This window comes from Gavia stellata, chromosome 17, assembly GCF_030936135.1.
Source record: "Gavia stellata isolate bGavSte3 chromosome 17, bGavSte3.hap2, whole genome shotgun sequence".
NCBI classification, from domain to species: domain Eukaryota; kingdom Metazoa; phylum Chordata; class Aves; order Gaviiformes; family Gaviidae; genus Gavia; species Gavia stellata.
The window spans coordinates 735,328-875,022 of record NC_082610.1 but is presented as its reverse complement, the minus strand read 5'-3'; the positions used below and the strand labels follow the sequence as shown (position 1 = coordinate 875,022).

General features: G+C 51.8%; 5 protein-coding genes across 5 annotated transcripts; 1 reads left to right on the top strand and 4 right to left on the bottom strand.

Annotated features, from left to right (window-relative positions):
• Positions 1 to 16,420: 16,420 nt before the first annotated feature.
• On the bottom strand, positions 16,421 to 31,559 carry LOC104254944 (SITS-binding protein-like). The gene is made up of 10 exons (XM_059826147.1): positions 31,101 to 31,559; positions 28,212 to 28,383; positions 27,184 to 27,391; positions 26,911 to 27,061; positions 26,465 to 26,662; positions 25,739 to 26,007; positions 23,901 to 24,037; positions 22,240 to 22,361; positions 21,294 to 21,473; positions 16,421 to 16,594 (listed from the first exon to the last, which is right to left on the bottom strand). Exons 1-10 carry the CDS (start codon positions 31,557 to 31,559, stop codon positions 16,421 to 16,423), a joined length of 2,070 nt encoding a protein of 689 aa, XP_059682130.1.
• A 10,106-nt stretch (positions 31,560 to 41,665) lies between these two features.
• Positions 41,666 to 52,711, bottom strand: LOC104256299 (ras-related and estrogen-regulated growth inhibitor). The gene is made up of 4 exons (XM_059825977.1): positions 52,615 to 52,711; positions 44,555 to 44,611; positions 42,956 to 43,029; positions 41,666 to 42,287 (listed from the first exon to the last, which is right to left on the bottom strand). The coding sequence occupies exons 1-4, from the start codon at positions 52,709 to 52,711 to the stop codon at positions 41,802 to 41,804; spliced, it is 714 nt and encodes a 237-aa protein (XP_059681960.1). The 3' UTR covers positions 41,666 to 41,801.
• Positions 52,712 to 63,690: 10,979 nt separating this feature from the next.
• MRPL21 (mitochondrial ribosomal protein L21) lies at positions 63,691 to 81,909 on the bottom strand. The gene is made up of 7 exons (XM_059825984.1): positions 81,869 to 81,909; positions 79,977 to 80,037; positions 75,973 to 76,058; positions 71,343 to 71,506; positions 69,744 to 69,796; positions 64,601 to 64,704; positions 63,691 to 63,917 (listed from the first exon to the last, which is right to left on the bottom strand). The coding sequence occupies exons 1-7, from the start codon at positions 81,900 to 81,902 to the stop codon at positions 63,853 to 63,855; spliced, it is 567 nt and encodes a 188-aa protein (XP_059681967.1). The 5' UTR covers positions 81,903 to 81,909; the 3' UTR covers positions 63,691 to 63,852.
• A 55-nt stretch (positions 81,910 to 81,964) lies between these two features.
• On the top strand, positions 81,965 to 128,618 carry IGHMBP2 (immunoglobulin mu DNA binding protein 2). The gene is made up of 15 exons (XM_059825926.1): positions 81,965 to 82,038; positions 83,597 to 83,766; positions 85,667 to 85,859; positions 86,587 to 86,684; positions 94,550 to 94,713; positions 95,116 to 95,316; positions 99,785 to 99,932; positions 102,275 to 102,449; positions 113,439 to 113,621; positions 119,060 to 119,178; positions 121,363 to 121,457; positions 121,837 to 121,960; positions 124,062 to 124,895; positions 125,585 to 125,769; positions 128,222 to 128,618. Exons 1-15 carry the CDS (start codon positions 81,965 to 81,967, stop codon positions 128,417 to 128,419), a joined length of 2,961 nt encoding a protein of 986 aa, XP_059681909.1. The 3' UTR covers positions 128,420 to 128,618.
• Positions 128,619 to 131,887: 3,269 nt separating this feature from the next.
• SYT12 (synaptotagmin 12) lies at positions 131,888 to 138,292 on the bottom strand. Its single transcript, XM_059826049.1, has 7 exons — positions 138,256 to 138,292; positions 136,606 to 136,799; positions 135,887 to 136,279; positions 133,419 to 133,634; positions 133,189 to 133,309; positions 132,822 to 132,955; positions 131,888 to 132,061 (listed from the first exon to the last, which is right to left on the bottom strand). Exons 1-7 carry the CDS (start codon positions 138,290 to 138,292, stop codon positions 131,888 to 131,890), a joined length of 1,269 nt encoding a protein of 422 aa, XP_059682032.1.
• Positions 138,293 to 139,695: the final 1,403 nt, after the last annotated feature.

The window sequence follows — 139,695 nt, the reverse complement described above, 5'->3', positions numbered from 1 at the left end:
CGGGATGTCCCGGCCTCCTCGCGCAGGAGCGAGCGCCGCCAGCGGGCAGGCCGGGATTCCTCCAGGGACCGGCACACGAGAAGGGGCCCATCCCAGCGCAGGTCCCGCAGCACCAGGGGCCGAGCTCGGTGGGAGCACTCACGGGGCCGCCGCAGCAGACAGCGCTGGTGGAGCCGAGACAGGGAGCGTCCCCCTGCCTGGGAGAGGCAACGGAGCAGGCCCCCCAGGCGAGGCCAGGAAGCCCACACGCGGCACCCGGGCACAGCGGCCTACAACTCCTCTGCAAGGCGGAGGCGGTGGGGGAGCCGGGATCCTGACGAGGGCCGAGCTCCAAGGCCCGAACGAGACGTCCCGGCCTTCTCAGGGAGGAGCCGATCCCGGCGCAGGTCCCGCAGCACCGGGGGCCGAGCACGGCGGGAACGGCCAAGGAGGAGCGATTGGGTCGAGAGGAGAGCTCCAAGGCCCGAACGAGAAGTCCGAGCTTATGCCAGGAGAAGAGAGCGCCGTCAGCGGGGAGGCCGCAACTCCCCCAGAGAACGGCGTGCAGCTAGGAGCCGATCCCGGCGGAGGGCCCACAGCCGTGCCGGGCGCAGGGCCTGGTAACACGCCCTACCAACAAGGGAAATGCAGCGCTCGCCCCCTGACCAAGGCCTGCTGGGGCAGCGCAGCGAGCCCAGGGACGCAGAAGGGCCGCGAGGTGGTGGCTGTGCGGCACGTGGACAGTGGCAGTGGGACAGCCGCAACCTGGGCTGTCTCTCTGGCAGTGGCAGCAAACAGGATCGAGCCAGTCCCGCTGCTCCTGCTGAGGAAGGAAATCCACGGCAGAAAGCCCTCCTGTCGTCTCCCGTCGTGGCAAGTCGCGGGCTCGAGGAGGCGGGAAGGGACCTCTCGAGATCATCTGGTCCAAGGCCGCTGCTCGAGCAGGGGCAGCCGGAGCAGGCTGCCCAGGGCTGCATCCAGGCAGGCTTTGATCGTCTCCAAGGACGGGGCCTCCAGAACCCCTCTGGGCAACTTGTTCCGGGGCTTCACCTCCCTCCAATAAACAAGTTTGGCATGACGCTTAGCGAGAGGTTCCTTTGTTTCAGCTTGTGCCCGTTGTCTCTTGTCCTGTCACTGGATACCTACCGCCAAGAAGGGACTGAGGCCCCTCTGCCCGCACAAGCCTGGGCTGAGCGCATGCGTGGAGGGGCCTGGGCCTGGGGAGCGCAGGGTGCAGACGCAGAGGACGGGGAAGGGTGAGAGGGCGACCTAAGGTTCTCTGTTGCTCCTATTCATGCTTGGGGCCTTGAGGCCTCCTGGCGCTGTGTCTGTGGAGGGGAGCGCGAGGGAGACTCCTCCACAAAGCCCTTCCTCCCCAGAGCCCCGGGTGGGGCAGAGCCCTTAGAGAAGCCTTTCTTCAAGCCAGGAAAGGTGAGGAAAGCCAGACACGCTTCTGGGGAAACGCCAAAGCATCGAAATAAGAATGACCCCAGGTTTGAGAACCACAAAAAGGAAAAGCAGCCTTGCGTGCAACGTGCTGAGAGTAACCCAGGATTTCCAAGGGGCAGGGGATAACCTGTGCGCCGTAGCCCCGCTGGTGTGGGCCAAAGCTGTGGGGCTTTGTGGGAAGCACAAAACACAGGCGCTGACCTTCAGGTGGTTTCCCTCAAGTCTCTTAATCGCCAGGCAGATCCTGACCGTGGACTCCTTGCAAAGTCTCATCCATTGGACCTACGATGTGAGCCGTCTGCCCTGAGACAAGATCAAGATGGTTGGACTTGATGATCTTACAGGTCTTTTCCAACCTCAGTGATTCTGTGATTCTGTAATTGCAGTCAGGACAGGCATGGACATATTGGGGAGAGTCCAAGAAAGGACCACAAAGGAAGACGATGAAGGGACTGGAGCATCCCTGCTGTGAGGCAGGGCTCAGACAGCAGGTGATCAAGGGAGCGTACATGCCTCTGTGGCACACAGGCACGGACAGGCATGCATGGGGGCAGCAGCCTGTCTCACCCACAGGGACCCCCAGAGCAGCCAGCACCACCCTGCCCCAGGGACACCCCTTCCCCGGCTCTCCCCTCCAGCCTGCAGGCGCATCCCACTGTGAGTTCACAGAAAGCCAGTGACTCCCACAGTGGGGCTAGGAACACCATTTATTTGGACTCTCGGAGCAATCTGCCTGGCCCCTCTCCCTCCCTTCCGTCTTCCCGCGCTTGTCCCTCCCGGGGCTGCTTCAAGGCCTCCTCATTGCGGCTGATGTGGTGGGCACCCTCGGCCGCTCCGCTCTCTTGCCACAAGGCTGGGGCTCCTGTCTTCTGGGTGTCGTCCCTGAAAGCCCTGAGACCTCACCAGAGAGTCACTGTGACGTCACCGGAGAGTCACTGTGACCCCCGTGACATCACTCCTTTTAAGGCAGGGGGCAGCCCTGAAGGGCCACAGTGCTGTCCTCGTGCGTGGGGGACAGCCGTCTGCAGGTGGGGGACCAAGGACCCCCATCCCGCGGGCTGCCTGCCGAGAGCGCAGAGAGGATCTGCCAGACGGGGACGCCGGCAGGGCCCGGGGTGCCCGTCCCCGCCTGCCGCACCCCCGCCCTTGTGCTGCGCTTGCCGAGAGGCCTGGAACCGCTTTCCTGCCTTCCCAATTCCTGCCTGCACGTGTCCGAGAGGTCAGTCGCCGCCCTGCCCGGAGAGCAGGGGCACACAGAGATGCCCCTGGTGTCGCCCGTCTGCTCCGGGACGGTCCCTGGTGTTTGTGGCCGCACAAGCACAGCCCCGAGGCAGCGCAGGCACCTCTTCAGCATCTTTGCAGCTTCCCGTGGGTTGCGTCTCCAGGGCAGGTCATGAGCTTTCTACCTCTTTGGTTTGCAGCACGAGATGGCGTCGGAGGAAGACTTGGCAGAACAGGGCACCTCTTCCCCTGCAGCCAGCACCAGCCAGGTGCCCCAGGCTGCACCGCTGGATGCCTCTGCCGACCCCATGTGCCCAATCTGCCTGGAAACCGTCACCAACGAAGCCTGTGTGAGCTGGTGCAGGCACTGTTTCTGTTTTCCCTGCATATGGGAGTGGGCCCGCAGAAAAGCCGTGTGCCCAATCTGCCGGGGGCCTGTTCACCACATCTTCCGCAAGGTGGGGGACCAGCACTCTGAGGTGCACTTCATCACACGCTACAATAGAGGAGGGAGATCTCGACGCCGCTTTGCACAAAGGAGGCGGCGGCGGCGTTCCTCAGGCCGCCAGCACCACAGCTATTCCAGCAGAGAGCGTGGCGGCGGCCCCGCCGGGGCCCTAGAGACGGACCGAAGCAGGTCCCCGAGGCGGCACCACGATGGCCACGGATGGGCTCAGCACGCCCGGGGCTACAACTCCTCGAGAAGCAGGAGGCGGCAGCAGAGCAGGGCTCGGGATGCTGCTCGGAACGAGGGCCGAGCTCCAAGGCCCCAACGGGATGTCCCGGCCTCCTCGCGCAGGAGCGAGCGCCGCCAGCGGGCAGGCCGGGATTCCTCCAGGGACCGGCACGCGAGAAGGGGCCCATCCCAGCGCAGGTCCCGCGGCACCAGGGGCCGAGCTCGGTGGGAGCACTCACGGGGCCACCGCAGCAGACAGCGCTGGTGGAGCCGAGACAGGGAGCGTCCCCCTGCCTGGGAGAGGCAACGGAGCAGGCCCCCCAGGCGAGGCCAGGAAGCCCACACGCGGCACCCGGGCACAGCGGCCTACAACTCCTCTGCAAGGCGGAGGCGGTGGGGGAGCCGGGATCCTGACGAGGGCCGAGCTCCAAGGCCCGAACGAGACGTCCCGGCCTTCTCAGGGAGGAGCCGATCCCGGCGCAGGTCCCGCAGCACCGGGGGCCGAGCACGGCGGGAACGGCCAAGGAGGAGGGATTGGGTCGAGAGGAGAGCTCCAAGGCCCGAACGAGAAGTCCGAGCTTATGCCAGGAGAAGAGAGCGCCGTCAGCGGGGAGGCCGCAACTCCCCCAGAGAACGGCGTGCAGCTAGGAGCCGATCCCGGCGGAGGGCCCACAGCCGTGCCGGGCGCAGGGCCTGGTAACACGCCCTACCAACAAGGGAAATGCAGCGCTCGCCCCCTGACCAAGGCCTGCTGGGGCAGCGCAGCGAGCCCAGGGACGCAGAAGGGCCGCGAGGTGGTGGCTGTGCGGCACGTGGACAGTGGCAGTGGGACAGCCGCAACCTGGGCTGTCTCTCTGGCAGTGGCAGCAAACAGGATCGAGCCAGTCCCGCTGCTCCTGCTGAGGAAGGAAATCCACGGCAGAAAGCCCTCCTGTCGTCTCCCGTCGTGGCAAGTCGCGGGCTCGAGGAGGCGGGAAGGGACCTCTCGAGATCATCTGGTCCAAGGCCGCTGCTCGAGCAGGGGCAGCCGGAGCAGGCTGCCCAGGGCTGCATCCAGGCAGGCTTTGATCGTCTCCAAGGACGGGGCCTCCAGAACCCCTCTGGGCAACTTGTTCCGGGGCTTCACCTCCCTCCAATAAACAAGTTTGGCATGACGCTTAGCGAGAGGTTCCTTTGTTTCAGCTTGTGCCCGTTGTCTCTTGTCCTGTCACTGGATACCTACCGCCAAGAAGGGACTGAGGCCCCTCTGCCCGCACAAGCCTGGGCTGAGCGCATGCGTGGAGGGGCCTGGGCCTGGGGAGCGCAGGGTGCAGACGCAGAGGACGGGGAAGGGTGAGAGGGCGACCTAAGGTTCTCTGTTGCTCCTATTCATGCTTGGGGCCTTGAGGCCTCCTGGCGCTGTGTCTGTGGAGGGGAGCGCGAGGGAGACTCCTCCACAAAGCCCTTCCTCCCCAGAGCCCTGGGTGGGGCAGAGCCCTTAGAGAAGCCTTTCTTCAAGCCAGGAAAGGTGAGGAAAGCCAGACACGCTTCTGGGGAAACGCCAAAGCATCGAAATAAGAATGACCCCAGGTTTGAGAACCACAAAAAGGAAAAGCAGCCTTGCGTGCAACGTGCTGAGAGTAACCCAGGATTTCCAAGGGGCAGGGGATAACCTGTGCGCCGTAGCCCCGCTGGTGTGGGCCAAAGCTGTGGGGCTTTGTGGGAAGCACAAAACACAGGCGCTGACCTTCAGGTGGTTTCCCTCAAGTCTCTTAATCGCCAGGCAGATCCTGACCGTGGACTCCTTGCAAAGTCTCATCCATTGGACCTACGATGTGAGCCGTCTGCCCTGAGACAAGATCAAGATGGTTGGACTTGATGATCTTACAGGTCTTTTCCAACCTCAGTGATTCTGTGATTCTGTAATTGCAGTCAGGACAGGCATGGACATATTGGGGAGAGTCCAAGAAAGGACCACAAAGGAAGACGATGAAGGGACTGGAGCATCCCTGCTGTGAGGCAGGGCTCAGACAGCAGGTGATCAAGGGAGCGTACATGCCTCTGTGGCACACAGGCACGGACAGGCATGCATGGGGGCAGCAGCCTGTCTCACCCACAGGGACCCCCAGAGCAGCCAGCACCACCCTGCCCCAGGGACACCCCTTCCCCGGCTCTCCCCTCCAGCCTGCAGGCGCATCCCACTGTGAGTTCACAGAAAGCCAGTGACTCCCACAGTGGGGCTAGGAACACCATTTATTTGGACTCTCGGAGCAATCTGCCTGGCCCCTCTCCCTCCCTTCCGTCTTCCCGCGCTTGTCCCTCCCGGGGCTGCTTCAAGGCCTCCTCATTGCGGCTGATGTGGTGGGCACCCTCGGCCGCTCCGCTCTCTTGCCACAAGGCTGGGGCTCCTGTCTTCTGGGTGTCGTCCCTGAAAGCCCTGAGACCTCACCAGAGAGTCACTGTGACGTCACCGGAGAGTCACTGTGACCCCCGTGACATCACTCCTTTTAAGGCAGGGGGCAGCCCTGAAGGGCCACAGTGCTGTCCTCGTGCGTGGGGGACAGCCGTCTGCAGGTGGGGGACCAAGGACCCCCATCCCGCGGGCTGCCTGCCGAGAGCGCAGAGAGGATCTGCCAGACGGGGACGCCGGCAGGGCCCGGGGTGCCCGTCCCCGCCTGCCGCACCCCCGCCCTTGTGCTGCGCTTGCCGAGAGGCCTGGAACCGCTTTCCTGCCTTCCCAATTCCTGCCTGCACGTGTCCGAGAGGTCAGTCGCCGCCCTGCCCGGAGAGCAGGGGCACACAGAGATGCCCCTGGTGTCGCCCGTCTGCTCCGGGACGGTCCCTGGTGTTTGTGGCCGCACAAGCACAGCCCCGAGGCAGCGCAGGCACCTCTTCAGCATCTTTGCAGCTTCCCGCGGGTTGCGTCTCCAGGGCAGGTCATGAGCTTTCTACCTCTTTGGTTTGCAGCACGAGATGGCGTCGGAGGAAGACTTGGCAGAACAGGGCACCTCTTCCCCTGCAGCCAGCACCAGCCAGGTGCCCCAGGCTGCACCGCTGGATGCCTCTGCCGACCCCATGTGCCCAATCTGCCTGGAAACCGTCACCAACGAAGCCTGTGTGAGCTGGTGCAGGCACTGTTTCTGTTTTCCCTGCATATGGGAGTGGGCCCGCAGAAAAGCCGTGTGCCCAATCTGCCGGGGGCCTGTTCACCACATCTTCCGCAAGGTGGGGGACCAGCACTCTGAGGTGCACTTCATCACACGCTACAATAGAGGAAGGAGATCTCGACGCCGCTCTGCACAAAGGAGGCGGCGGCGGCGGCGTTCCTCAGGCCGCCAGCACCACAGCTATTCCAGCAGAGAGCGTGGCGGCGGCCCCGCCGGGGCCCTAGAGACGGACCGAAGCAGGTCCCCGAGGCGGCACCACGATGGCCATGGATGGGCTCAGCACGCCCGGGGCTACAACTCCTCGAGAAGCAGGAGGCGGCAGCAGAGCAGGGCTCGGGATGCTGCTCGGAACGAGGGCCGAGCTCCAAGGCCCCAACGGGATGTCCCGGCCTCCTCGCGCAGGAGCGAGCGCCGCCAGCGGGCAGGCCGGGATTCCTCCAGGGACCGGCACGCGAGAAGGGGCCCATCCCAGCGCAGGTCCCGCAGGGGCCCATCCCAGCGCAGGGGCCGAGCTCGGTGGGAGCACTCACGGGGCCACCGCAGCAGACAGCGCTGGTGGAGCCGAGACAGGGAGCGTCCCCCTGCCTGGGAGAGGCAACGGAGCAGGCCCCCCAGGCGAGGCCAGGAAGCCCACACGCGGCACCCGGGCACAGCGGCCTACAACTCCTCTGCAAGGCGGAGGCGGTGGGGGAGCCGGGATCCTGACGAGGGCCGAGCTCCAAGGCCCGAACGAGACGTCCCGGCCTTCTCAGGGAGGAGCCGATCCCGGCGCAGGTCCCGCAGCACCGGGGGCCGAGCACGGCGGGAACGGCCAAGGAGGAGGGATTGGGTCGAGAGGAGAGCTCCAAGGCCCGAACGAGAAGTCCAAGCTTATGCCAGGAGAAGAGAGCGCCGTCAGCGGGGAGGCCGCAACTCCCCCAGAGAACGGCGTGCAGCTAGGAGCCGATCCCGGCGGAGGGCCCACAGCCGTGCTGGGCGCAGGGCCTGGTAACACGCCCTACCAACAAGGGAAATGCAGCGCTCGCCCCCTGACCAAGGCCTGCTGGGGCAGCGCAGCGAGCCCAGGGACGCAGAAGGGCCGCGAGGTGGTGGCTGTGCGGCACGTGGACAGTGGCAGTGGGACAGCCGCAACCTGGGCTGTCTCTCTGGCAGTGGCAGCAAACAGGATCGAGCCAGTCCCGCTGCTCCTGCTGAGGAAGGAAATCCACGGCAGAAAGCCCTCCTGTCGTCTCCCGTCGTGGCAAGTCGCGGGCTCGAGGAGGCGGGAAGGGACCTCTCGAGATCATCTGGTCCAAGGCCGCTGCTCGAGCAGGGGCAGCCGGAGCAGGCTGCCCAGGGCTGCATCCAGGCAGGCGTTGATCGTCTCCAAGGACGGGGCCTCCAGAACCCCTCTGGGCAACTTGTTCCGGGGCTTCACCTCCCTCCAATAAACAAGTTTGGCATGACGCTTAGCGAGAGGTTCCTTTGTTTCAGCTTGTGCCCGTTGTCTCTTGTCCTGTCACTGGATACCTACCGCCAAGAAGGGACTGAGGCCCCTCTGCCCGCACAAGCCTGGGCTGAGCGCATGCGTGGAGGGGCCTGGGCCTGGGGAGCGCAGGGTGCAGACGCAGAGGACGGGGAAGGGTGAGAGGGCGACCTAAGGTTCTCTGTTGCTCCTATTCATGCTTGGGGCCTTGAGGCCTCCTGGCGCTGTGTCTGTGGAGGGGAGCGCGAGGGAGACTCCTCCACAAAGCCCTTCCTCCCCAGAGCCCCGGGTGGGGCAGAGCCCTTAGAGAAGCCTTTCTTCAAGCCAGGAAAGGTGAGGAAAGCCAGACACGCTTCTGGGGAAACGCCAAAGCATCGAAATAAGAATGACCCCAGGTTTGAGAACCACAAAAAGGAAAAGCAGCCTTGCGTGCAACGTGCTGAGAGTAACCCAGGATTTCCGAGGGGCAGGGGATAACCTGTGCGCCGTAGCCCCGCTGGTGTGGGCCAAAGCTGTGGGGCTTTGTGGGAAGCACAAAACACAGGCACTGACCTTCAGGTGGTTTCCCTCAAGTCTCTTAATCGCCAGGCAGATCCTGACCGTGGACTCCTTGCAAAGTCTCATCCATTGGACCTACGATGTGAGCCGTCTGCCCTGAGACAAGATCAAGATGGTTGGACTTGATGATCTTACAGGTCTTTTCCAACCTCAGTGATTCTGTGATTCTGTAATTGCAGTCAGGACAGGCATGGACATATTGGGGAGAGTCCAAGAAAGGACCACAAAGGAAGACGATGAAGGGACTGGAGCATCCCTGCTGTGAGGCAGGGCTCAGACAGCAGGTGATCAAGGGAGCGTACATGCCTCTGTGGCACACAGGCACGGACAGGCATGCATGGGGGCAGCAGCCTGTCTCACCCACAGGGACCCCCAGAGCAGCCAGCACCACCCTGCCCCAGGGACACCCCTTCCCCGGCTCTCCCCTCCAGCCTGCAGGCGCATCCCACTGTGAGTTCACAGAAAGCCAGTGACTCCCACAGTGGGGCTAGGAACACCATTTATTTGGACTCTCGGAGCAATCTGCCTGGCCCCTCTCCCTCCCTTCCGTCTTCCCGCGCTTGTCCCTCCCGGGGCTGCTTCAAGGCCTCCTCATTGCGGCTGATGTGGTGGGCACCCTCGGCCGCTCCGCTCTCTTGCCACAAGGCTGGGGCTCCTGTCTTCTGGGTGTCGTCCCTGAAAGCCCTGAGACCTCACCAGAGAGTCACTGTGACGTCACCGGAGAGTCACTGTGACCCCCGTGACATCACTCCTTTTAAGGCAGGGGGCAGCCCTGAAGGGCCACAGTGCTGTCCTCGTGCGTGGGGGACAGCCGTCTGCAGGTGGGGGACCAAGGACCCCCATCCCGCGGGCTGCCTGCCGAGAGCGCAGAGAGGATCTGCCAGACGGGGACGCCGGCAGGGCCCGGGGTGCCCGTCCCCGCCTGCCGCACCCCCGCCCTTGTGCTGCGCTTGCTGAGAGGCCTGGAACCGCTTTCCTGCCTTCCCAATTCCTGCCTGCACGTGTCCGAGAGGTCAGTCGCCGCCCTGCCCGGAGAGCAGGGGCACACAGAGATGCCCCTGGTGTCGCCCGTCTGCTCCGGGACGGTCCCTGGCGTTTGTGGCCGCACAAGCACAGCCCCCGAGGCAGCGCAGGCACCTCTTTAGCATCTTTGCAGCTTCCCGCGGGTTGCGTCTCCAGGGCAGGTCATGAGCTTTCTACCTCTTTGGTTTGCAGCACGAGATGGCGTCGGAGGAAGACTTGGCAGAACAGGGCACCTCTTCCCCTGCAGCCAGCACCAGCCAGGTGCCCCAGGCTGCACCGCTGGATGCCTCTGCCGACCCCATGTGCCCAATCTGCCTGGAAACCGTCACCAACGAAGCCTGTGTGAGCTGGTGCAGGCACTGTTTCTGTTTTCCCTGCATATGGGAGTGGGCCCGCAGAAAAGCCGTGTGCCCAATCTGCCGGGGGCCTGTTCACCACATCTTCCGCAAGGTGGGGGACCAGCACTCTGAGGTGCACTTCATCACACGCTACAATAGAGGAAGGAGATCTCGACGCCGCTCTGCACAAAGGAGGCGGCGGCGGCGGCGTTCCTCAGGCCGCCAGCACCACAGCTATTCCAGCAGAGAGCGTGGCGGCGGCCCCGCCGGGGCCCTAGAGACGGACCGAAGCAGGTCCCCGAGGCGGCACCACGATGGCCACGGATGGGCTCAGCACGCCCGGGGCTACAACTCCTCGAGAAGCAGGAGGCGGCAGCAGAGCAGGGCTCGGGATGCTGCTCGGAACGAGGGCCGAGCTCCAAGGCCCCAACGGGATGTCCCGGCCTCCTCACGCAGGAGCGAGCGCCGCCAGCGGGCAGGCCGGGATTCCTCCAGGGACCGGCACGCGAGAAGGGGCCCATCCCAGCGCAGGTCCCGCGGCACCAGGGGCCGAGCTCGGTGGGAGCACTCACGGGGCCACCGCAGCAGACAGCGCTGGTGGAGCCGAGACAGGGAGCGTCCCCCTGCCTGGGAGAGGCAACGGAGCAGGCCCCCCAGGCGAGGCCAGGAAGCCCACACGCGGCACCCGGGCACAGCGGCCTACAACTCCTCTGCAAGGCGGAGGCGGTGGGGGAGCCGGGATCCTGACGAGGGCCGAGCTCCAAGGCCCGAACGAGACGTCCCGGCCTTCTCAGGGAGGAGCCGATCCCGGCGCAGGTCCCGCAGCACCGGGGGCCGAGCACGGCGGGAACGGCCAAGGAGGAGGGATTGGGTCGAGAGGAGAGCTCCAAGGCCCGAACGAGAAGTCCGAGCTTATGCCAGGAGAAGAGAGCGCCGTCAGCGGGGAGGCCGCAACTCCCCCAGAGAACGGCGTGCAGCTAGGAGCCGATCCCGGCGGAGGGCCCACAGCCGTGCCGGGCGCAGGGCCTGGTAACACGCCCTACCAACAAGGGAAATGCAGCGCTCGCCCCCTGACCAAGGCCTGCTGGGGCAGCGCAGCGAGCCCAGGGATGCAGAAGGGCCGCGAGGTGGTGGCTGTGCGGCACGTGGACAGTGGCAGTGGGACAGCCGCAACCTGGGCTGTCTCTCTGGCAGTGGCAGCAAACAGGATCGAGCCAGTCCCGCTGCTCCTGCTGAGGAAGGAAATCCACGGCAGAAAGCCCTCCTGTCGTCTCCCGTCGTGGCAAGTCGCGGGCTCGAGGAGGCGGGAAGGGACCTCTCGAGATCATCTGGTCCAAGGCCGCTGCTCGAGCAGGGGCAGCCGGAGCAGGCTGCCCAGGGCTGCATCCAGGCAGGCTTTGATCATCTCCAAGGACGGGGCCTCCAGAACCCCTCTGGGCAACTTGTTCCGGGGCTTCACCTCCCTCCAATAAACAAGTTTGGCATGACGCTTAGCGAGAGGTTCCTTTGTTTCAGCTTGTGCCCGTTGTCTCTTGTCCTGTCACTGGATACCTACCGCCAAGAAGGGACTGAGGCCCCTCTGCCCGCACAAGCCTGGGCTGAGCGCATGCGTGGAGGGGCCTGGGCCTGGGGAGCGCAGGGTGCAGACGCAGAGGACGGGGAAGGGTGAGAGGGCGACCTAAGGTTCTCTGTTGCTCCTATTCATGCTTGGGGCCTTGAGGCCTCCTGGCGCTGTGTCTGTGGAGGGGAGCGCGAGGGAGACTCCTCCACAAAGCCCTTCCTCCCCAGAGCCCCGGGTGGGGCAGAGCCCTTAGAGAAGCCTTTCTTCAAGCCAGGAAAGGTGAGGAAAGCCAGACACGCTTCTGGGGAAACGCCAAAGCATCGAAATAAGAATGACCCCAGGTTTGAGAACCACAAAAAGGAAAAGCAGCCTTGCGTGCAACGTGCTGAGAGTAACCCAGGATTTCCAAGGGGCAGGGGATAACCTGTGCGCCGTAGCCCCGCTGGTGTGGGCCAAAGCTGTGGGGCTTTGTGGGAAGCACAAAACACAGGCGCTGACCTTCAGGTGGTTTCCCTCAAGTCTCTTAATCGCCAGGCAGATCCTGACCGTGGACTCCTTGCAAAGTCTCATCCATTGGACCTACGATGTGAGCCGTCTGCCCTGAGACAAGATCAAGATGGTTGGACTTGATGATCTTACAGGTCTTTTCCAACCTCAGTGATTCTGTGATTCTGTAATTGCAGTCAGGACAGGCATGGACATATTGGGGAGAGTCCAAGAAAGGACCACAAAGGAAGACGATGAAGGGACTGGAGCATCCCTGCTGTGAGGCAGGGCTCAGACAGCAGGTGATCAAGGGAGCGTACATGCCTCTGTGGCACACAGGCACGGACAGGCATGCATGGGGGCAGCAGCCTGTCTCACCCACAGGGACCCCCAGAGCAGCCAGCACCACCCTGCCCCAGGGACACCCCTTCCCCGGCTCTCCCCTCCAGCCTGCAGGCGCATCCCACTGTGAGTTCACAGAAAGCCAGTGACTCCCACAGTGGGGCTAGGAACACCATTTATTTGGACTCTCGGAGCAATCTGCCTGGCCCCTCTCCCTCCCTTCCGTCTTCCCGCGCTTGTCCCTCCCGGGGCTGCTTCAAGGCCTCCTCATTGCGGCTGATGTGGTGGGCACCCTCGGCCGCTCCGCTCTCTTGCCACAAGGCTGGGGCTCCTGTCTTCTGGGTGTCGTCCCTGAAAGCCCTGAGACCTCACCAGAGAGTCACTGTGACGTCACCGGAGAGTCACTGTGACCCCCGTGACATCACTCCTTTTAAGGCAGGGGGCAGCCCTGAAGGGCCACAGTGCTGTCCTCGTGCGTGGGGGACAGCCGTCTGCAGGTGGGGGACCAAGGACCCCCATCCCGCGGGCTGCCTGCCGAGAGCGCAGAGAGGATCTGCCAGACGGGGACGCCGGCAGGGCCCGGGGTGCCCGTCCCCGCCTGCCGCACCCCCGCCCTTGTGCTGCGCTTGCCGAGAGGCCTGGAACCGCTTTCCTGCCTTCCCAATTCCTGCCTGCACGTGTCCGAGAGGTCAGTCGCCGCCCTGCCCGGAGAGCAGGGGCACACAGAGATGCCCCTGGTGTCGCCCGTCTGCTCCGGGACGGTCCCTGGTGTTTGTGGCCGCACAAGCACAGCCCCGAGGCAGCGCAGGCACCTCTTCAGCATCTTTGCAGCTTCCCGCGGGTTGCGTCTCCAGGGCAGGTCATGAGCTTTCTACCTCTTTGGTTTGCAGCACGAGATGGCGTCGGAGGAAGACTTGGCAGAACAGGGCACCTCTTCCCCTGCAGCCAGCACCAGCCAGGTGCCCCAGGCTGCACCGCTGGATGCCTCTGCCGACCCCATGTGCCCAATCTGCCTGGAAACCGTCACCAACGAAGCCTGTGTGAGCTGGTGCAGGCACTGTTTCTGTTTTCCCTGCATATGGGAGTGGGCCCGCAGAAAAGCCGTGTGCCCAATCTGCCGGGGGCCTGTTCACCACATCTTCCGCAAGGTGGGGGACCAGCACTCTGAGGTGCACTTCATCACACGCTACAATAGAGGAAGGAGATCTCGACGCCGCTTTGCACAAAGGAGGCGGCGGCGGCGTTCCTCAGGCCGCCAGCACCACAGCTATTCCAGCAGAGAGCGTGGCGGCGGCCCCGCCGGGGCCCTAGAGACGGACCGAAGCAGGTCCCCGAGGCGGCACCACGATGGCCACGGATGGGCTCAGCACGCCCGGGGCTACAACTCCTCGAGAAGCAGGAGGCGGCAGCAGAGCAGGGCTCGGGATGCTGCTCGGAACGAGGGCCGAGCTCCAAGGCCCCAACGGGATGTCCCGGCCTCCTCGCGCAGGAGCGAGCGCCGCCAGCGGGCAGGCCGGGATTCCTCCAGGGACCGGCACGCGAGAAGGGGCCCATCCCAGCGCAGGTCCCGCAGGGGCCCATCCCAGCGCAGGGGCCGAGCTCGGTGGGAGCACTCACGGGGCCACCGCAGCAGACAGCGCTGGTGGAGCCGAGACAGGGAGCGTCCCCCTGCCTGGGAGAGGCAACGGAGCAGGCCCCCCAGGCGAGGCCAGGAAGCCCACACGCGGCACCCGGGCACAGCGGCCTACAACTCCTCTGCAAGGCGGAGGCGGTGGGGGAGCCGGGATCCTGACGAGGGCCGAGCTCCAAGGCCCGAACGAGACGTCCCGGCCTTCTCAGGGAGGAGCCGATCCCGGCGCAGGTCCCGCAGCACCGGGGGCCGAGCACGGCGGGAACGGCCAAGGAGGAGGGATTGGGTCGAGAGGAGAGCTCCAAGGCCCGAACGAGAAGTCCGAGCTTATGCCAGGAGAAGAGAGCGCCGTCAGCGGGGAGGCCGCAACTCCCCCAGAGAACGGCGTGCAGCTAGGAGCCGATCCCGGCGGAGGGCCCACAGCCGTGCCGGGCGCAGGGCCTGGTAACACGCCCTACCAACAAGGGAAATGCAGCGCTCGCCCCCTGACCAAGGCCTGCTGGGGCAGCGCAGCGAGCCCAGGGACGCAGAAGGGCCGCGAGGTGGTGGCTGTGCGGCACGTGGACAGTGGCAGTGGGACAGCCGCAACCTGGGCTGTCTCTCTGGCAGTGGCAGCAAACAGGATCGAGCCAGTCCCGCTGCTCCTGCTGAGGAAGGAAATCCACGGCAGAAAGCCCTCCTGTCGTCTCCCGTCGTGGCAAGTCGCGGGCTCGAGGAGGCGGGAAGGGACCTCTCGAGATCATCTGGTCCAAGGCCGCTGCTCGAGCAGGGGCAGCCGGAGCAGGCTGCCCAGGGCTGCATCCAGGCAGGCGTTGATCGTCTCCAAGGACGGGGCCTCCAGAACCCCTCTGGGCAACTTGTTCCGGGGCTTCACCTCCCTCCAATAAACAAGTTTGGCATGACGCTTAGCGAGAGGTTCCTTTGTTTCAGCTTGTGCCCGTTGTCTCTTGTCCTGTCACTGGATACCTACCGCCAAGAAGGGACTGAGGCCCCTCTGCCCGCACAAGCCTGGGCTGAGCGCATGCGTGGAGGGGCCTGGGCCTGGGGAGCGCAGGGTGCAGACGCAGAGGACGGGGAAGGGTGAGAGGGCGACCTAAGGTTCTCTGTTGCTCCTATTCATGCTTGGGGCCTTGAGGCCTCCTGGCGCTGTGTCTGTGGAGGGGAGCGCGAGGGAGACTCCTCCACAAAGCCCTTCCTCCCCAGAGCCCCGGGTGGGGCAGAGCCCTTAGAGAAGCCTTTCTTCAAGCCAGGAAAGGTGAGGAAAGCCAGACACGCTTCTGGGGAAACGCCAAAGCATCGAAATAAGAATGACCCCAGGTTTGAGAACCACAAAAAGGAAAAGCAGCCTTGCGTGCAACGTGCTGAGAGTAACCCAGGATTTCCAAGGGGCAGGGGATAACCTGTGCGCCGTAGCCCCGCTGGTGTGGGCCAAAGCTGTGGGGCTTTGTGGGAAGCACAAAACACAGGCGCTGACCTTCAGGTAGTTTCCCTCAAGTCTCTTAATCGCCAGGCAGATCCTGACCGTGGACTCCTTGCAAAGTCTCATCCATTGGACCTGGACAGTTAGCAAGAGGTTGTTTTATTTCAGCTTGTGCCTTTTGATTTATATTTTCAGGGAGAAATTGCTGGGAGGAGCTGATACCCCTTCAGTCTCATTTTTTCAGCAGAGCCCTGTCTTGGCACAGCAGTAGTTTCCACAAGAAGCCAAGGTGCTAGCTGATGCTTTTCATCACTGGAGGCTGCATCTGCCTGAGCCCAGCCACACTGCCTACAGCACAGCCCCAGGCCAAAACTTGCTCTTCACTTCCATCACAGCTATTACCTCGTCCCTGGCCTCAACTACCAGCCTTTGAAATCACCCTGTTAACATACACATTAATGTCCCCTTAGTTCATTACTTGGGTTATCAGAGTAGCTAATTATCTCCCTAAATGCATATTCAGCATGTGGCGCATCAGTTTTGCCTGCGGATATGGGTTCTGCTGGATAGAGGAAGCCTAGTCACACTGTGCATCCCTATTGCACTGCAAGAAATAATTGGAGAAAAACATAAAATTGAACAAATGGTGAAACGCACTAGCTAGGGCACACAGGGGTAGTTGCTGAGGTCTGGATTTTATATTCCAAGGTGGGCAATGGTCCTGTCTGTGCCCATCATGCTCTGTTTGGCCACTCTTTTGCTTGATCATGTTTATTTTTCTTCCACAGAAACCTGCTTCCACTAGACCTGGAATTTACCCAATTTTCCAATTAACCTCAAAGTGCCCTCCTAAACACACACACAAACATTTCACTGGGAAAACCCTGGAAATATATAGGTCAACATTCTGTGTGGATTTATGTTTGTGCCAAAGCCGTATTTCTACTATTTTAGAATTACAGCAAATAATAAAAGATTCCATCAATTTCTCCTGAAACAATAATTAAAATAAAGGTTCTTGGAAGAGTGCAAATAGGCTGAAATAGTCCCAAGGAAGAGCAAGCACATTTGGCCAGCGCTGCTCTAAAAGAGGTCAACTGTCCAAAAGCTACAGCAGTCTGTGAATTTAGGAAGTCTTTACAAAAACCGGCACTTCTGCAAGGCTGGCGGAATAATTCCTGAGGATGGTGCCTCCATCAAACACGCGGGCAGTGTTGGTATCCATCCATAGGTGCCCTTCTCCAGGCAGGTAGATATCTCTCCACGTTTGCCCTTTTTCTGTTATTGGGGCAACTAGGACCTGCAGTGAAAAAAAAAAATAAAGAATGAAAAAAGAAATTTAGCCCATGGAGGATTAGCCAGGACATAACCGCAAGCTGCACCAAGCAAACCACGAGGCTGAAGGGACAAGCAAGCAACCACAGAGAAGATCAGGAAGTCTGGCTCAGCCGCACGTGAGAGTATCCATCCACACAAGCAGCAGAGGCCAAAGCTGGTAAGCACAAGGCTTCCTGAATCGCAGTGAGAAAAGATGGTGCAGTGGCCTTCATTTGACTGGGACTGGGACCATCCCCACCTGCAATAGCCTCTAGAGTCCATCCAGCTCGCATTTTGGAAGACCTGAACAAAACCCATCAGAAATCTGCGTTTCCTGCAAAACAAAGCTCGTGCTTCAGGTTGAGCGAGACAGGGTGGATGCAGGCAGAGCAGGAGCGCAGGCTGGCCAGGAAATCCCAGGTGCTGCAGGTGGGTTCAGGCTCACACGAAGCAGCTTCTGAGGAGGTTTTACAGGATTGCAATGGGAATCGGTGGCACAGAGTCAGGGCAAGAGACATCCCCGTGCTGCATAAGGGATTTGTAGCAGAATTGGGAATTTCCCTTTCCTCCCATGACCCCGTGCTTGGGAGGATCTGGTTCAGGCAGACTCTTTGATACGACTTATTCAATGAAGTCAAATATAGTCTGATATGAAACCAGGCAGAAACTTGTATTTCAATTAGAAGTGAACACATTATAGGGGTGGAAGAGCAGCTTTAGCTCCAGGCTGCTAAAAGGAAGGGCTTCAAAAGCCCTCTGCCCAGGGCTGCTCTCCAGGTGACTTAACCCTCCCTTCCCACCTTTCCTCTCTGGCATTTAGGAGAAAGATTTGTGTTTCAGCCTCCTAGAATAATTAAGTGTTGCAGGTTACATAAACCCTAAGAAAAGCTCAAAATATACAACGTGATATATACAATCTCAAGCCACATAGTCACATTTATCATTCTATGGACTCAAGGCTCCTTTGGAGATTCAAGGGATTTAGCTGTCCAATGCCCTCAAATGTTCATGAAAATCTCAGCTAGTGGCCTTGACATATGGGTAATTGCTTTAACATATAAAAGCATAAAAAAATTTGCTCTTGGGTTACAAATCAGTGATTCCCATTTGGACATGAGGCATAAGAAATGTGCTCTGCTTGCTCCTCCCCAATGACTTAGTCAAGGTAATCCAGTCTCCAAAGAACTTCAGAGATTTTTTTTTCTTCTCTTGCTTTATGGGAAAAGCAGTTTCCAACATGCTGAGAATATTTATTCCTGATAAATTATTTCACTTCAGAAACTGAAAGAGGGTCCTAAATAAGAGTTTTGCAAGAAAAGCAAAGCTTTTCAGAAAAGAAACCCCAAACCCACACAAAACCGACTGCTTTGGCTTCAATTTAAGTCTGATTGAACACTGAAGCTTTGATTTGTACTTATGCAGAACTAGGTTCACATGATAATGAAGAAAGAGGGGATGATAGGAAAAAAATTAACACACTAGAAAGACCATTAAAGGAGAGAAAAAGGGTAAATAGTGAAAACTGGTTATGAAATTTATGGATCAGTCTGTTTTAAACCCCATTTTTGGAGGTCCTGGTCAACAGCAAAGAGCAAGTGCTGGGGACTCATCACTCCTCAGTGATGCTCCTTGCGCTGCATGGCAGCATTGTCCCAGGGAGACATTGTGGTGTTTGGCACACTTTGGGGGACACTTTTGGACCCTCCTGGCCTTTATAAATATATTTGGCAGCAAGACCTGGCTTCCCTGCCTCTTGCAGCATCCACTTTCGCCAGGCAGATGGCACTGACAAGCAGCGATGCTGCGTCACAGCCACAAAACAGCACACAACAATATTTTTTTGCCAAATCACTGCAACTTGTCTCTTTGCTATTATATTTCAACACGCTTTGCCGGGAGGATTCAACAGCTGTCAGCTCCAATTCCCTTTTCCAGCAGTGGAAACTTGCTTATGAGCAATGCTGGAATATGACTGCGCAGTGTTGAATCCAGTTTCAAGACCTCTAGTCAAGGGTCAAAACCGCCCCGACCACTACAGTCCCACACCACCGCGTCCCAAAACCGCTTGCAGAAACCCAAAGGCATTGCTGTCCCATCTGCTCGAAGGGAGCAGGTATTTGTTTCCCTTTGTATTCAGCAAAAAATCTGACATAAAAACTGCTTATTGAGCACTCTTGCGGATTTGACAGATATATTGTCTGGCCTGGTTCGGGCTGAATGTGTGCTGCCAAGAGATCTGGATGAATGAGATCTAGAAGTAATGAATGTACAAATCACAGCCTGAGAATCAGTTTCCAAAGCAGGGCTATCCTCCCAGCCCGGAGTTACCCCCAAAAAAGCCTGGGGTGCAACTCGGGAGCACGAGGGCTTCAGCAGTAGCACTAAGCCGTGTTCATCAGCACCCTGCAGCAGCTGCTTGCACTGAGGGATGATGCTCAAAAGGTTTATCCCAGCGTCCTAACACTTAGTCCTGCCTCGGACCATACTGGGACAGAACAACCCTGTGTATTTTCCAGTAGTTTGTTAATCATGAATCTCCAAATTGTACCAAAGCTTATTTTGGAATGCATTTCTATTCTTGCAGCTTCCAAAAACCAGCTTGGAAGTCAAAACATCCCCTGTCTGGGCTTTCCTGCCACAAGCTCAGGCTCTTTTGGAAAAAAAAAATAATTAAAAAAAGAAAAAAACAACCCAGGCGAGCTTTTTGCCAGCCTCACATCATGCTTTATCAGAAATGCTTGGCCCTGACAAGTTTATAGAGCAGACATCACATCTTACTGTATTTTAGGAGCTTTCAGCCAAGCCAAAGCTTTGCACGTCCTGGGAGAGAGGGCTAAAGCTGCTCAGACCTTTTTGTTTTCTCTGAGTTTGCGGTATTTTACAGGGAATCTCATCTCGCTAACGCAAACCACATTTCTGTCCTGGCTGATTCAATTGCATCAGGGACTTTTCAGTTCAAGAGATTTTGGGGGAAAGGAACTAGGTTTTAGCTTGCTCACAGTTAGAATTAGTGCCACCATTACTGCCCAAACATGTGCTCTACAGCATGTTGGGACAGCAGAAATGCCTCAGCTCCCTCCAACCCCTGTGCTTGATCAATGCCGGTCTAAAATTCATTTGTGCCAAGGATTTGGCACTTCCCACCTGATTATTTGAGCTCTCTGCTAAAATGTCTGTTTGCTGCTTCTTAAATCTCCTGCAGTGAAAGTTTTTTTTTAAAGAAAAAAAAAAGAAAACTCCACAACTCTACAAATTGAATCCACAGAATTTGTGGCCAGAAACTCAAGCTTGGAAATCAAGTATTACAATATCTGTTGGAGTCTGCAAGCAGAGCCTGAAAAGATAACTCTGCAGCACCAGCTGCTTTTTATTAAAACAAGAAACAAACTCCTGTTGAGCTTTGCTTTTGGGATTTTTTTTTTTTTTGGGAGTCGATGTCCCCATGATTAGCAGCATCCCCATGTAAAGACAACCTAACACGCTGCTGCAAAATGAATGCAATAGTATGAACCGAGAATTATGCTTTTAATAAAAAAAAACTTGTAGAAACTGCCAAAATCTTGAGCTGCTGGGATCCTGCACCCAGGCAAAGCAGGAGGGACAAAGATAAAGTGATGCCACCACAGAAAATAAAAAGTCTCCTTACAAAAATGGGAGGATGAGGCACAATTTTCTTGAAGAAATGCCTTTTTCAGAAGGCCTGAATTGCCTTTCCAAGACCTTTTTGATTTAAAGCAGCCATACATCACTTTAAACATCATACCATCTATGTGCTAAACGAACACTTCACGAGCTGTGGTGGGATGAGAGGGACACGTCTGCGGGGAGGGCGACAGGAGAAACTCCCCACTACACAAATCATGACCAAAGTGTGACAACACCAGACTTGCAAGGAGTATCTACAGCATGAAACCACTGAAATCTGAACAAGCAGGGGAAAAAAGCTGCAGGGAAACAGATGCCAGCCACGTTTAAATCTCTACTAGGAAAATGGATAAAAGCATCAATCCATCTTAAATGTGCCGCAGATACCTTGACACCTAACTTGCTGTGGCCTTACGAATTTGACGGGCTCTAACCTGATGGGCTCCATTCACAACACTCATATAGGCTGAATAAATCCTCACTATACCTGCCAGTGGGGTAAAATATAGATTCAAGGGAATATGTGGATGGGCGAGCTCAACTAGGACATTGATACGAGCCTGAATTTGGGCCCCAGGGTCTGTGCTCTCTGATAGTCCCCATCTGTTCTGGGTTGCATTTGATTAGGATCGAAAAACCCCAAAACACAGCTAGAGGAGCTCCCTAAGAAAACCAGGGAGCTGCACGTTGTGCTGCTCCTTAGTTATTGTGGGCTGTAGCTCCAAGGAATGGGATTAACAGCCTGAGAAGAGGGGAAAAATGAGAGATGCTGACCATCAGGACGTGCCTTCTGGCAGAAAGGACTGAAAAATGCCCTGATATTAAAAAACAAAACAGAAGTCTTGTTGACTCTTCATTTTGAATAAATCGCAAACCTGAAGGAGCCAACAGGGTCCCATCAGCCCTTTGGTTTCACACAACCTCTACATGAGCGCTATTTTCAGGCAGGATGCAAAGAGGTGGATGGGCGAGTGCAGGGGGGCACCTTATTTGCCCCCCATTACCCTTTGAGGGCATTCAGTCCCCACATTTCCTACCTCATCTCCAATGAGAAATTCATCCTCTATGGTAAAAGCGGTTGGGTCTGTGGGACTGAGCCACCATGCCGGCCGGAAGATGGGGTACCCCAAACTAAGCCATTCCTCGCTGTATTTTATGAGGAGTGGCACAACGAAGTCCTGGTGCCTCTGTATGCATTGCTGGGTAAGATTCAGGACCTGCAGGGTAGGGGAAGAAAAAGAAACCAATGACAAGTCCTTCATCCAATAAACAGCAAAACAAGCAGAAAAAAAGAAAAAAAATATTCCCTTGGGAAGAGAGATTACCGAACTGCAATGTCCTGATCAAGTTATGGCAGCTAACAAGGTGCATACAGGGTTGATGCAGTGGATTTATTCCCATCTAGGTGTGAAAGCCGGGGACAGCGGCTGGCAGGTGATACCGGCTGGGGTGGGGATGTCTAACCAAAGCAATGAACTCTTGCTGCTGGCAAAGAGATTTAATGACATTTCCCTGTGCCCCCAATTTTAAATTGCTCTTCCCTTTTATTCCCCTAAAGGTGACATCCCTGGGAAAATGCCTCCAACTGTTTAAAAAGGTCTTGAATGTGAATCTGCAGGCTTCACTCTACTGTAGATATTAACTATTTGATCAAACTGTAATTAAACAACTCCAGCACCAAGAGGGAGAGAGACATGTGATGATCGCTGTCATTTCTACAGGCACTGCGGATCACGGCTATGTGCGCCCATGTGGCTGGTAAGTATAAAGCCACAAAAACTCATGTTAATTTTACAGCAGAAATACTGCTGAGAGCATACAGCGATCTGATTGCCGGGGCAGAGAGCAGGATTTTGTGGGTAGCAATAACAGAACTTGTGATTTTTAGCCTCAGCTTTCCCTAATAGGGACCTTAATGGCTTTTGGGTGTGTTTGTCACATAAGGGACACCGTGTCCTCCTCTGCAGGCATGGGGGTACGTACCCAGGCGTCGCAGCAGAGCCATGGTGGCGTGCTGAAGGCCATCACGGGGAGAAACGTCACAATCTGCAGCCACCGCACATACAGCTCCGGGTCCCCTGGGGTGTCACTGGCCAGGCTGCCTCCTGCCGGGGACAAGGAGCTGAGTGAAGCTGTGCAGGGGCATCTCATCGTGAGATGAGTCCCAAATGACCTGCTCTCCATGTGGGCAGGACATGTTACCCCATTGCAAAAGGAGCTGAATTCTCCCCACCCATGTTTTTCTTCCTTGAGCGCCGTGAGCAAATGTCAAGCAGACATCCATCTCTGGCCATTTTGGGACCAGACATGCTGGAGATGATGTCTCAGGAGTTTCTAAATTTTAGCAGAACATTGTAAAAAGGGATTTCTCTCCTGCAAAGAAAAGCGTTGGAAAAATGCTGGACTTTCCTGCCACTTTGGTGTGCAAAGAAAAAGCATCACAGATAAATACTCCCGTAATTTGGATCCCTTCAAATTCATAGTGAAAAGAGGTAGAGAAGCAGAGTATTGCTAACTAATCAATCAGAAACATGTAGTGGTAGGAGATTCCAGTTCCCCTCTGAAACACCAGAGAGGGGCTTGGGAAGAACAGGAGAGGATGGGGTGGGACAGGGAAAGGGAAATGAAGCCCTTGGGGCTGGAGCGTTCCAGGAGCCATTGCTCTGAAAATCTGGCGCAGCTTCCCCTAGAAATGGCACAAAACCCCCAATGCCAAGGGATCACCCAAACCATCCATAAAGCCCCATTTCCTCCAGAGGCTTTCCCCATCCCGAGTGGCCCCTGTGCACTATTGCAGCTCCCAAGCTGTGGCGACAACCCGATGGACCGCTCGCCCCAGCAGCGAATGCCGCATGCTACAACCCCCTCCGTGCAGGGGGATCTGCTCTCTCGTCCAGCTCGGTTGAAATAACCCAACGGGTTCAACATCTCTTCGGGAGGGGAACTGGCATGCTGTGATTGCCTAAGCCTGGTTTTCTAAGAAAAACTAGCTAAAAATACAGGGCAAATTGAAAAATTGCTCAACAACCCCCTTTTTCAGGACTCTTTGCAGCTCTGCTCTCTGAGTCTGACTCTTCACGTGCAGCCTCTGCGTGTTTGGGCCATGTTTTAAACACAAACAACGCAGTCACCTCCAAGAAGAGGGGAAAAACCGAGCTGCTTGGCCCCAGTTAAAGGATTGTTTCTTGACTTTTATAATGTTTTTATTTATGGTGCTTTAGGAACATCTATTTCCCAGCCAGGAGCCTGGGCATGCAGTTTCCCGGCTGTGGGCTCCCTCCTTGCTTTTGCCGGGTGGGTTTTAGTTCAAGCAAGGATGCGAGAGGCGGCAGGCTGCCCTCCGCCTGCGGTTAAGGAGCTCTGTGAAGGGCATCCCCAGAGACCTGGCTGCTTCTGGGGCTGCCTATTAAAATTTACAACATGTTTTTTTGTTTTCAATTCCTCAGTCGATTCCCTAGTAACATTCAACCCAATCAAGTCAGCACGGCAGAAAATTGGGTACCAGGAACAGAGTGCTTCAAGCCTTCATATAGCACACCTAAGCCAGACGTTGCAAACGTACCTCCCATGCTCCTGAACAACTGCTGCAAAAATCTCTGCAGAAAAGCCAGAAATAGGGGAAAAAGCAGAAAAGAAATTATTACCTACTGCATCGGGGATGAAGAAGTTGTAGCCCAAGAGGCTGTAGTGCAGCACGGAGGGAATAACCCCCTTCAGCCCAGCGTGGCTCCAGTCCGAGCGCAGCGGGCTCATCCGGACAAAGAGTGGTAGATGACTAGATCTGGGGAAACAAGCACAAACCCAACGTTTTTAGATGGCTTGCAGGAGCCAAAGCTCTCTGATGCCTGGCTGTCTTGGCAGTCACTGTGGTCAGATGTGGGTTTCTCCAACCACTTGACATCTCTGTTGGAGGAAAATCAGTGCTCCCCAATACCACTCATACTCACTGCGCCTGCCCTGCCGAGCTTGTCAACCCCAATCCTACTCCTTCTCCCCAAATCCCCTACCTATTCAAAGCTTTCCTTCTGGCTTGATCTCATGAGCACCACAATTTGGTGGCCCACCTTGATGGCAGCACAGCCATGCTCTGGGTTGTAGCTATCTGCTTCCTAATTCTCGTACAGCAACACTAACACTGGTGGGAAAATGCTCACAAAAACCATACCCGTGACACCAACAGCACCCTCAGCCCTGGGTCCACGCGGTTCCCCAAAGCATGAACCTCCTTTGCGACGCGGATGGCGCAGGGGGCACGTCCAGCACGGAGGATTTCTCCTCCTGGCTTTCATTTGTGCTCCTCTGTTTCACACTGAGCGGCTGTCATTCCTGACAGAGGTTTTATCTATCTGCCAGAGGAAAGCATTATTTTCCCCCGCATTTTTTTTTTCCCCCTCCAGTAGCATTTCTATGCCTTGGGTTTACTTGGCAGGGGGTCATGTCATCAAGCAGCCTGGTGCGGGAGACTGTTTCTGGTGGCCAAAAATGGTCAAATCTGGACTTTCATGATGAGCTTTAGCTTGAAAAAATGCTCTGGAGCTCATCTAACCAAGGGGGGTTTTTTGGTCCGAGTCTGCTTGCTCCTGGAGTTTGATCTCCTCCTCAGCTGCCCACCCATTTGCTGACTCCCCAGAGGTCTCCCAGGGACACTTTTTCATCGTAGGAGGTGGTAAGGCTGATGCGCTGGTTTATGAAATGCTTCTGGTATGGAAACTGCCCACCAGGAAAGGCATGATCCTGGACAGTCTAAAAAGTAGTTAGAAAAGGGGCTATTCCCACCACTCCGGTTTCGCAGATGGCCGAGTAAGAGCCTGTCATCACCTCAGTATGTGAAACTGCTTTTCCTTTGAAAATGAACTATTTTGAAGTTGCCGTCTCATGCAATTTACCGTCAATGGCTCATCCACAACACAAAATAAATCATTTTGCAAACAGCCTGCGTATCCCTTTGCATCTGCCAAACAAAAATAATGGGAAAAAAGAAAAGTAGTAGTTTTCGATGCCTTTAACCAAGGGGTCTCAAGGCATGTTACAACTGCTAATTAATAAATTAACCCTCTTGTGGGCTACGCAAACATGAAAAGTCAGAAAACAGCAGTCATTTGACACCACAAGCAATTACCAACACAGGGATTTGGCCAAGACTCCAGGGTCCACCCTCCGCCTCCTGCAGGAGAGGCGGCGACCTGAAGTTTGAATGGCCATAAGTGACAAGATGTGCTTTTATTGCATCTGGCATTAATGCATTTAAGCATTTTTATGCGCTGAGACATTAAAAAAAATTAAACTGCCCCCAAAGAGAGAGGAAGAGGAGATATGAGAGCGACCCCTCCCTACATATTGCCCTAGACCACCTCCACACTGCTTCCCTGGGTGCTGAGCGGTGTCTCGGCATCCCAAGGACCTATTTAAAGCATCACCTCAACATCTCCCAAGCAGCCACACAGCCATCAGCTCCAGCAAACATCTTCTCCTTGGTACCCACCTGGCACCGGCACTGATGACAGTGGTATTTCCCAGCGTTGCCAGAGCTGCCGCGAGCGCCCCGGCGTATCGGTCGCCTGCCAGCTCGGCGGGAGGTGGGACAGCTCGCTCCAGGAAGGTGTTGCCCTCGGTGCCCTCGAAGACCATGTACGCAGCCCCCAGTGCCTGCCGCAGGCGCCGGGCACGTACCAGGTACCAGCTCAGCGCTGCCTCGCTGGTGACGTTCAGGCGGGCGCAAAGCCGCCCCTTCCACGTGGTGAGCAGTGGAATCTGCAGCAGAGGTTGGAAATTTCTGTCAGACCCATAAAATACCCCACCAACCCTGGGGTGCAAGGCTGGAGGATGCCTGCTGTCCTCATCCTGTCCTACCGCAATTTGCACCATCACAGTGTAATGCATAAAGGTGTAAACCCCCTCTCAATGCCCCCCCCCCCAAATCCCCGAGTTGATGGCAAATTGGTATATCATTAAAACACTGCAAAAAAGGGAATTGGGGGGATTTCCTGAACACTGGCAACTTTTAAAAATAACTTTTGGAAGTGGAAATTTGGAAGTTGCTTCCTTATGAAACAGGAGAAAAGCTTCTCCCCCAGGCATCGCTTTGCACCCGTAGGGTTTGCCCCCAACCCAGGGGGACCAGGTTGTCCCCCTCCACGGGTATTTATTCAGCTTTAATTTTGATTTCAGGTTGAGCAGCAGGTTCAGGGGCTGGAGGACGGTCTCGTACCGAGCAGCCCCCGAATCGGGGCTGCAGGCTCAGCCAGTAGCTCGCCGCCTCGCCGTCCCGCAGCGAGCGCAGGAAGAGCGGGGAGGCGATGCTGGTGTACGGTGACAGTGCAATGGAGAGCTGCAGCGGTTTTATCAGGGAAGGGTCCCAGGCATGGGTAGGGTCGTGCCTCTTCCTCCGCTCTGAGGGCACGTGGTCCTGTGGGGAGGGAAAGGCAGAAAAAGGCATTCTGTAGGAGTGGCAAAGCCACCGAGCACCGGCTGCTTGCTGTCACTGCCTGCGTGGGGTGAAACTCCAAGCAGAGCATCCCTTCTCAGGGAGGGGAGGCTCACAGCCCCCACCCCACAGAACGGGTGCGTTTGCACTTTACGGGTAGGGATTTAACGGTGCCAATGGCAGCTCTCCATTTGCCTTCCAAGCCCAAAGGCCAGCAGGACGGGACGTACCGCGGCAGCAAGGATGGCAGTGCAGCGCTCCCCCAGGGCCAGGACCCCCTCCTGAAGACGATGCCGCTTCAATCTCTTGGCCAGCGACCTCAAGCCTCGTTTTATTTTGGCAGCTGAACCCGCCGGGCTGTAATACTGCCAGATTGGAGACCTGCGTGGTGAAAAGAACGGGGTGGGGGTTTGCACCTTGTGCCAGCACGAGATGCTCGGGGCAGCGACCAGGACAAGGGCTTGGAAAGCAACCCCTTAGCCAGGGGGAAAGGAGCATCTTACCCCAGGAGGGCCATATCCGGCAGCGCCCGGGCCTGCCCGGCGAGTTGGCTGCCCACGTGCCGGTGGGCAGCTGCGATGTCTGGGCTGATGCAGAGGAGGTAGTGCAGGGGCACCGCAGCTCTCCCCGCCGGCGTTTCCAGGCAGAAATGCCTATTGCTCTCCAATGAGAGGAAGAGAGGCACATCGGGTGCCACTGTCACCGTCACTCCTTTGGGTAGGGAAGAGGAAAACGGTGTCTCAGCAAGTGCCTGGCTCCTCTCCGTCCTCACACTGGTGGCCACAGGGACAGGGATGCACAGGGCAGAGCCTAAGTGGTATCAGGACCTCCCGGATTGATCCTGGGCATCGATCTGGCCATGCAAGTGAATTCCCACTCTCTGCTCCCGCTATTCCCTTTTAACCTCCAAAATGTCTCTCAAGGGCTGGATTTGCTCCATTTCTTGCCTTTTTGCTCTGCATTCAGCTTAGGCAGTGGCTTCAGCTTCATCAATGCAGGGCAGTCGCAGATCAATTGATTGATTTGGGGGAATAGCTGAAGTTTGGCGTTCTGCAGAATAATCCAAATATCCACCCAAAAATGACAGCAGCAACTACACTCATGCCCACATCCAGCACCCCACAGCAGTGTCAGGGACCTGTGAGCTCAGGGTGAAGCCACTCGAGTGGAGCTGGAGGATGCGGCAATGGGCACAGACCTCTGCTTTAAAAGCAAAAAAGAAAAAACCCAAGGACACACCAAGAGCACGGGATTTCCGTGGAGTGACTTGGGCTAAACCCATCCCCTCAGGCACTGACTTGTAAATGCAGCTGAGGTGCACCGAAGTTTAGTATCACGGCCTTTTCCACAGGGATGGGGCAGAGTGGGATCCATCCCTTGTGTCCTACTGCCAAGTAGGACATTTGTAGGATATTTTAATCTTGGAGACATCTACCCCGTTCTTAAACTAGTTGCTTTATTGATAAGGAAAGGGATGGAGAAACACAGGGATTAAAGCAATAGGACATTGGACAGGGAAGGATGCGATTACCTGTCGAGCCTAAAAAGTACCTCTCCAGAACAGGCCCGTAGCCGGCGGGGTTCTTGCTGAAGTCGCCGCTAACGAAGGGCTGCGCGCGGCTCTTGGCACCGTTGAGCGGCCAGCGCTGCGTGCGGACGCTCGCCCCTCCGTACCAGGAGACGTTGGCCATGGAGAAGCAATCCTGCAGCCGAGAGAGCATCGTCAGATGGCGAGAAGTGCCTCGGGGTGAGGATTAACACGCCAATAGTTGCATTTGGAGAGGCAAACCCCCTGCGTGTTATTCCAATGTTGTCAGAGCGGTCACGGGACAGGTCTTTTCCAAGGAAGAAAAATCCCAACCCCATGAGATCTGGGTGTTTTATGCAAAAAGCAGTGGGTGCTCACTCTTTGCTTTCTGCATGTGACCCGGTAGAAGATACTCGGGTTTAAATTTTTCCTCCACAAGAACAAGAGCTGGGCTTCCAGGTACCAAAAAAAAAATGCTGAAATTCTGCCTAACCACTTGATTTCTCAGCCTGCAGCTTTATTAAAACTATCAAATGGTGTGAGAGTAGGAGGGGAAAAGAATTCATAGCAAGAGTCAGAAGTGCAAATTATGCACTTTGTTTACCTTGAAGGCCAAAACAAAAAGTCTTAACTTGCTAATTAAAGCAAAAGACCACAGTTTTTCTTCCTTTTCTCCTTATGTGTCTGCATATGCCTGCGTTCAACATACAGCCACGGGGAGGAATATAAAAATCCCACTGCAGGAATAAAAACTCTCTACCTTAAAAATTACGGTTTCCTTTAAAATAAAAAAACACGCAAGAAATCTTCCCCAAAGCCTGCTGGTTTTAGATAGACAAACTTAAATAAACCAAATTTTATGAAGCAGCCTGGTGACCCAGAGGTAACACCCACACCCGACACCCCACGCCTGGGGAGCCCACCTGGTTATATTTCCCCACCCAACCGCAAGCATCAAAAATTAACGGGGCTTTGAGTTGCTGGTGAAAAAGATGCTGAAAACCATTTAAGCAGAGAGGCTTCACAGGTGCGTGTCGCTGCAGGACAAGAGTGACAGTGGAGGCAGAAAATTCAAGGCAGCGGCTTTAAAATGCAGCAACAGCACTTTCACAAACTCAGCTTGGAAAAAATCTGTTTGCTTATTTTAAAAAAAACCCCTCTCTTAACTACTTTCTGCAGTGGTTCTGGGGCAGGTTTACGCCCTGAATTTGCAGCTATCCCCACCTGCATGCATGCAGGGAGATTTTAACCCCATCATGAGTGCTCATCTCAATAACATGTGGCTTGACGGGCATGGTGCTGTGTGGTGTTGGGTGGGTTGGTTTTTGGTGTGTTGTGTTTTTTGTTTTGTGGTGTGTTGTGTGGGTTTTTTTTTTTAGGTTGGACTTGATGATCTTACAGGTCTTTTCCAACCTTAGTGATTCTGTGATAGTGTCCCCGGGGTAACATGTGGGTTTTCCGCTCTCTCCCAAGGCAAAGCCCCCCTCTTCCCTGAGGACTGGTAATAAAAAGTACATCCTTCAGCAAGACTGAATCAGTTTGGGTATTTGGGGCACTTCTCCTAGGGCTGGCAGGGCAGCGGAGCAACGAGCCATCTCCAGAAGCCACTGCTCCTGGGGGACATCCCCACCCTGGAACCCCCTCCTTTCAGGAACCATCGATTTTCACTTCAAAGCCTCCAAAACTTTCCCCTTTCTGCCAAAGCAGGGGATCAGCAGGGCTTAGCATCCCGCGTGACTTCACACACGGGGACGGGCTTCCCCGAAAGCCTGGGGATTTGGGGCTGGGGCAGGCAGAGAGGGACCCAACGACCTCCCAGCTCAACACAACGTACTGTATTCACCCCGATGCCAAGGCTCGGGCAGCACTCCCGGAGCCCCGAGCTTGCTTCTGCCGTGGGGGCAGAGTGAGGTTAAGTCTCATTAAGGGGTGGGGAGAGGAGATGTAAATTATTAAAGTGGAAACCCTGGAGGCTCAGAATAGCTGTACCAGGTGTCAGCTGAACTAGTTACACCAGCTGGGAAAGAGGGGGAAAAAAGCCTATTCTTAACTCTTAAATTATGCTGGATCATGTTTTCCACTTGTTTGTTTTTGGTTTGGGTTTTGGTTTTTTTTTTTTTTTTTTAAGTGGGGAAAAAACCTATTCTATCTTGCTTGTCCTCTCAACCACCCCAAACTGATGTCAGCAAAGGAAAACCAGCCACACACTCAGCAGATGTGTTCAGGCAACACTTTCCACCAGCCCTAAACAATGTCAACAGATGATTTACAACTAAAGGGGAAAAATTCCCTGTCCCCACAGGATCCTATCCCGCTCCCTCACCTGTCCCAAGAGCCCCCCACAACAGGACACCACAGTCTGACAGGGTTTTTCCTTCCCCACCCTAAGGCTCATTTTCAGAGTCTGCTTTTATTTAACCGAGGGAGAAAACTGGGAAGGATACAAAATAAAAAGCCCCCATAGATTTTTGCAGCAGCGGACATGGATTAATCCCATCCCGAGAGAGCTGCCACATTGTGTCTGTGGTTGGAAGAGACCTTTCTGGGCTCCTCGCGTTTCTCGCCAACATTGTGATCTTAAGTGGTTATTTATTCGGTCTCTATATAAACACGGTTCTCCCACCCTGGGGTTACCAATGCGGCACTGGGAGGTGGCAACCACGGCCCCTCTGTGTTTTTGGGGCTCAGCATCAGGGCATGAAGCTTCCAAAGGGGCTTTTCCCACCCGGGACCCTCCAGCTACTGGAGGCTTTGGAAGATGGGGTGCCCCTGACCATGGTGCAACTCCATAACCGGGCTGGGAAATCATGTGTTCAGGCCAGATCCTCCCCGCTTTAGCTCATTTTATCCCAAACGCCACAGTTCCGAGGAGGGCACAGGGGTCCCCGTTACCTTCAGCATCACGTCAGGGCGCAGGGGGGTCCAGCGGACGCCATAGCACTCAGTGGTGGGGGCTGGCGGGGGCTCAAGGGAGAGTTGGAGCTCAGCATTCTCCTCCCAGGCGTAGCAGAACTGCCCGCCATCATGCCAGCAGCGGTCCCGTGGCGGAGGCGGTTCGGCAGCCGGCACGCTGCCCACCGTGATCACCGCCACTGTCCGCCCTGTCGGCAGCGCCCGCAGGAGCAGGGCACCCCGCCGGCGTTCCCACAGCATCCCGCTGGTGCGGCCCCGCAGCACCCACTCCTCCGGTGACTGCTCCAGCGCCTGCCAGGAGATGATGCCGATGGTCATGGCGAAGAAGATGGCCACGCCGAGGCAGCCGACGGCACCTTTCCACGGCTCTGTCATCTCCCTGAAGCCCGAGGTCCAAGCGGCCTCGGGGATTTGGCCAGTGGGGCGGGTGAGTGGCATGGTGCAATCGCAGGGGGATGCTCCAGCTCCTCTTTCTCTCCCCTCCTGCAGCAGCACAAGAAAGAAAACCCTCTTCTTGGCTTGCTTCAAAAGAATATTAAAAAAAAAAGGAGTTAAAAAAATTAAGCCCCAACTCTTTTCTCTTTGCAGTAATCAGAAGAAATCTCTTTTGCAGCCTCCCTCTGCTCGCTGCTGCACTGCAAATCCCACCACCGGGCTCGGCGCTGGCTACAACAGCAGCTCAACCACAAAACCCCGTGCCGGGTGTCAGCTCAACCCCTTGGCACGGCCGGCAGCATCCACTCGGGCCGCGGAGTACATGTGTGGCTGAAAGCCATGGGAGGGGAGATGAGACAGCAGCCGATGCAATACGAGGCAGCGCTCGAGCCGCTGCAGAGTTTTGGGGTTTGCTTTGTGAAGCAGCATAGCTTTGCTTCTCCGTTTGCAAAGCAGCAGTAAATAGCCGGGGGGTGCAGAAAAAAAAATTGCAGGGGTGGTTAGAGAAAGAGGGGGAGAATGCAACACCGGTTTTCCATCACCCTTCCCCCTCGCCTGTAAAAGTATTTGATTAATGCACAGAACAGGGAGGAAAGTTACCTGCGGGCACAGTCCAGCAGCGCTGGCCGAGCCCTCGCTCGATGGAACGGGCACCCGCTGCTCCAGCCCAGGCAAGGGGCCACCTGTGGCAACGACCTTGCGGGATGGGACCGGCTTCTCCCCACGTCCCAGGCTGCCCCGACCGCTGTCTCCTCCTTCCCGGCTGCCACGCTGCCTTTTGGGACCGACGGCACATCGGGGACGGGTGCTGCCTCTCCCCGCTCAGTGCGCCCACCCGTCACATCTCCCCGCCACCACCTCCCAGCAAAGGGGCAGCTGCATTTCGTTTACCTGCGGGCAGGTTAAAAGATGCTTTGGCAGCTCCCAAAAGTGGTCGTTGATGACTGAGCACTCAAGCCCCGGTTATTTTTCCACTGTTGGGCTGGGCAGCAGGTTTTTCTCCTCTTTCCCCAGGGTCGTTTTTCCTCCCGGCCACGTCAGAGACCTTTATAGCCAAAGCAACTTGATCCAAACAAACCTGAGAGCGTTATCTAAGACGAGACACGTCGTGCTCCCTCCCACCCCGCTCCCCTGCAGGCTGCACGTATCCTCAGCTAGTCACGTTAGCAACAGAGGCAGGAAATTTAAAAAGTGATTTTTAACCCCACTATTTATGGGGGAATACTTTAAAAGGGATATTCTTGCGAAGTTATTGAGATGGCTCTAGTTGAGCCCTTCCTACACACTTGCGAATCCACGCACGAGAAAGCCGTGGCAGTGCTAAGCCTCCCCGTTCTGCTGCTTTGGCCTTTTTTGTTATTATATTTTGGGGGATTTTCTCCCTGTTCCTACCGCACGCTAACCGAGCTGCTGGGGCCCCCTCGGGTCATCCCCAGGGCTGCAGAAATGGGTGCTGCAGGAAAGGGTGCTGCTTGCACCCGGATGCAGAGCACCCTGGCAGAGGCAAGCGGCTGCCCGGGACCATTGCAATCCCCACCGGTGCAGAAAACTCTGGAAATCCGAGATTTCCATGCACTTTTGCATTCCCCACGCACTCATCCCACCAGTCCTCCCCCTGCCTGCGGGTGCTCAGGAGAGACCTGGATTTTACAAGCAATATGACAACCCGCTGGCTGCCAAGCTAAAAATAAATGAATAAATTGAGATTTCGAAGAGTTTCCCCATTCCACATCCAGGCGAAACCCCGACAACCCCAATCTCCGAACCCAAAAGCACTGCTCACCCCAGGAGGTGCTGCTCTTTGGGAGGGTCTCAGGACAGCTGAATCCATTGGGAAAGTCCGTGGCTCAAATAAGCCCCTGGAAGAGCCTTTCCCACAGGAACATCCAGGATTGATTTTTCCATTTCAGCCGGGGCAGTATCCGGTATGGGATGGAGGGGAAAACGGGTTGATCATATCGGGACAAGCATCTCCCAGCTGCTGGTAGGGGCTCCAGAGCAGGGAGAAAAGTTCGGATCCCGGATAAGGAGAAAGGATGAGACAGGCTTCACTGAAAGCTTGAAGATGAGAAGGGGGCAATGATGTCCATCCAAAAAGGGACCGGGGATCACCTGGAAAAATGCTCTCTCCAGCTGCCAGGCTGGAGGAGATTATAGCAGAGCTATAGGTGATGGAGACGGGGTGGGGTGTGAAGTGCTAAAGAAGGAGGTCACAACTCTCACAAGACCCCCCCCAAAAAAAAAAGCTATCAAGGATACAGACCTAAAACTAGGCAAAATAAAGGGAAAACATTAAAAAACAGAAGAAAGAAGGGGTGCGTCTTCCACCAAAGAAGTTACGGGCAAGGTCACGGGATGCGCGCTGCTCAACACACCCCACGACCTGGAAAAAGACAACAAGTTAATAAAATCCCACAGTGATTCAAAGCTGTTCAGCTACAACATAAACCCGAGTGACCAAATTATTAGGGGGGGTTGCCACTCTTTTTACGAGGCTTTACAAATCCATTTGCCCTAGCGAGAGCATGGTTTGGCTGAAAACCATGCAGAAACAGGGCAGAGATCAGAAAAAATATGATCTTTGGGATGGGGATGTGGTCCCCGGTGTACCAGGAGGGTTCAATCCTCTGGTCCGGGGTAGAGAGGGATGGACGGGGACACAGCAGTAGCCCTAAAAATTCAGGAAAGCTGCACAGGGATCAGCAATTCCCTGTTCCTCACCCAAAACGTGCTGGGGGGGGGCGATCAATGGGGTTATTTGGCAGCAGCAGCAGCTCAAGGCAAAGCTCTGTCACATGGCACACAATTAAATTGTGGCTGCAGGATCGCAGAGGGGCCGCAAATTGCTCTGAGATGGGATTAGAGAAACCCAGGGCCAGCGAGTCCAGCGGTTGCTATTAGCACAGCGGTGCCGATGCAATGGGCTAAGGTGGGGGGGGCTGCACCCTGGCAGGATCCCGGGGGAACGGGGGAATTTTTAAAAAGCTTTTCTTAAAAAGCAGCTCACATCTCTTCCTTGCACACCAGGGAAAAATCCTGCCCGAGGTTTCAGCAACTCAATATTTTGCCAAATTAGGGCCCCCCCCGCCAGCTCTGCAAATAGGCGGCTGCGCAGGGATTTTGGGCTGAAGCCTCTCCCCACCTCCTTTCTTTGGGGGATGGAGGAAAGGTTTTACCAGTTGCCCTGCCCATCACAAATCATAGCACGACCTGGCTCCCACGAACAGCTTGAAGCCCCACTTCGCCTCGGTTAGTCTTCCTCAGACCGCCAAGAAAAACCACTTCATCTTGACTGGTTGTAGGAGAAAAAACATTTTGGGGTGGTTCGCCTGGTTTCCAGCAAGCTGACCTGCCCTTCTTCTTGCCAAGGGTTTTTTTCCTGCAGTTTTAAGTCTCTCCTCTGCAAAATGGGGCATCTTTTCCCCCTTCCTGACTTCACATGTCTGAAAAGGCCTCGAGTTTCCCATTTTGCATCCCGTGGGGCTTTCCAATCCCCGTGGATGCTGAGGGGCACGCGTGCCACCTCCGAAGGGCTTTGGTTTACGAACCCTGCAGGGCTTTTGCTGGGGTGGGTGGGAGGCAAGTCCTACACACTGCTGGTGCCCAGGGAAGGGATGGAGTGGGCAGCTGGAGATCATTTAACCCACCAGCATCAATAAACAGAGCTTGGGAATCAAAGCTTTTTGGTGAAACACCCAGAAAACAGGGACTAAGGCTTATTCCCTTTGGGATTTAAGATCAGCAGCAGGTAAGAGAGGCTTTCTTCGCAGTGTGCTCTGTAGATCGTATACCACATCCTTTTTAAAATCCTACCCTTACCTTTCAGGCTGGCTGGAAAAAACAGCCACAGGGATTTTCCACGTATGTGAGCAGAGGTGAGAAGCACAGGGCTGCACGTGGAGAGGACCAGCCCTTACCATCAATATTTTCCTATGGCCTCAAAGTGCCAGTGATTACAGCCGCAGCTTCCCAGCAGTACGCCCAGCCTATACTGGGGATGCTTGTTTATTTTTTTTTTTATATTATTTAAAAAAAAAAGGAGGAAAGAAAAACCAAGGGAGAGATGTGTGGGTTGGCTGAGAACAAAAGAAAACGGGTGGGAGCAGCAAAGCGCCTCCAGGACTTGGCGTCCCTCCTCGATTTTCCCTAGGGGGGAGCAGCCTCATCCCCCAGGCTCTGGCCCAGCTCTCACTGTGGGGACAGATCCTACATTGCCTTAAAAGCCTACACCCAAACCCTCATTTTTTTTGCATTATATATACAAGCCAGGAGATAGAGTGATGAGCCAAAGCAGATTGCCCGAAGCTTGGCAGCACAGATGTACCCGTCCTCCTGCCCTCACCCCCACCGTGGTACCTATCCGTGGTTTACCTGCTGTTTCCTAACCTGGAGGAGATGCCTTAAAAATCAAACCCAGGAACAAGCCAGCTGATGCACTGTGGTGGGTGCTTTCCTTTTGCTTTTCTCCCTGTTGCAGTTCCCAGCCTTTCCTTTCAGGGCCAGCAAAAGCCTTCAGCTGTGCTGAAATCCTCTGTGCAGTTTAGAGCCTTCTGCTCATTATTAGAGCCAAGCTATTGAACAGTTTAAAAGAAAAAAAGAAAAAAGGGTGATACAGCTCCTGAAAACCCTAGATCTCAGCCCCAGATTTCCCCCTGGAAAGCAATCCCAAATTTCCATGAACTCCCAGGCGACTTCGCAGCTATTTATAATGGCAATAAAACGAGCAGCAGGACTCGCATTGGAAATGTGGGCACATAAATAGTAACAGCATTTGGAAATGACTGCTCAGGACTATTGTCTCTTTCCCACCCCATGTCGCGTCCGCCTGAACTGGGAGCACCCAGAAGCGAGAAGTTGTTTGCATCCATCCACAGCCTGTCCGGGCTTTAAGCGTGGTCTCATGTCGAGCAGCGGGTGGGCTGGGGGACAGTGCGGAGCACCCCGCAGGTATTCAGCTTCCCAGAACTATCCACGGATGTGTCACAGCGGCTGTTGGAAGGAGATGGGAAGTCTCAGGCTCCAGCTGCCAACACCAGTTGGTGCCGATGGGATGGAAACAGCCCCCATGTACCCCTTGTCTCCCCTCTCACCCCAGGCAAAGCCCGGTATTTAGGAGCCACCCAGGGTGGGGAGGGGATGGCAGGGACCGAGCCCATGTGCCCGGCACACTCATGGCACAAGACTCACCTAAAATCACTAATTTGGGAGAGAGGAGCCTGCCATGCTGAGGAAACCCACCTTTATCGGGCACTTGCCCTCCCGCACCCCCAGACCCAGAAGCCCCCAGGTCGGGCATCTTAAAGCCAGGAGATATTGCAACACCCGGACAATCTCAGTTTTTCTGCTCTGAGCTTAAATCAAAGCAATTCATTAGAGGAGAGGTTGCACTTATTTTGGGTGTCCAAAAGCAGCACCTGCCTGGAAGATGTCACCAGCGGCTCCTCTCCCCTTCGCCCCCAGGAATCAGTTTGGGGCTGCAGCAAGGCCAGATCCACACACTGCTCCTCCAGGTAAAGCCTTCAGAAAGGCCCAAACCCTCTACTTTTTATTAAAAAAAAAAGCACCCAAGATTAATGATAAAGGCTGCAGCTGCAAAGAGAAAGCCGCTCCACCCCACCTCGTAGGCTTATTCTGTGCCCCTTGCTAAGAGGTGATCACACCTCCCACCGAAATCAGCCTTCCCATCCCCACCTGAGCGTGGTTTTATCTTTCTGAGCAAGGCTTTGGCTGCTGGAGCTGAGTCCCAGCCCCCGTAGCTGACTTAATTTTTGAAGAAGCGCCCCAAAACTGCATGGGGTGGACTAAGTACCATAAGGACTCGAGCATCAGTGCAAAGAGCTCCTGCCCCGTCTCACTCAGGAGGGCTCAACCCAAGTGCAACATAGGGGAAAAAAGAGTTATACACACTGATCTCAGCCCACACAATATACATACACCTTGCTTTTTCAGTGGAGGTGTTTGCAGAGAGGGTTAAGGGAGATATAAGGAGGCTTGGTGTGCCCCGGAGCTACTGGTGGTGACTGGCAGGTGAGGGAGCTTTTAGGAAGGACGTTTCTGCTTCATTTGCCTCTTCCAAGCTTCCCAGAAATCTGGTAAGCAGATTTGCAGCCTACATGCTCGCTGAATTAAATCACTGCCCTGGAGATGCCTTTTGGATGATGAGACTAAAACTCTTCAACTCCTCTCCGTGGAGCCGAGCCGTCACAGCCCTGACATGGGGCTCGAAGGACTGATGCTCCCCAGGTGCCCCACAACCCTCTGGACACCCATGTGTCCCCCGAGGAGCAGCATTTTCCAACAACACACTGGAATGTTTGCCCAGGGGATCAGTACGGGATACCCCAGCTCCATCAATCTCTCTTTCCTGCGTGGGTTACTGAGCAGCCCTGAAGCCTGGCCCTCCACGAGGGTGGGGGTGTTTTTGGAGGTCTCCGAGGCAAACTAAACCACAGCCCTCACTCCACACACTCCTGGCTTCCACCCCAAAAATCCCCTTAGATGTTATTTTAATGGCATTGTCCTTCTCAGCAAGGAGGAGGCTGCAGCTCGTGCGTCCCGACAGAACCAAGCACCTCCCAGGGGCTGTGAAATGGAGGTCTGAGCACCTCCTCTCCGGGGACCCAACTTTAACTCACCTCCCCGAGACTCCAGAGCTGCAGGGTCTGCTCTGAGGAAGGCAGAGACCTTCTTCCTTTTCTTCTTATTCCTCCTCTTCCTCTGTTGCCCGAGCCCTGCAGAGCCCCCACCAGAGGTATTTAGGATCTACGGGGTTGCCCCAGCGCATCACCCCCCAAGGGCACCTTCAACCCCTGGGTCCCCACAGAGGGACCACCCCAAGGGTGACCCTCCCCACCAAGCCTTTTCCCACCCGTGGTGGACGTGGCACCCTCAAGACTTTGTACCTGAGAGGGGAAACTCCCCCACGAGAGCCACTAAAGGCTTTCAGTAATTAGCAATTAGCAGCCCTGATGAACTCCCCCTGGCCTCTCTGAAAGCAGCTGAGCCTGATGCTAATGAGGTTTCTTGCTAATTATAGCAGCTGAGCAAGGCCAAGCTGCCTCCTGGCCTCAGTGAGGGGGCTGCGGGCTGAAACGCAGGCAGCGACCGCACCGAGCTTTTGGCTAAAAACCTTTCTGAATTCCTTGTGCTATAAAAAAAGCACTGGGGTTAATTCAGGACAGCGATCCCCACTGTGCCGAGCGCTCCTCTATTCCCAGAGGCCGGGAGTGCCGAAGGATGCTGTTCCCGGCGGCTGGCTGTGCTTTCTGCTCGCAAGCTGGTCCTCTCTCGTTCATCATTTTGAATAATTCATGCTGAATAATGTGGGTTTCTGCCATGCTCGGCATTGCACCAACCTGCAGCTTGAGCAGCAAGGAAATACGGTCCCTTGGACAAGTCTTGGGGACATCAGGAACTTAAGCAACATGCTCGAAGACACCCAAAACCTCTGTGGCATGGTGAAAGGCTCAACCAGACATCCAGCACCCCAATGGGTGTTTAATCCCTCTTGAGCTGGGTTGTCATTGTGTCCCTGAGCTGCTGGGTTTGGGGTCGGCGAGCGAGGCTGAATGCTGCATCTTTCTAGCTACCGGGCTCCTCTCTCCCCATCCCAGCGGCTTCGTGGTCGGGCTGGCTCTCGGCTGACCCGGGTCCCTGCTGCACGGCCGTCGGCTCAGCGCCTCCCGAAAGCGGCTCTTTTCCAGCCAGCCCCGAGCAGCCGGGCAGCAAACACCCGCTCTGGCTGCCAGACCACAAAACCCCAAGCCCAGCTCGCAGTGTTCAGCTCGCTTGGGAATGCCATAAAAAACCCTAAAATTAAAACAAACAAAAAACCCCTGCCCTCGCTTCCCCTTGGCCAGCTCCCCAAGGCTTTAAAGCCCCCAGTTTTGCTGTCGCTGTACACAGAGCCGTGAGCGAACCAGCAGCCCCCGGCGGCATTTCCCACTACTGGCATTCAGGATTTTAATTAAGATGCTGGAAAGGAGAAGCCCCAAATTACCCTCTTGGCCTGGCCCCTCGGCAGGGTTTGTTTTCACCCCACAGGAGGGACGGGGGTATATGAACAAAGGTGGGATTTAATGAAACCCTTGGAGAGAAAGTTCTTGGCTAGACGCAAGCAGCCCCAGGAAACGTCTTTGGGAGCTGTAAGAGGGGAAGGGGTGTCCGTGCGGGCTTTGTAGCAGGGAGGGGAGGTGGGATAAGCGGTTTCCCCAGGCTGCGATGCTCCGGAGGAAGCCCCACTGTATACGCTCCCCGGGCTCACACCTCTGCCTGCCTTTTCCCCACTGCTGGGAGGCGGAGGGAGCCAGGAAGGCACGTGGTGCTGGGGCTTGGGCAGAAGGTAAGGGAGATGCCTGGCCCTATTTTAAAGGGTGTATTTCCCACCGTGCACCCCTTTGCTACGGTCTCCCTGTAAGGGAAACAGCACGACAGAATAACCCCGTCCCCACGCTCGCAGGCACAAGAGCATCGCAGGCAGTTGCTGACTCGGCTTTTATTGTCACAGGACGCAGCAGCAGACAATACGATAGGTCGCTATGGGGGGGGACACGGGCATGTTACTCCGCAGGTCTTCCAGCACATTCACCTCAAACAGCAACGCAGCGCTCTGCATCAGGCGGCAGGGAGGGAGAGAAATGATGCCACAGGGAGAAGATTCTGCTAGCTGCAAGCCCTGCTCCTTTCCACGCCTTTGCTGCCCCGTCTCTGTGCAAAAAGACAAATTCTCAGGCCACAGTGATTTTCCCTTTGGGGACAGGGCAAGTAATAAGCAGACCACGGGTCCCTGCAAGGAGCATCATTTGCACCTCCCGGTATCGGCTCCGTTGCATCCATGCTTCAAATTGCCACCCAGCAGTTTTGCCCGTGCTACGCTCAGCAGAGTCGCAGGGCAAAGCTATTAACCGGAGAAGCTGCCCGGGGAATACTGTTCCTCTAGGATGGAGAAGCGTGATCTTAGCCTAAGGTTTCAACGTACATCAGAAATGCAGTCTGTTTGATTCGCCTCCTCTTGGAGATGGGCTGCCCGAGCGAGATGGAGACATAAAATAAGGGGCAGACTCGGTGAAGGCAGAAACCCCAGCAAAGCACCGAGCACGCGGTGCCTTCAGCCTGAGCTGGAGCAGCAACATCTGCCGCCTTCGCTGCCCTTTGCCCAGGATTTTATTTACAGTGTTATTAAAGGATAACACACCAAGCAGCCTGAAATGTTAAAAAACGTTTTTTTAGAAAAGCCAGGGATTAACAGGCGCTTTGTCCCCCCACTGTAAACAGATCTCCGTTTTGCTTTTAAACGTGCTCTTGGTGCCAGCCCGTGAGCAGTCGGGGACAGAGAAGGGTTCCAGCAGAGCTGGGGCCCTGCAGCTCCTCTGCAGGTGGGGGGACCTGGGGGTCTGCCCCTCTGCGAGCCGCTTCAGTTCACAAACCCAGGGGAAAACCGGGATGGAAACGCAGCCCCGGGCTCCGACAGACGGACGCTGGTGGTTGCAGATGGGCAAACCAACTGGCCTGGCTCTCTGGGGAGGGCCACAGCGGAGACAGAGCGGGACACAGCCCTCCGCCGCCCACCAACCCACGTGGCAGGCGGCTTGGGGGCACCGAGGGGCGGTGTGGGCAGCAACCACCCCCCTGGAGCAGCCAGCCAGGCTGGAAAGGTTTTGAGCAGCCACCACTAAACACAAGGGATTTTACCCACCAGCAACACTGAGCAGCAGAAGCAATGGCCGTTTTCCCCAGGACAGGGATGGCTGACGACAGCCCAGGAGCCAGGACGACCCTCGGGGTCACCCCGGCATTGTGGGTGCATGCTTCGGGGCACAAACAGACCCAGCAAGCTTTCGTAGTGGGGCGGGAAAACCCATACAGACGTGTCTGCTGGGTCTGATCCCCGCCAAACCACTTCTGAGCCTCCAAGGGTTGACCCAACACCACTGAAGTCACCAGGAACCACCTTCGCTACTGACTTCAGCCATGCAGGAGGAAGAAGAGGGAGAGAAGGGGTAAGATGGATGAAGAACATCTTCCCTGCCGATGCAAAGCCCATTTGTAAAAGCCTATGGGCTTTAAAAGGCTGTTGGACCCCAATCCCACCCTCCCCACCTCGTAACCTTCCCCTCCTGGGAGCCGGCACAGCCCCATGAGCTGCCCCTCAACCCCGGGCGCTGAAGCAGCGGGTGCCCTCGCAGCAGGATAACCTGTCCCTCGGTCCCGGCTTGGCCGTCGCTCTTGCCTCCACACCGGGGACGCTCACTCGGGGATGTAGTCCCTGAAGGAGTTAAAGCTGAGGCTCCGGCCCGCTGAGTTCAAGGTGGAGCTGGCTTGCATCTTGGGGATCTTCTCCATCAGCTTTGACACTGTCCTCCTCTTGAAGGAGCCCGGGGAGAAATGCCCCTGTCTCATGAGCTCATGGTAGAGGGTGTTGAACACCACCACGGTCTCTTCATAGCTGTCCCGGGTGGAGATCTCGTAGAAAGGAAGCTTCAAGGCTTTGGAGAGGTTTTCACCGTCCTCCGTGGACACCATCCTGTCGAACTGCAAGTCCTTCTTGTTGCCCACGATGACCACGGGGGGCTGCTCGCTCCCGCTGCTCCGCTTGGGGCTGGAGTGGATGTGGTTGATGAGGAAACACAGCCGCATGACCTCGTCAAAGCTGCACCTGTCCGTCACCGAGTAGACCACAGCGAAGCCATCGCCCCATTTGATCTTCTCCTCTATCTGCAGGGAATCCTCCTCCTGCCGGGGCAGACAAGCTCATATTAACACCAGAAGCCCCAACATCTCCTAAATACCAACACTGCTGGTTGCAACCTAGAAAACCTCCCAAGGGGGCCCCTCACCATCTCCCTGAAGGTTTTTGGCTCTGGGCTTGCACAAGGCAGTGGCGTGCAAAGCAACACAGGTAGCCCAGGGCAGGACTTTGATGGGATGGGCAAGATGACAGATGGAGACAGCAATCAGCCCCGTCCCGATGCGGACGAGGGGAGAGTTAGTGCTGCTGAAGCGGGTACGCAGAGGCAGGGCTGTTGCTAGATGGGAAGCCAGTGCCGCGCTCTCCATCGCCAGCAATCCTGGTGCTTGGTGGCTCTTTTGACCCCGCACCCTCCTGCACCCTTGAGCTGTCTCCCTGCCGTCAGGACACTCCACCGACGCGGTGAGCAGAGCTGCGCTGCACACCAGTAAGGGGAATGGGGAAGTATTTAGCTGAAGCCACACTGTAATTGATGTTAGGGAGACATGAATTCTCCAAAACATCCTTTTTCCGAGATAAACACATCTTGATCAATATTTCAGATACAACAGATTAAAGCTGGTGGAAGAGCAGGGATTGCCTTCAACAGCAAGTCACACTTCCCCGATGATGTTTTCCAGGGTCAGACAGCAATGAAACGGCGTGAGCTCACCTGTCCTGCCGTATCGAGGATCTCAAAGTGCACCATCTCCCCGTCGATGACAGCCATGTGTCTGTAAATCATTTCTGGAGGAGGACAGACAGAAAAGCGCGTGTGAGAGAAGCCCCCGGGTAGCAAATGACAACCCAGGCGGCCTCGATGCAAGCCGTGCTGGAGAAGTCGATTTTCACCTGCTGCAACCTACAGCCCACGTGCCCTCCCTTTCGAGTCCACATCTTGAACTGGTCCTCAGCCTGTCTCCACGTGCCTGGGAAGGGCAGCCATGCGCCCACAGCATCGAGCCCAGCGTCTCTCCGACGGGCAGCGGAGACCCCCAGCCCGCACCCGGCCGGCTTTTGCCTTGCTGGAATTAAAAGGGCAACGGTGACCGAAGCGTTGGAGCAAAAGGGGGTCATGGAGTGATGCTTCTGCAAAGGAAGAGGGGCTCAGCGGGAGGGTATGAAAAGCTGCGTTTTGTTTTGAGATGCTGCTCATGCTCCTAACCCAGTCCTTTGCCGAGCCGGCGTTGAACTCCTATTCCGAAGCAGCGGGGGAGCGGCTCCTTTCTAACCAAGCAATAAAAGCAGCTGCGAGGCGTGCATCTGGGCAGCTCTTCCAGCACAAAAACCACTTCGAGCTTCGCTAATATCATCAGGACATAAAACCAGCCGGCACTCTGCTTAGCAACGGCTCTGGGCGCAGCATGCTCGATGGGACACCTCGCTCTGTGCAGACGGAGCACCTCGGTCACGCCGGGGTCCGTGTGCCACCGCCCGACGGGCAGAAACCCGCTCGGCTTGGCCGTCTATGGGATAAACCAGGCACCTTCCCCCTCCTCCAACACGGGGAAGCACCAGGTACACTCACCGTATGGCCTCTGCATTTTATCACACCATATGGAGCGAGCCCAACTGGAGGAAGAAGCAGCAGGCAGAGAGGAAAACCAAATTGCACTCCGGAGAAAAAAGGCATCACTCACCATAACAAGCGGGGAGCGGGGACGTAAAGGACAGACAGGGCAATGGCAGGGTTGTTTTTCAAACCAAGCCTTTCCCTTGGGTCCCGTGTGAACCAGCTGGGTTAGAGCAACACAGAGACTTCCCAAATTTCCCAGCCCAGCGGTTGACAGCAGGGGTTAGGCAGAAGGATACACAGCCAGCAACCGGTCATTTCTGGGATACTTTGGCAGGGACATGACTTCAGTGCCCAAAAACCCTCAAACCCAAATGCAAAAAAACCCCCTGGAAGACAGGAAAGCACTAGCCACTGCTCCAGTGGCTTAGATACCGCCTTCCCCTTAAAAGCCACCTCCCAGCAAATTGCTCGAGGATGACTAAGCGCGCTGTGCTTCCTTGTGCCATGCCGACTGCTCGCCCCAACAGATTTTGCCTAACAAAACAACATAAAAGGAAACAGGGATGCAAGAGCCAGGGAGGTGCCATGATGGCTGGTGGCTCCGACCGCTGCCAGCCTGGTCGAGGAGGAAGAGGAGCGAATATGGTGAGTTTGGGAGCAGAGTCCGCTCTGCTGGGAGCAGTGCTGGGTGCACCGGAGTCCCCAGGCCGAACCAGTGGCAGCAGCGAAAGCAACAAGAAAGAGGACTTCACCTACCTAGGGTTGGGTCGTAGTCTCCAATGAATCTCCTGGTGATGAATCTTACGGTCAATGCTGTAAAGAAAAAACACAAGAAACCCAGTTATAGTTGTCAGATCAAACTGCAGAGAAACATCGGCTGAGTGAGGCGGGAGGGATGGAGCAAGGACCTGCCCCAGCCTCACGGGAAAGCGCCTGTGTGGGCACCAGGAGAAGACATCCCAGCAGCGATGCTGCAAACCCGGCCTCACGAGGACCAGGTTATTGCGGGGCTGGGGAAAGTGTCTTCGAAGGCACCCAAACAGGCTGGGTGACTGCTGCGTGCTGGCCGGGGCTGCCCTATGATGACCACAGAAGACTACAATAAAGCAGCAAATTGCCAGATGTTGGTGGCAAAAGGTGAGGGTGAAGCAGACTGGGAAAGGATCACGGTTGCCCAGGTGGATGCCTTGGACCAAGATTGTTACAAGCCCTCTTTTCTCCCCCCAAAGTCCTCGGATGACGGCACAGCCCCGTGCAGGCTGTTCTCTGCCTTGCTTTACCCCATGTACAACGTGGGAAAAGCACATCAGGACGGGGCGGAGCCCACCCAGGCTGACAGCTCGCACCTCACCTCTCCTAGGCAGCCTAAAACATTTCCAGAGCTCGCAGACATTAGGCATCTCAAAATAATCTCATTGCAGCCCCGGGAAAAGGCTAGATGGTTTTTGTACGTTCTTTGCAAACTTTTGCATCGAGGACTGAAACCCACCGCGTGATGGGATGCCCCAGGCGGAGGAAGAGGTCTCTGCCCAGCTCCATGAGCGACACACCAGGCACCTCTGCCCAAAGCTGCCTGCTTGTTGTCAGTGGCAAAACACCCGTCACGTCAATGAAACGCAGCCCAATGGCAACGGAAAGCACCGACGGCCCCCCCGAGATTGGCTAACCCAATCTCCCACCTTGCCAGAGCACAGCAACCTCTCCTGCGCTGCTGCTGTCAGAAACGTCCTTCCAGGTCACGTGGACGTGGCAGCTCGGGAGCCCCAAAAGCAGCAGCGAGAGGTGGTCGGGTTCCGCAGGACGCAGCCAAAACCGCAGGCATTTCACCGTGCTCGGCAGACGGCAGCAGGCAAAGCAGCAGGCAAATTCCAGGCAGAGCCGCACCCCGCGAACGCACCCAGACGTGCAGGCGAAAGGCGGCTCCTCGCACGTGGAATTCACTTTCCTGCATGGTCGGGGTTGATAAATTGCATTTTCTGGCCTTGATCCTGCAAAGATTTATGCACGTGCTTAAGTTTTATGCCGGGTGAGCGATCCCCTCGGTGGCCTCCAGCCAACCGCTTTCCAACGGCGAGCTCAACGTGGGGGCAAGTCGGTGCTGGGGCAGGCTCTCCCTTTATATCACCAGCGGTGACGGTATAACTGCTTGGATGGGTCTCATGAATTTCAGCGCTGTTTGTTTAACCTGACCCAGGCACACCATGCGGAGAAAGGAAGACCGTTGGCACCAAATCTCATGAAATTCATCAAAAGGCCAAAGTCGGAGGAACGCTGGGCATGGCAAACCGGGAGGTCCCCCCTTACACACCGGCCATGTGTTGCAGCAAAACCAGCCCTGGAAAGGCACCCGGCAGCATTAGGAGCTGAGGGAGCAAGAGCAGAGCAGATGGCCCGAGGACCAGCCCACCCCTGGGTGGACACATCACCTTCCTGCCATGCCTGCACCTGGGAATTCACGTTCCCAGTACCGGGATGCCGGGCACAAGCGGGGACCGTTGACTGTTTCATCTTTGCAAGGAGTCCTGCTCCCCCGCAGCTCTCTGGCATGTAGGGGGACAAAGCAACCCCCCGCCGCAAAAACTCCCCTGCCCCTTCCATCTGCTGGCACAGCATCAACATGGAGATCAAATCGTTTGGCCCGATTTCTCCTCCTTGCAAGGGCAAGGAAAGGCAGGAACAGCCGCAGCACGGCAGCGCGGGCAATTAAACCCCTCTGATCCGATTACCACATCTCCCTGCACCAGAGACCGGGAGATGCAAAGCCCAAATTACGCTCTAATGCCGGGCTGGGTGGAGGTCTGCTGATGCTGGAGGCTTGCCTGATAGCTCCATCAAACATGGCAAGGGCTTTCTCCTCGCTGGGGAAAAGTACTGCCTCTCATCATCTCTCTCCATCCATCCAGGCTGAAGGAGACAGACCTTGGCTCCAGAGCACGGGCTTGTTCGAGGTGGGCAAGCTCTCTGGGGACTGCAAAAAAAATAATCAAAGAGACTCCTTATATTTTTCCATAAGGGGTAGCAAAAGCTTTGCCATTGTGGAAGGCCTCTAGATGGGTATTTCCAGCAATGGGGACAGCAGACAGAGCTGAGGCTCAGCTGGCAAATGGCCAGGAATGGGAAATGTGGGGAAAAAGCAAAGGCTTTCTAAGTAACGAAGCAATCTGGAGGTGCCGAAAATCCTGCTGGTCTGAACGGGGCTGGGAGGCAGCCAGAGCTAACAGAGCACCAAGCTTTGCTACATGTCCCCGACGTGGCCAAAGGGCCACAAAAACGCATCCGTCCCTGCCCTGGTAAGTGCTGGGTTTTATCACAGTCCCCTGCTCCAGCGCCGGCACACGGGGAAGCCTCCCCGGCACCGCAACAGCCCCCGGGGCCACGGCAGGACCATCGCGGTCCCCATGCCAGCACCCTGGATGGCACGGGGGGGGTGACAAGAGGAGACTGGCGCTCGTGAAAATGGGCAGAAGCAGGTGAGTTGCTACCAAGCTGTCGGTGAGATGCTACCAAGCCGGCTTCATTTCAGGGAGAGCACGGCGAGGCTAGCAGCATCCCAAGGGCAGATGCAGGAACAGGGTGCTGAAGAGCTGGCCAGAGATGTGGTTTTGCTTTGAAGCAAAGCCGACATACTTTTTACTTGACTTTTCACACATGCAGCCTCAAGCACTCCATAAAAAGCCCTGGGAGAGCTGCGAGGAGGCAGTGATGCTCGGGCTGAAGGGGAGATAGTGGAGAGGCGAGGAGGAGCGGGGTGGTGCTCGGTTGCCATCAACTTACCAGCAGCAGAGAACTTGCCTCCAAGGCTACGCCAGGGCAAGAGAACTCCTTTGCCCGGCAAGGGAAAACCGTGGCTTGGAGAATGCAATTGCAGGGAGCGAGCTTTCACAGGGAAGGAGGAATGAGAGCAAAGCCGAGGTGCTGTTCGGCCACGCACAGGGCGAGACGTACAGAGCCTGCGGTGGCCCACTAAAATGGGTCGTCTCGTCCGGGATGGGATAATTACCGGGTGGTGGTGATTTGGCAGAGACCGGCGGCCGCGCAGAGGAGGCGGGTTGGGGATGTGTCTGCACGCCAGGGCTGCAGTTTGCACCTCGGCTCAGGCCGAGGAGAAACTCCGCAGCTCCAGCCACCGGAGGATAATTCGGGAGCAGCCCCGTAACGGCAGCACTGTGGGAACCTGGTTCTGGGTCGTGAAGCTGAAAAAGCAATGGAGCAAACGCAACGGGAGGTTCCAGCGTTACACCTCCTCTGCTCAGAAAACATCAAAGGAGGCGGTGCAACATCCAGTCTCTGAAACTCCCCGGTGCCGGAGGAGCTTTCACATCAGTGGGAGAAGTGACCAGTCTTGAAAAGAGATTGCCGCAGGTGACCAGCTGCATCGCCTGAGATCCCTTCTGCTGGCAAAGGACCCCCTGGCCAAGCCAAAGGCTTCTTTTTCTACTCGCCGTCATCTCCATCCCCACCCTCCGGAATATCTTTCAGCAGGGAATTGCCTTTAGGATGCAACAGGGTGGACTTGGAAAGTGCTAGCATCTCCAAAAGCAGCTCTCCACCCTCGCAGAGCGAGCGAGCTTTCCTCTCGCCCTCAGATCTTCCCTACAGAGCTGCGTGTCAGGGAGAAAAGTCAGCAGCAGCGCAAACACCCTCTCAGATGTTTCAGAAATGTCTTGCTCTTTGCCTTTGGAAAGAGTGAGACAACACAACTAATCTTCGTGCTTGGTCCTCGAGGTCTATGCTAATTCAAACGATGTTCCAGGCTGCCTTGGTGCCCAGGAGCTGATCCACGCGCCTGATGCTGCAGATATGCCGGTTCAAAGCAAAACCCTCCCCGTGGCCTTTTGTACGTAACATCTTTCCAACGCAGCTGCTTCGAAAATGCACCGTCGATGCCTGGGTGTGATTTTCTGGCACAGACAGAGAAACCATGGTTCGGAGGCTGAAGGGGGCACAGGAGCACGGCTAATGGAAGCGATGCTTAAGCCCTTCAAGGTGTTAATGACGGTAATGGGTATGGACCGGCTGTGCAGGGACGGGAGCAAAAGGCGGCGGAGAGGCTGAGAGCTGGCTTGGAAAGGCGACAGGAGTGGAAAGTGAAATTGGTTGGAAATGAGTGGGAATGGGGAAAAAAACAGCGAGAGCAAGGCAGGAGTGCAGAGCCCAGGAGGGACAGGATGGGGAAGCTGCACACCAGGCGTCAGCGCAGCAGGAGGAAGGAAACAGAGCAGGAGTGTGAAGGGAGAACAAACCTCACCAAGCCCAGGAAATGGCATTAAACCCCCTCAGAAACACCAGATGTTGATGAAAAGCTAACACCAAGCAGGGCTGACGCACTCCCGCACCAAGCTTGCCTTCCCCATGCAAATTCAGGGGCAGTTTGTCCCAGCTGGCCATCAGCAAATGTCCCCCATGTCTTGGGGAGCGTACACCCACACCGCGCCGGCCGGGATCTGTGTGTTCACCCCCGGAACGTGGCTTCCCACCTGAGCTGGGCTTTCTGCTTCTTCAGCCCCAGCATCTCTGCCCCGAGCAGCTTCTCCTGCCCTCCTACACCTGCCTGGCTCCTGCTTGGGGCATTCACCATCCTCGCACCTTCCAAGCCGCCTCTGGGTTTTAAACCCTGCCCGCCAGAAAAGGGATTTGATGGAACAAGCCTGTAATTCAGCAAAATTGCTCTGCAGAGATAACCAAGGATCCCGCAGGAGGCAGGTATCAGCATCTTCAAAGAGGCAACCAAATTATCAGGGGGAGAGCGAGACAAGTCAGGCTCAATTTCCAGAAAGCACCTGATTCTGTGTCATACGTTAGACAGCCACCCAAAGCCGGAGCGCATGGTGTTGTGCGAGGAAGAGGACCCAATTAAATTGATTAAAAATTGGCTGGAGCGCAAGAACACAAGCGAAGCTGCCAATCGGAAGAAGTGGACGCAGGCAGCGAGGCGTCAGCACATCCACGCAGCCTTATAAGGAATTTTTTTTCCCCATCTTGAACATAAGTAATCTCAGAAAGGGCTCTCCTTGGAGAGCCCCAAAGCTGAAAGGGTTAATTTTATATTCAATTTGGTCTCTAGGAATGACTACGGAATGTTTCGATGCGCGATTAACCTGCCATGGCGGGGACAGGCTGGGTACCTCCAGGATCGCATCGAGCCCTGCGCGCCCACGTGCTGCTCTGTTTATGCTGCTGCATAACACATCTGTCTTGCGAGCGTAACGGCTTACAGCATCAATTCGTCTTCGGTTCGTGTTTTGTAAGCAGAGCTTCCCTCTGAAGTATGGCAAAGTTTACACTGGCTAGCATCAACAGCAGAAGACAGAAGATAATGCAAGCTCTGGCTGGGCTGGATTTACAACCTCCTGCAGGTGATTTACGCAGCCCAGGATAAATCTTTAAACTACTGACAGGGTTCAGCCACGGGTCTGCACCCAAACCCATCCCGCTCGGAGGATCTGGGACCTCGGATCACCAGGTCTTGAAGATTTCAAAACTGCTCTAAAGAATCAAACTCTTGCTGAGAACTGAGGTTTTTTTCCTCCCTTTTGCAGCTGTCTGGCTTTTAATTACCCTTTTGATTGTTCGCACGCCGCGGCCCCCTCAGCTCTCCCAACCTGGCTTCTGCTTCCCAAGGGGGCAGATGCCAACAGCTCGCCCGTGCGATGCTGCGGCGTGGGGTCCACTCGCATCCTGCCAGAACCGGGAGCTTGGCGGCTCAGGGATGGGTTCGGATGAAACCCATCTTCACCCTCCCCTGCTTCCCCTCCCCAAAACGGGGGATCCCCACGCATTGCACCCCCTCTTCTCCCGGCCAGCTCAGGCAGCCGTCTCTCCCCTGCCCTGGGGACCAGCCGCCTCCCGCAGCCCGTCCTCCCCAGCCCCGTGGGAGCTCCAGTGACGATGCCGATGCTTTTGAGTCCTTCCACCCATTTCACACGCGGGTCCCTCAGGCCAGATGCTCACAGTCCATTACCCAGGGTATTAAGCGCCCCGCCAAGCAGGGGAAAGCACTTAGAGGTTTCCTCGCCCCCGGCTCTGTCTGGCGCAGGGGCTCGCGGGCAGCAGCACCCAGCAGCTCTGGCACAGCACCCAGGGAAGATGACACACTGTCCCTTTGCAGGAGAGGACGTGCAGGACAGCACCCAAGGGGACAGGGACAGGGAGAGCCCTGCGTCAGGGCGGCTGCCAGCCCCCGGGGGATCTCATGCCTGCTGTTCCCGGGAGCTGCTCCAGGTTCCTGGCACGCTCTGGCTCTCCTCTGCACGAGCCAGGTATTGATTGCCTGCCTCTGCCCTGATTTCATGGCCTGTGTTACCGTCTCAGCCCAAGAGGATGGCAAAAAAGCCCTGCTGAAGGGCATGAAGGTGCAGGCACCCACGGAGCTGAGCCAACACGAAGCAGACCCTGCAGATCAGCCCCGCACGACCCCCAGCCCTGCCAGGGCAGCCAGCGAGGAGGGTGCCGGCGCCAAACCTGGCTGGAGGAACCTTTAAAGACCCTCGGCATGATCCGACCCTATGGAGGAGGCACAACGGCCTCTCGCTTGCCCACAGGAGGGGCCCAAAGCTCCCAGGCGCCCGCTCCGCCCCGGGTGGGATTAACGCTGGCAGGGGAAGCACCTATGTTCAGGCCGGGGTGGGGGGTGAGCCAAAGTGCTTCGTACGCTTTGTACAGCCATCGCTCGCGGCTCCATCTGCTTGCAGGGACTTCGAGGCCAAACACCGCACATGCCCCCCGGGGCTCTGGGTACGCCCGGAGCTGAGCCCCGTTCCCGTGCTCCTGCTCCCTGGTGTTGGGCTGCTAATCGAGTCTGGGAGTTGCCTTCTTTAATATAATCAGGGAAATCATGATTTTTCCCTAATGCCAGGCAAGAGGCTCGCCGGTTACTGTATATGGAAACGCAACTTCAACAGCACCAACAGCCGAAGCTGCTGGCTGCGAGCCAGGCGGAGGTGCCACCGCTGCAGCGTATTTAAAGGTTATGCCTCTTCCGGAGCGGCAAGCCAGCGGGACGTTGCCCCGTCCCCAAGGACACGGCGGCCCCGGCTGTGTCCCCCGCAAGCTCTGCGTGGATTGCTGCTCCCCTGCCGCGCAGCAATAAAAACACCGTGGCCCCACGCGGACACGCACCTTTCCTTGCCAGCGGCCGGCACCTCTTGACCCTGCTCCTGGCACACTGGGTGCCGTGCAGAAATGGAGCGGAGGCCGCCTTCGCCCCTGGGTGCTCGCAGCCCGGGACAGCGGAGCGGGAAGGGGTGGAAGGATGATCCCCGGGCTGGAGTGGGAGTGAAGGAGAGAGCTCAGGTGCCGCCGGCTCAGCATCCCAAATCCCCACCCCAGCAGCCGCAGAGGAGAGCGCTGAGCGAAGTGCAGGGAAAGGGAGTTTTCCTAAAGGAAACCTAACCGCAGCGCTGCAACGCGAGGCTCTGCGAGCCTCGGCTAAAGCAGCAAACTCCAAGCACCGGGTGAAGCGCACACCCGAGCTCGGCTTTCGCTCCCGAAAGCTCCACGGGCAGCGACCACCCAGCGGGACGCGCAGCCCCGGGCTCGCTGCGCAGCCGGGCACCGCCTGGCCACGGAACCCCCCGGGCCGAGCCCCGGCGGCGAAGCGCCCGCAGCCCAGGGGAGCCCAGCTCGGTGCCCCCCACCGCAGCGGGCTGGGGGTCCCCCCGGGCGGTGCCGCCGCCGCCCCGGAGCAACTCCCTCCCGACCCCGGCCCTCCGCAGCGGCCCCCGCCCGCTGCCCGGCCCGGCCCGGCCCCGCGGGGCTCGCCCGCTGCTCCCGCGGAGGGAGGCGCGGCGGCGGGCCGCCGGGGAGCCCCGTCCTACCTGTCTTGCCCACGGCGCTCTGCCCCAGCACGACGAGGCGCAGGCTGCGGGCCGGGCTGAGGCTGACGGAGCGGCGCAGGGGCCGCGGGAAGCTCATGCCGGGGCCGGGGCTCGGGGCCGGGGCCCCGCGGAGCTCCGCCGCGCTCCGCGCTCCGCCGGGCGCTGCACCGCCGGCTCCGCCCCGAGGGCCGGGCCGGGCTCAGCCCCCGGGCCCGGGGCAGGCGGTCCGCGGCCGGCGCCCACCTCCTCCTCCTCCTCCTCCTCCTCCCCGCGGAGGTGGTGCCCCGGGCCCGGGGGCAGCGGCGGCCCCTGCCCCGGCCCGGCGGGGCGGCGCTTCGGGCAGCGCTGCCGGGACTCGCCGCCCGCAGTCAGCCCGGGGGGCTCCCGCCGGCACCCGTCGCCAAACGACGGGCGGCTGCTGGCCTGGAGAGCGGCTCGCCGGAACGGGGGCCAGGCGGGGCAAGAGCGGGGCAGAGGCGCAGCACCTCCCCGGAGCGGGAAACAGGCCGGGGTGCTGCCTGTCCCCCGAACCCCGGCCTGAAACCACGGTGTCACCTTCGGCCACTTCTGCCTGCGAGGCAGGGTAATAAGGACGAGGCAAGTTGGCTTAGCCCCCCGCCTCTCCCCTCGTCCCACCTTTCAGGCGCAGCGTGGCCCTCACCAAACCCGGCCGGCGGCGGCACAGCCCTTGTCTCGACCACGAGCAAGGTAAGGAGCGAATCCTGGATCCGCACAAATCAGCGACTAAATCCCCACCGATATCAAGGAGCTAAGACTTCACACCAGGCCGGGAACCAAACTTCGCGCGTGTTTTGGTGCAGCAGCGTTGCAAGGCTGCTGCTAAGTAACAGTGTAAGGGTGCACCCAAGAGCAAGGGGTTATGTGTGCACGTGCGTATACAAGCGTGGGCACGAGCAACGTGTAACTGCTCAGAGCAGCGGCTGGAGTGGGCACAGATGTGTGCTGAGGGTGCACGGAGTGCTGGGAAGAAGGGAAAAGACCTGCAACGTCTTGACTGTCTTCAGCAAACTCCAGGACGCAGCTTGCCCGTGCGGCGCAGATGCACGGATGACACCAGCACTGCAAACTCCAGCAGAAGAGACCTGAGCAAGGGTGCAGAGCAGTGAAATGCCTGCGCTAGGGATTCACAGAATCATTAAGGTTGGAAAAGACCTGTAAGATCATCAAGTCCAACCACCAACCCAACCCCACCATACCCAATAAACCATGTCCCGCAGTGCCACATCCACATGTTCCTTGAACACCTCCAGGGATGGTGACTCCACCACCTCCCTGGGCAGCCTCTTCCAGTGTTTCACCACTCTCTCAGGAAAGACATTTTTCCTACTATCCAGCCTGAACCTCCCCTGGCACAACTTGAGGCCATCTCCTCTTGTCCTGTCACTTGTCACTTGGGAGAAGAGACCAACACCCACCTCACCACAACCCCCTTTCAGGCAGTTGTAGAGAGCGATGAGGTCTCCCCTCAGCCTCCTCTTCTCCAGACCGAACACCCCCAGCTCCCTCAGCCGCTCCTCATCAGACTTGTGCTCCAGACCCCTCACCAGCTCCATCGCCCTTCTCTGGACACGCTCCAGCACCTCAACGTCCTTCTTGTAGCGAGGGGCCCTTGGTCTCTTTTCTGAAAGCTCTACTCATTTCTCTGGCACAGGGTTCTCTCTGCCTGAGCATCTCGTGTGACTTCGCTTGCAACAGAGCACAGACCATCCGCGTCACCTTGGACGGTGCTCAAGGTAACATGAAACCCGCACGATATTTATAGTCTGTATCATGTGTCGAAAGTAAACATCACTGATGCCTACAGAAGACATGAGCACACAACCAGCACTTAAGTGAGTGTCTCACCTTGAACGGGGAGAAGGGTTATCGAAAGCATTGCTGCCGCCTACGGGAGAGCCGTAGCTGCTAATGCTGCCGGGGCAAGGCTCTGGCTGGAGAGAGGCGCCCTGGATAAAACAGGGACTGTCCGGGGGAGCCCGGAGGGCTCTGCGTGGAGAGCAAGCAGATCTCACCCGGAAATTCATCTTGCCATCACAAGCTGGCATGTGCTTCCCCACGTGTGTCTTTCTGTGCATCAGCCACTCGTGACAACCGTGTTCCTGCACCGCTTCTCCAAAGCTGACAAGAGACACTTTCACGGCTTGACTACATCTGGAGCCCAGAAGACAACAGCAAGAGCAATAAACCTCCGATTTCAGGACAAAAGCTGATTCCCAGCTGGGGAAGGGGGTGTGTGTCAAGAAAAAGAAGTCTCCGTTATGTTCCTTTCCTATTTTTAGCCCGATTTCCTAAGGAAATGAGATGTCTGCAATCAAGTCCTCTGTCTTCTTCAATACCATTTTTGAATACATTGCCCGATTTCAGCCAAATCTGACAGTGAGGGAGAAGCCGCAGCGAAAATTCTTTGCCTGCAAGTTTCGTGACAAAAAATGGTCAAATTTTATGGAAAATCAACCCTTGTGCTTTGGAAGGCAGGAACGGGCCGGCAGATTCCTGGCTGGAGGAATCCAGAATAACTATTTCCACTGCTCCCAGGGGCTGTTCAGATTCCTCTTGCGTGAGAGTCCCTCGCAGCAGGAGTGTGCTACCCTCACCTCTTGGCAAAGCAATTAGCACCACAGCCTTGTTGTGCCATGCTGGAAGCCGAGCAGTCCCAACCTATACATCTCTACCTGCCTTAATTTTGCTTGCACTAAAAGGGCGTGGATTTGCAGGGATGCAGGAACAAGCATACAAGAAGGATGGACTTAAAATTGAAGCACAGCATCAGCATAGCTGCATTCATGTGCCAGCCCTGCCACAGACTTCCAGTATCACCTTGGGAAGATCACTTCACTGCCCTTCTTCTGCAAAGCTGAACCACCGCCACTCTCGGCCTCGCCACGGTAGTCCGTCAGTTCCCACACACATCTCCGTCGGGAGGGAGAGGGATGCACGTGCCAACACGGATGAGCAGCCCTGAGCCTCCAGCGTGGGTTCTGCTTGTAAGGAAAGGCTGCTTTATTTTAACTTAGCACATTCAGCCCGCTGCCTTGCGGCGATTTCTCTCTGTTCTGCCCTTTCTCCTCCCTCTGCAAGTGTGCGCATCCTGCTGAGCTCTGTGAGATGGAGCGAGGAACAGAGAGCCGACGGTTAGTGAAAGACATCTCCCACTCTGACGGCAGAGAACGAGCCACCGGTTGGCTCAGCCAAAGACGGGCAGCATGCCGGAGGGTTTCCAGCTGGGAAATTGAAAGTCGGTCATCTTGCCACCAGCAGCCGTCATGACTACGGTGCGAGGGAGCAGGGCTATGTAGCACAGCTCCTGCGCTTGTGTGCCCTGGGTATAGTCCGTATATATTTTGGCCTGGGTTCATCCCGACTTGTGGTAAATGCACCCAGGAGCCCCCTCACCTGTGGCAGGTGCTTAAAACTCACCTCTGCTTCTAGCAGAGGACTGGGTTAAGTCCACTCTTAGCTTTGCTAAGCTTAGCTGAAGTGTCCCTAAGAGCTAGGTGGGTTGAGGTTAGGTCCTTGCTCCTCCATCAGCTCGGCTGTTAAACCAGGTCTAAGTAATATCCGTGCACCAGGCTGGTGTTCGGTGAGCTCCCCAATGGATGGTGCTAGCCAACCATCTTCGTATGCACCCTTCCTTAGGGAATAAAACACCAGAAAAAGGATTTAACAGCTCTGCTAGATGAGGTCTACTGATAGATACCAATATCCAAGCATGAAGTCTGCAGGATGTTACCCTTTCCAGTTTTTTTTTTTTGTTCCTAACAAACTGGAATCGATGAGTTCTCATCAGCTGTGTTGCATCACATTCCTACAACATTTTGTAGAGCCAATCCTGGATTTGTCACAGCTTCAGCTCTCCAACCACCGATGGATTTGTAGCTCTTGTTGCACCACCATGGCGTGGGTAGGACCAAAGCTGAGCCCCAGCACTGCGTTCAGCTGAAACCGCATGAGAACGTCAGGGAGAACAAGCCTGCAGGGCCCAGCTGAGACACTGGAGCTCACCACCCTCTTCCTCAAAAAAAAAAAAAAAAAAGACAGTCACAGAGTTGTTTCTGGTTGCACATATTCAGAACATCAAAACACCCCAAACCCTCAACCTTCCCCCTTGCAGAGCTGTTCCACTGAGAGGTCTCTCAGCAGCAGCAGAGAAAATGATGCTGTCTCATCTTTTTCGTCCAGTGCCAAGGAAAAAGACAGATCTACCCTCAAGGAAAATCTAAATGGCCCTGCTATGATGTCTAGCAAGTGACAAGATCCCAGGCTGGACTTTGGGACTCTTTCAACAGGCCTGTTAGACTGGTTTTAGCAGTTAGCGAGTGAGTGTCCTCCTTTGCCCATCCAGGTCCCCTCTTTGGTTAGTTTTGATCAGCCGTGGCACAGTTAAGCGTTTCAAAGACATGATAGAGCCCAACAAGGTTTCACGGAAGTGGGCTGAAGGCAAGGAGGGCTCAGGCTTATCCTACAGAGAAGAAACCATACAAGAGATTCATGGTCGATGCTCTCAGCATGGAGAAGGCATCTTTCAGTTCTGGGGTGACCTTACGCAAAGTCCATCAAGCTCAAGAAACAGAGCCCTAGGCAACAACCGATCTTTTGTCCTTTGACCCTCGCTGACCTCCTTCTCTAAACCTCTGAGGGCTCTTGCTGGAGAACACAACGGCATACACTTGCCCGCGCATCCAAGGGCAGCTCTCACCAAACCAGCTCTGCGACGTAGAAGTGTTACTGAAACACAGAGTGCTGTTCTTGCAGCAGAGCCCACAGAGGAGGCGTGGGACAGGTGGTATTTCCATTCAGATGATCTCCTATACTTCCTCAGCCTTCAGCACAGAATACAAGCATTCAGCAGAGTCCACCCCAAACTCTTTTTGGTCAGTGTTTAAATCCAGCCAAGCGTAGAGTGATGATAGGCTTAGATAGCCCACAACAGAGCTTTGAAGGAGAAACATCTCTGGCCAGCTTGCATCCAACTTCTTTCTCTCCCTCCAAAACACTGCTTTGTTTCACTGATCTCTAAAACAGAGCTAGAAGTAGACTGACCTACACCAGACCTTATGTAAATCTGTTTCTTTTTCATCCTTGATTTAAGCCAAGAAACCTAAGAGTGCTGCAATTCAGTGTTATGCTCACCTCCAGCCCGGTGAAGTGCTGGCCTTGGGGACTAGATGACCACATACTGCTGCAGACCTCGGGCTGAGATGAGGAGCTGAAAGCACCACTCAGAGAGAAAACAGCTCTATACCCTTCAAAGTTATCTCCCAGGCTGGATCGGACTGCTGTGACCCTCCAATCCAACATCAACCGCTTCAGAGACAATGCAGAAAAATAGATCCTTGACTTCTTTAGGAAAAGGTTGGCTTGGGCCCCGGAGCTGGTGGGTTTATATCCCTGACAGCACATCTGGGGACTACCCGGAGAAACTCCTACTCACCTCACGCACAGATCTCCTTCGCATGGTAGGAAGCCACATGTGTCTTCCCGCATGTGCATTCAGCACCAGTGCCTACGCGGTCCCACGTTTGCTGGGGACCTTTCAGCTGGACGATAATGGAAACAGGACTTTATCATCCGCAATCGCTGAATAAGCCACCTCCAGCGTAACAAAGCACCTGTGGCAGAGCCAGATGAGAGTAGGTGGAGTAGATATTGTTTTCTGTTGAAATATTTGTGGTCAGGCTATTCCATACTTGCCATTTGTTAAAGACATAGAGTCTGCACCGGGAAAGAGGCCAAATGCACCCATGAATCATGTCCCTGCAAACAAAAATCCAGCAGAAATAAAAAGTTGTCATAAAGCAGACGAAGAACGAAATCACCTCAGGCCGTAGCCTCGGATCACAGGAGTCCCATACCATGGTGCCAACTAAATCCCTGCTGGATCATCGGCTATTTTGAGAGCTCCCAAAAAAACCCTGAACTTTGATGCTTCTGAAAGAAAGGGAAGTGGTATGTTTGTTTGTATTTAGAAAAGGAAGATAAAACAAAAGCCGGTCCCTTTTCTCTCCATTAAATGACCTGAAGGTGCGGAATGCTAGAAGATCTGTGCAGAAACCAACTCAATTTCAAGCCAACTTTGGAGCCTGCACCCTGTTTTCAAAAATGACAAAAGTATTTCAAAATTTTGGTCCCACAACATTTAGCTCTTCCCCTGAGCACCCACTCAAAGGGCCCAAACCCCACGTTTCCAACTCATGTATCGCATTGAATTGTCACTCATTAATGACTGTGCATTGTTCCTATTAAGACAGTACTGCATGTGCCAAGCTTCGCTGCTAGCACGCCTCCTGAGAGTTAGTGTCGGACGGGGCCGTCAGGGAATGCTCTCCAAGAATATAACTGAAGCCACGCCGCCCTGTCAATAAACATATTTTTGGTTGCTATAGCAAAGCCAGCATGCAATTAAAAAGTGCTCTCAGACTTCAGGGCCCTCTCCTTTCTCAGCAGCTTTGCAGACTCACTCCATTCCTACCGAAATCAAACCCTGACTTTGCTTCAGCCATGCGAATGCTGCATTAGCAGCCAGGCAGAGACGCGGCAGGAGTGAGGACATGGATCCCAATCGCTTCTTCTGTGTTCTAGAAATAGGAAGAGAAAAAAATAGATGAAAGGCACCTAGCCGCAGTGCTTGCTCACGCCCAGGCTTGCTGGCCGCTGTCTGACTTTTCTGTAAGGGCTTTGTATCAGCCTGGACCTGGTGGTGAAGCATTCCCTTTCTCTTCGTAATGAAGGGGCTATTTTTTTGGTCAAAAGAGACAAGAAAACTTCTAGTGCAAGAGAAATCAAGCCAATGCAGTTTCCTGGTGTTACATTCTATCTGTTGCTGATTTCTAACCGCTAGAGCCTATTTCGATGCACAGCCAAAACGTGGCCAGATCATGCTGAGAAAATAAATCTGGCTCCACGTAAGAGTTCAAAGATGCCTTCACAAAGCTGACAGGGAAAAAAAACACACCAAAGGGGCATATTAACAGCATTTCCCTTCCACCCCGGAGGCCCGAACGACATGTCCTAAGAACTTTTCAAGCTGCTTTGCCACTTCAACAGGATAAACGCCTGCAGCTCGTGACACGGTAGAGCGCGTGAATGTTAAGCAGATCCAAATATCATAACCAAGCTGCTAAATCCCCTTGCTGGCCCTTGAGTCCCAAAGAGAGAGTTTTGTGCACTTTTGTTTTTCCGCAAAAGCTGGCCGTTGGGAAGAAAGGATGCTGACGCTTACCACGTCTATCACACTTCATTAGGCTGCACAAATAATGGATCCTCACAATGGGAAGCCTTCACGCTGTGAGAAATAACTTTGCTTGTGAAGCTTATTTTAGAACATAGAACAACTTGCCAAGGGAATGAAGAGGAACCCCATCATGCAGGTAATTTAAAACTTGTCCAGACAGAGCTCTGGAGATACGCTGCAGAAAGCTATCCTGTAGGATGACCAGCATGGGCCATTTTCCCTTCAATCGTGATGACGATCGTACTGTTGTCAGGATGCAAAACCCAAATCCAAGCACCTCGAAGCTGCAGACTTTGCATCCAAGCAGTCACAACCATCGCAACCCGTTGGAGGGTTTAGAAGAACAGCATTAGCCTTTTAATGATTGAAACCTCACTCCAAATGCAACTCTTGAAAGCATCTGTATCTGAGGGCTCGGAAAAAAACCACCAAGCCACAGATGAATTAAGGTGCCACGGTCCATTGCTCTTGAAAGGGCAAAGGATGAGGTCACGGCTGGGCTGACATTCAGCCAGGCCAGCAGCTCATTGATCTCTTGTGCAACGGTGCGTACCGTTTGCTGCTGCGGCGCACACTTAATTAGGGCTTGGCTAAACATCTCCCTTGGCTCCTCCAGAGCAGTAAACAGAACGGGGGAGCGAGGGGTGTCCTGGGGGACAGCACAGTCCGTCTGGGATGCAGAGAGCAGCAGAACCAGGAACCCGGTCTGCTGCACCCAGGCATTCATGCTCAAAGCAGGGGGACGCGAGAGCGACGCGAGGCCAAAGCAGAGCTGGCAGAGAAGCAACAGCACCTCCCGACAGCTCTTTCCGAGCAAACCTCTCGGCAGCCCGGCTGGCGAGAAAACAATGCTTCCTTATTGTGGAAAAATGTCAGCGCTGCAAAGCCTGTTGTCCTTCTGCCGGGGAACGACGCAGAGTCCTACCGACATTCTTCGAAAGCACGAGAGAGAAACCAGAACAGCCAGCGGCTTTGTGGCCAGCAGGCAAGGAGCATGCGCTGGAATTTGGGTCTGACTCAGAGCAGACAGATGCCCTCCGCTCCGGCTCTCGAGGGCAGCTAATCCTTATTTACACAAAGTCAAACAGCACCAAGGGGAGATGATGGGGTCAAACGCCGCAGTTTTGCTTTAGAGGCGCTGGATGGCAGGGGCTCAGGCCTGGTTCTTGTCTAACCCACGTGGATGCCCAATCTTTAGAGACTCTGGGCAAAGCATCTCTCAGATTCCACCCTGATCTGACGTGCTGTCCAACAAGATGTTTTGTCCTAACAGATAAATTTCCACTATGAATCACTGCTTAGGAAAAAAAAAAAAAGCCTTTGTTGAGAAATTTCTGCTCTTAAACTATTTAAGTGTGGCAAACCACATTTAGCAGCCAGAAAGAGGATCACAAGCAGCCACCCCCCTGCATGTGAAGCCAGATAGAGACTTGCGACTTCACTCTGGAGAAGTGGGGATTTCTGCTTCCACTTGGAACAGCAAAAAGCTTTTTGTTTAAATTCCCCTGAAGAAAATGTCAAAAATAATCCCCTTTTGCCTCAGTCTGAATGCACCATTTCAATAAAACCTGAATATTTTGCTCTAATTTTATATTATAAAATTTCAAAACAAAAACCAGGCCTTCCTGATATTGGTAGAATTTTCCCTTCCTGCATTTTTCTCCCCCAAAAATGCCATGAAGCCACCCTAATTTCATTTAGTATCTCACTTGGATTAGAATTACATTTCCCAAGGGCTTTTTTGGGGGGACCAGTTTTACAGAGCAACTTAAGACATTTGCTTTTTCTTTTGAATCAACACTGGGCTCTTCCTCCCATATTTCCAAGCCTTGAAGCCTCTCTTGTTATTTTCAAGTGTTTCTCCATAACCGGGAAGGACAGAAAATTCCCCCTACATCCTCTTAAAGCCAAGATGCGCATGCTGTTTCTTAGCCCCAGCACTCACATGCCTTAAGAAACACGGTGAGGTTTCCAGTCAAATTGCTTCAGCTGGCAATGCTGCTTCCGCTGTGGACTGTGAACCATCTGTAACTGGAAGGCAGTCGCTGCCATAGTCTTCATGCCAGCCCACAACATATTGCGACTCGCTGCTGCTGCTGGGATCCGTGGTCCCAGCGCAGAACTGGAGCCACCTTTGGGAGAGGAGGGAAGAGGTGGGAGACGATTTTTGGAGGAAAAGGTCCCCCCTGCTGCCTTCCACGTGTAAGAGCTTGGAAACGAGGATGCAACAATCAAAGCTGGTCAGAGAACAGTCCCTGCCTTCCTTTAGCTGTTTAGAATCTAGGTGTCCAACCTCCTTGTACAGTCAGTCGAGAAGGAACAGCATCTCCCAAGGGCTGTTCGTGCCAGACTATCCTAAAGGGGAAGAGATGAGTCAGCCTCTGCAGATGACCATCTCTCTCCAGCGACTAGAGAACTAGCTTAACCCAAGCACGCCTGGGTCTTTCTCTAGCTGAAGTCAGGCAAGATGAAATGCAGCCTGAGCCATCAAGCTTGCCATTTATGGCACCTAAAGTGATCTCCTGAAGGTTTATATGGACTTGTGAGATTTGAAAGACAGGACAAGACCCACATATAGTTATGTTCAAAACGAGCATTTCCTTCAGCACAGGGTTGTGGGCAACCTTGGTCCTACAAAGGAGTCACAGTGGGGGTGCATAAGGACACACAGATGCAGACTTTCCTCCTGACTCATTTGAAGGAAGGTATTCCCTAGAGAAGTGACAAGGTGAGCAGGGCCCACTTATCACTTCTCATGGTAGCTGTGGGGAATCTGATAGCTACCCTGAGAACCTGCTGAAAGGAAAAAAGCTCTAGGAAACTCTTCCTGGTTGTTATCACAGTCCAGAAACTCACGCAGACCTTGGCTGAATAAGCCTGCTGAATCTGGCCTTCCACGTGCTGCTCAGTAAGTGATGGTGCTTGACTTGCAGACAAAGTGGAGAGAAAATACTGAGATCTAGACATGAATATATACTCAGTAGGTCAAGCACCAAGTCTATGAAATAGGCATAAAATCACTCCTGAACCACTGGTATCTGTTATTTTGATGGCATTATACACACAGACAATTTATTGCTATGCAATAGACTCTTTGGCTCACCTTTAAGAGGGCAATTTCTCAGCTGCATCTCCTGCTGCTTATCTTTAAGAAGGATTTTCACCACTTAGCATGATCTGGGAGTAGATTTGGGATCCTGCAGTCATCTTGTTTCACTGCTGTCTTCAGTCCCATGTTTGCTGTGGACCACACTGTACCCCAGGATATTCCCTGAAGCCATACAATGCCAGGAATTGTATGAACAGAGCAGCAGGGCTTTTGTCAGGAGAGGAAAAGGGACTGGGGGCAAAATTACACTTAGCACTCTTAAAAACACCTCACCTACTTACAGCGATGTAACTGCAGTCTGTGGAGAGCAATGAGTGTCTCCAGAGGGGAAATCAGCTCACCCAAACACGCCTGCCTCTCTGCTAGCCTTAAGTGCACTCGCAGTCCCAGGGGAGGGAAACTCGCAAGGACGCAAGTAACTAAGCACAGCAACGGGCTCTTTAAATTCACTAATTATACACATAGATTCTGCCTTCCAGGCTCAGAGCCTCATCTCTGGGACTGGGGAGGCGGATGGCCCTTTTCTTCCACAACCAGTGAAGCCCAAGGTATTTTTAAAGCACAGCTGACAGCCTGAATTCCTAAAGTACATAGAGAGGTGTGCAGGCAAAGGTAGACCCAGCTGGCATGAAACAGCTTGACAGCTAGCAACGGATCCTGGGTTGTTTAAAACTCCTGACAAATAAACACCATCAAGGCTGAAATAATAGTTTTAAAAAAATATTTCATTTTGGTTTTTTTTTAAAAGAAAGTACATATAGATTTCCATTTCCGACAACAGCAAGAAGTCCAGAACTTTCCAATGACAAGGCAGTTTTATTTCCATAATTGCCTAAAGCAATAATAAACCTAAGCCACACAACACCCGATCAATCCATCATGACAAACAGGGGAAAATTTCTATGGTGTTTATCCGGAGGACGGTCTGTGGGTTCACGATGACTGAAAAAGAATGAAAAGAGAAAAAAAAAGATCAGATGAAAGCACAAAACTGTTGCGTACCTTTTGGAAGGCTCCTGCTGGCTTAGCTACATTAGTCTAAGGCATGCCAAGGCGTGACGGTTTTAGGAGGGGGTGTGCTGGCAGATGCTGCCACGTTGGCAGGACAGCTGCATACCATTGGTACCGCATGAACAAGAGGTCTAGGCAGAGCTCCCGTGGGACTGTGTCACGCTGGACAAGGTTTTAGCATCCGTTCCATAAAAAAAGGGGTCATAATTTTTCTGTCTCTCAGTCCTATTTGAGATGGGGCAGTCATTCAGTAATCAAAAAGCCTGCCACAGGATACTGTTAAGACTTGCTAATATCTGTGATTACATATCCAATATTTAAGGCTTTGGAAAGAGAACAAGATTGCTTTTCTGCCCAGGAACTTTTTTTTCAGCAAGGTCTTTTGCAAGGCTAACAAAGAAAGGGTGCTGGACCAAGGGAATATTAAGGCACCATGCTCTGAATACAGTGGGCACACCTGGGGCAGTGGGCTGGGAAAGAGGTGTTGTCCCATGAGGAGTCCTGGGGCTATGGTGAATGAGTCTCCCCCCCAGGCGCTGCCCTTGTGTCATGATACGTCCCCCTCCCAGCAACAAAACAGCAGGGAAGGAAGCTCTGTATTCTTTTAATCTTACTTTTCTTCTTTTGATAGTTGTGCCTCTTCCAAAAGCGCATGTTAATTTTTGGCCATGACTCCGTCTTTTCAATCACAGTAGCCTCCACACGGACGAGATCTTTCCTTAAAAATAAATTTTAAAAGTATCACTTTTTAATTATTTACATTCTCCTCCTATCAGTGAGCAGGTTTCTGAGGAAAAGCGACACACAGATAACACATCCTGCCTTACAGAGCCCAGATCCACAGGAACTAAAAAGTCACCATGGAAGGAGGGAAATCTGTCAGGTTGTTGGCTTCACAGTGCAAAAACAAAAGCCTCAAGCTGCAGTACATTGATCAGCCAAGTGATGTGATAGTTTTTAGGGCAGTACCTCTCTGTCATGTGAGTGATAAGATCAGAAACAGCTATGGAGGCAGTAGTAAGAAGAACCTGCAGGAACTTGTAGGATTACAGTAAGATAAATTCGCCTGGCATGTTCACATGATCTTATGTGTCCTACTTTGCTTAAGCTACAGGTTAAACCCACCCGTGGCCCCTTCTCCTGTGCTATGCTGGTCAACAAAGTCCTTCCTCCTTCTATAAAGCATCACAGACAGCTGGAAGAAAGTCTTCTCACCTTGCTCACCTGAATAAGTCCTGGCAAAGGCTCAGTGAAAAGAGATTTGGCCCACTGTTTCCAGCAGGAAGCACAGCTAATTGGCTGCTGGAGCAAGTCACTTCTCCTCCCACATGCCTGTCTTCTGCCTCCTACTCTTGGTCTGTCCTGCTTGTTTACCCCAAATTGAAAGAGAAGATGGGGACTCACTGAGGATTTCATGTACTGCTCCCCACCCCGCAGCTGGGGGAGTTCAGGTTGAGTGGTGAGACCACTCAAATACTCAAATTATTTCTAGATCTCATTTCTACACATGGAAATTCTCAGCAAGTAAACATCCTCCCTCCCCGAGGATGGAGATGAAGAGAAGAATATGGCCCATACTTCCTTCACAGGTGAGTAAAATCACATAGTAATTCATCCCTCCGCATTACCTTACTGACACACACAAACACACCTCCTGCCCACCCAGATTCTGCAAAGCAAAGCTCTGAGAGAAGTCCCTCTGAAGTTAGAAAAACAGCGCTGGGATTTCCAGCTGCTATCTGAAAAACGCCAGAGCTGGAAAACAAGGTGGTCTGAAGCACGCGCTGGAGAACCAGCTACCTGTCTGCACAACAAGTCCTCTCTGGGAAGGCAAGTGCCTCCGACAAGAGCCAGAAAGCATGGTTTTAATCAACAGCCACAACGGAGGAGGAAGAGACACTCTTTCATACAGCATCACTGCAAAATACCATTAAAAACTCATTAGCATGCTCACTTCGCCTCTGAAAGACATTTAAAGAACATTTTCCTGACAAACGACTGTCTGCACTTTAAGGGGGGCAGAGGGGGGAAGCCCATCTAGTCTAACTGTTCCAGCAAGGTCACTAGGAGGCCAAAGGCTTTGAGACATTTAACGTCTCTCTTAACATTTACCCTCTGGGGTGTAATATATATCAGAGATTGAATCCTTGAGGGAGGAGGGAAGGACAGCCAGAGGAGAAAACTGATATATCTGCATTTAGTGACTAGCCCCGAAGAAAATAGACGTAAGATAATCTAGATTTTAAGAGACCACTGGGTGACCCTGACATCCCAGCTAAAGGATGTTATCCAGATTCAGCCTAGTGATAGGACCCGACAGCGCTACTGAAATACACAGCAAGCTTTGCAACACTAGGAAAGAAACTACACTCCAGTGAACGGCACTCCAGGGGCTGGCCATGTTTTACCACTATAATTAGGGAGCTATACTTTCTGGGTCTAATTCCTGCCCGCTGAATGCAAAGGAAAAGCTAAACTCCCACTGACTTCTCACAAGCTTGGACTGTAAAGGCATGTAAGAAACTCACTAATGATGATCACATGGGAAAACTGGAAAGCGGCCAGGCCAGATAAAGTGACTGGGTCACTGAAATCTCTGAGCTGCTCTCAGAAGAGCCAGGGTTTGCAGTAGCACAGCCAAGCTATCCCTGATACAGCTCACACCACTGGACTGTCCTAGCTGTCCTAGGCCTTGAGTAGTATCCAGCCAAAAGGAGAAACATTGACACAGATCTGTAGATAACTGTCCCCCCCACATTGCTCATAACATGTGGACATGCTTTCAAGCAAATCTTTAAGGGTATTGTTGAGACATAGTTGAGTATCCAAGCATGGCTTCACTCTGCAAGTCAAAGTTCAAGGCCAACGGGCCCCGGTGAGTCCTTCTCTGTCAGATAAAGCACTAGGACCTGCTGGTTGAATGGCTGAAGCACAGCAGAAACCAACTTGCTGGTGAAGTGCATATGAACAGAAAAGTTCTCAGCAAAATAGAGCCCAAGAAAAAAAAAATCTTTATCGAATGTTTTAGGTATGACTGGAATGTCCATAAAAATAAAAAAGGGGGTCACACAGTTCCCAGAGTCTGACATAGACAGTCAGGCCTGCTGCTTTCAGCAGCAAAATGTTTCACAACAAAACACATCTATCAGATTTTTGCAGGAGGCAAGAAAAATTCACGCTGAAATCCCATAGATCTAAGTTGGGATGAAAGCTATTGTCATTAAGCAGTGAAGAAGATCCAGGCAACCTACTACCCCAAAGGATCATAACTCTTAGGGGTAATAATTTCACCCGACAAGCTCGCTTGCTCCCTGCAGAAGGTAACTGAATCCCAGCCTGGATTCTGGGATAAGAACAGGTCCAAGGCCCTTTGTCATTTCCACTGAAGCCACTGCAAAAATGGACAGGTAGCAGAAAGAGTAAGGTTCATCTAGAGGAAAAAATTCCCATCAGCTGTACTTTGCCTAGAAATAAGCTGAACATTATCATAGAGGCACCATTCATTTCACTCAGGTCCAAAACAGCTGAGGGCACTCAGTTGATGGCCTGAAATGCAAAGTCTGCCCAAGGTTATGCTCACTTCTAATCACAGCTTTAAAAGTGCACAACGTCTGCATCATACAGCTAAACAAAGTACAACTGCATACTGCTTGATACCCTTCTGCCAACCACCAGACAGCAAGTTACTTGAACAAACACAAACCCCAACAGATTCCAGAGCAGAAGCCAGCTAGAAGTTCCCAGAATAGCCTTTGCCACGCAGCTATGTTTTGTTGCACTGTTGTTTAAAGCTTTAGAGGAGTGTCATCTTGGGAGGTATCTGACTGCTACAGAAAATTAAAACATGACCATCTGTCCAAAACAGGACAAGTTGCTACCCGCCTCCACATTTGAACAGGGAGTGCAACTGTAATGAACTTACGCAGACACTGGTGCAAGCATTCTCTGATGTGTTTATTTTTAAAACAACAGAAAAACAAAACTGCCTTTGTTCACATCCAAGCTCTTATCTCCCCTCCAAAATGTTTGTGGTTTAGGCACAACTGGGAACCATGTGAAAGAACTGCAGTCCACATTGCCTGTGACACGCTGTATTCTGCTTTCCTTTCCTCAGCCCATATCGGAGATCTGGGGACTTGGGAGGTTTCCCTACAGCTCAGAGGGAGGATGGCACCTCTCCATCAGCCTTTCATTCTGCCTGGTCAGTCTCCTCCTCCTCCCACTGATCTTCCTCTGCCAAAGTTACTGGAGTTCAAGCTAACACTGGCAGATGTGCAGTTTGGTCTGCTTCAAGCAGCTGACAATGCTTTCCACTCACTTAAGAGCACCTGCAGGAACCAAACAGCTGGTTTTCTTCCTGTCCCAGAGATCCTGCGTCTTGGGCCACATGCCAAGTCCAGCACACAAACTGAGAATTGCAAAGAACCACCCCAGGGCCGCGAGTTAAGACAGCCAGGTGAAGGACGGTGCTCCTAAACTGCCTGACATGGCATATCCCCATCTGCAGAACTCGGGCTCTTACTTGAATTTCTGCAGGATAACATTTCTAGTCCTAATAATGAGATTCGCCTTCCTAAAATCTTCCCCAAGTGCAATCAGTACCTGGCAATAATTCAAAGACTCCCGACGATCTGCTATTCCAGATCTATTTGCAGTACTGTTAAAAGGACTGGCAGCCCTCAAAATCCTCTCCAACACAGGGAACCCGAGGTAGTTACCACCAGTGCAACTGAAGTCATGTTATCAACCGTACAAACACATTACAAGCAACTCTTAAATACCAGCAGCCCCCTGGTACCACAGAAAACACTCAGAAGTGAAACCAATCTGAATCCATGTGGTATTTCTAACCTCAATCTACAAGCCACCAAGAAAGAATTCTCAGACATACAAGTTCCTCCATATCTGACCATCCTCTGCCGAAGTTGCTGCAGTTCAAGCTAACACCTAAATGTGTGGTTTAGCCTGCAACCAGATCACAACCAGGGCTTCCAGACACTTTGAGCACTTGCAACTAACCTTATCTCGACTAGCGTTTTACCACTAAAACCTCTCATCCTGGGGAAAACAACAGTTCATGACTTTGCTTCTGGCTAGTGCTAAGAGCTGAGCAGCAACACCTAGTCCACACACCACTTCCTTTTGGTAAAGAAAAGGCTGAAGACCCATGTGTTCTGCCAGTTTGTATAGCAAGTCCTACAGCATTGGGGTGGAGATGGTGCCAAGGGGGTCAACTCCTTCCCCCAGTTCTGTGATTGCTGGACTAGAAGGAAGGGAAAATTAGGAACGCTAAAATTAAGATTAAGGCCTGCTGGGTTAAGACAAGGGCAAAAGGAAATGGGTTAAAAACCCCAAGTGAAATTAAGGGATTAAGGGATGGGAAAGGATTTCTGGGTTATTCCAAGATGACTATCACCAAAATTAGGGTAAGGGACTAAAGATGTTGAAGAGCAAGATTTACTACTAGTTTGTGCAAGGCTTATACCATGAGAAAAAGACCCAACCCAACAGAGGTGAATATCCTACAGTTACTGTAGAATGGGTACTGCTGCTCTATCCTGGCACTGCGGTAATGGTTAGAGTCAGCAGAGGCTGACAAGCTTGTTTTACTGGTGATTCTTTCAAAAGCCATGGAACCGGGGAAAAAAGCTAGTGCTGATCCAGGTTTCTCTTCAGTTTCAGGAACTGTAGGAGCCCTGAAGCTACAATTAAGTACAAGAATTGTCTTGAAGATAATTCTTGTATAAGACATCTTACCCCAGGAGCGGCCTTCCAATAAGCGTGAAGTCATCAGCACCAACCAGCAGAACCTATGGAAAATAAATCAGGGATATATCTCTGGTTCATTGTCCCAGAAGAAATGCAAACAGTATCTTCCAAACTCTACAGTCACCATAAAGGAGTCAAACTGCTTAAAAATAGGCCTTTACACATTTCAAACCTGACACTGTTACTAGAGAGGGATGGTGGGGAAAGGCAGCTAACAGGCAAGAAACAGATTCATTAAACAATCTTCCAGGAGAGCTTATCCTACTAAAACATACTTTAGAAGTATCTTTTCACACTGATCAGAACACACTGAACCTTTCTGTTCTGGCTCACCAATGGTTGCAAAAGATATGAAAAGCAATACAGGGAAGAAGAAGAATATGCCTTGAGTGGGATCTGAATGAATGGCAGCTCCTAAAATCATTGTATTTTTATAGCAATTGCTATGTATCCCAGTAGAGAAACACTTTCCTCATTCTCCTCCATAAAGCCTCAAGATGGGCAATAAAGAAATTAATACCTGGTGGGGGATTCACCACCCCAGGGACTAGCCCTTTCGTTTCAGGGCATTTCAACCACCTGCCTATCTAAAGGACCAGGCAGGGTAATAGAGAGGATATGGTGAGAAGAGGTAGCATTTCTTACAGACTGCCTCCTTCCCCACACTAATTGTATGGCAGCAGTTAAAAGCAACTTATAAATGGCCATGAGATATTCTGACTTTTGTTTTAGACAGATACTTGCCAGTGAAATCCCCAAAGGGTTATGGTGGTTAGGCAAGTTTTTCACCTTCTTTACTCTCATCTAGACCTTTGCATTCCTAGCTGGCTACTCCATGCAAATCACTCTCTGTTGTACACAAGGGTGCAGGACACAGCTGAAGGCATGCCTAAAAAGTGGCCTCAAAACTGGACTTCAAAGCAATGGATGAGCAGAAAAACTGGCTCTCCTTAACTGCTTGCTTGGCTCTAACAACTAACATTGAGATTAAGCCAACAGAATCCCACTTCATAGTCTTTCATTTAAGATTTGGATTAATAAGCCTCTACAAGTTCCTGCTAGTTAACCAAGGCTAAGGATAAAGATATTGAATTGCATCTTGGCAATTCTCCCCTACATGCACCATCCCTCTCCCTCCACCCAACACATTCAGCGTGATAAGGATCTTGCAAAGCACTGAGCAGTGACAGTCCCTCTGGGAGTACGGCAAGTATTTTGGGTGTTGGAATCTGAAGGTAAACAGAGTCTTTAGCTGCCGTCTCTAGAAACAACAACAACTGTAATTTTCTTTTTTTTGGATTAAGTTAGTACAACAAAAATGTCTCCTAACGGAGTCTGGCACGACTCATCCCAACTCTGTTCAACAGAAATCACAATAATATTATCGCTAACAGAGTAACTGAAATTGGAACAAAACTAAGGCAAAGGAAATAGCTGGAGTAAGAACGGGAGATCCAACAGGCGCTCTTCAGGACATGTTTTTAAAAACTGTTTATGGGTTTTGCCTCAAGGAATGTTTGCAGGCAGTTTTCTCTGGCCCCATACACAGCATGGCTGCACAGGCACTGTGGAAGCATGGCACATCACCTTTTCCATCCGGATTCGGTCTCCACATTCAGCCTCCAGTACGTTGTCCATCATAATCAAGTCTTCACTGGTTATTTTCCACTGCTTGCTGGCAAAGTGGACCACAGCAAAGAGCCTTCCGTACTGCCCCGTTGCGATCATCTTGTTCACCTTTTGTACCACTTCTGTTGGCAAACAGCAGGGAAGGAATCAGTGTAGAAAACCGAGCACACTGTGAAGAGCTGTTCAAAACTAATTCAGCCACACTGCTCTCCCACCAAAACTCTGACCTTCTGGGAATCTTTAAGCAAGGATCGACAGCAATGTTGTTTCCTATGGGGTGTGAGCCTCCCTTTCATAAACTTAATATATATACTGTGCAGCTAATGTAAGACTTGACTTCTCAGCCTGTATCTTAGGCATCCTAAAATGCACTGTACTCAGATATAAAGCATTCCAGAAAAGAGCACTTGTCCATGCATCCTACATTTGGAGGGGAGCTCCTCTCAATTTCCAAGTCAGATGCAGAAGGCCCAGGACTCTGGATACTACGTAAGGCACACAGGAACTTCAGGAAGAGTTTGGCAAAGTACGCAGGAAAAAGGGCTCCAGCATACTAACAAGGCCTGGCCTGAGAACTTGCACCTGCAGCAAAGACGAGAGACCTTTCCCTCACTCTTTTCTAGAAAATCTCTTCCCATATGCACATGCATGCAGAGCAGGGGCCAGTAGCAGTGCAAATCCCAGGGATGAGGCCCTGCACATGAACAAACTCCATTTTCTGTTATCAGCTTCCTGTGCAGTGAAGTCAAAATCAATTTTTATGGGAACATCAAAAGGTATTGCTTAATGAGTGCAATTCCACTGCCAAATACAGAATCACAGAATCACTAAGGTTGGAAAAGACCTGCAAGATCATCAAGTCCAACCACCAACCCAACCCCACCATGCCCACTAAACCATGTCCCACAGTGCCACGTCCACACGTTCCTTGAACACCTCCAGTGATGGTGACTCCACCACCTCCCCGGGCAGCCTCTTCCAGTGCTTCACCGCTCTCTCAGGAAAGAAATTTTTCCTAATATCCAGCCTAAACCTCCCCTGGTGCAACTTGAGGCCATTTCCTCTTGTCCTGTCACTAGTCACTTGGTGATATATAATAGCAGCTTTCCACCCTCTTGAGCTGTTCAGAAAAAGAGCAACTTTTCTATAACTGGAAAAATAGATTTTCTTCATTGTCCTCAAAAGTAGCTGAATCATTTTTTCTTGGAATGTAAACAAAAACACATCCATTTGGGACAGACAAGAATTTAGCAGCCAGTCAAACCAAACCCAGCCCTTACAGGAACACTCTGAAAGTGTCCAAGTTTCAACCCAGCAGATGCAAACCAATAAAGGTAGAGGCAAGAACAGAAATTATTTGCAAGGCAGTAGTTGCTGCAGTTCTCACTACGATGAAGAGTTTAGCTTCTGTCTTGCTGGAATTGCTGTCCCAGAAGAAAAATCCACTGTGCGCTCTTTTCTCTGATTCACAGTGGTCTACAACAAAAAGTCTGGAGAAAAAAATAAAAACACCTTCTCTTCATTATGCCCTCAACAGCATAACAGGTACAAGAAATTTCTTCCAGCTCTAAACTGCTGATCTAGGAATATCAGTAGTCCTGTGGTCAACATTTCAAAATGCTGGCCTACAATTTTCTCTTAGCAAAAAACATGCAGAGTCACAGAATCATAGAATCATTTAGGTCAGAGAAGACCTTTAAGATCATCAAGTCCAACCATAAACCTAACCCTGCTAAGTCCACCACTAAACCATGTCCCTAAGCGCCTCATCCACACGTCTTTTAAATACCTCCAGGGATGGGGACTCAACCACCTCCCTGGGCAGCCTGTTCCAATGTCTGACAGCCCTTTCAGTGAAAAAATTTTTCCTAATATCCAGCCTAAACCTCCCCTGGTGCAACTTGAGGCCATTTCCTCTTGTCCTGTCACTAGTCACTTGGGAGAAGAGACCAACACCCACCTCCCCACAACCCCCTTTCAGGCAGTTGTAGAGAGCGATGAGGTCTCCCCTCAGCCTCCTCTTTTGCAGACTGAACAACCCCAGCTCCCTCAGCCACTCCTCATCAGACTTGTGCTCCAGACCCCTCACCAGCTCCGTCACCCTTCTCTGGACACGCTCCAGGACCTCTCTGTCTTTCTTGTAGTGCGGGGCCCAAAGCTGAACACAGGATTCGAGGTGCGGCCTCACCAGTGCTGAGTGCAGGGGCACAATCACCTCCCTGCTCCTGCTGGCCACACATTTCTGATACAGGCCAGGATGCCGGTGGCCTTCTTGGCCACCTGGGCACACTGCTGGCTCATATTCAGCCGCCTGTCGATCAACACCCCCAGGTCCTTTTCTGCGGGGCAGCTTTCCAGCCACTCGTCCCCAAGCCTGTACCGTTGCCTGGGGTTGTTGTGACCCAAGTGCAGGACCCAGCACTTGGCCTTGTTGAACCTCATACAATTGGCCTGGGCCCATCCATCCAGCCTGTCCGGATCCCTCTGCAGAGCCTTCCAACCCTTGAGCAGATCAACACTCCCTCCCAACTTGGTGTCATCTGCAAACTTGCTGAGGGTGCTCTCGATCCCCTCGTCCAGATCATTGATAAAGATATTAAACAAAACTGGCCCAAATACCGAGACCTGGGGAACAGCGCTTGTGACCGGCCACCAATTGGATTTAACTCCATTCACCGCAACCCTTTGGACCCAGCCGTCCAGCCAGTTTTTTACCCAGCGAAGAGTGAACCCATCAAAGCCATGAGGAATCAGTTTCTCCAAGAGAATGCTGTGGGAAATGGTGTCTAAGGCTTTACTAAAGTCTAGGTAGACTATATCCTTGTCATGCTCTAACAAGGGTTATTTCCTTGTCAAATTTCCACTTTCTACCCACGGGGCTTTCTCATTTTTTATAAACAAAAAAGGTACATTTTCTTCACTGTACTTGGGCTCTGAAGTTGTTGATATCTCTTCCAAACACCTCTAGTGATAGGAAACATCAAGTGAAGTTACCATTTGATTGCTAGTATCTCAGCACCATGTGGAGCGACCCTTCCTAAAATATCCATGGCTGTTTCCACAGCCAGCAGGAAAATAGACAGAATTCAAATGCTCTCTCTGTTGTTTGCTTTGGATAAGCACAGCCAGGAGATAATGATGCAAGCTCATAAACAGTAGGAGGTTACAAGGCACGGAAATCACAGCGGCCCCAAGGATCCCTTGTGAATTAGTCAGGGGAACATGGGACGCTCTTCACCGCAGGGCTTCAGCAAATCAAACTGAGCAGTTCATGGTTCACTACTGGGTCAAATCGTGCTCAGGGACAGAACACTCATCTGTCACTTGAGCAATCCCAGGAGTGCAAAGGAGATAAAAAGCAGAATGAAAAACAGCCAGAGAGGAGACCTGGAGCAGGAGGCTCTCTCCAAAGCACATCACTCTCACAGTTCTTAACACACTTCAGCCAGATGATAGGAGACTATCTTTAAAAAGGTGGATACAACTCAGCTTTTACAAGGAGAGAGTGAGAGGAGAAAAGAACTCCTCTCCTTTCCTTTGCAGGTGTCTCTCCCATCTAAAGCAGAGAAGTCAGGTGCCTTTCATAGATGTCCCAGAGGCTAACGCAACGAGACAGTAAGACTGCCTGTTAATAAACACAGGAGATCATTGTCTGCATGAAGCACACAACTGCTAATTGACACCATCACAGCAACTGTAAAAGAAATTCACCGACTGGGGCTCATTACTGCCTAGTTCTGAGAAACATCCTGTGCATGTGTTAGCTTCCCCACTACCATCCCTAGCACGGTCTGGATGACAACAGCCCCACCTGGGCAATACGAGGCTAGACACATATGCCTTCTCTGTATTTGCTTTTCACATCCCCACCTGCCAGGGGAACCCATGTCTGGTTACAAGTGGAAGACTGGCTTGTTCTAGTAAGGCTAAGCAATGAGGATGGTTGCTAAACAGCTACAGGCACGTCACTTGCTGACTTGTGAGGCTGACCACCGCACGGTCCACGTGCTCCTTTCAGGAGGACCACTGGCTGCATTCAATCATCCTGACTAGATGTGGGGGCAAGAATGCGTTCAGTAACGTTATGTCACTTCCCAGCTGCTCATTGCCTCATGTCACACCCCTGCAGCTCTGTCATGTGCCCACCATCCAACTGCTTGTACTGGCTCTAGCATTCTGTTTCATGCACTAAAATATACCAGCTCTCTGATGTGCCCACCATCCAACTGCTTATGCTGGCTTTAGCTTTTTGATTTATCCATTGAAAGAAAAAAAATAATTGTTTTCTCCTGTCCAAAAGGCTTGTTTCATGCTTTAGAATGCAACACATCACATCAGGTAAGATTCCTCTGGGAGTGTTACAAGCTGTCTTGCTGTCATAAACTGAGGAGACCTCATATTCTACCCAAATCTCCAATACCAGCAGCTGGAGCACAAGTCCAGTGACACTAACACATGCCAGAAATGAGACAAAAATGTGAAGAAAAAAACCTAGCTCCAATCATTGAAGACACTTATTTATGCTCAGTTTGGCCACCAATGGCAATACTGGAGAGCTAGTCTTCACTTGGAGACTTGAGACCTTTACCTGCATGGTACTTTGCTTCTTCTACTGGATCTGGAAGTTTCACTTCAGGCCATGGGGGTGAAGTCAGAGATGTTTTGGCAACAAGCCTGTGAATGATAAGGTAGGATTTACTTGTAGGAAACAGATATTGTCAAGAGATGCAAAACATAAAGAGAAGAAAAAAGGTAAAAGAAGCTGGAGATGGAGTAGAAAGTGGTTTTCCACTGGGGGAGCAGAAGTTGTACAGGAAACTTAATGATTTGTCAGTATGAAAGACTCGACCCAAAGCCCACTTGGGCCAGAAGGCAATTTCCACACATCATGTTTCACTTTGTAGCAGCTCATGAGCAAGGAGACGTTTTCTATTCTGGTCTTAAGTGTTATGGACAGAGGGTGGCAGGCAAGGCAAAAGCCATGTTACCTCCCGAGGACTTAATCCAATGGAGGATGCTGGATATGGCAAAGTCCGCAGACCTTCCTCCTAACACCTGGCAAAAGCACTCCAGTAGGACAAGAAATGCTGCAAAAGTGTTGAAGCTGCAGCCCATATCAGAAGGCTGTTCAAAAACATGCAGAAAACACTTGCTCTCATTTCCGAGTTCAACCTGCAAATGCTCTACCAAACATAGTCGCTGCTCCCAGGGCTTAACATCATCTAGGTCCACCACAAATTGCAGCAAGATTAAAGTAAAAGGGATAAATGCCCCAGTGGTTCGTTTGCTTTATTGCCATCCTATCATAAAAATCAGTATGGGGAAATGGATTTTTTTTTTTTTTAATACTTCCCACTTCAGAATGAAGTTTGAATCAAAGGAAGAGTGCAGAAAGAAACAGACTGAAAATTAACTGAAAATTCACCCAGGCCAGGTTATCACTTGCTCCTGATGTTGAGATCTGCAGCTGGATGTGCTAGTGGTGATCAAGCTCAGTGACCACCGGTGACTTTCCACCACCTTGTTTTTACAGACTGGAATTTTGTCACCAATTCCAATGGAAACAGAGCTACCTTAAGCCTTGCTTACACCTGAGTTTTAGATAAAAGGCTCTTGTTAAGCTTTTACAGGTATAGATACAAGTTACCTCCACCACAGCTGAGAGGCTGAATGCGTTAACGCTCTTCAACCCACTTCAGCACCGAGTACAAAGCCCTGAAGTTATCCAATAGCGGGGAGCATCCGGGAGGAGGCAAAGTGCCTTTGACGGGGAAGAAGGGCTAATGAGCATTCTTAAACCAGCCTTGAGCGCTACACATGAATGGCTCACATGCATCTTTTTTTCCTCTATTTTTTGAAGCTCTTCTCTGTTAAATAGATAGTTTAGAGAGGGCCTTAAGACCACAGCTGGGTTCTTTACAGGAGAGTTATGAGGCTGTTCTTCCTTTGTCACTTACAGCTGCATTCCCTGAATGGCAATAATAACGGCTTCTCCCACCCCCAGTGTGATTCAGCATTTAATACCACAAATGTTTAGCCCAAAAGCCTCTTCTGTGCCATCACCAACCTGTCTACAATTGAGATTACCACACTGGGGAGGGACTAGCAGAGGCATTTCTCAGACCCATGCCTATCTCAGTTCAGGTTGACCATAGAAGGGAGTGGGAACATGCACTGTCCCACATCCATCCATCCAAGCACAAGCATTGTTCCTCATGATGACTCTGAGCACCAAGATATTTTGCTAAAAGGTGCAAATAAAATCCTTATTCTTCTTGAAAGGGTAGCTTCTGCTGTTGTGATAGAGAATCACTTTAATAACATCTCTTTTCAAACACTCTGCAACTGTACCGCTGAGACAAGAGCCTCTCCATTTCAAGACGTTGCATCAGTCCCTGACAACCTTGCTGGTGACCAGCCCGAGCCCGAGGGACTCCTGAGCATCGCAGATGCCTGGCTTTAGGATCACTCAGCACTGATACAAACGCAGGAGCAACCACAGCTCAAATTGCACCAGCACCTGAATGACAAGTTCTGTGCAGAAGACCTCTTACCTGAAGGCTGTTCTACTTTCTATACTTAGATGTTGCTCTCTTACTTACTGAAAATGGTATATGGCTGTCACAACACGTGACACCTCCAGTTTAGTAAAGAAACTGGGGGCCTGAAGGCAAGCAGGCTACAGCATGGATACAGAATGAAAGACTGAAAACTGCCAGGGGCATTTCAGCTAGCAGCCAGCAACATGTGCTCATTAGTTGTCATGGTGGATTTTCCGATTTTCTCAAAGATTATCACTGGGAGGGATCCTCTGCCTCAAAACGGAACTAACTCCTGACTGCCTCAAGCCCTGTACAGTCAATGCCACAGGTATTTGCATGCACACGCTGCCTTTCTTGACAGTGCCACAGACAGCACTAAATCACGAGAACTCCGTTCAAAACATCAGAGCTGAACAACAATTAACGCTGCTCAAATGTGCCACAGGGTGTTAATTCAAAAATGAAACACTACGCGAAACTCACAGTGTGAGTTTGAGCGGAAAAAATGCAAATGGCACTTGCTTATAATCAGCTGTTTTTCAAGATCTCTAGGAGAAGGAGCAACAACAAGGAGGACCAGAGGCAGCTGTTTACATCTCTGCATAACAGCCAGCTACAAAAACTATTGATTTGTTCCCAAAGAACTGGAGAGAAAAGCACCACTCTCACCAGGGACAGTACTTTCATCAGAACTGCAGTACATGCTTCAGGGGGCAGGGAAAGGAGGCACAAGGCCCATCCTGCAGCATTCAGAGACTATCTTGAGAGGTGCCAAACACCTTTATCCAGAAAGAGACACACGACCAAAAGGCATCAGATTATAGCTGCTTATTAAGCAAGAATCTACGATACCGCATTCTTAGATTTAAAGAGGAGGGAAATTCACCCTGGATCCCGGTGAGGTGACCAGAAAGGTATCGGTTTCTGAAATTTGAAGAGAAAGGTGCTGCTCGGTAAATACCGTCTCCATCGCGAATGCTAAGTTCAGAATTTCCTGTGTGCTGAGATCCACACTTTCTATAAATAACACAGGATGCGCAAACTGCATGAAATATTCAGGAAAAAAACATTAGTTGCTAGTGAAAGAAGGCAAAATTAACACAACAGCAGTTGTATTTGATCAGTTTACTCTGTAATGTCCAGCAATACCTCTCAAAGGGCTTTAATTTAACAGAAACTCAAAGCACTTGCGAACAAGTATATAACCACAAGCACCAAGGCTTCGTGGGTGCGTTGCAGGGTCTATTATAACGTTGGGTGCTGTGTCACAGAGGCAGAGATCCGGACTGTGTTCCCACGCGCTTGAGGACCAGCAGGAAGAGGCCACCCCACTGCAGCCTTCAGCAGTGCAGAGGGAACGAGAAAATCTTGTCATTTTTTCCCCCGGTGCTGCTCACAGGAGTTCTCTATTTCTGCAGTGTCCCCTCCTGGTTAAAGCAAGCAGCAGCACAGCCTGCAGCTCTGTCTGGCATGAAATCCCAGCAGAGGAAACAAAATAAAGACATAAACAAGCAGCTCTCAAAGTGCTGAAACAAAGGAAGCTTGAAGTTTCCTGGCTCGGTGTCCTGTAGTGCTCGGGCTGTTCACAGCAATTTATGAAGACAGCAGTGCAAGTTCAGTATTTATCAGATATTGGTGACTCCGGGCAGGAGATGAACCTTGCCTGAGGAGTAGACTACCTGTACCTAAGAAGATGAGTTGCAGCTGAAGCCCTTTCTGCAGTTGAGGAGTTTGCAACGTCCAGACTTGAGTGGCTTCTCTCCTGTCTACTACAGGCCGAGCCTACACTGCAGCCCTTTTCTCAGTGGAGGACCTCATTATCTGTCTCTAGACTCTGCTGCTTAATTTCACAAATCAAGAGAAGCATCCTTCTGGTGAAGGTGACTGAAGGTAGGCAGAGACTCCAAAACTTACTGGGAAGCTACAGACTGACAAAGGGGTCAGAGAAGCCTCCTTTCCACAGGAAAAACAAGCTGCCCTCCCTACCCCCACCAAGGATGGTCAGCATTTCAAGGGGCAAAAAGCAAAGCAGAAAGTCATTTGACATTACCCTTGCTGCAGTGACGTGCTCTGGGAACTCTGGTGCCGAACCGCAGATGAAAGCAAGAAGGCTAAAAGGGAGAGAGGGAAAAAGAATTAAAAATAAGCAGCAACTGCTGGGCTTTTAGTCCCTGGTGAAGGAGCATTACAGCAATACTGAAGTGTCACAGCACTGGTCAGCTTCGTGGTACCGTTTTTCTGCCTGTAAAAGTTTTGTTCAGTTTTATCATGACAGGCAAAGATTGAGGGGGAAGTACAACAAGATACACAATAAGAGAAAGGACCCATCAGTTGTGTGCAGCATTGCAAGAGAGCCCAAGAGAGGCTTCCCACTGCAAACACAATTATTTCAAGTGACACTTCCAGCTAGACACAACAATTTAATATGGGTACACCCAGAGCATCCCACCTCTTTTGGAAAACAACGTGACCGAAAGGCAGAGGGGAGGAACAGGTGGTCCGAAGAACACTGTGGTGCACCCTTTTAATTCTGAGCACTAACTGATGCTGCTAGAAGGATCCTTTCCAACCCTCTGGGCCCTGCAAAAAGGGGAGGGGAGCTATTACACAGCATTGACCAGGTGATTCTCAGCAGCTTCCAGTAAGCCTTACAAAGTTTCCACTCCGAAAAGAGAGAAGGAAGCCAAGGTATATTTCCAGTAACTCACTGGCCCTGTAGCTCCCCAGCAGACACCTCAATGCCAACTGGAACACAGTGAACAGGAAGAGCAGGGCACGTTCAGCAGATTTGGTTTTAACGCTCCTGTGTCTGGGTTTTTACTGTCCCAAACGTGCCTTTTCGTTCTAGACAAGAGGAGTGGAGGAGCTATGTAGCTAAACAAGTAACAACAATGGAATGTGGGAATTAGAAAAAGGTATTCATGCTTTTCAGAGCAACGTATACATGAGCTAACGTTCACTAAAACAGTGAAGCTGTGTTACTGTTCCAATACACAAATACTCAAAGAATGAGTGGTTTACTACAATTTAAATTACACTTTGAGCGTAGGTTCAGCATTTTTTTTGGAAAGGAGCTGGACCTGCACACACTGTTAATGAGCAGAAAGAAATGAAGGCCTAAAAATGTGTGCTCAGGGATATGGAAATGTATTATCTCAGGGATAACAATATGCTTTCTGGAACAATTTTCTTAATTAAAAGACAGACCATGCACAGCTTCTTTGCAGGAACATTAGCTTTTTCACCCACCAGCCAAAGCATTACCAATAAAAAGGACTAGAAAGACCTCTTAAAACCAAACATACTTAACCACCTCACTTGCTGAAGCTGCAGCTCACCAAGGTCACACTCACCTGGCACAGAAACCAAACCCGTATGTGAAGCCAAGGCCCCCGAGACCCCAAGTCTGCTCCCACGACAAACACCCTGCCAGCTTCCCAGCCCAGCGAGTAACAGGGGAGGTTGATGGAGTCCCTACACACCCCCCATCCCCTGGATTTTGCTGAAAGGTTCATACCAGGCTAGAAAAAAGTGTGTAAAGTCGATTCTCCTTTTTGTAACGTTCCCTCACCCCCGGCTTTCTGGCTGCTCCAAGGCTGATGCTGGTAAAGACCCGAGCCGCTCCTCTTGCGCCCCTTTCACCCCTGCAGCTTTCCCCCACGGGGAGAGCTCCGGGGCTCACCCACCGGGTACATGGCGTGGATAAACCAGGACCACGAGCCGGCCGGGGGCGGGAGCACCTGCCCTGCGTGGGGAGGCCGCGGGGGTTCGCGGAGAGGACGGGGCCCCCGGCCCAGTCCCACAGGGAGGCCGCGGAGGGGCCGGGCCGCGCCGTTCAAACTGCCGGCGGTGGAGACCCTGCCCCACCGCCTCCCTCCTTCCCTCCGCCGGCCGAAGCGGAACTCGTAGCGTAGCGTCCCGTCCCGTCCCGTCCCGTCTCACCTGCCGCTCGTCGCCGGGCCACCACCGCCGCCATCGCGGTGACCCCGACCCCCGCCCCGGAAGCGGAAGTGCCCGGCGAGGTGAGGGGGCGGGGCCATGGCGGCGGAGGCGGCGGAGCGGCACCTGGAGCTGCTGCGGGAGGAGCGGGAGGCCGAGCTCGCCGAGAGCAGGTACGGCCGGGCCGCCTGTGCTGGGAAACCTTGCTGGCTTGCCCCTATAGAGCCTGCTGTCACCTATAGCAGCCCTGACGCACCGATCCTGGCGGGGCCTGCTGTCACCTATGGGCAACGCTGCCGGACTCACCCCTGTGGGGCCTGCCGTCACCTATAGGAAACCCTGGTGGACTCTCCCCCGGGACCTACTGTCACAATGGGAAACCCTGCTGACACCCGTATAGGGTTTGCTGTCACCTGTGGGAAACCCTGACAGACGTACCTCTGAGGGACTTACTGTCACCTATAAGAACCCCCGCTGACTCACTCCTGTAGGACCTCCTGTCAGCTGTGGGAAATGTGCTGTCACCTATAAGAAATGCTGCTCTACTCACTCTTATATAACCAGCACATCCCAATAGGAAACCCACCCTATAGGGCCTGCTGTCACCTATGGGAAGCCCTGCTGGACTCACCCCTATAGGACCAGCTCATCCCTGTAGAAATCCCTCTTAGACTCACCCTTTAGGGCTTGCTGGCACCTATAGGATCCAAGCTCACGTTGGCAACACATTGGGGCTCCCGTTCTCCTCCCCCAGACCCCGGGGCGTTGCTGGGACCCTGTAGCCCCCACCCAGCTCTGCCCTGCTGCCTGGAGCTCAAGCTGAAACCAAATCCCATCTGACTCACGTGGATTCATGGTGCCAGGGAGGGCGGGGGTATCACCAGGTCCCCCCGGGTTGCGTGGGCCCATGTCAGGGGTGCAGGCACCCCCACTTCTGGCGCTGGTAAGGCCTGGCCTTAGCCAGCCCTGAGAGTGGAAGGTGCCAGGAGGCAGAACGAGGCCATCCCACGGCTGCCTGATGTTCCCTGACACTTCAACTCACTACAGACCAACCTACAGGAAACAAGCCAAACTGGGGAACTAAGGAGAATAAACCTGGGGGATTTTCTTTTTTGTTTTGATCTATGCTGAAATAAAGACACACCCCCACCCCGAGTGAGACTGTGGAGCAAACACAGCTTCTGCAGCAGACTTTGGCCCCAAAGGACAGCAGTCTGCAAAGCTACTACCTGCATTTGGTGCCGTAGTCACTTGTAGCCTGCAAGTGTGTGCCAGACACCCACTTATTTTCTCTGGGCCGCCATGTGTGCAGTGTTTGTGGGAGGTTAGCGCAACTTCATGTAAAAAATGGCAAATCTTCCATTTTAGTGGTTATAATGTGATAGGAGAAAACTCAGGTTATTCTCTCCTGGATCGTGGGTGACTGCGCAGGTCCTTCCTTTTCACACCCAGACAGGAGAGAGGAAAGTACACAGAAATAGATGTTACCTCTTCTCCAGGCTCTGTGAGCATCTCCCCGTTTCCCAAAATAAGCGTGCGGAAGCCAATCTAGTTGCATCACTACATTGTGATCACGTAAGCCAACACTTCAACAAGCTGATGTCTCTTTTGCCATCGTCCTTCCCCTTCTTGTCTATCTCCTCCCTCTGTCTTTTTCTATTTTGTCCTCTGAAGCTTTGAATTTCAGCCTCAATCCAGCAAATGATTTTCATGCCTGTGTGTGGTTTCCAGGGCATGGCAGGAAAGCATCTCCCTGAAGGAGCTGCAGCGCAGAGGTGTCTGCTTGCTGAAACTCCAAGCTGCCAACCAGAGAACCGGCCTCTATGGACGGCTGCTCGTGACATTTCAGCCTAGGAAATATGATTCAGATGCCGAGCTGCCCTATAACAGTTTTGGGCCTGGTAAGTGATATTCCTGTCAGTGCAAAGTAGGTGAAGTAAGAGATGACCAATGTCTTCTTCCTAACATCTTTCTAATGTGGTATTTGTAAGGACTGAGTAATTGATGCAAAACAGGAAGGGAGAAAATGTTATTGCTACAGGATGAATCTAGAGAAAAACAGCCTCTTTTTCCCTCGGCTTCTTACAGACGTGTATGTCGCACCAGGAAATAGTGCCAGTGATTAAAGAGCTGGCTTTCCTCCTTCTGAATCCATAAAAACAAAGCCTTGGTCTCTTGTCATTAAAGATTTCATGGCATTCTTTGTACAAGCCAAAGTGTTCATGCTTTTGTCTTGTGGTAAGTAAGGAGCTTTTCTCACACTTTAATTGCAAAATGGAAAGTGGATTTTCTTTTTCCTTCCTGAGTTGCCATATTTCCACCCTTCCCTGTACTGTTATTTTTGGTGAGGAGGAGAAAGAAGTGAAGCATGTACTGGTATTAGTTGACACACCTGGATTTCTGTTGGAAATAAAGGTACTAGAGAAATACAGACTCACCAGCACATCAGCCAGTGCCCTTTTCACCCATGTCTCACCCTCTGCCATCACTTCTCTTGAAACATGACCAGGAGTGTCAGAGCTGAGCTGTTGCCTTTGCTACTGGTATCTGAGGAAGGCAAGGATGCTGTCTGCCATGCTGTGACCAGCTGTGCAGGCTTACCCCTCGGAAGAGCTTGGGTTTGACCATGAAGTAGTTTCAAGTGAGTCTGCAGTACACCCTCTGTTTTCTCCCTGCGGAGACCCTTCTTTTCTTTTCCTTAGGCAATGAGGATATTGCCTTGCACTCTCCAAAAGTGGTCCACGAGAGAGAAGCTGGCTGCACCAGATAATTTTCCGGTTTAGTTTAGTAATTTTCTTGGTTTACTTTGCTAGATCATTGAGCTTGCTAAGTAGGTGCATCACGCAGACTGTTTCTGACCCTGGTCGCACAATGGTACTATTCTGAAGTGTGTTGAAGTTCAGTTTGGTGATGCATTCTTTGTCACCCAGGCCTCCAAGCTGCTGACCTTTGAAATTAAAATGACTTGTTGCAGATTGGGGTCTCAGCCTTGAGAGCACCTGCCAGTGCTCTTCAAAGAGAAATAACATTCCCATAGCAGTAAATTATTCCTGGGATGGAAGCATTTTAATGTAAGAGCTGATGGACCTTGCAGAGGAGAGCTTCCCTCAGTTTGTAAATCTGAAATTTAATCCTCAATGAACATGAGCCTCAGCTAAGTTACAAACATAGTCAAACATCCTGCGCAAAATCTCCATTTCGCCATTACACTATGTAATTTGACTCTCTTTCATCATCTCACAGTGTCTGCGAAAAGCTGTAATGAGTCCTTAAAAATCTCTGGTCTTTCTGAGTTCTGCTGATTGGCATGTAGCAGTCACCTGGGAGGCACATATCATCATGCAGACTGCTTGGCTGTTATTAAAAAAATAAAATGGATGTAAAATGGTTTGTCTGAGAGTTCAGAGATGTCAGGTTCTCCCAAGGCCTGTGTGAAAGTGTGTTGGCTTTCTGAGCAGCCTTGGCTATGGGGAACACTGCTGGTCTCCACTCCAAGACCCGTGGTGTGTGGAGGTCTGAAGGCAGCTGGTTAGTTGCTGTCTGGTGCCTTCTCACTCTTAATTGTCCTTTTGCTCCCTCTTGCTGTGTGCTCTCTGTCAGCTAAGAGAAGGATATTCTCCTTCATTTATGGGCTTGACACAAATTCTGACCTTGGCAGGAAACACAGTGCTAGAGCTGTGGTTGGTATAGGTGGTCCTGCTGTCTGCATTGGGCTGTGCTTGGTTGGTAGTCCCCCCAAAAGAGCTTCTTTTCAAAATGTTTGCCCCACTTCATGCTCTCTCGTCAAACTTGTCTTTGCAGGGGACATTGTGGGCCTTTATGATTCAGCTGGCCAGGGTGATCCACTCTCCACCGGCATTGTAACACGTGTCACCTCCAAAGCAGTGACTGTTGCCTTCGAGGAATCTCGAGATGGCATGCTGAGCTTGGACCGAGAGAGCTCTTACCGCCTGCTGAAATTAGCCAACGATGTCACCTACAACAGGCTGAAAAAGTAAGGGCCACGGGGTTGCAGCTCACCTACGGTCACTCTGCTCAGGAGTGCAAAAGCTAATTGAAAATTGCTAAGTTTATTCTGGAAAAACTCTTCTGAGACAGATCTCTGCTTAATTCACTCGGCTTGGTTTCTCTCCTTTCCTGTCTTACTCCTATAGCAGCTCCACGTAGGGGATGTATCCCCCTTTTGGATGTGCCTTTCTTTTTCTGCTAACTACTGAGGGAACCCATACCGAGGTAACTCAATTAGATATGTCATGCCACAGTGTCACAACAGCCTAAATTCACCTACGTGCTGGCTGGCATGGTCCTGCTCTTCCCTCTTCCTCTCCCACCCCTCATCCCACACTCAGCTACATATTTTGGTCCCGTGTTGTATCACCTCTGGTACTCGGTGGATTCTGTATAGAGCCTTTTCCCATCCTGGCAGGAGAAGTGAGTAGATCTTTGCTGAATTAATGTGCTGAAAAGGCTGGGCACAGAGTCTGACTGTATCAAACTGGAGCAACAATAGGAAGTGGAAGTCTGACCAGCATAAGGGATATGTGTGAGGGTTGGGTGACGCAGCAACTAGGTGGAATTAGTCTGTTGCAGAGTAACATTTTTCAGCTTTGGAAGAGTTAAATCTGTGCCCGCAGTCTTCTGTCACTGGGCCCTAAGGTGCACAGGGATCTCTGAATGAATTCATGCTGTGCATGTAACCTGGCTATTTTCTTTTTTGACAGAGCTTTAAATGCACTAAAGCAGTACCACAGTGGTCCAGCCTCTGATCTGATCAACGTCCTCTTCTTTTCTTCCGATCCAAGCGCATTCAGTGAAACAAGTAAGGCTGCTTCTTTATAAGACTTTATACCGGACTGATGGTAGATGCTGGATTGATCTTTCTGGAGAAATTTTCTCACCTTTAGGGTCAGAGCCCCTGAACCTTCATAGCCAAGTATATGCACTGAGACTGCTACTGGTTTTCATGTGCCTTAATATGTGAAGCTGAGAGTTACACAGGTGGAGAGCTCTTTTGGATGGACTGTTGAGAGCAGATGACATTGCTGCTCTCATGCAGGTTTTAAGCAAAGATATGGAAAGTTATTGTGGGGAAAGGGGCAGGGGGGGAAATCTTCACTCTCCAGAGCAATCAGTGAAGTCTGAAGTTCCTTGCCTCCAGGTTAAGGGCTCTGCGCTGTGTTCCTGCCCAGTTAGGAAGATGCTCACCTCTTCAGGTGTCACATCTGACAGAGGCAAAGAGCCCGAGCCCTAAGTGATGACTGTGCAGGAATTTCCCACACTGTGCTGCCATTGCTCCTCTTCCTGTCCTCCACGTCCTGTCTCTGGGGCTGACCAGCTGAGAAGGGTGCTTGTGGTCTCTCAGTTCAAGACCCGTTCTTTGAAGTTGCCTGTGGGAACACATATAACTGATCTTTGTGAAGTTTTTGTCCACACCAAACATGCAGCTTACTTTGCTCCAGGAAAGACCTGAGTATTGAATGTGAGTAGCAAGTGGTGTTGCAGCTGGCAGCATTGAACAGTTACTTTTCATATCGGTTTATGGGTCACTGGACACACTTTGCTGATGTAAACACCCTTGTCATTGCTGGAAGAGAGACTATTCAGCTAGCTAATGCTCGCTTTTCTCAGAGTGTACCAAGTAAAGCTGAATTCTGGCATAAAACAGGCAGGATTTGTGATGGGGGAATTTGTTTGCACACATTCGTGAGTCTGAAATTCAATTTAGTTTGAGGCATTTTTTATTTGTTTCCTGCCCCAATCCCATCCATAAACTTCAAAGATCAGAAACTGCCAGCACTGCTTCTATATTGAAAATCCAATAACTCTGCCTTCATGGGAATTAAGCGACTGTGGAACTACTGCAGTTTGAAAGAGCATGGAAACACTTGTATTTTTATTTTCACAGCCTGCTGATAGTGTTCAGTGAAGTTGGAGATGTGCAGGCTGCTTTGGTTTCATCAAATACTTAAAACCTCACAACTTGGTTTTACCAACAGCTGTCAAAAAAAATTGCATATAAATAGAATCCCCTTTTACTCAGATCTTTTTTGATGTCTTTGGAAAAAAATGAAAGATGAAATTACACAGCTTACCCTTTCAGAGAAACCATGGGGAAACCAAAGCCTCTGATCAGCAGAATATCCAAGTGCTTGGCAACTGGTAATGAATATTATCCCTTGACAGAAGGGAAATATCATCTGGGTTGCAAAAATCAGGGAATGAAGGCAGAGGCTTCAGGCTAGCAGTCTGTATCTAAGCCACATAGAGAGCTCAGGTCTCTCCTCTCACCATTCAGCAGCATGCCACAGGTGACACCATCCATACCTGCCTGGTTCCTTGCTGGCCTTGCAGAGGTTTCTGCTTGGTTTCCTTCCGACGACAGCCCCTTCCACTCTGTGCTTGCTGTTGTGGCTTTTCTCTTACTTTGATTACTGTATTTGGTTGTCCACAGTGGTTTGCCTCTTTTGCGTACACACTCCCACTCCCCTGCAGTATACCTTCAGGCTAGGCTTCTGATATGATATACTAAGGACAAAGAATTAATGTTAGTGTGAGTCATATCTCCGTAGTTCTAAGCACTGAGCTTAGTCTGAGTCAAACCTCTTAGCCCTTTGGCTACCTAGGGACCTTGTTGTACTCAGGTTTTTAATATTAGATAAAATAATTAAATTTTAATGACCAAACTTCCTTAGCAGCTTCAACTCTTTTTCCCTTGTGGTAGCAGAGCTGCCTCTCAAATGAAGAGAAATTGCTTCTCACCAAATTGCTCAGATGTGCCAAACTAAGCACAGAGATGAATTTTACATCTCCCCAGCACTGAGAATATTGACTGATAGAAACATTCAGCCACAATAGACAGACTGAGGAGATGCAATATGAGAAGTCAGCATATCACCTGAGAACAACAAAATGTTCTGGTAAGGTGCAAAGGCCTTCCATTTACCTTCTCACTTTATAGCTCCTTTTTTCCCAACTAGAAAGATGTTGTACTAGCCAGGAATTAAATAATAACAGGTTTAACTTTAAATAGGTCCTGCAAGGTGCCTTGAACTGCCAGCCTCCACCGAGTTGAAGGGGAGGGCACTCAGCAGCTGGCTGGATAAATCCTGTCTGTTATGCTTATATGATGGCACATGCAGTTCCCCAGGTGTCCCGTACGCTGTAGGACACAGATGTGTCTCTGCAAATAGTGTAGAAACTCGCAGATGTGTGGACTGTCTGCAGAAGGCAGCAAGCATTTCCCAGGTGCATGCTCTGACATGGAAGGATAGAAAAACCTCACAGCATTTCAGGCTGCTTCTCCATGACACAGTATCTCCTTTCATGACCAAGCATCTTTTAGCCTGGTTTCTTAGGGAAATGCTTCCCTGTATCCGTCTCATCCCATCCATTATCTGATTTCAAACAAACCTTGTCAGGAGTCTCAGAGTTAATAAGTTCTGTACATCTCACAAAACTGGCTGTCTAGACACATATATATTAACACCATTCCAGGATGCAGTATAAGCTCCACTTCAATCAGAAGCCCAGAAAGCCAGGGGTAGGAGTGAGACCATATAAACACCCACCTAGAGAAAAAGCTAGCACTGACACTTGTGCAAGAAAAGAAGAGGAAGGCCCAGCGTGGGTGAGATCCATACCTAGAGGGGGAGCATTTGTCACTGTCTTCTGTACAAATGGTGGGGAAGAACCTAATGACAAGGAGATCAAGAAGTAGAAGCATTGGTGGAAATCACAAGCACCCAGCTCTATGCCTGGATGTTGAAGACTGTTCTACCAAGGGCAGAATAGGCTTTGGCAAGTGATACGTGCAGCAGCAGAATCCTAAATCTATTTTTTTAAGTGTAAAGAAAAAATTAGAAGCCTCATTTTTCAAGCGTGGGAGTCTCAGGGCTTTTAGGTCGGTTCTGATACCACTGTGCATTTTCATAAAGCGTGTGGGGACTTGATATCAAATTGGTTAGAAACTGGTCAGCAGGTTCAAGTGTTACGGAGGTGTGAACTGAAAGGGCAACAGGTAGACAGCAAGTCTGTGTGAGCTTCATGTCCTCAAGAAAGTGGGCTGTAGGTATTCAGGCTGCAGCACACAATGCAGAGTTGAAACGCAGAACACTCACCAGTACCATTGAAAGATGCAAGATGCAGTTCTTCTTTCCAGCAACAAAGCTAGTGGAGTCTCGATGCCATCCTCTGCTCCGCTGGTGCTTTCTGCTGGTGGCTCTTTCCCACCATGGAGCCTTGTAACCTGGAGGGAAAAGGGAACAACTGGGTTGTTTTATTTTCCAAAAGGTTGGTTATACAGGGTCTCTTTAGGGCATACCTAAATAGAGTTACATTAGCCTTGTGGCCCATCTGGTAAATAGCTTTTAGTTGCTTATTTTTTGCTGTGCTGCATTGTGATCTTCTCATGACTGGATCACAGCTGCCTGGGTTATCTTGGGAGAGCAGGCTGCCAAATGCTGTGCCTGGAGGATCTATATTAAAGCCTGTGTCATCCCAGGAGAATGCCTAAATCCAGTCGCCGACCGATTAGGTTGACAAGGAGTCTGGTAAAGCCAATAGAAACACAACTTTGAAGTAGCTAGCGGCTGCTGGCATCTGACCAGTGCATGATATTGGCTTGCTAAAAAGCCATCACTATGCACAGAAGTGTAATAATGACAAAAGCAGTTAGTGCCTTTTCTGCAGCTCCTGATGACTGGCAAAGTTGCTGCTCTGCTAATTTGCACAGAGTTGTTTCCCCACAGTACCAGGAACCCCTCCCTATAGTAATGGGTACAGACATGAATCCCACTGGAACAATGTCTTGGGAGCACTTTTTTGGGAGTGGGCTTGTGTAAGATAGTTATCAGTAATTCGGGGAAAAAATGCCAGGCTTTTGACCCTAAGAAGCCTGAAATTAGTTTGTACCAGCCTTCTCATCCCATGGTCTTTACAGGCAACAGGAGATCTCACAGCTAGTAGGTTCTCACACTATTGCTACTGCAGGATGCTTGGGTTGCCCCTCTAGGTCTAGCCAGGATTATGTTTGGGCTCAGGGTTGAGCAGGGCCAGGCTTGATACATGTTTTGGGATCTGAACTGCAAGGGACAGCCAGGGGCTTCAGGTTTGATTCAGAAAGCAGGTGGCTCTGCGTCGGATGGTAAATGGCAGGGGTATGTTGGAGGCTGTCTCTCCTACACAAAGGGCATAGCTGAAATGCTACTGGAGATCCTGAAAAATGTCAGCGCACTCTCACAAGCCCACACCCCTTGCATGGCCAGCGTGGCCAGAAGGATTGTATTCGCTGAAGTCGTGTGCTGAATCTGTGCTTTTCGTCTCTCCTCCTGAGCTGCTGGGATTGTGCATAGGTTGAGGTGTTACCTATAGCACTGCACATCAAAGCCCAAGTCCTTTCAAAACACTTAAAAATGCAACTCAGAATAAATACCTTGACATAACACAAAAACACTAGACAGGCTTTGAGAAGAATAACCTATGGAGTAGTCAAAAGGAGCACCTGAAGGTATCACCAGTGGGTAGATGGGGTCTGCAGCTAAGAATGGGACTGGTCCCCACCACAAAGCATTTCCACCCCTTAACTTGCTGCCTCCAGAAGAGTACCAAGTGGGAGAATAAGCTTTCTAAAAAGGCAGGCTCTGAACTGAACAGGCTTTCTGCTCTGTCAGACTCTCTGGGAAGCAAAATCCAGAAGCCCATCCATAAGAAATGCTCTGCTTGGCTCTCTTCCACTTCAGCCTGCACATATGGCCCAGAAGCATTTAGAGCTTTCACACCAGAAATCTCCTACAAGAAATCCTTCCCTGCTCACAGCTGCTGTCTCACAGCATATATGCAGGGACCCCTGCACCCGTACATTGTGGTGGATGTATAGAGAGGCTTTGCTTGCCAGCAGAGGCCAGCATTGCTCTGCTTGCTGGATGGACACATTCTCTTTTCTTTCCAAAATAAGGTTATGCCTTGTTGCAGGCATAACCCTGTGCAGATCACTAGTAGCTACCAGCTCTCTCCTGTAGTCCTAGTCTAGAAAAAGCAAGAGGGTGTTCATCTCTATGCCCAGACACTGGCTGGCTCGCATGGTCACGTGGAATGTAAAAGGTATGGCTTATATCTAATTATGCCTATTGCTGTAAAAAGACATTTGAAAAGAGAAAGAAGGAAGAAAAAAAGCCTGATTAAAAGGTAGGGGTGGCCCCAGTAAAAGCTGACCCAGCAGGCAGAGTACTGGGGTAGCGCCAGGGATTTCTAGCAAAACTTCCACGGCTTCTTGGCACAAGTCCAGTGCATGTGACAAGTTACTTGCAAAATTCTTAAATGCTCCTTGTCCCTCTGTTGTGTGATAACTCTTGTCATCACAGGGGCCGTGACGAGGCCCTCGAGATCTATGGGGAAAACTAAGCCATCCAGACAACTCAGCTGCCAAATACTTCATAGGGAGAGCAGGGAGAGTTCCTTGTTTCAGGCTTAATTACCCACCTGGATTTTGTCCAACAGCATTTCGCTGCAGTTAGGTTATACGGTAGAGGAGCTTGTCATGGGGTCCGGTTTGCTGTTGGTGCCCATATACACTGATTGTGAGGAACGTACTTTTGAAGGCACATTGAGAAGTGAAGAGGCCTCCAGCTCTGGAGAACTTGAGCTCTTCCTCCCAAGAGGGACTGTTTCCATCTGTGTTTGGTGCAAAGACCCTTTTCCTGGACTTGAATATCACTCTTCAATCCACTTCTTCACCTGAACTGCTGGTACTGTACAGAAAAGTGTCTCAGTTCCTGGAAATGTTACTGAAGGACCAACCTTGATGGCCAAGGTGATTTTTTTTTTTCCCAATGCTACACTTCTAAATCAAGTTGTGCATCAGGGGCTGAATTACCTGACCACCAGTGAGACCCATGCCTGCCAGGCCCAAGGATGCAGATTTACATTCATCCTCTCCATGGTCTGCATCAAGGGGCTGAGATGGATAGCCTTGGGCAGAGCAGGAGACAGTAATGCAGAGTTGATACCACAAGGCTAGAGCTGGGTTAACAGGTGTCTTCTGGGAGCATCTGTGCAAATCCTAAACTAATTGCTTATAAAGAGCTCTTGGGCCAGCCCTGCTGGAGTGGATAAACTGCATTTCTTCAGCTGAGCCTACTTAGAGCCCAGCTGATGGATGGAGAAGGGTTTAGAGGAGCCACAGCATCCCTAAAAAGGCTCTGCCCTCCTCCTCACCACTAATGTGCCCAATCCAGAAAAAAGGCACATTTCCCAGCCTGCCCACACAGCAACTTTTGGCAGAGTGTGATTAAAAGGGAAGAGGGCGTGCATGTGTATGGAGAAGCCTGTTTCTGATCTCATTCCTTGAGCAAGGAAATATCAATGACTCCTACGTCCCAGCTGTTCCTCATTGTGGGAAATGCCTTTCCATTTTTAAGCTATTCTTTCTTTTTCCCCAGCCCATGGGATGCTTCCGAGTCTTCCCTTAGTCATTAGCCCACTAGCTCAAAAATTATGTATAAAGCAGGACGGAGGTTAACAGGAAAAAGTACCATTAGTCCTGTTTCTGTCTTCCTCACCAAGCATCTTTTTAAAAAAATGCTATTTCTTTAACCCAGATACCTCATTTAGTTGTGCTGCTTCAAAAGTCAGTGCCAGGGGTTACATGGGAGTTGCACAACCTGCCTGAAACCAGAAGAAACTTTCATGCTTTTAATCAAGCCCTTAATGCAAAGAGCGATAAAACACATGATGCCCAGCAGGTAATGATGCCCAGAGATTTGTCTTATATAAGCTTTTGTGGGAACATTATTTTCGGTAAACCTCAGTGTAATGAGTCATCATCTCTGCTGTAATTAACTTCCATAATGAACAAGGAGATTATCAGCAGGATTATGGGGGGATGAGAATAAATATGACTTTAAATTAGATAAATCTGGGAGGTAAAAAGCAGCTTGTGAGAATTCAGTCTTCTGCTGTGAAACCAATTCTCTTGTAATGCAATTTGCCTATTCTTTTCCCTTTTTTCCTGTCTGATCATTAAAGCCCAAGCTAATTTTAGTTTTCGTCATTTATATTGCTGGTTTGTATCATTTTCCTGCTTTCCTTTTCAGTCATTGTTGAACAACACAGGACTGCTCATTCCTGCTCACAGACACTGTAGTTTTTTCTGCTGCTTTTTCATGAGTGCTGTGTTGGGTTTGTTAACTGGAATGGGAGCCATTTATTTGCAAGATCAACTACTTCCTCCCCTCTTTTTATTGAAGGCTTATTAAATATGCTGGCTCACCTTTACAGTAAACCCAGAGCATCCTCCACACCCAGGAGATCCTGTACATTTGATGTTATACCAAGTAAATGCCTCTTTAAATGCTGAGAAGTTCCAATACAGACTAGCTGTGTTCACAACTGAATGCTTACTCCTTCTGCAAAGTCGCAGGGTAGGAGAGAGAAGGGGGGAGACACAGATGCAGTATGGGCAGCCTGTTCGTTTGGAAATCATAACAAGCCTTACTTTTACCAGTCTGGGCTCTTTTAGCCACCTAGGTAGTACACAGCGTACCTGCCTCCCCAAGAAGGTTATTCTCATTATCAAATTGATTCAGGCCAGCTACTGAGAGCTTCTTATTTGTATTCATGGAGTTGTGCTTCTCAGTAAGCACCCAAGTTAGGGCTGAGGTCCCAGTGAATCTTCTGCTGTCTCCCCAGAGCCTCTAAAGCTTTACAATGACTCCCTGGATGCATCGCAGAGGGAGGCTGTCTCCTTCTCACTGGCACAGAGGGAGCTTGCCATCATCCATGGACCACCTGGCACAGGGAAGACCACAACACTAGTAGAGATCATCTTGCAAGCTGTGCAGCAAGGCCTGAAAGTGAGTATCAGTAGCAGGACTGTAGTGACAGTGATCACCTTGGTTTATTTTGCAAACTCATTCAGCTTCATGGCAGCTGGAGCAGATCCAGTAGCAGCTGTGCTACACTGCAGAGTCTGGCTTCGCTTGCAAGGACCAGCAAGTTTCCCCCTATCAGCTGAATTAGATGCAAATAGAAACTTCAAAGCTCAGGTTTGCTATTTATTGAAGAACCTGCACTATTGCTTCAAAGCAAGGTGAGAATTGCCTTTGGTGTATGGAGGCTGTGGAGATGTCAGTGGTTTATTCCCCCCAGGTGTGTCAGTCTCCCTCTCTCTGCTGAGCATCTTCCTGCTCAGACTCTCTTGCCCCAGTGTTTTGCTGTCCTTGGCAGTAACTACTACTTTGTTTCTCCCCTTGCAGGTCCTGTGTTGTGCCCCTTCCAACGTTGCTGTGGATAATCTGGTGGAACAACTGGCTAGCTACAAAGCCTGCATCCTGCGGCTTGGGCACCCTGCTCGCCTGCTGGAGCCCATCCAACAGCATTCCTTGGACGCAGTCTTGGCCCGTGGTGACAATGCCCAGATAGTGGCGGATATCAGGAAGGACATCGACCAGGCCTTTGTACGTGCCCCTGCAACATGCCCTTTGTGGGTTACCTGAATGCCAGCCCTCTAGATTAGCAGTACCTGATCTGCTAGCACCAGGCAAGCTACTTTGTCTCTAAAACTAAGGAACAACTCTGCCACTTCTTGCCTGTTCATAGAAGACAATCACTACAGCCAAATGCTCTGGGTTGCCCCTGTACTCAGCACTGGTGAGGCCACACCTCAAATCCTGTGTTCAGTTTTGGGCCCCTCACTACAAGAAGGACATTGAGGAGCTGGAGCGTGTCCAGAGAAGGGCAACAGAGCTGGTGAGGGGTCTGGAGCACAAGTCTCATGAGGAGTGGCTGAGGGAGCTGGGGGTGTTCAGTCTGGAGAAGAGGAGGTGAGGGGAGACCTCATCGCTCTCTACAACTGCCTGAAAGGGGGTTGTGGGGAGGTGGGTGTTGGTCTCTTCTCCCAAGTGACAAGCAATAGGACAAGAGGAAATGGCCTCAAGTTGCACCAGGGGAGGTTCAGGCTGGATATTAGGAAAAAATTCTTTCCTGAGAGCACGGTGAAGCATTGGAACAGGCTGCCCAGGGAGGTGGTGGAGTCACCATCCCTGGAGGTGTTCAAGGAACATGTGGATGTGGCACTGCGGGAGATGGTTTAGTGGGTGTGGTGGTGTTAGTTGATGGCTGGACTGATGATCTTACAGGTCTTTTGCAACCTTAGTGATTCTGTGAAAGGATAAAACAGCATAGTGCAGGGGATTAACGGTGACAGTTGGTGATGCATGTGGCCTGGATTAATCCCATTTACTCTGATTGGTAGGCATTTAACCTGGCCTTGGGAGAAGGGAACTGGGATGCAAGCCTGGCAATTTTAGAAATGGGGGAGGCTTCCAGCCTGAGAAGGTGTCTCACAGAAAGCCTCTCTACCAAGGGCTGCCTGAGCCTCCTCAGTCACCTGCTGCCAGTGCTCATCTTCATCTGCTGTAGAAAGCACTGAGGGCAAAACTCCTAGCTGAATTCCTCACTGAAGTGGCAAAATCATAGTCATTACTGCTGCGTGGGGAGATGCTGCAGTGCCCTGCTCTCCAGATTATCTGTCTGGCATTGTTCATGCCATCTCTTTAGAGAGTGGGAGAAACGTTCACATCGTTAATTCACTTAGTAATGAGATGTCTGGCTGTCCTGACGCTCCCTCCCACTCTCAGCCACCTCAAGTAGAAAGCAGAGTACGCTGTAAAAACACATCCTTAATTTCTTCTTTCACAACCTAATTTTCCTAAACTTAATTTACAAAGTAGCTCTTTTACTTGAGATGATAGGTTTTGATACTAATTAGATTTTTTTCCGCTCCCAGTGGCAGCATTGTCCAGAAGCCATTTTGCAGATGCATCCAGCTCAGGAGAGATCCTGTCTTGATCAGAGATGCAGGAGCACATCTTCATACCCCTGCACTCATGCTGTGTCATACTTGCTTAAGTATATTGCCCTGCCCTTCAGTAAGGCACTGGACATTTATTTTTTTAAATGATGCAGACCAAACATGACTTTCAGCTCCATGAACATTGATCTGCAGCCACTGTTAAGGCAGCAGCTTCAGTTTTCCCAAACATGGTTATGCATCATCCAGCATTTCTATTGCTGAGCAGTTGAGGAGGTCACTTGGCAGACAAGTTGTTCTTACACATAATGTAAGGGAAGGAGAGGGCATTTGAGGGCTGGGTAGAGTGGTGCTTGTAGCTGAGAGGCAAGTTCATGAAGGGGATGTAATTACCTGCTGGGATGGAGACCTGGTTGTAGTCACAGCTCTACACCAAGTCTTTTTTACCTCTTGATTTATTTTGCATCTTTCTCACTAGTGGTTAGTCTTCCCTTTCCGCTCCTTGGGAGGCACTTTGGAAGGTGGGAGGAGGTTTTTTCCACTGTTGATTTTCCATAGTAGAAGGGAAATTAGGGAGAAAATAGAGCCTTCAGCACTAAGGTCTCCATCTGCTTCCTCCCTAGAGCAAGGGGTATGTGGTGATGTGGGATAGGAACTGGCCACCAAGGCTTGTTCTGCCCTGAAATACCGAACAAAAACCCAAGAGCTAACACACCACTGCAATTCAGCTTGCATAGCTATGCTTTGAACTGCCCATGATCAGGTCTTTCACAGAAGATGCACCTGACTCATTAGCATCTCTTCCTCACTCTGGGCTGCAGAGAGCTCACCTCTGAGGTCTTGGCCTATCTCTCTCTCATCCTGCCTCAGTTTTCCCCCCAAAATGTCCCCTATTTGCTCCTGTAATAATTTCTTCCTTTGTCCACTCCACATTTTGACTCTTCTCACACCTTTCCTTCACCACTAACCCCAACCACAGGAGAACTAGTTACATAAATGAAATCCTATGCTCTTTTTGCACCTTTTCAACCCCTTTGTGCCTCCTTCCCTTACCTGTTCAGGTTTCAAGCTTTCTAGGATATCAGCTTCTAGATACTCTTTGCACCAATAAGTATGCAGTCCCACAGTACCTGAACAAGAAAGGCAGCGTGGGTCCAGCGATGTTGAGCAGGGTCAGCCAGCAGTCCAGATCACCAGGCAGGTCTACAGTCAACCCAGGAAGAAAGCCAGGCCTAAGGCACAAACCCTATAGCTCAGGGAAGGGGCAAGGTCTGGCCTTAAATGCAGCTCGCAGACCAATGAGTGGGTGGGTGGGGGCCCAAACAAGGCAGGTTAGGACAGTCAGAGCCTGCTGGCACCCACAGAGCCCTAATGAGGAGTGAGTGGGATCCAGGCTTGCACTGTGCCAAGGAATATCCTTGAGGCTGACTGGCAGTGCTCTGTTACCTGTGAACTGGGCTCCCTGCTCCCTCAGCTGCTTTCAGAGCTGAGTCAGGTGGATGTTTGGATCTTGATGTCACCAGCCAACATCAGAGAACAGTTGCTGTTGTTAATTTACTAACTAGATCTTTTTTGCAGAACAGACATTAAACTTGGCCCTACTGGCACCATCAGTTTTGCTCTCTAATCTTCCTCTGTTTCTGGCAGAAGGGAAGTGGATGCTAATCTGCTTTGTCCCTTCAGCTCAATGAATATCAGGGCTGGCGCCCACCCTGTCCTTTTAGATCAAGCTAAGGAAAAGATGCCTGTGTGCTCACGTTATCTGTGTATCTGTCCGTGATCCCTCCCCTTTAACTTCTGAGCCCATCAGCCAATTTTGACTACACTTGACAGACATGTAGAGGTCTCACAGGTATTAAATACCTACAGGTTTAACCAAAACAGGTGGCTGAGTAGAGGAGCGAGACATGTGAATGTCTTTCCTAGGGGAAAGGCTGTGGTATGAGCTGAACCATGTTAAACACTGGAGAATCCATCCATGATGATTGTAGGAACCATCAGATCTTATTGGTTTGGCTGCTTATGAAAGCTTCTGTCTGCAACCTTTTCAGCTTTCTCAAGTCATCGGCCTTACCTCCAAGGAAATAATCCAGATTTCCATCTGAGAGTGCGGGTAGCTTTCTCAAGGTGACTTGCAGTGAACGATAGCTTGGCTGTTGTCTCGTTGCTGCTGGTCTGTAGCTGGGGAAGAAGTGCTAGCAACCAGTGGTGATGATTTGATGTGTTAGATATATTTAATAGGCATTGCTAAAAAAAGCCGTGAGCCTGTCTAGGTGTTGCTCTGAATCATTTACAGCAACTCAGAGACACCTTTTTAAAAAGGCAAAGTTGCTGCTTTGGCTGGACATGGTGCAGTCAACTTGGGGAGCGCTCCTGCTTCAAGGTCACTTGGAGCCAGAGGGTCCCTGCTTCCCCCAAGCAATGGAGCAGAATGAGATAGGAAGTCCCAGTTCCTCACCCAGCAAAGGCACAAGACCCTTCTTCCCATTAAGCCTAATCACCATTATACATGACTCCCGGCTCTGTGCCCAGATGCTTTGACTGGTGCACAGACTTGGCTGTCAGATGGACTGAAGCATCTGACCTTCTCCCTGATGATCTTTGGGGCATTGGGAAAGTACAGGGCAGAGCAGGAAGGGCTGAACAGAGGATTTAAGGACAGGGAGTTACTCTTCAAGACTTTATGCTCACAATTCAACACTGTCAAAATGTGCAGCCAGAGGAGTTTAAGCATGGACCAACTAAGTCTGAGAACTCGTCGTCTGGACCCTGAGTAATAGTGTTACTCCTCATGCTCCCAGATAGTCTGATGGGCAGCAATAGTCTCATTTTACTGCTTTGTGCTCAGAGCCTGGGGTTGTATTGATATAGTTCACCTTTCACATAGGCAGAAATACTCTTTATGTTTCAGGCAACACTGATTGTGGAAGGGGCTTTCTGGCAGGGAGAGGGAAGAGAAACCAAGTTTTCGTGGGGCTGATTATGATCAGGCAATGTACCATGGCGGACGTAGAGAAGCCATGCTGTATCCAGGTTCTTTGGTTATCTGAGAAGCTGAACATATCCCTTGGACTAGAAACAGTTTGTTCTATCTTGATTTTTCTATTTTATAGGCCAAAACCAGAAAGGCTCAAGACAAGGGAGAACGGAGCCATTTTCTCAGTGAGATTAAGGCACTGAGAAAGGAGCTGAAGGAACGAGAAGAAACTGCCATGGCTGCAGCCCTTACCCATGCCAGTGTTGTCCTTGCTACGAATACAGGTGCGAGATCCTCTTTTTCTTTGCAGTATTTTACCTCTCTTGCCAGGACTCACGTAAACCATGTACCCTACAATGCAGCATCCTGCCAGGATAGGAGAGAGACTTAGTCTTCCCACTGCAAGCTCCTGGGAGTTCAGTCAAGTTTGCTGCAAGCTCTCAAAACTCCTCCACAGTGGGATTCTCCCTGCTTAGACTTGGGCACGTGATGTTGTTGTTTAGCAAAGAGTACAGGTCTAGAAGGGCCTTTGGTGTGAGCCAATGTGGCCATCTTTGTTGGTTCTGAGTAGGAGCTGAGCTTTCAGTGACTAATCAAGTGCTGTTGGATGTGTGCAATCTACTTATTGATTTCATAAGTCACATGGAATTGCTTTCCTGCTTAGATAATTTCCGTGACTGATCAAATACAGCATGTGTTTCCATAGCCTGGTCTCAGTCTGCATGTATTTGGTTAGTTCTGTAAGTCACCCAAGTGGTGTAAATGACATGGGATTTAGGGAACAGTTCCAGGTATTTGTCAGGCAGTGCATGTAGGCACATCTGCATCTACAAGGAGGAAAGTAATACCCTTGTGATCAAAGGGGAACATGAGTGCTTAAAGTTTAACACATGCTAAAGTATTTTTCTAGATCAGATGTATAATACTCCGGGGCCCACTTATAATCTTCAAATTTGGTTGCTCAGGGATTATTTGCTGAAAGGAAACATCAATAATTTTAGGTCATAAAAAAGAACCTCATAGGGCATCCACAAGTTACTAGTGTGAATGTTAAAGGAAAGATAAATCCTTCCAGTGCGTTATTTGCTGGGGATTGGCCTCTCACTTTATTTAACTTTGCCTGAAAAAACGGGGAGGTTTCCTTTTTCCAGTAAAACTGGTATTTTTTGCTGACCATTGTGTTGATCAGATGTGATTTTCTCCTGGGACTCTGGGGCTTGCTAGCCAGTATGGAGGTCTGTGCAATTCTGCTTTGGCGAAAGGTGATGGACAAACAAGGGGTTTGGATTTTGTGTTTTTGTCAGTTAAGCGATCTTGGTATTTGTCTGAAACCACGTAGTTTGATGGGAATTATTATTTATGCAAGCCAAACTGCTCTGTTGCTAGGTTCAACAGAGAGAGAATTTAATCATGGCAACACACAGGGACACCAGTGACCTTTAGTTAGTGGGAGTTCGATAAACTCAAGTCGAGCTGCAAGGCTGTAAGGGAAGAAAACCATCTGCACAGCTGCATGCCACATTGGTACAGTCTTTTTTAGATAGAGAGAGCCTTTCTACTTACTGCTTTTCCTTCCACCTTCAGCATGGCAAAATTGCAAAAGTCAAGTTCAAACTGTATGCCCCTTGTTACCAGAGAGGATTCATGTAGGCTGGAAAAAAATTTTTTAAAGGAAAACATGGTGTCTCAGTTGACAAACTGCAACATCTGAACTGAGGCAAAGCTGTAGAGGCAGCAGGGTTTACAAAGCCAAATCACCCCTAATCAGAGCTGCTTTCAGAGCTACACTGGAATAGCACAGGAGCTTTTGAAAAAACATTTCTGTGAATGCTGTGAATAAAAATCTCCTTGTCTGGCGTGCTGGCTTCTTAATCCTCCTCTCCTCCTTTTGCATCCCTTTTTCTTAGGAATTGTAGAGAGATTTTTGATGCCTCTGAAATTCACAGTTCTGATCAATATCAGTTCATGTCTGGATTGTAGTAGGACCTGTGTAAGGGTTATTTGGCTGACATTACAAATGGACATCTGATGTAAAAAAATAGCCCTTGCCATGGTTGTCTGATTACAGTCTCCTGTGCTTTCCCTTCTCGTACTGCCGTGAGGAAGGACAGAGTAGCACAGCTGAGGTCAGCAGGGTAGAGGAGGGTCTGAACTGATCTTTCCCTCTTGGGGTGTCCCTCGGTGTGTCAGGCAAGGTGAATCTCAAGTCCGTCATCCTTTCAGTTTTGGTTGGTGAGAAGTTTTGTTTGCATTTGAGGGCAGAAGGAAAGTGGGTGTTCATTAGTGTTTTTGCTCTGCTCCTGCTCTGGGTGAAGTGTTCGAGCATATTATTCTGTTTGTTATCTGGGTTTCACTGTTGTTTTCAAAGATACTTGGAAGCTATTGGGCCCAGATGCCAGGGCAAAAAAGGATAAACAGAAATTGGCAAAAACAATTCTGACATATACATAGAAATGTATATGTATTTGGCATGGACTACAGAGCTGAATTTCTAAATCTCTGCAAAGAAACATAGTTTTATCTGCATCCCTCAATCACAATTAAAGCGTGTGTGTTTTGTTTTAAAAACAGGTTGCTTGCTCTTCTGTGGTTCCCTGCTAAGCTGTGCACCTTCTCCTTTAATTAGGTGCTTCCTCTGATGGCCCACTGAAGCTGCTTCCTGAAAATCATTTTGATCTCGTGGTGATAGATGAGTGTGCTCAGGCCCTGGAAGCCAGCTGCTGGATACCTCTGCTGAAGGCTGGAAAGTGCATCCTGGCCGGGGATCACAAACAGCTTCCCCCCACCATCATCTCTCACAAGTAAGGAGCAGTTCGCGGTCCCGGGTCCTCCTGTTATTTATGCAGCCAAATGCTTCTGAATGCCTCAAATGTCAAGACGTTTCATTAATGTGGATTATTTATTGGTATCCCCCATGAGCTGGGTTTGGTCACACTGCCAGAATTATGTCAGACCTATTTTACTGATAGCCACTGCTTAAAGTTTAATGCAGCTCCATCTGAGCAGGCTTTCTTATCACACAAGGACGTGACAGTTGGTTGTTTTACCTGCTGCTGACCCAGCCACATAATAGCAAAGCGTGTGTAGTCAGCATGGCGCTGGAGAGTCACCTTTTGTGGTGATGAGTGCCTGCTGGGCAACTGCTCCAGGGCTTGCAAGCATTTTGAGTTTGCAGACAGGGAGAGCCGTCTGACAGGCAGCCTTCGGCCCTGCTCTGGAGTTGCCAGGAATTCTCAAAGGTGTGTGCACCTTGCCTGTGAGGCTCTCATCTGTGTGGGAGCAGAGACGTGGCCTGCAGGAGTCGGCGCATTGGATCGAGTTTTGTAAGAACAACTTTAGGTGGGTTACCTTGATAGAGCTGCTAAAGCAAACCTCAGAAACAGGAGGTGATTCTGTACCAGATCCTGGCCATTCGCAGTGGGAGTATTTGCTCAGACAGTGACAGGGAGCTATCTGCCTTTGAAACACTGCTGCGCTCATTTTGCAGAGGTTCTTTAAGTTGCATCAGGGACACAATCCAGCAGCTAGAGTCCCAGCCTTCTCCAAGATTGCCTTTTGCCCTTGTCCCACATTTACTTAGGAGTTGTGTGCCCACAATGGAGAGGATCCTCTGCAGAAAAAGCAGGGCAGACAGGGAGGGTGAGTGCAATGAGGCAGGAAGAGTGGGCAGAAATTCATGCCAAACCATGTTTCAGGGAGATCTGTCACACTGGGAATGTCAGAGGTAGCTCTGCAGCATCATGGAAACAGCTCTGCTCAAAAAGCCTTTGTAATGATGTGGGGTCCTTCCACTCACTGCTATGGCTTCTGTGCAAGGGGCAGGTACTGCTGAGGTAAACAGCAAATAAACAGCACTGTCCTGGCTAGCACTGCTGTGGGATTGACGGTTGCTTTCTGTGTGCTTGTCTGCGTCCTTCCATCAGTCACCTGAAACAAGTCCCAGCTCCAAAGAATTCAATGCGTTGAACTTGCGTTGTTTGCTTTGGTTTTTCTCTTTAGTGAAAAGGAATACTTATGCTATGCACTACTATTGAATTCCTCAAAATTGTGTCTATTTTGACAGACGTTTTTCCTGAGAGATGTGTCATCAGCAGAGATGTTTTTTCGATTCCGCTTGCTTAGCAGCACTGTGTTTGAATTCTTTGTTTTCTCTCTGTTATGCAAAGTAATTTTCAGAGTGGTTAGAAAAGTCATTCAAAAAACAGTTTAAAACAATCACATCAGACATTCAAGCTAGTAAAATGGTAAGCAAACAGAAGGTGAACAAAACAGAAACATACATTCTGGTTTCACTGACCAGTATTTATATATAAACTTTAAAATGATTGTTTTTAAGAAAGATGATCTGGTTTTCTACATGAGGTTTCCTTGCGCCAGGCAGGAAGGATGGCCTGGTTTAGCTCCTCTTTGCTGACTGCAGGCTCTGTAGAGGGAATTCAGGCTCATACTCAGTTTAATCCAAGTCTTCCCTTTATTAAATTCTGCTTCTGTGGTTCCACACTTATTTATTTAACGTATTAATGTGGGAGTTGGCCCACCGAGATGCTGCATTATCACACACACCACGGTGATTATAAAATCTCGCAATACCTATAACATGTGTGTTAAGAACAATTAGTTCGTGGAAAAGATCTGTGGCTAGTGTAAATTGCCTGTGCTTCAAGGGGGATACTCCGAATAGTACTGGGGAGCCTTTGGGTAGTTTAAAATATAAATGTGTGCATATTTATCTAGCTCTAGATCTGGAATTACTGAACCATTGCTGTGCAGAAGCAGAGAAGTAGTGCTGACTTCATAAACTTTCTCTCCTGCTTCCAAAAAATAATGAGCGAGATACATATCTATTATCTCACTTGAATTTTGAACAAGGGAAATGAAAAATCCAAGGGAGGCAGTGGCTCCCAGCAGGTGGCTAAGAGATGGTGCAAATGATGTTAAGGCACTATATCATCTTCTCATTTTACCATTATCAGATGCACAAATGCTTGTTGTTTTGCAGATCTTGGCAGGTGATAAGCCCACTCCTCCACTGTCTGGTGGAGGTACCTAGGCTGGTGAACTGCAAAAAGCCTATCCAGAACCCCTTACCCTTCTTGTCTCGCTGTTTATTTACTGTGAGTTTGCAGGCTGTGTCTCTGTGCCTAGGTTTTCCGCATCTGTTAATTTGGTATAAATAATTCTACCTCCACGCAGAAGCCAAATGGCTAGCCAAGGCTGGGGAGCTGGAGAGAGGCTGTAGTCTGTGCTGAGCCGAGAGGTGTTATTAGCCTAGGGTGGGAAGAAGCAGTTGGGAGCTAGCTGGGGGCTGAAGCCTCACTTGCTTACATTAGTAGGGAATTGGTTTAATCTGGAGTCAAGATAACAAAACTATTCCCAGTAGAGAAGAGCTCCTTCCATGATGTGCAAGGTACTTTTTGGAGTAAGTATCTGGTTACTAGAAAGAAGACATTTGCAGCTTGGTCCTTCTAATTTCAGGGTTATCATTCTTTTCTTTAAGTGGTGCGTAAGGCTCATCTTCTCTACAGAGAAACTGTAGTGTAGCTGCATAATGCCCCAGTCTTCGTGCTGTCCTCGGCCAGCAGGATTCATCTTCACTGCTGTTCTGAGCAGTGGCACTGGTTTGAGATTTTCACCCCTCTCTCTGCTTGTGCCAGTAAGTTGTTCCAAATTATGAATAAACAGAGAAGAGGGAGTTGGATGCCCTTCCTCTGCTTATGCTTCTCGTTGTGGAAGTGCATTTGTTCTTATTGCAGGCTCCTGCCACAGCAATGCTGGTTTACAAGATCAGAAGGTTTAGGAGGATGAAAATGCTCACCAAACAGTCACTGTGGTCCCAAGACAGCAACTACATGAGGCAGGCAGGGCTGCCCAGCCCCAGGGACAGAGCCTAGAGACTTATTTTTCCCAAGACTGTCAGATTGAGGGCAAAACATAGTAGAAATACCAACTCTGTTACTATGGGTGAATGAGTTTAATGCTCAACTGATGTCAGTTTCGGCCCCTCTTTGAAATGAAGCAGATTTTCTTCAGAGGAGCTCCAAAAACATTATACCACCTGCCCAGCTGCTTTCTTCTGCTCTGTCATGATGGCTGATGCCAGGAACCTTTGCTGGTGCTGCATCGTGGAGTCAACAGCAAAAACCTCCTCATTAGTAGGACCCATCTGCTACAGACCTCCTGGATCTCCTCCTGGTCCTGCTTGAGGAGTTGTGGCTTTTCTCTCCCTCAGTTTTGAGTTCATTTGACTTTGCAGTGGAAGCTGCCACTGGTTTGCATCTCTCCTGTGGTCAAAGGTGATCATAATGTCCTCTTTCTCCATCAGAAACACTGTTTTGCTCCTTAGATCCTATGGGTATTACTTGGACCGAGCTTTTTGTTCTTGCTGTTCCCATTGTGGTTTTTTTTAGAAAGAGCTTGACAGTTTTATTGTGCATTTTGCATGTTCTTTCCATGTTTTTAAAATCTCAGCTGCACAAAGAACTGGTCTTTGTAAAATTAAGAGAGAGTGTGGGTAGAAGTCAGATCTTCTGGCTCTTCAACCTTGGCAGGGTTACCAGCTGTGCAGGGAAGTCACTTGTTAAGTCAGCTCCCATTTCTTGTGGGGTAATCCCTTTTGGATGAGAAACCTTAGGGATGTTTAAACACTGTGTCACTCTGTGCCCTTCCTAAAGTTCAATAGATTTAAAATAAAATAGAGCTGAGAGAATGTGTGTCTGAATCAATAGTGTTAACAGATTTATATCTCGGCCTGGCTTACCAGTAAATTATGATCCAAAAAACTTGCTCCATTAAACAAAATTATTGCTCAAGGCATCAGCAGGTCCATGACCCAGGTGCTGGTCAGACAAGACACTAGTCACCAGAGCTCAGCCTCGAAGACAGTTGCCTTTTGGAAGATAAAGTGCAAAAAGCCAAGCTGACTTCAGCTTGCTTGGAAGAATTATGGGCTGTGCTCTCAAACACTGCTGCTCTCCAGGCGAGTCTCTCTGTTTTAGCCTAAAAGGCAAAGCTGCTATGATGCTGCTGCCTGTGCCAGCCGGTCTTCTCTCAGTTCCCCGAGTAACTCTTGAAACCTATAGCTAACGTGAAGCAAATCTGTCAAAGTGTGAAAGTTCGGGAGATCTTCAACTCCGTAAAAATAGATAACAAAGCCGAGACCTGCGTTTGTTCCTGCACTCAGGGGAAAGCCGTCATATGAACTCAACCAGAGTAGCGGCTACAAAAGAAGCCATACAGGAGGGAACCAGAGAAAACCCAGCTTTTTATATTTATTATTGAAGTATGTTAGTTTAGCACTGGAAAACTCCAGCTAATATCCTATTGTGTTAGACATGGTGTATATAATGAAAGATGGTCCCTGTTACGATCTGAATAAACAGTGTGAAGGAGGAAGAAGGATTACTCTCTGCATTTCATCCCACATCATACAGGAAACCTGTGGTGGCTTCTAGGACTGAGCAAGATGCCTTGAACCCCAGCCTGGCATTTGCCTGCAAGTCCATCTTTCCTGTCTTTTCCCTCATTTGTAAAGGCTGATGTCTTGTTAAGTAAAATTATTCAAAATTGGGTATTTTCAAGCTTTGCCCATTGCTCAGGTGGCTGACTGTTGGAAGACTGAGAATACAGGAAAACAAGTGGAAAATAAAGCTTTTTGAGCTATTCATGGCTTTACCTTTCATCTCAGTGGGAGCCCTTGGCAGCAGCCCCACAGGTATTAATTGCAGATGGGTACACTGGTAGGTATTAACTGTACATACAGAAATTAGAGTGGGTGCCCATCAGGCAAGCACTGATCTGGAGTATTCCCCTCTAGTCCTAGCCTCTGTTTGGGAATAGCAAAATTTCCCTCTCCTTTTTCCAGATTACCAGCATGTCCCTCAACTTTCTTGGCTCTGTAGAGCAGAGGGCTCTTGGACAGACCATTTGAATCTGCAAAGGATTTAAATAGCACAATGCAAAGTATTTGTCCTGTAGGAAATACCCGGGATGACACATGTTATCCTGGTAGAAAGCAAAACTGCCTAATGCTGAAAGAAAAGAGTTTCTTTCTTTCAAGATCTGTCGTTGTCTAGTGAAACCCCCCAGCCAGCCTGTGATGGAGAAGATGTGCAGTGAGGTCCAGCTGGAGCAGCTGACAGTTTGGCTCAATAGCCTTCTAATTAAGTGCAAAAGCCAACAAATTTTGATCAATTAGAACAACCTATTTTGAGAAATCCAATTGCTTTTCAGATAAACACCTTTAAAAATTATTAGCTCTTTTCCTTACAGCTCTGAACTCTGGCCTTGTTTTTAATTGCTGCCCAAGTAAAAGCATTTGCTGTATCGAATGAGGCACATAACACAGCTTTCCTCTACAGCACCGTCCCCCCGCATGGTGCAAAAAAAGCAGACACTGGAGAGCACCACTTTGCGCTTTTCACAGTCCCTGCAGGCTGCGAGCTGCAACACAAAGGCAGATTCCTTCTACCTCCATCTTGTTAGGTATTTCCAGAGATCTAATTAAGGCACCGAATCACCTGCCGTCTCCTCTTTGGTTAATGGAAAACGATAAGCTATTTCCAGGGATGATTCATGCAGAGGACTCAAACCCTTCCGCCTACCTTCTCCTTCTCCTCCATTGATGACAGCAGACCTGAAGTGGGTGGACTCCTATTTTCGGGGTGTTGGTGAAGGGTCTAAAGTTAGCCGGGATGAATCTGGGCTGACAGAAGGATCGTCTGATACTATGGTGTGTGAAGTCAATCCTGCTTAAGCAGGACGCCTCTGTTAAACAGGAATTCTTTGATACTTTGTAGGACCCATACTGCAAGCATGATCAGACAACTAGGCTTCCACAGAGCTTGTGCTCAGCTCGGGGAGCTGGGCCCTGTCTGGTATAACTACCTTCTTGTTACCTGCTTTTTCCTCCATGGATTCAGCATTTATCAGTTACTATCATCAGGGGTTTTTTCTACTTAAGGCTAAGGGAGTTTTGGTGGAGAGTCTGAAGGGTGCTCCTCTTTCTTGCTTTTTGACATACCTGGAGTTATCTCAGGATGCAGAGGGCATCCACACACACACCTTACAGTACATTCACCTACATCTTGTCCGTGCTGGATGTGTTTCTTCTGAAAGACCTCCCAGCAATGGCAAATGCCAGTCCCCTGCTGTTCCCCTCTCGGCAGCCTGCTCCAAAGCTGATGGACATCAGCTTCAAGCCTCCTGCTGGGTTTTGGCCTGATCCCAGTGGGCATCTTAATGTCAGGACACTTTCTGCTGTCTGACAGGAACATTTCTTTTCCTTGTTTTCATTTTAGTCCTCATTCCATCCTTTCCTGACATCCTAATTAATTTGTCTCTGCGTCAGGGCTTTGATTTATTAATTTGTTTTTACACTCTTCAGATATCTGCGGCTACTTATCAGACCTCTTGCTCTCAACTAGTTTCTTACACAAGCACAGGAATATTTTGCCGTCTTGTTTGTTAGCAGTCAGTCTGGATGTTTCCACCATCCCAAATCCACGTGCTAGTCCTCCATACTCAGTAGCTTGCTGATTTGCATGTCAGGTCCAAATGGATTTGCTTTTGCTTTGTCACTGAAGAGCAAGTGTCAGGCCTTGGTTTTCTTTGGTAACCTCCACAGCTGGAAAGAAGAAGGTACCCTCCTCCATCATATTTGCAAGGATTAAAAAAAATCTACAATATCCAGAGAAAGGGGGAGTTCTGCACAGCCTCACTTAATACTACTTTACCTATTTGTGAAATCTCTTAAACCTATACCAGGATAGAAAAGCCTAGGGCACAAAGCAAAGGACAGCTAATACTTTGCATGTCCACAACATCCTCAGCCTGTTTTTGCCATCCGCAAGCTTAATGCAGAGTTCTTGAGGTAGGAAAACACAGTGACATCCTTCTCCAGACTTTGCTGTCCAAATTTTGTGGTGTATGGCGGAGCTGAGAGTCACACCAACGTCTCCTTCTGTCTCCTAGGGAGGAGACCAGCTATCCAGAAGATGAATAAGAAAAGATATAACATGACTGAGGGCACAGCTCCATCCCTCCATGGGAAACACTTCCCTTTTGTTCCCCTTAGTAATGATCATTCTTGACATCTACAAGGCAGGCTGACTCCTCACACCCAGCCCATAAAGGGTATTTCACACCACGGTGGGCACAAAAGCCTTTGAAATATTTGGTTCCACTTGGCAGCAGCTGTCACTGTTAACGTGTAGCATTTCTTCCAAGAGCCGGAGGAGGAAGCCTTACCTGTGAAGAGCAGCAGGGCCTCATCCTCCCTCATTGGGATCTATCCTGGTATACCCCCTCTCCCTCGGAAGGTGCATTCAAGCAAAGTACAGCCTTTTCCTGCATGTGAAACCAGGTTAGCAGCAAATACTGACTGCTGTGGGCTTATTTCCCTAATTTTAGCTTTCCTAGCTTTACTTTTGGTACTTTAAAGTAGATACTCCTGAGCATCAGATGTGTGATTCTGTCTGTGCAACCTCCTGTCCCAATTTAATTTCTCTAAAGCAATTGATACTTTAAAAACTTTTGCTCAGTGCTTATATGATTTTGTTGGCATAGAAATCAACCACTGAAGGAATTAATTGGGCAGTAAAGTAATAGGCAATTTATTAACAGGTGAAATATTTGCAAGCAGTTTAATATCTTCATTATTAATTCAACATATAACCTCATGTAGATCCCTGCGGTGGAAACTGTGCTGTTAGTGTATAGAAGAGCACTATTTCTAAGGCTTGCTGTGAGATTTAATGCTTCTCCCATGCTTTATTGTATGTCATTACAAGAAAAACTTCAGAATATTTGTTGTTAAAAAACACCAGAGTTTTCCTGCTAGTTCTGCGTGAAAATCAGTTTTAGACTTGCTCTTAGATTTGCAAGAATTTGTGAGCCAAGGGAGGGGAGTAAAGGACAAAAGCACATGGGGGGGTACCTTTGGTTGGTAAGGCTGCTAAGCCTGCTGCATCCCTTTAAGACTTTGAGAGCATCTTATTTTGGTATCCCTCACTTCTCACTTGAGTTGCCTGATGTGACTTACACAGCCAGTGTCTGGCAGCAGCAAAGGCCAGGAACGGGGTCATCGTCAACAGGACACAATCCCATGGGGTCTGAGCACAGTGGGCAGAGCCAAGGGCTGGTAATGGGGTTCATCAACAGCTCCAGCAATCTAGGAACCAGGTCTGGGGTCCATCCAGGGGGTCCCATCAGGAGGTGGGCTAGAAACAAAGCCATGACAGGGGTCCAGGATCCATCTAGAAGCTGCAGCTAAAGACAGGATCAAAGGGACCTGCAACATAGATGCAAGGTCTGTAGATCTTTCCATCCAGGAGACAGAGCTAGGACATAACTCAGGCAGGGACTGAGGGGCCAGTGCTGAGCTTAAATAGGGCCCATGGGCAGAGGGTGTGAGTCCCAGGTGAGGCTGGTCAGGGCAACTAAAGCCCCACGGTGCCCTCTTGGCCCTGAGAGCCAGATCACCTATGGGTGACTCAGCATGTGACCTGCTTTTTCATTAGCCTGTCAGGAGATGGCTGGTGGAAGGAACTAGAAACGTTTTTATCTTGGTGACAGTGGTCACGCTCCAGGCAAAGAATGACTAAGAGGTGGGCTCTGAATCCCCCGATTCCCCGGTCACGCAGGAGGCAGGGCTGTTCCGAAGGGAACGGCTGTTTCAGGTAGGTGCTTGCGCCTGAGTGCAGAGAGCTCTCCCGTGGGGCAGAGCAGAGCTGGGAGGATCAGGCTGTCAGTGCCTTCTCATTCAGTTGTGAGCCTGCAAGGAGGAAAGCTAATTCTTGATAACTGGAATGAGCTTCCCCAGCCCCATGTCCTGCTCTTGCCCCTCAGCCCACCTAATCCCCTTCCCCTCCTGAAAACCCAGCCCACCTCTGACAGAGTGCTGTTTCACCCATGCCCGTGCTCTCAGCTGGGAGCATAAGGACCTCTGTACGTACATCTGTGCCATGCCAGTAGCAACGCTGGGGCTGGGGAGCTGTAAAAGCTTCATGGCCAGCCTCAGTGTGGTTCATGATCAGCAGCAAAATGTGCAGCACAGCTGGAAACCTCTGTTGTGTAAAACACAATATCCTTAGGGGAAACGTACCAACCCTCCTCCTGGCTTCTGCGCCTGTATGTGTTGTTCAACACTCATTAACGTTTCAACAGCCTTTGAAGAAGCAGCGCTGTCTCCAAAGTCCTGCAGTTGTGTCCGTTCAGAGTTTATGACCCTTTTTTCCCCCATGTGCTGCATTCTGTGATTTAGCAAGAAGAGGGGTTAATGAGACTCGACTTCTCGGAAAGATCTACCCTCAATTTTCTCTTCTGCAGTTTTAATGAATTTGCAGTCTCTTGTTATATTTACCAAGTGCCCTGTTGTTAACATAACAGGGCTGGCCAGTACAGCAAACAAGATGCTCGCTGTGGTGCCATGTAGTAATGTAATGCGTCCCACAGCAGTAATTGGATGCATGCTATGCCCCTTAGCCTCGATGGAAATAATTTTCCCGAGCTGTTCTCTGTCATCATTTCATCATCATTGTGCTTGTTCATTGTGTTCTGGTAGCATCCAGAACCCCTCACCATGAACCACAGTCTTGTACAAGGTGCTGGACGCACAGTATGAAAAAACTCTTTATGCTCTGCAATGCTCAAAATGCAAAGTCAAAGTCCAGCGATTCTTGTCCTTCTTCCTCAGACGGTACTGTTAGGTGATGCTTCTAACAAACCCTTTCTGTACGGCAAAGAGAAAGCAATTAGGCTCCTGAAAGGCTTATTTCATTAGCAGCTTTATTAATTTGTGTCACAGATAAGCACGGGACCTTTGCCAGGAGTGATGGAGTGTTGGTTTTCTTAATGGGTAATAAAGTGATAAGCACTGAAATGCATTAGTGCGTTAGTCTGGGGTGAGCGGCCAAGGAGTAATGAGAATGCTTGCGCAGCAAATGTCTCGACAAAACATTAGCAAGGTCTGGCTGTGTTGACACCAAGCGTTTCAAGATTTGGGGTCAAGCTCTGATACTAATGCATTAGGTGATTCTGATGCCATTGCTGAGCTTGCAGTAACGCGAGTGTAATGTTACACTGACAGATGCAGTATCTCGAGCTTGTTATGAGCAGTGTGACTAAGGATGTTGACAGGATGAGCTTACAGGGAAGGAGGTTTTTGTTCTGGAGCTGTTTCCCAAGTAGAGAACTTGGGCATCCTCGCTCATCTTATTCCAACCACATTGAGCAGATCTGGGTGGGGGAAGTGACTGCTGCAGGCAGGGATGGCTGATACCGTTTGCATCTCTTGCATTACAGTGGCAACACCTCTAGGTATTTCCCTACAGGAAAGGGAAGCAGGCATCTCTCCACCCTGACGTCTTCAAGTTGATCTGATCTCCATGCAAGGCAGAAGTCTATCCCTGAGGGTCTTCACCCTGTTGGGGAGCCTACACTGAAAGATAACTCTCGGGACCCTGCAGACTTCTCCTGCTCCCTTTCCACCGCCTGTTGATACCCAAGTGAAACAGAGCGGGAAGGCCAGGGAGGTAACGCCATCCCAGCAGAGCCGCACGAGGGTGCTCGGCAGGGTCCCGAGTAGGTATTGCTGGTGCTCCGACGGCATTGCAACTTAACACCATTAGCATTGATCAACACTGCGTTCAATTCCAGCTGCAGCACTGCCGGGGCTGCATCTGTAGTGAGGTGCTGATTGAGTCCTTAGTCCAAGGAGGGTTACATCTGTACCTTAGGTCATCACTTCAGAACAGACATCCAGACTCCACTTCCGACTTGCTTTTCCCATGCAGGGCTGCTGCCAAGGGCCTTTCACTCAGCTTGATGGAGCGTCTCATCGAGAGGTACGGGGAGAAGATTGTGAAGATGCTGACGGTGCAGTACCGGATGCACCAGGCCATCATGCAGTGGGCTTCCTCGGAGATGTACAGCGGCCGGCTCACTGCTCACCCATCAGTAGCCCAGCATTTGCTCAAGTAAGTGACTTGTTCCACACTGGTACATGAGCAGAGATGTCTTTTTCATCCCATCGCATGCAGGGTTTGTCCCCTCCCTGTGATGGAGTTTTCTATTCCTCCTGGCCCTGCGATAGCATTTCTGTTTCATCCTGTATTTCATCGAGGAAACGTTAATTGGGGGGAGTGTCCTTTTTCCTATGTAACAAGAAGTCATGCAGAGTTATCTTCTGTTTCCTCCTGTGGTATGTTAAGAAACAAAATAAAATCCCCTTGCACCTGGTGAGAATATATGAAAGCCTGACCTGCAGTGGGCACAGCCCAAGCAGTGTTTCTCTATCTCAAGTTCTCATCGAGGGCAGGACCACACACCAGTCTTTTACTGTGTTTCCGCATGTTCATGTGATTATGAGGCCCACTGTGTGTCCCATTGTTAGTCCCACCATCGACATCAGAAAGCAAGGTTCCCTTTCTGGCTTGGATAGTTTTACTGCCAGGACAGCACCCATGGCAGGCCTGATGGCATCGGATCCATCCCTTGTCTGCAGCATTTTTCCCTTTCTTCGGTAATTTAAAGGAAGTGACTAGCATTTCATTTCCATTGCATCCTGGGACAGGCCGTTGTTTGCCAACACACGCTGTGACAGTCAATAATGGGTGCTTTTTAAAATTGCAGTCAGTGCAGTTCTGGGAGGCGGATGGGAAAACATTAATTCTCTCTGTTGGATTTAGAGAAGCATAAAATACCACAGTGCTTGTCTGCATGGAGCTATTATATTTTTAGCAATACTTTTTTTAAAATGCAAATATTTAGTAGTCAGAAAAACTGATTTCCCCTAGAATCTCTCCATTTCATAGTAGATCCAGTTTTGGACAGAGATAGCTGGAGAGGCCATTTTCTCATACTGGTTTCAAAATAATCTTACTTGTGAACAGTGCGAATACTACCTGCATGGGAATAGAAAGCTTTGTGTTCAAGACAGACCCGGCACCCTCATCTACATCTGCTGCAGTCAGCACGGGGATTTCTGCTTGTGTCAGCATGCTCGGTATTAAGGCTTCAGGGCTATCGAGGCTTCAGCTCAACTTACATCAGTGAAGTTATGCTGACTTCTGTCTTGGTTTATATACATTTGTGTATACGTATGTAATTTTATGCGTGAGGTTGGTGGGTTCTACAGGTAAAGAGTAGGCAAGGCTGGTTCATCGGTGCCAGGAGAAGCTCAGCTGAGCTGGATGGGACTCATTCAGCAACATTTTAGCCACACAGATCTGATTCCAGGACCAGTGCTGTACAAAACCCTCTTCTTGATTGTTCTTGTTCCTTGCCGTGCTTATTTTTCCATTTAACTTTGGAAATTAAAAATAGCAACTAGTGAAGAACCCCAGGCAAAATGGCTTGAAACCATTAAAACAGGAATCCAATTGAAACGTTGAAGTTAGGTGACTTTGTTATTCTGATGAGCAGGTTTATTTTTATAGCTGGTGAAGGAGTGAATGTTTTTCTTTCCAGTCCACAGTGCAGCTTAGTCCCCTGCCCAGGGCCTTTCCCTGCAGACACTGGTTTCTAAACTCGTAATCAAACCTGCCAGTCCACAGCCCTACTGACATATCGCATGAATACAGCAATCCTCAGTTCAGGCACTGAACCATGTACAGTTTCTGCGGTTCTGTGGAAAACCAGGTAATGCAGGGCCTTGATACTGGGCTGTGATGTTCTCATGTTTAGGATGCTAGTACAAATTCCTTCATATTTGTGAGCATCTCATGTGTTTGTTGGCTTAGGCCAAATGATTTGCTTAATCCCTTACCTTAGCAAGAAATAAGTAAGTTTTACTCTCTGATAGTTCTAGGAAAAGCTCTCTTATAAGCAGAAGCATCCTAGGGAAGTGGAAGGCTGCTGAGTGCCCGCAGGAGTTACCTGCTCATACTGGAAAGCAGCCAAAGCCTGGGCTGCAGCTGCAATTGCAGCAACAGCATTTGACAAACTCTGGGTCTGTAGCTTTTTGTTACCTCCTTCCTAAGGGCTGGTGGGTGACGAGCGAGGAACCTGAAGAACCCCAAAGCACAGTGCAAGGAGGGGGATCTCCATCTCTGCTGAAAGCACTTCAAGGTCTTCCTTTGAAGAAAGATCTGACTGGAGTGATCCAGACCGTAGCCTCCACCACACCCCCGGCATTGGCAAAGCCAGCCCCTATGATTGTATTCTAGCCTTGAATTTACCATGACCTCGGTGCCCTTTTGAGAGGTGAAGCTTGATGAAATGTGTCCCAGTCTTGAGACATACGGCTGGGAGGAGGTCCAGGCACAAACACCTTGTGCTGCAAATTGTGGCAGGGAGTTTTTGGTTCAGCTGAACTTGTAAAGCCTGATACCTGTGGGCTTTCATTCAGAATGACTCTTCAGGGTATAACCCCCTATGTCTGATAGTAAGGCTGCACTCCCACCACGACTTTTCCCCAAACAGCATTGTTGATGCAAGTCTCATCTCCTTTACCTGAAGCACAAAGACTGGTCTTTTCGGAGCAGAACTGCACTTCTTGGTCTCTTCTCTCAAGTTACTAGCAATAGGACAAGAGGAAATGGCCTCAAATTGCGCCAGGGGAGGTTTAGGCTGGATATTAGGAAAAATGTCTTTCCTGAGAGAGTGGTGAAGCACTGGCAGAGGCTGCCCGGGGAGGTGGTGGAGTCACCATCCCTGGAGGTGTTCAAGGAACGTGTGGACGTGGCACTGCGGGACATGGTTTAGTGGGCATGGTAGGGTTGGGTTGGTGGTTGGACTTGATGATCTTACAGGTCTTCTGCAACCTTAGTGATTCCATGATTCTTCCACAACTTCGTATTTCCTTACCAACTTTTGCTCTGACATGGGAGGCTCTTGGAAATGCTTGGTCTGTGATCTGTTAAGAGATTTCTGCAGCACTATCTTTTCTCAAAAAAAGGAAACTTTTCAGGGGCAGAATATTTCCAAGGGAGCAAAACCTTCTTCGCAAATCTCCCTTCCTTCTGAAATGGGTGACGAAGCACATCAGAAAGCCCCACACATCTCCAGTATTTTTCACATTCAAAATTTGTGACGCAGTCTGTGAGAAGATAGTTTGAAAATCACCAGCCATTTCTGCTGTCAGTTTTTATCTAAGCGCAGTGTCAGGTGTCCCTTCCCTTAGCACTTTGTTTGGGGCTAACACCCCCTCGATGATAGGGAATACGGGAGACCCCCCCCCCAGTAGTGTGAGACCTGGAAGATGCTCAGAAGCCAGAATGCCCCTCGGTTGTGATGTGCAGCTTGCCCAGCTGGGATCACCTCCTCCCAGACAAAGCACAGGGTGCCTGGATGCCCTAGGGCAGTGCATTGAGCCTGGATCCCCTGTCTGGCTGTGGAGACAACCTGATTTGTCGTCACAGGCCAAGAATCTCTACAGGAACAAAAATCCATCTCTGCAGCTTGGGCTGGTTTGCAGCAGGTGGGAGAAGTGCCTTTCCCCTTCATCCTGAAGGGATAGCAAAGCACTGGACAGCTTTTCTCCGAGGTAACAGCCAGTTTTGCTGCAATCTTAGAAGAACATGAATTCTTCTCTCACCTGAAAGATCTATGTAGATAATTACTTCTCTGAAGTGACATTCCTGGGGTCGAGATTTTTCCTGGTACTGAGAAACGGCTGCAACAGCTTTCCGTGCCTACTGCAAGTATCCGAAGAGTCAGGGTTATCTACATGGAGAACTTGGCTTTTGCTCAAAGTCTTGTTTGCACAGATGTGGACAGTGGTAGGACAGTAAGCGGGGCAGGTATGAGGGAGATAGGAAGCCTGTTAGGTTTGATGTTACAAACAGAGGAAGATAAACCTGTCTACCCTCCACAGGGGAGGAGACACTCTAATGGGGAACTGGAGGTGGCCCCGCTCTGGAGGAGATCATAGAAAGTAAAGTTGGTTGCTGGTCCCTGGGGTCCTTGGAAATGGGGAAGGTACCTTGTGCCTCTGGTTGAATCCAGTCGCTGGGCTGAGGCACCCAGTCCCCAAAGCCAGGGGAAGAGCTCGTCCTTTGGGCTCTGGTTTGCCACAGGACTGGGAAAGGTGCGTCCTGGGCTCTTTTGCAGGGGCTTTGGCCCCCTGTCATAGCTGCACTGATCTCCGTACCTTCCCAGCCATGCATTTCAACAGCAAGAGCTTCAGACAGGAGAAAAATGAGCTTCAGTCAAGAGAGGAGACTTTTATTGTCAATAGAGTGAGTAATGTCCAGAGTCCACAGGAAGCGAGTGTAGCCGGTGCCCTACAAATGCAGAGGAACAGACACGCAGTGCCGGGAGTCCTGGGAAGGAGAGGCTGCAGCTGGGGGCTTGTCTTGAACTGGTAACTGCCTTTTCCCTCACTTCTCTGCCTGTCATTTGGAGGTATTCCTCTTTTTTGATGGCTTGCCATCTGCCTTGTTCATTTGCAGACTCTCTGGAGTCACAGCTGTCCATGATTTGTACGTGATGTACAGTAACATGTCATTGTTTCAGAGCTCTCCTGCCATCTCCAGGCTTTCCATTCCTGCCCTCCATCACCCATCCTCTTCCTAGGCTGTGAATTCAGCTAGCAGCTTCCTTGGGTATTAAAGTGTAGTTTATTAATTTATTTTATTTAATGCAGCAGCTTTAGATGTAGGAATGATGTGAAAACCCAATTCCTCTGTGGTTCCTTGTGCTGCACTTTCTTCTCTTGCCCAACAGCACTGCTGTCAAATCTCTGGTAATACTTCAGGCACTCCTTTGTGCTCTCAACACCATAAAAAACAGAAAGCAGCTGCCACATCTCCCTAGGTCTGCATATCTTTCCTGTTTGAGACCATTTAAGCGAGACACTAACACCCACACACTGTACCCTTCCCTTGCAGTAACTGGGCTGTGTAGCACAGCTGGTGAGAAAGCTTTCAGCACTGCTAGCTGGCCCCTGAGAGATTCCCCAGGGTCCTGAGCGCTTCGTTTGCATTTTGGGACAGCATTTAAATGGCAGTCCTATGGTGCAGAGCAATAACGGCTTTTCAGCTATGGCTTTCTAGCGTTGCCAAACTTGTACTCTTGGTTGTGGCTGCCGTAGTGGCACTGAAGCCAGGAAGCCTGGAGCTGAAAGCCGGAGGACCCCACCAGAGCTAAAGGGCCCTGCTTAGTTATTGCTCTACATGACATGGTCTTCAGCAGCATCCCTGCAGATGCGGAGGGATCCAAAGCTTAGTGGAGCAGAAAGGGGGGAACTCAGTTTCTGTCATTCTTCACCACCTCCAGGGCCAATCTTCCTGTGTTTTCAGCCCTCAGGACACTGCTGTTGGCCTGTAGCCTCGTCCCTCGGAAGCAATATCCAGCTATGTTTTCCTTCTGTCCTTGCAGTGTTGTCGGGAGGAGTAAGCAACAACACAACTGATCATCCTTTTGGCATAAATTCAGCGTTGTTAACTGGCCCTTTCCCAAATACCTTGTGCAGGGACCTGCTGGGCGTCACCTCTACAGAAGAGACCACAATTCCCTTATTGCTTATAGACACTGCTGGCTGTGGCCTGTTTGAGCTGGAAGTGGAAGAGGAACAGTCTAAGGGGAATCCAGGTACTGTTGTTCGGAAAATTTTGTTGGCCAGAATTGATTGTCTGAGGTCCTCAGCCTCCCGCGAGCTTGGCCACTGCACCAGCTGAGCCACACCCCAGAGATGTCCCCCTCCAGAGCAGGTAGCAGGGGGAAGGTGGGGTCCCCAGGGAGCCTTGCTTATTTGAGAGATCATTTCCTTTATAAATCCTTAAGTTCAAAGGACTCTGAGCCAGAGCGGAGTGGCCACAGGGACACGATGACGGTGTGCAGCTTGTGGGTGGCCACGCTGGCTGCCTTGCTCCCTTGCAGAGACATTTCTTCATGCTGTGGACTAGGACAGGGTGGAGGATCCCTGCAATGGATGCTTTACACAAGTTGGCAGGGCAAATATCATCAGGCAGAGCACAAGCCTGTTTTAGAGAGGCTGTAGATGTGGCTCGGAATTGCCTCCCAGTCCTCTGCTCCTTTCATGAAGTCCTGTATGGCTCTTCTTGATTTTTATTAAGACATTGAGTTTCCTGATGGTTTTTTACTTAAAAAATAAATAGGTTTCATTATGGAGATCGAGTGTAAAGTCAGGCTCCATAGCCATTCTAATAAAGTGGGAGGACTTTGAAAATGGTGATGCTGCCTCCTTTGTGCCCTTGCTTCTACAGCAGGGCAGGTGGTTGTGATTTGCTGGTCAAGGAGGCTACTCATGCTCCTCTAGATTTAGCCTGGCATCTCCACACCTGCTAGCTGGCTCTTAAGAGGCTCACAGAGGGCCTTTGCCAAGATGTGTTGCACATCGACTGTCCAAAACCTGGTGCTTCATCTGACAATCCACATATCCCAACCTTATTATGAAGACAGATAGCTCCCTAAAAGCATTAGGGAGAGCTTTTAGCCCAGAAAGCTGTGGGCAAAAGGGTTGCTGGGAGGACATAGTGAGCCTTGGCTTTGGGGAAGGTGAGACTCTTCTTTCAGGACAGCATCTTCCCCTAGATCGTAAATTCACTGCCCAGATTGGCTCTGCGGTGCCCAGAGGGGACCGATCTCCGTGTGTGGTGCCTGTGCCCTGCCACCTGCCCCGTGGCCACCCCTGCCTGCCTGGCTGCTGCCTGTGCTTTTCCCAGTGCTTATTTGGCAACACGGCTGTCTGCTTCAGGGATTCGTGCGTTTTCCCCTCTGCTCACCAGTGCAGATCTCATGCCAGCAACAGATTTCTGAGGCTTCAAGTCCCTCTCTGGCAAGGCAGGGAAAATGGACTGTAAAGTACAAGGGCAGTTTTTACCAGTTTAAATACTTTTTGCTTTCTTTTGTTTGAAAACCCACCAGCGTTTAAGTGCATCTCGTTTTCATGCATCATGCATCCGTCCCCGTGGCCCTGCTGAACAGCGACTCTTGTCCCCAGATGGAGAGCCAAAAAGACTTGTCTAAGATATCTCAGGGATTTTGAGCAGGGGATTAAATGCACATCTCCCGGAATTTGGGAGGCAGCCTTTTGGAGCAGTATACTGCAGATTCTGGATTTTTATACCTGTGTTTTGCTGCAAAACGGAGGGTAAAGTCAGTCCAGCCAATACACCAGTGAAATAGTTCACATTTGTATTTAACTTGTCTTCATGAGATCTTTCTGAACCAGCCACCATGCTGAATAGCCAGTTGTTTGTGACAGGCTGCCTGCAGTCTCTGGAAGGTCTGAGCACACGGATCTGAGCATGAAGCTTGTTTATTTGGTCCTGAGGGTTTAGAAAAGCAGGGACTTGAAAAAGCAGAATAAAAAGGAAAAGTGGAGTTTTTTCAGTTGCAGTGCAGAGAATTGAATTTTTAATGAGGTCTAGGGTCTTGCTTTAGAGGGAGAATAATCTATTGCCTGGATTATCATTGATCTCTTGGATTAATATGGGAAGGCCAGAGAAAGCCAAGTGCTGTTCAGAAAGCTCTTAAGCTTAAGTGAGCTGGTGACTTGGAACGGCAAGAAGCAAGTGCTGTGCAGCCCTGGGAATGGGGCTGTGTAGCACATCACTGTCTAGCCCAGCAAGCCAGGTTGGGAATCATTACCCCCGCACAACGCTGGACTGCAGGCAGGACTTCCCTTAGCCTTTCCTTGCTGTTTAAGGGGTGGTGGGCAAATTTCTCCAAGCCACAGCATGTCCAAGCTGGTGGCTTCGGTCTCTGCCTGCCAGCCTGTTCCCACACCGCCCCTTCTGCTTTCTGCCCTAGGGGAGGTGCAGCTGGCAGGTTTACACATCCAAGCCTTGGTGGAAGCTGGTGTGAAGGCACAAGACATCGCTGTTGTAGCCCCCTACAACCTCCAGGTGAGATGACCCTCTCCTAGCATCTCCTCTCTCTTTCCGCATGCACACAGAGCACAGAGGTGGATTCAAATCTTGACACCTCCAGGCGTGATTACCAGAATGTCCTCAGAGAGATGAAGGTGGAAGTCAGCAGAGCCAAACTGTATAGTCAGCATTTGTGGCCAGCTTCTCCACATCTAAGCAGCTTGAGGCAATGGAGGGAAGAGATGTTAGTCGGGTATTTTCCACTCCCAGCCTCAGGAGTCAGCGCTTGACCTTCGGGAGGTGTGAGCGCTCATCCTTGTGGATTTGAGAGGAAGGGACTTTACCAAACCAGTGCCATTTTAATCCTTTTCACCTTGCACTTTTCTTTAAAAGATATCTATCGCCTGTTTTTCAGGTGGACATGCTAAGAGAGCACCTTTGCCACAGGTACCCAGAGCTAGAAATTAAATCAGTTGATGGTTTCCAAGGAAGAGAGAAAGAGGCAGTGATCCTGTCGTTTGTGAGATCCAACAGGAAAGGTAAGAGTTTGCTGCTGAAGAGTTACTCCATGGGGAATGAGAAAGAAATGGGAACTGTGTGATTGCTCAAAGGTCGCTCGTCATGTTACCAAGAGCTGTGGTTTAATTGCAGTTCTGATGGTCTCTAGCACTTTGCTCTGAATTAATTTACTGGCAAGAACCTTCCTTTTCAGCCTTTTTTTTTTTTTAATGAACGAACGTATTTGCTGTCACAGTTGCAGAGGAAGGCTCCCATGCTAGACAGCAGGTAAAAAGGAAGACAGGACTGCTTAGTTTGAAGGTTTCCTGGCTATTGAGGCCTCAGAAATTATTTAAACCAGGGTCCTAAGAATGGCACATGTCAGGTTAGCACCACATTTGCTGGAGTGTCGAGCACTTCCCACAAAAGGTGAAGGTTTGAGAGGCTTATTTCTTGGGTTTGGAGCCTATTTTGGGTCACTTCCCTGAAGGAAGCAAGCAGGAGCTGGCATTACAAGTCATGCACAGAAGATGCTTATTTTAGGAGCAAAATCTAGAGCAGAAAATCAAGTTCTTTTTCCTATCAGCAGCTGCAGCGAAAGTTAATAGCTGGAAAAAAAGCTGCTGCCCTGGAGCCGCGAGGCTCCTTCGGTGGAGCCATCGGCCCATGCTGAAGGGTTTTGTGGCAGTCAGCTCGAGCGGAGGGCATGAGTGGACCACTCCGTGAACCACCTCTCTCCCGTGCACGGATCACTGCCCTCTTCAAACCCGCAGTGAGACACAGCCCTCGCTGTGCTACCTTTGCTGCTAATGCTGCTGCAGGTGAGACACTGTGTATTTTCTGGGAGTGCTGATGTCTAGAAGGAAAAAAAAAAGAGGAAAGGATGTGTGGAAGGAGGAGGCTTTTTTTTTTTAAGAAAGCCTAGAGCAAGAAAAGCAGCGTTGGGGGGAGAATGGAGGTGGGGGACAGGACTAAGAATAGTTCTTATGAATAAGTGACTCACCTCGCCTTTGCTCAGTGGGAGCGGGTGTCCTCTGTGAAGGCGTACATCCCCCAGCCCCCTTCCCGTGCACAGCTAGCAGCCAAAGCTCAGATGTGGTGCAGGGATCACTCGCTTTCCTGGAGGCATGAGGCAGCTTCTCGTGGTGTCTGGGCACGGCTCTGGTCTGCACGGGGCACAAGAGATGTTGTTAGCACCCTCTGAGACCCTTGGGAGAAATCCATACCCTTTTTGCAGCTGCATTTCTCAGCTCAGAGGAGGCCAGGGACCGTAACCAGCAGGGCCTGTCCCTCTGCAGCCATTCCCGATGCAGCAGGAAACCCTCTTGTGGGATCAGAGGAGTCAGACTTGCCCCTGCAGTCAGGCAACCACATCACAGAAACTGGAAATCATTCTCTAAGCTGCAGAGTACGGAGAGGGGATCACCCACACCCTGTTCCTCAAAGGCAGCGCAAACTAGACTGCTCAGCCACAGCAAGGCAAGGCAGAAACAGAGCCAGGCTGGTCACCGCACTGGCGGAGACATTAATTTCTTCCCGACTGGCCTCCTCTTTATCCCCAGGAGCTGGAAACTCAAAAGCCGCCCACACTACCCTTGTCGCTAGCTGATCCTCACTGAGTCATCTTGGCGTTTGCTAGCTCTGACTGCTTTTCTTTGAGAAAAAAGCCAGAGAGCAGAAGCAAACCTTGCAGAGTTGCCTAAATGGCTGTTACTTTAAACCTGTCGCGAGTTTGGGGGCTGGTGGGGGGGGAGTTTTATAGGACAGGGTGTGCTCCTTTACCTGCAGTTCCTCTTCTGTCGCAAGGTGAGCCTCTTCTATGTTGCTCCATATTGCATATGCTCCCAGGTCCCAGCCTGATATTGGGTCGTGGGCCACCCAGGAAAATATTTCTCCTCCCCACGTGCCATTCATCCTCCTCCCGGCCCTGGGAGCTAAGTGGGGAGCCCTAGCTCTGGCTTGCAGGTGGTGAAACAGAGGCAGAAAGGTGAAGGTGACAGCGTCAGTCAGGGACCAGAGCCCAGTAAATGCTGACTTCCACCCTTCGGCCAAGCAACTCTTCAATTGTTTGGGCCAAATCTAGACCTGGAGCCAATGCTGCACCCACTGACAGTCCTACGCCCCTTGGTTTCTTTCTCACAGGCGAGGTGGGCTTTCTTGCGGAAGACCGGCGGATAAATGTAGCAGTGACCCGCGCCCGGCGCCACGTGGCTGTCATCTGCGACACCCGCACCGTCAGCAACCAAGACTTCCTGAAGCGGCTGGTGGATTATTTCAGCCAGCACGGGGAGGTACGCACAGCCTTTGAGTACCTCGACAACCTTGTGCCCGAAAACTACACTCAGGAGGGCCGTGGTGAGCGGCAGCAGGGCGCAAAGCTCCCTGCAGCATCTGGCCCCAAACCGCAGCTGCCTCTGCGGAGGAAACTCAAAGCAGCAGCAACTAAACCAGCATGTCAGAAGCCAGAAGCACACTTCTCTCCAAACGCAAGCGGACCTGGGAGAGAGAGTGTGGGGACAAAAGACGGTGCCAACAAATTCAAGGCCATGCTGGTGTCCTTCCTGGAGAGCAGCGAGACGCAGTTGGATTTCCCCCCATCCCTCAATTCTCATGATCGGATGCTGGTTCACCTAATGGCGGAGGAGTACGGGCTGCAGCATGTGAGCACTGGGGAAGGGAGGGACCGGTACATCAGCATTCGCAAGAAAGAGCCTGCCAAGCCTTCGCTACCCGCAGCTGCCTGCCCCAGCAAGCAGCTCCCCCTTCCTCAGCCGCAACATCCCAGCAGGGAAACTCCTGTCCCTGCTGAGCTAGGAGGAAGCAGCAAGGGCTCAGGGAAAGTGGACCTGAAAACCCTGCACCTGGAGAGAGTTCAGAGGGAGAAAACCAGACAGGAAGAGGTGGCGAGGAAGGCTCAGGAGTCCAGTGCCGGTCTTCAGGGCAGCAGCAGGAAGAAAGACAAAAGTGAAGCCAAAGGTAGGTCACTCTCTTCGTAACCAGCACAATTAATGATCTTGCTTGAATGGTTAGTGCTACTTAATCCCCATGTTTTTGCCTCCAGGCCTTGGGATTTGTCTGTGTGCGTGGAGCATGAGATGTGGCTCTTGGAATGCTCTCTGATGCTTGTCACTGCAGAGATGTGAGAACTGGCAGGAGCGTGCATCAGTTGGCTGCGGCATCTGGGGGAGAGGGGTTTTGAATGCCTGGAGGCACATTTCTTAAGTCAAAAGAAAAATGTTGGGGATCCTTTCCCAGGAAAAGAGGCTCGGGAGTTAGATTGGAGGCTCCCAAATGTCGGGAGGGGAACTGAGAGGGGTACTTGGCCCATATCGAAGGACATGGCTGCCTCCTAAATCTGAAGGAAGGGGAAAACAGAGCCAGGAGCTGCCATCCTCCCTGCCAGACATGGTCCCTTCCTTTTCCCCAGCCCCCTTTTAGCAGAGGGAGGCACACAGGCACACTGCAGGTGGGAGCCTTGAGCTCCTACTAGTGCCTTGCCAGACTTTACTGGCACAACAGGTCTCACAGGGACTGAAATCCCTGTCGCTGCAAACGGTGACTCCCCAGACCTGTACTGCTTCACACTAGCCGGGGCTTTAGCTGCAGGTTCCTTGGGTTTGTTCTCCACTTCAAAGCAGGTGGTTAAATGTCCGGGTCTCTTCCAGGGAAGCCAGCAGTTAAGAGCAGAACAGACAGCGTGGCAGAAGAAGATATCGACGCTCTGATTTCTGCTGCCATTAAAGCTGACAACACCTGTGGCTTCCCCCACTGCAAAGCCAGTGTTACAACCCTGGGACAGCTTTGCCTCCACTGCAACAGGCGCTACTGCCTCAGCCATCATATCCCGGAGGTATGCGTTGGGCCGGGCAGCCTGCCCAGGGGTTTGAGCACTGAGGGGCTGGAGAGGAGTTAGATGTGCCAAGCAGCATGGGTTTAATGTGGGAATTTTCCCTGTCGAGCTCCCCAGGCAGGCTTTCCTTGCAAGGAGTTTAAAGCAGAACCCTCTCTGTCAGAGCTTTTGCTAGAGCTGCAGGTAGAAAGGGCTGCCAGGCGTTAACATGTGGGCTCTGCACGCCTCCTCCTGAGCTCCTGAGAGCTTTTTCTTTCCCCCCGCCCTTGCTTTGTGTCTGTCTTTACCATTCTCTGGCATTTACACTCCCGGGTCGTGCAGCTAAAGCAAGGCAGAGAGGAGAAATGAAGAGGCTTGGACTTAAGGCAGTGACTTGAGGGAGCCTGGACACTCGATTCCCAGCTCTTCGCAGATCCCCTCTGCAACCTGGGGACAAGTCAAGGCTTGAGCCTGCGCAGAGCAGTGCTGTGTGCCTGGTTAGCAATTTGGCATTTCCTTAAGTGCCTTGCTGGCTTGGAGCTGAGTTGTTCCACACTGTGTAGCCTCAGCTTTAGCTCCCATCTGTACCTGAGTGACAGCAGTCCCTCAGCCTCCTCTGCTCTGCTTTCTTGTGGTGGAGAACTCTCGAGCAGGCATCTCAGCAGTTCTGTAATGTCCTGCACCTCCGTGGGAGTGGTAGTGCAATGGCCACTGAACCAACAGCTTCTTCCTTGCTGTTCTTTCATAGCTGCTTGACAGTCCTTTCCTCCTCAGATCTGGGAAGGAAGGAAACTAAGCTTAAACTGGTGTCAGGCTTCATCTTTCTGTTCAGGTGCAGAGGCAGGCAGGTAAGTTTAAGCCTCTAGGATTGGCAGCATGGTGCTTCACAGTAAGCTGGCCTCGGTGTTTGAGCCCTGTGGGCAGAGCTGATGTGGCTGGGTGGTGGCTGTGACAAGTACGCGGGCTGAGGAGTGATGATTTTCCATTCAGCTGCAGCCTCCTGCATCCATCGTCCCTCGTCCTGCATCGCCCAGGCACAGCTCTTAGCCGCGTGGAGCCTCCCGGAGCTTAGCAACGTTTAGCGAGCTGACCTATAAATCCTCAGCATAGATTTTCCCCTTGTCAAGTACTATCTGTTTCCATGGCAAAGAATAGTTGTATTTATGGTCATTCACAATCCAGTTGGGATATAAATTTATTTCCTGCAGAATTGCCTCTCCCTGCTGAATTGTGATGAGAACTCCAGCGAGAAACAATTGGAAGGATAAAATCCATGTCAGCGAGTTTTTCTTGCTTTTTAAAGTTCAGCCCTTTTTCCAGATGTTATCAGGCCTCGATGTGAAATAGTCTGGGACCTCCTACCCATGCCTGGCCCTGAGAGGGGCTAGCACATAGCTGGAGCCATCTCAGAGGGGCTGGAGCCTCTGCGTATGGAGCGCCCCTGTTCAGAAAGAGTTTGTGCCCCCTCTTTTAGCAGCCCCCAGCTGCTGAACCCTTCCCTATCCAGTACAGCACAGCAGACCCCGTTGAATGATGTTCAGCCTGCACCTCCAGCACCTACCGATGCGGGAGTTACTGCCCATTTTAAAGTTGGTCTGGAGGGTCTGTCAGCTGTGGCTGTTTTAGATGGGACAGCAGGCTCAGAAATCCCAGTCCTGGCTAGGAGCCGCGTGCCAGGTGCTGTGCATGGCTATTCCCAGCCATTGACAACCTGCTCCAGCAGCACCAACAGGGACAGGAAGGTTTGTAACAGCACTGAAAGAACAGGCTGGGATCCGCAGATCAGCTTATGTTCGTGAAAACATCAGACGACTTTGGGATGGACCAAGCAGAAGGGGTAAACTTTTAGGATCGCTAATTTGGACCTGGTGATGATTCAGGATGGTGTTGAACTTGGCTTAATGCACCTTAAACATGGCCTGGGCTTCAGTGCAGACGGGTTTTGGAAAAGGTTTGCCTGCACAGAATTAGCATTATGAAGCTTTTTTTAATCCAATACAGAAGACAGATCTAATTACACTAAAGAAGCAGACATATAGCTAAAAAGGTCTCTTCTTATTTCCCAAGTCACCTTTCCCGTTTCACTCCTTTTTCCCCCAAGTCATACTGTATTAGCAGAGAACATAATCGGGAGCTCAGTTTTAGTTCTAGCTCTCATGCGAGAACCATAAAAGATCCAGCTGTTCCCATGACGAGTGTGATTTTCCCCCAGATGTTTAAAGTTTTGGAAGGAGACACTTAAACCATCCAAAAGGATGATTTACCTGCTGTGCAGATTCCAGAAGGACAAAAATTACCTTTATATTTCATTTCCTGTTAGAGGAGCTGTAAGTAAATGGGAGATGGTTTCAGGGGGATGCAAAGCAGGTGGAAGAGGAATGCCAGGCTCTGGGAATAAAATTGCCTGATTCCCATGTACACGATCGCTGGCCTGTTTCCCGGCTGCCACCAGTGTCCATTCTGTCTCCGCCAGGTTCACGGCTGTGGGGAGAAGGCCAAGGCCCACGCACGGCAGAGGATCAGCAGAGAAGGGGTTCTCTATCCAGGGAGCGGCTCCAAAGACAAGTCCCTGGACCCAGCCAAGAGAGCCCATCTCCAGCGGCGCCTAGACAAGAAGCTCAGCGAACTGACCAGCCAGAGAAAGAGCAAAAAGAAAGACAAGGAGAAATGAAGGATCTGAATACTTCTTTTTTTAACCTTGAAGTCACAGGTCAGACTACATAAACCAAAGATGCTATTAAAGCTACAGGGCCGTGCTGAGCCCAAGAGGAAAATGGGAGCTTCCATTTTTGGGTGGTAGACAGTTTGGAGCCAGTGAGCCTGAATAAATAGTCGCAGGGCCTCCCTAAACCGCAGAGCTGAGATGGAGGAAGGAGAGCAGCTCTATTTGTCCTGGTTATCCTTATTGACAAAGTAATGGATGTACACAGAGAGGCTGGAGAATGCCAGTAAAGACAGATATTAAAACACCTAAAGCAATCAGCTGCCGCTGTGACAGTTCTCCCTGCTACAGTAAAAAGATAAATGTGAGCAGGAAACGGGAGGAACTGAAAGCCCTGGGTGACCCTCTCCTCCAGGGAGGATGACTAAGAAAATGCGTGCCTCCAGCTCTGTTTTCCCAGTGCAGCAATCCTCCGGGCTCAGCTTGGACTTAGCGTGGAGTGGTGTTTCCACACCAGAGCCAGCAAGACCCAAAGCCCCAGGCTGCCCTTTGGGAGCAGGCAGAACTGGGCTGCGTCCCCTCCCCACCATGCAAAGGGGCTGCCAGGTGCAGGCTCAGCCCCCCCAGCCTCTGCCCCATGGCAGGATGTGGCCCTTGCAGGGCTCAAATCTGCTCCAGGGCTGTGTGGGGAGGGAGAGGCCAGCACCACAGTGAGCTGCTCCGAAACACCCAGCCTGCTGCTCTGGGAGAGCCGCCATCCACTGCCTTCACTCGCCATCCCTCTCGGTAGCACTGGCGAGGTCCCTCCCTCTCCACTGTGTGCTGTTCCCTTCCCCGACACTTCCCAGACCTGCCGAGGAGATGCATTTCTCTTCTCTGTCCTGCAAAGCTCCTTGGAGGCCAGTGTCCACTGGGAAAGTCCACAGCGGCGAAGGCAGGGTACGGCCATGTGAGCTTTGTGCAGCCCTCCCAGGCAGGAGGGAGCCTCGTGTTCAGCATCGCCCGTCCCTCCCGGACCTGTTCCCTGCTCCCATACCCCCCAAAGCTAATCCGTCTCCCACGTTGTTTTCTGCCGGCTGATCCTTGACTCCAAAGCATGTCTCCATCCACCCACAGCCCCCTGCCCTATCTCCACCCCTTGAGGAATAGCTCAAGAAGCCACCTCTTGTCCCGAGGGTGGCACATGCAGGCCCCAGGATGAAGGAAAAGGTGCTGAGATGTCTCCACGGAGGAATGGCTGGAGAGGGGCACAACAAAAAGCCCCAAACCACACATGCCACATCATTTTGGGGCTGAACATCACAGATCTTGCCCACCAGTGATTTCAGCACCAGGGGAAGGCACTCATGTCATCCTGACCAAAAGCTCAGCTGTTTGTAGGGGCCTGCAAGATAGCCAAGCATTTCTGTCTGTCTCTCTTCCCAAATGCTAGATGAGGTAGCTAATAAGCAAAATTTTCCCCCAAACCTCAGTGCCTGTTAGTACTGGCTGTGAACACCTTCAAAAAAACCCTTCCTCATCCTTCAGTAAACCTCATCCATCACAAAAACCCCCCCATTTGCAGTCCCAGGGAAACCCGGCCTGCCTGCACCTACCTCGGCTCCGAGCATCACCTTGGCTCGTGCCTTGGTCCCCGGGGCCGGCCGTGCGTCAGCCCGCAGAGGGATGGCACTGGCTCGCGCAGCAGCAGATGGGACATCAGGGCTCCTGGAGGGAAAGGTGGGGAGGAGGAATAGACGGAGCGTGGGAGAAGAAAATCTGTGCATCAGTGAGCGCGGTGCTGAGTGTATACAGGGGAAAGAGCCAGAGCGGTGCCTGTGAGGGGCTGCGGAAGGGGAAGACGCAACAGAGAAATCTCAGCCTCATCCCAAAACGAAGGTCAGGCAGAGAAGACATGAGCAAAAAGGAAAATTGCCGCCAGCTCAGGGTACCACCATGGTGTTATCTTCAATCAGGGATAAATGGCTCATTCACATTTTTTTTTTTTCCTGCTCAAATCATTCACACAACCACATCCCTGACCATGCTCACCCCGGGGCACCGCCTTTCTGGCAAACAGCCCCAAACACCCCCAGATTTCCCTGCCTGGCCTTCCGCCAGCGTTCTGCAGGCAGAGAAAAGCCGAGGCTCCAGTGCAAGCGAGGGATTTGTCCCCAGGGCATCCTCTGCCCACCAGCCCATGCCATAGGGGAGCTCCTCAGAGCCCTCCATCTGTCACCCTCCAGAAAATAGGGTGGGCATCGACTCCCCTCAAAAAAACCCAAACCCTATCCAGGGGCTGGTCCTTGCTTGGGCCAGGAGCCCACGAGCAGACAGGATGCAAACAGGTTTTTCCCCTCCCATCCCCCTGAAACAGGAGTTGGGCTTAAAAATTACAAAATTAGGGGTCTGTCATGTCTGCCTTCCGTCACAGGGCCAAGATGTTCCCTTCTGCACCCAGATTTTGGATAAAGTGAGCTTTGGGATGAGCAAGTCAAAGCGTAACTCCAGGACTAGGGGCTGTAAAAAACAACCCCCAGTCATGAGATTTGCATTGAAAGAGCAGGAATTTGCTGTGCTGTTATGAGCAGCCCTGAGGGTTAGTTCAGCTGGAAGAAGGGGCCGGGGTGGGAAAAGCTGATCCCTATCACCCTGGACCTTCAGGGGATGACTCTTAGCCTGGATAGGAGCTCAAACCTAAGAGGCTGAAAAACAACTCCAAGTCACCAAGTCCAGACACCCCTCTGCAGCCAGCGGAGTGATGGGCAGAGATTTACTCTGCTTGAAAAAAGATGGAAGGAAAAACCATGTATAATAATAATTGCTTTTTCTGCTGTTATTTCTCCCTTTTTCCACTCTCATTGGAAATACGTTTCAGCCGCGGTGCAGCACACCAAAATCCCTCCAAAACCCAACAGAAAAACCACACACGCTGAGAGAAACCACGCTGTGCCGGCACTTTATCAACCCCCTCTCCATTTCCCCCCCATCCCCGTTCGACCGAAACCCGCCTTCCAAAGAAATCCATCCCGCCCCCATGAGCTCTTGGGGTCCATGTTTGAGGGCACCACCGATTTTGGGGGGCCTCCAGGGAGCATGCGGGATGCTCAGGAGCCCAGCTAGTGGCCAGGCAGCAGTTTGGGGAGGTTGTTGCTGGTTTTGGTCCATTTGAAGGGAGGGCTCCTTTCTGGGCGGGTCCGTTCGCAGCCCCCACTGCATGTGAGGGTGACCCGGATGGGGAGAGACGCAGCCAAGGAGTTGCTCCATCCTCCGAATAATTCAGCAGCAAGATGCTCTGGCCAAGGTGTGCCGGGAGCTCTGCCTTTTTGGTGCTACAAAGTCTTGCTCAACCCCTGCCCGGCTGCAAACGTTGTGTTGCAGTGGCTCTCAGCTGAGCCACCGGTCGGGCAGAGCCCCCCTCTGCCCGCTGCCCCTGGGGCAGAGTCAGTGTCGGGGTGCAGGACCCCGGGGGCGCGACGGGCTCCCCGCGCCAGCAGCCTAGTTTCGCCGGAGCGGGTGCCACATGGAGACGGGCTTCCTCAGCGTGGCCAGCATCTGGTTCCAGTGCGTGATGCCCATCCCGCTGGCCGCCGGGCCGATGAGGACATGGCCTGTGTTGTCGGCGCGGCCGTCCTCGCCACACTCAGCCACCGTCACCCGCAGGGACAGGTCCTGCGGGGGAGCACGAGGCCGTCACAACGGCCCAGCACAGAGTGATCGCGCATTGCTAGCACTGACGCCACCCGCCACATATACATATCCCCATACCCTCCCCAAGCAGACATGCGCACACAAACGTACCCCCCAATACTAATCCATAAGTACACATCCCCTATATCCCCCACCCCATAAACACACATCCACCAAAATAGCTATACGCCCGATCTACACATCCCTCTATACCCCCACCCCGTTCATACACATCCCCCCATACTTGAAAACTATATGTGCTCATCCCCATACACAACCATACCCTGTATATACGCATCCTCCTATACCCCCCACCATAGTTACACATCTCCCTACTTCCCCCACACACCTAAACCCATATGTGCACCCCTCCGCATATACAACCATACCCTATACATATGCATCCCCCTATATGCCCCAACCCACACATACACATTCCCCCCCGCAGCATCTATACCCCATACATACACATACCCCCACATACTCAAAAATCACATACGCACATCCCCACACACATAACCATGCCCCATACATACACACCCCCCATACCCCCTAACCCCACGCATACATCCCCCCAAACCATATATGCACATATATGGCCCCCACCCCACAGCTCCTATGATCCCCCCAGGACCCCTCAGACCCCAGGAAGTCCTCACTAGCGCAGGGATTTGGGGACCTCGAGGAGCAATGGGACATGCCCCCCCCCAGGCTGGGAGGTGCCTCCCGAGCCGGGACGGACCTGGAGCACGATGGCGGGCACTGAGAAAATCATGGCCTCGTTGAACACGGGGTTGGTGTCGTCCCTCTTCACCGCCGTCTTCTTCTTGCTGATCTTCCTCCCGTCCTGCAGCAGGTACACCTTGACGAAGGGATCTGCTCGGGGTAGGGGGAGAGAAAAACCCTGGGGTCAGTCACGCGTTTCCCCTGCGATATGGAGAAAGTGGGGGAAACCATCCCTGGTGGACCTTCCTGGTAGGGTCTGTCCTTAATGGGATCCACTCCAATAAATATCCATGTAGCATAGTAGGATAAACCAGGATGAAAGCCCTCCTTCAGCTTACAGAAGACCAAGGGAACCCTGTGCCCAGCCGGCACCCCCCGCTCACCTGCGGTCACTTTGCCGTTGGTCCACACGAGGTTCTTGGCTTTGACCACCACCACCGTCAGGCGCTCGGCCGTGGGCAGGTAGCTCAGGGAGAGCAGGATCTCCCCCACCGTGTCCACCGCCTGCGGGACACAACGTGCCATCACCCATCAATCCCAGCCCCCAGGGAGGAGAAGCCACCCAAAAAACCTGGGTGGGAGATGGATCACACATACACCCCTCCCCGTGCACCTTGTTCATGTCCTGCAGGTAGAGCCAGGCGTTGAAGGGACGCGTCACCAGGTCCAGGTCGGAGAGCTTGAGCTCAGCCACGCCGGTGCTGATGTTCCTCTCGTCCTCGTCGATGCCGAAGACGGAGAAGCGCAGGCTGTTCTCCTCCAGCGCCGCTGGGTCCAGCGGGATGGAGAAGCGCTCGTCAAAGGCCACAGCATAGGCGCTCCGCTGAATCTGCCACAGGGAAAGGGGGGATCGCCTTGACACCCATCAGGTTTTGGAGCCGCATCCAAGATCTACCCCATTTCTCTCGTAGGAATTGCGAGGAGCATATAGCTTCGGGGTGGTGAGGGCAGGGCATCCCCCAGCCCAAAGGAACTGGGGTGTCCCAGCCTTGATGGGGGCAAAAATTACTTCCCACCTGACCACAGCAGCTGCTCAGCAATTGGGGTAGAAAATAGAGGCCATGACCTGCCCCATTGCCCATTAATTCTTTTAATTAAAAATTTAAGGTTGGTCTGGTGCTCTCAGGTGCAAGAGCCGGGCATCCCTGCGCCCTGGGAGCTCGGACGTGTGGCCAGCTTGGCCACTCCAGGCTACAGGATTCGGTAAAGGGGGTGTAACCCCCAGCCCCTCTCCAAGCCGGAGCCGATGGGCTTTGCAACCCCTAAATGTGCCAAATGGGGATGGCGCTTTTTGCCAGACATTGTCTCTACGTCACATCATTCACTTGGAGCAAACGCAGCAGCAACTCCCCAGGGCCCCATCCTGCAGGGCGCTGGTCACTACCCGGTCCAAAGCGCCGGTGGGGGGCACTGCTCTGAAATCACGGCTTTAGAGACTGTTTTTCCCCTACTCCTGCCCTATTTCTTTCGGCATCCAGGGTATCACCCACAAAACAGGGTTTTGTCCTAAAAGGAGGCCTGGTGCTCCCACAGGATGGAAAGCTGCAGCCTTGGATGGTGCGGAGCAAAGCGGAGCCACCAGCTCCCGCTATCCATCCAAAGCCGGGCGCTGCGGTGGAAAAGGGATCCTGCTGCAGGACCAGGGCGCTCAGCCCTGAACCCATCAGGCTTCATCGCCCCAAGAGCCGCCCGGACTCCCCAGCAGCCGAGGGGAGATGGTTCATCTCATCCCAAGGACTTTCTCCTGTTTGTCAGTCTTCTCCTAGACGTGCTCTGTCCCCGGGACGAGGGACACAAAGCAGCTCACGAGGCGGTACCTTCCATCACCCCCTTCCTAGCGCAGCGGTCCCACGCTCTCCCATGGGATACCACCGATCCCTAGAGTCCCCAGGGGATTCGAGTACCTCTATGGGAAAAGCAGATTTGCAGCTATCTGCTCTATAGTGCTGATGACTATCTGTCAGCAGCCGACATTATATTTTGGGATCTCTGGATGAAAGGTACAACAGAGATGTTAGCTGCTATTTTAAAAAAAAACAAACCAAAAAAACATAAGTACTTTAAAGCATTAAAGGAAAAGAACCGAATGCGTCTTTATGACTTGTCTCAGGACAGCAAAGAAGGTAAATAGTGCTGGTGAATTATAAATAACGATGCTAAATAATAAATATCTCCAGAGCATAAATAAAGAGCCTGATCTTTGGATGGAAAAATGGTCTTAAAAGGGCGCTGTGGAAATACTTTAAAGGCAGTGGTTTTGTGCTCACTGGAAAGGTACCTCCGCCCCTGTGGAAAGGATTCTTTAGTGGGATGAAGCTTTCTGCTCCTTTCTGGAATATCTTGATTAAATCAAACTGGCTGACCCTGAGCTTTGCAACGAGCAGCTGCTGAAAGAAAACTGGGGCTCCTGCATTCCAAGAGCAGCTTTTGGGGCACTTAAAAAAGGAGGTTTCACCCCAAAACCACCCCTGGTTCTGGCCCTGCTGGTGCAGCCACCTGGATCTTCGGCCGCCACATCCCGTGTGGGGAGGGAAAGCGTTGCGGCTGCCGCAGAAAGGAGAGGTGGCTGCAGCGCACCACCGCACTCGGGCTTCGTTAGGGTGAATCAAGCGTGCGGGGATGCGGCATGACGCTGGCAGCACATGCCCAAAACGCCGCCTCTCCCCAAATCCCGCCCCCCCAAAACCGCTTCCTCCACCTTCCGCAGCATCCCCGGCACCCGGAGCAGGGAAAGTCAAGCAGGAAAACTTGCCGCAAGCCACGCTCAGAGACAACAAGTCATCACACATCCCAGTCAAGAGGGAGAAATTTCCGCCTCTGCCGGGTCTCCGTCGCACAAACCCATCCGGGACCCCCTTGCGCTGCAGAACACTGAACCCCCCCATCAGGGCTCCAGAAATCCTGTGCCAACCGCACCCAGCCCCAACGCGTCCGGAACTCCCTAATCCCACGGGCCCATCGCTGTCCCGGGGAGCTCGGCCAAGGGATGCTGCCACCCAAAAGCGAAGGCTGCAGCGGGCACGTGGCGAGCGATGCCACGTCCACGCAGGGTTTTCGTGCAAAGAGGGGCGAGCGGCTCACCCGGGAGATGCCAACGATCTGCTCAGCCGGGAGCAGGCTGATGCGCATGAAGCAGGACTCGAAGCGAGCGTCCTCCTTCTCCAGCAGGTCCTTGCCCTGCAGCAGCGTCACGTGCAAGGTGGCCGCCTTCCCGTCGTACTCCATGGACACCTCCACCTGCCCCACTGTGAAATCCTGCCCAAAGTTGTTCCCGATGGAGGAGATGGAGCTGAGGGAGTCGGCGGAGATGGACTTCTTCAAGGGGCCGTAGGGGGCCAAGCCCAGGTCTTTGCTCATCAGCTCCAGGCTCCCCAGCTCGTTAACGCTCTCGAAGGTGTCCTCTGCCCGCAGGCTGGTCTTGCGGGTGGGCGAGGTCTTATCCAGCGCCCTCTGCGAGCCCGGGGCCATTCCTCGCTGCAAACAGGGAAAGGAAAAACCAGGCGATGCAATCCCACCCCTCTGTACAAAGCCGGGGACAGCTGGGATTCACCGGTGCCTTTTTGGACGCCTTACAGCCCCTGCTTGGCCTCAAGCTGCCGCGGCAGCAAACCCTGCACCTCCCGCAGCTCCCAAGCCCTATTTACAGCTCTGCGCTGATCCCCCCAAACTCTCCAGCAGCACCAGGCTGCCGCGGGCGGCTTCTTCCCCCCCAGGAGGGGACACGGGTGATATTTTTGCCCCTACAGTGGCTCGCGTGTTGCAACGGGAAAGGAGGCGAGCCAAACTTTCTGCCCTTTTACCTTGTGTTTGACATCCGAATATGCGGCCCCGTACTTTTGCTCCAGGTATCGGTAGTCGTAGTTGGGGAAGGGGGAAGGTGCCGGGTAGCTGCCGGAGCGCCAGAGCTTCCAGAGGTTGATGGCAGCTATCCCCAGCAGTGCCAGGGCGCCGGCGGCGTAGATGCCGATCTCCCACCGAGGCGGGCTCGTGGTGACTGCCAGGGGACAAGAGGCACCGTCAGCCGGCCGTGACCCCGGGCAGAGGCTTCATCCGCTGCTGCTCCCACACCAGAAACTCAGCTCTAAGCTATGAGTATGGGATCAGCCGGGGGGGGATAAATCAGCATCCCACTCAGGCGGGTTGCAGATGGAGTCAGGCAGCAGCTTTGCACGCCAGAACAACCCCAGCCCTCGCTTTGCTTTCCCGGGAGGTGAAGTGCACGTGTATTTCAGCCCTGTTCCCCGGCAAACAAGGAAAATCAGTGAATTGCTGCGTCACCCCAGGGGGGCCGGGGGGTCCCTTCACCTGCTACGGATCCGTCCCACTCACAGATGTGCACAGTGCACATCTGCATCGCCCTTTCCACCACAGGGAAACCCTCGCTGCTGCCTGGTTTTCCATGGGCTGGGGATGCCAAGAAAATCCAGAAATAGGGAAAAAAAAAAACCCCACCAAACAAAAAGCTTTTGAAAATAGGGGGAAACCCCCCAACTGCTGCTGATGTGATCCAGGGAGGAGAAAGCCCAGGCTTGCGGCTGCGAAGCCGGGAGGACACAGCAGCCCTACGATGGTACACTGAGCAGTTGCTGCTGCATTGCACCAGCCTCCATCACACCAGCGACTGAACCAACACCAATCGCTCAGTGTAACACAAGAAAAGGGGGGGGGGAGAAGGTTTCTCATTACAGAGCGCTGCCGGGGAGTCCCCCGCATCACGCCCGGCGCTCCCTCCTTCGGCAGCAGCTTCAGAGCCAGAAAAAGCCCAAGCCAGGCTTACTCCCACATCACATCTGAGCAGAGGGACAACCCGCTGCTTCCCCCCCTACCCAAACCTCCCCCGGCAGGAGCCAGCAAAAGGATGCATCAAAAGGAACCAACTATTTGCATCCAAAGCGCCCAATTTTAATCCCTGACGAGAGCCACCAGCAGCCCAGAGGGATCTCATGCATTAAAGCCTTGGAGGCAGGTCCTGCTTCCTGCACCCCAACTCAAACCCCTTACAGTCTGCAAAGGGCTGTGATTTATTCCCCGCATCCCGGCTAAGGATGCTGGGGGAAGCACTGCAGCTTTTAGAGCACTCCTGAGCACGAAGGTTTTCGGTGCCGTCCGGCTCCAAGGAGTTCACATGCTCCTGCTATGGCAGGGGGCAAAACTGGGCAAAATAACCCTTTACTGGCTCCTGCTTCTGAATAACCCCAGGTACAAATCCCAGCTGAGCTGGAAAGCTGCTTCCTACTTGTACCTGCCCGTTTTCTAGGGCTGAGCACCTAATGTTGGAAAGCTTGGGGTTTTTAAGGGTTTTACCCTTGTATTAGGAAACTAAACCCCATGTGCACGTGCAGCAAAAGCAGAAAGCAGCAAGGATCAGCGATGCCTCCCGAGAGCAGCTTGGCACGCAAGCCCCGGCCAGCTCTGCCCCCTAAACCCTTCCCTCGCTCAGAAGTACTCACCGCTTAAGCGGTATCTGCTTACATGACTGTTGTCCATGGCAAACGCTCCCCACTAGCGGGACAGCCTGCAACGCGTGAGACAATGAGTTAGGATAAAGGGAAGAAATTAAAAAACAGCTGCCTTTTGATTTTTCAGCAGGGATGCTAAATAGCTACTCCCCCTTCATCGCTCCTGGCCTCGGCTCCTCTTCCCGGCAGAGAGCACACGTGCGCTAAAGCATCTCAGCCCCTACCAGAGGAGCGAGAGAAGGGACTGAAAACCCCACCGGGACCAGGACAGTGGCCACGCCGAGCTGCACGATTTACCTCAGGAGTATTTAACGGGTGACGTTTTCAATCGCTCCTTGCGTGGACGTCTCCCTCCAGGAGCCCTTTAAGCCCTTTGCTGCTTTTCTAATCTCTTTTCCAGTTTAAATCTTGCCTTTGCCTTCCGCGGCTTTCCTCAGCCTCACCCGAGGGGTTGCTCTGCACCCGCGGGTCTGCATGGCCGCGTGCGAGAGGAGCAGCCCCATTTCTGGGTCGCTGCAGGGTTTAGATGATGCCATTTTCCCGGGAATCGATTCCTGCAGCAGGGAAGCTTGATTGCCTTCCTCCCCGAAGGGGTTTTCCCAGGTGAGGCATACGTGAGATCCATCCTAAACGTAAGGAAGCTGCTTTTCCGAGACAGATCCCAGCGAAGGCATCGTGCCATGCCGAAGGGGATTTATCCAAGCCAGGTATTTCCCGCTATGCAAAGGGGGTTTGGGATCCCCTGCGAACACCCAACAAGCAAATCCAACGTGAACTGAGCCAGCACCCCCCTTGCTACCTGGCGTCTGTGCCGGGAGATCACGGACCGCAGTCCCCTGAAGCAATCCCACAGACCGCAATCCCCGAACCCTGGGCCCAGGGACACACCTTCAGCACCACAATTAAGATCTCCCCACTGTTCCCATCGGAGCCCCGCCAAACCCTCTGCAAAACTCACACAGCCCCAAACCCCCCCCGTCACGTGGCAGGAAGAGCTGCATTTGCCTCGGACGGACGGTCGCTCAATATTTGGGTACCACCTTCCAGCTCACCTCGGATGCTCACAGATTCAGGCACTGTGGGGATGATCAACCCCTCCCAAAACCATCAGGCTTGGATTTTAATAGGCAAAGGTGGAAATTGCAGTGCATTATAGCGTAAAACATCAGCCACGCTGGCCTGACGTGGCTGGGGGACCCCCTCTGCAAGGGCCAGGCGGTCCACCCTTGGGATAACAGCAGCGGGAGGGTTTTTTCTAAATGTAATCGAGTCACTAACCCAGAACGACAGGAAGGCTGGGACAGGGCTGGAAAATGCCCATCTCATCCCCCAACTTCCTTCCTCAGCATAAACCTTTGTGTGCGATGGATAAACACTCAGCAAAATCTTGGCTGAGAACATGCTAAACTCGTGTCATGCATGGACTGAGCT

Bases quoted from the DNA above. Each gene is read 5' to 3' on its own strand.
- MRPL21 (XM_059825984.1), bottom strand. From the start codon at position 81,902: ATGGCGGCGGTGGTGGCCCGGCGACGAGCGGCAG. The intron at 80,038-81,868 runs GTGAGACGGGAC...TCTCCCTTTTAG, and splicing joins GGCCCGGCGACGAGCGGCAG to CCTTCTTGCTTTCATCTGCG. The intron at 64,705-69,743 runs GTAAGATGTCTT...TTTATTTTTAAG, and splicing joins ATTGGAAGGCCGCTCCTGGG to GAAAGATCTCGTCCGTGTGG.
- LOC104254944 (XM_059826147.1), bottom strand. From the start codon at position 31,559: ATGCCACTCACCCGCCCCACTGGCCAAATCCCCGAGGCCGCTTGGACC. The intron at 26,008-26,464 runs GTACGAGACCGT...CCTCTGCTGCAG, and splicing joins CCCGATTCGGGGGCTGCTCG to ATTCCACTGCTCACCACGTG. The intron at 24,038-25,738 runs GTGGGTACCAAG...TTGTTTCCCCAG, and splicing joins GTCATCAGTGCCGGTGCCAG to ATCTAGTCATCTACCACTCT.
- SYT12 (XM_059826049.1), bottom strand. From the start codon at position 138,292: ATGGACAACAGTCATGTAAGCAGATACCGCTTAAGCG. The intron at 133,310-133,418 runs GTGCACGGGGAG...TGTGTCCCGCAG, and splicing joins ACCTGCAGGACATGAACAAG to GCGGTGGACACGGTGGGGGA. The intron at 132,956-133,188 runs GTGAGCGGGGGG...TACCCCGAGCAG, and splicing joins CAACGGCAAAGTGACCGCAG to ATCCCTTCGTCAAGGTGTAC.
- LOC104256299 (XM_059825977.1), bottom strand. From the start codon at position 52,711: ATGAGCTTCCCGCGGCCCCTGCGCCGCTCCGTCAGCCTCAGCCCGGCC. The intron at 44,612-52,614 runs GTAGGACGGGGC...TTTTCTTTACAG, and splicing joins GAGCGCCGTGGGCAAGACAG to CATTGACCGTAAGATTCATC. The intron at 43,030-44,554 runs GTAGGTGAAGTC...GTCCTCCTCCAG, and splicing joins AGACTACGACCCAACCCTAG to AAATGATTTACAGACACATG.
- IGHMBP2 (XM_059825926.1), top strand. From the start codon at position 81,965: ATGGCGGCGGAGGCGGCGGAGCGGCACCTGGAGCTGCTGCGGGAGGAG. The intron at 102,450-113,438 runs GTAAGGAGCAGT...TTTCCCATGCAG, and splicing joins CCCACCATCATCTCTCACAA to GGCTGCTGCCAAGGGCCTTT. The intron at 125,770-128,221 runs GTATGCGTTGGG...TGTCTCCGCCAG, and splicing joins TCAGCCATCATATCCCGGAG to GTTCACGGCTGTGGGGAGAA.